Source organism: Suncus etruscus, chromosome 1 (assembly GCF_024139225.1).
Source record: "Suncus etruscus isolate mSunEtr1 chromosome 1, mSunEtr1.pri.cur, whole genome shotgun sequence".
Taxonomy (NCBI): domain Eukaryota; kingdom Metazoa; phylum Chordata; class Mammalia; order Eulipotyphla; family Soricidae; genus Suncus; species Suncus etruscus.
Genome location: NC_064848.1, coordinates 8,392,439 through 8,512,998, shown reverse-complemented (window position 1 = coordinate 8,512,998; position 120,560 = coordinate 8,392,439). Strand labels below are relative to the sequence as shown.

The following is a 120,560-nucleotide window of genomic DNA, read 5'->3' as shown; positions in this document are numbered from 1 at the left end:
GCGATTGCAATGCCTCTCTCTTCCTTTTAGAGGCCTACATTGATAGTGTTGCCCTGAGCGGTCTTGACTCTGGCTGCCTTATCACCACAGCATTCCTGGCTTCCTTTTTTCCTCAAAACCTTTTCCTTCTATTTTTTCTTTTTTTGTTATTGTTGTCCTTTTTTTTGGGGGGGGGTTCTGTTTGTTTGTTTTTGGGTTTGGGTTTTGGCTTTTGGGGTTTTTTTGTTTGTTTTTTTTTTTAGTGTTTTTTTGTTTGTTTTGGTTTTTGGTTTATGGACCATACTCGGTGACGCTCAGGGGCTCCTCCTGGTTCTGCGCTCAGAAATCTCTCCTGGCTTGGGGGACCCTATGGGATGTGGGGGATCGAACCGAGATTCGTCCTGGGCTAGCACTGGCAAGGCAAATGCCTTACCGCTTGCGCCACCACTCTGGCCCCACCACTTCTTCCCTATACATAAATTGCTCAGGGCTTACACGTGGCGATGACCAGGGCTTACACCCGGCTCTGCACTCAGGGATCACTCCGGGCAAGTGCTGGAACTGTGTGGGGTGCTGGATCTGAAGCATGCGAGGCAAACGCCCTACCCACTGTACTAGTCCTCCAGCCGCTTACACATTGTTTTAAACTTTCCGTGCAATACACTTTAACAGTACTCTTCTCTCTCTCTCTCATTGCATATCACTTTACCTCTTTTCAGCTCCCAGTTCTTGTCCAGAATGATCATTTCCAAATATCATTGTCATAATAACTCATTTTTTTTAAGTTTTATTCTGGGGCCATGACCATCTTATTCCTGACGTTGTGCTCGGGCCATGCAACAGGGTAATCAAACTCAGGTCAACTCTATGCTTATCAAGCTTTCAAATTTTGTTTGTTGTCTTATGGAATACAGCTGGTCATGTTCAGGGCTTACTCGAAATTCAGGGATCACTCCGGGCAAGTGCTGGAACTGTGTGGGGTGCTGGATCTGAAGCATGCGAGGCAAACGCCCTACCCACTGTACTAGTCCTCCAGCCGCTTACACATTGTTTTAAACTTTCCGTGCCAACTCAGGGCTTCATATATGCAAGGAATGCACTCTACCACAGCCCAAGTCCCACATAATTTGATTTTTATTAATTTGTGTGTTTGGGGGCCACACCTGGCGTTGCTGAAGGGTTACTCCTGACTCTGCGCTCAGAAATCACTTTTGGCAGGCTTGGGGGACCATATGGGAAACCAAGGATCAAACCCAGGTCTGTCTTCGGTCACCCATGTGCAAGGCAAACGCCCTACCACTGTGCTATCGCTCTGGCCCAATTTAATGTGGGTGGGGTTTTCTTATTTTATTTTATTGAAATAACTGTGATCAGCACAATCTTTCATAATTGAATTTGAGTTATGCCGCATCTCCAGGTGCGGCAACCACGGAAACAAAAGGGCTGGAGAGACAGCATTTGCCTGCCCGCAGCTGACTGATTCCTGGCATCCGAGCCTGCCAGGGGCGATTTCTGAGTGCAGAGCCAGGTGTAATCCCTGAGCACAGTTGGGTGTGACTCAGAGGGGGAAAAAAAGGAAACAAAAACAATTTTTTTTTTTTTTTTGTGGTTTTTGGGCCACACCCGGCACTGCTCAGGGGTTACTCCTGGCTCCATGCTCAGAAATTGCTCCTGGCAGGCACGGGGGACCATATGGGACACCGGGATTCGAATCAACCACCTTTGGTCCTGGATCAGCTGCTTGCAAGGCAAACGCCGCTGTGCTATCTCTCCAGGCCCAACAAAAACAATTCTGTATGAGTGGTGCTGGTAGGTAAGAGCATCACCACCCAGTGATACTTGTGTGGCACCAAGGGTCAAACAGGATTTGATTGCGATCAAGGCAAAACCCTTCACTTGGGTGCTATTTCCCTATCTGCTCATTTTTTGAAAAAAGGTTTGTGTGCGGTCAGTTTTATTTTTTATTGAATCACTATAAGATACAGAGTTACAAAGTTGATCATGGAGTTTCAGTCATACCAATACACTTTAACAGTACTCTTCTCTCTCTCTCTCTCTCTCTCTCTCTCTCTCTCTCTCTCTCTCTCTCTCTCTCTCTCTCTCTCTCTCATTGCATATCACTTTACCTCTTTTCAGCTCCCAGTTCTTGTCCAGATATCTTTCCAAATATCATTGTCATAATAACTCATTTTTTTTAAGTTTTATTCTGGGGCCATGACCATCTTATTCCTGACTTTGTGCTCAGGCCATGCAACAGGGTAATCAAACCCAGGTCAACTCTATGCTTATCAAGCTTTCAAATTTTGTTTGTTGTCTTATGGAATACAGCTGGTCATGTTCAGGGCTTACTCCTACTTCTAAATTCAGGAATCATTCCTGGCAAGTTAGAAGGACCAAATGTGGTACTGGGGATCAACCTGGGTACTTCAAGACAAGCACTCTTCACTACTGTATAAATTATAAAAATTTTTTTGTTTGTTTTTTGTTTTTTAGGCCACACCCGGCGGTGCTCAGGGGGTACTCCTAGCTGTCTGCTCAGAAATAGCTCCTGGCAGGCAGGGGGGACCATATGGGACACCGGGATTTGAATCAACCACCTTTGGTCCTGGATCAGCTGCTTGCAAGGCAAACACCGCTGTGCTATCTCTCCGGGCCCTTTTTTTTTTTTTTTTTGGTTCAAATTATAAAATTCTTAATCATCTCTGAGCATTCTTCAGTCCTTACCCTTGAGGCACAATATTCAAAACCACTCTTTTCTTCAAAGAATTGTTTTTCTCACTTCAACATTTTATCTCTAAATTGATGACTATTGAAAGTTCACTGCAAGGGCCGGAGAGATAGCATGGAGGTAAGGCATTTGCCTTTCATGCAGAAGGACACTGGTTCGAATCCCAGCATCCCATATGGTCCCTCCGAGCCTGCTGGGGTCAATTTCTGAGCGTAAAGCCAGGAGTAGCCCCTGAGTGCTGCCAGGTGTGACCCAAAACACACACACACACACAAAAAAATAGTTCACTGCAATTGTATTCTCATTGAACTTTAGCCCCTAAGACCAGACATGGATAACGAATTTGCGTGTCATCCTTGCGCAGGGGCCATGCTAATCTTCTCTGTATTGTTCCAATTTTAGTAAATGTGTTGCCGAAGAGAGCACCAGACATGGATAACAGTAGGCATAATTTAATGTCCTAGATATATAATTTAATGTTTCAAATATAAAGATATTTCTGATCTGTCTTATTACAAACATATGTACAATGAATAAATTTGTTTTAAAATTATTTTACACAGTGCAAGTAAATCTGCAAGATAATTCCTAGATTTGCTCAAACAAATACATGCTTGCGTAATATTTTACAGATAATGCCAAATTATTTAGCATAAAGGCTGTCCAAATGTTCACTCCTATGAACCACATATAATTGACTATATCCACCATTCTCAGGAAACAAAGTGTTATCAAACTTCAACATGTGTTGTTTCTCTAATAGGTGAATAAATGACACTAATTAAAATTTCCTTTATGGGGGTCGGAGCAGTGGCGCAAGCGGTAGGGCAGTGCTAAAGGGTTACTCCTGGCAGGCTCAGGGGACCATATGGAATGCCGAGAATCTAACCAGGTCTATCTTGGGTTAACCACATGCAAGTTAAACGACCTACTATGCTATCACTCAGGGCCCCTAATTAAATTTTTTTTGACTTTTGGATCACAGCCTACCATGCTCAGGGATTACTCCTGGCTCTGCACTCAGAAATCACTCTTGGCAGGCTTGGGGGGCCATATGGCATGCTGGGAATTGAACTGGGGTCTGTCCTATGATGGCTGCATGAAAGGCAAACACCCTACAACTGTGCTGTCTCTCTGGACCCCCTAATTAAAATTTCTATTTGTGTTAGGATATATGAGGTTGAGTGCTATTTCATTTTTTTTTTTTTTTTTTTTTTTTTTTTTTTGGTTTTTGGGCCACACCCGGCATTGCTCAGGGGTTCCTCCTGGCTGTCTGCTCAGAAATAGCTCCTGGAAGGCACGGGGGACCATATGGGACACCGGGATTCGAACCAACCACCTTTGGTTCTAGATCGGCTGCTTGCAAGGCCAACACCGCTGTGCTATCTCTCGGGCCGCTATTTCACTTTTTAATAACTATTTGTTTTTTTATCTTTTGTTTGGGGATCACACCAATGGTGTTCAGGTCTTCTGGCTGCCCTAAGGTTACGGATCACTCCTGACAGATCTTGAGGGACCATATATAGAATTGGGGATGGAACCTGGTTTGGCTGCAAGGCAAGCACCCTTTGTGCTATGTTAGATTATACTTTTATTTTACCCAAAACAAAGATTATCCCTGAGTTTTTCTTTTGTATCTGTTTACAACTTGGTTTCACCCAAAACAAAGATCATCCCTGGTTCCTTTCTTTTTTGGTTTTCATTTTTGTTTTTGTTTTGAGCTTCACACCAGTGAAGCTCAGGGGTTTCTTCTGGCTATTCGCTCAGAAATCACTCCTGGCTTGGAGCACCATATAGGATGCCGAGGGATGGAACCACAGTCTGTCCTAGGCTAGCACGGGCAAGGCAGATGCCTTACCACTTGGGCCACAGCTCTGGCCTCCATTTCCAATTTCTCTCTTGATAAATGTTTGTCTGGTCTCCTAGCACTTTTTTTGTTTGCTTTGTTTTTTTTTTTGTTTGTTTGTTTTTTTTAGAAGAGTCACAGCTTGGGGCCGGAGAGATAGCATGGAGGTAAGGCGTTTGCCTTTCATGCAGGAGGTCATCGGTTCGAATCCCGGCGCCCCATATGGTCCCCCGTGCCTGCCAGGAGCAATTTCTGAGCCTGGAGCCAGGAAAAACCCCTGAGCGCTGCCGGGTGTGACCCAAAAAATCCAAAAAAAAAAAAAAAAAGAAGAGTCACAGCTTACTCTTGGAGGCCAGAGCAAATGTGCAGTGGTAGGGCATTTAGGACGGACCTCGGTTCGATCCCTGGCATCCCATATGGTCCCCCAAACCAGGAGTGATTTTTGAGCACATAGCCAGGAATAACCCCTGAGGGTCACCAGGTGTGGTCCAAAAACCAAAAAAAAAAAAAAGCTTGCTTTTGGTTCTATACTCAGGGATCACTCCCAGTTGGTACTCTGGGTGCTGGGGGATCAAACCCAGATCATCTGCAAGCAAGCCAAACACTTTGCCCATTGAACTATTTCTTCATCCTCTGGTCTCCTAATGCTTTAAATCCTCTTTCTAGACCTCATTAGATTTTTTTTCTCCCCGAAATAATATGGCTTAGGCTTTTGACCTACCCCCACAATGGACTCCAGACCTTTCTGAATTCCTATCTGGGTACTTCTAGGTACCTCACACCTAAGCCCTTTGAACTCTACCCTGAACCAACAATAGATGATAGCACTTGTCTACCCATCCACCTAAATAAGAGGATCCAATCCAGATAGCCATCTTTGATTTTTGCCTCTCCTGTTCCAACACTTAGTTGTCAAATCTTGGTAGACACATCAGTCTTCACCACTCTTTCCCCTTAAATGTGGGATGTGTGTGTATACATAGGACTCTTGTTGTACATGAACATGTTTGCGGGGTGGTAGGTAGAAAGAACCTCTAGGAAGCAGGATAGCTTTGTTAAAATAAATATATTTTTATTTTTCTCTCCACCGTTTAAGAAAACCAGACATTAAATTGGAGAACCATCTCCAAGTTTGGAAATGGGCTTTTAACTTCTCTGTTTTATAAAAGAAAACTCTAGGAAATGGAGAACCATTAAATTGGAGAACCATCTCCAAGTTTGGAAATGGGTTTTTAAGTTCTTGGTTTTATAATAGAAAACTCTAGGCTGGCATTCCATGAAAAAGTTATCAAGTATTGTTAAACAGCATTATTCAGTAGGCATTTCAGGTATAAGGGCACCAGAGCTAAAATAAATCTGGGACCCAATGGATCAGAATGAAGGATTTCTCCAGCAAGCAAAGAATACCATCCATCCTCATCACCATCCTCAGAGTCTTGAAACTCAACAGGGTTTCCCACAAACCTTATCCCAGTCACTTAGATCAAAAGACTTCAGGGGGGCCGGGCGGTGGCGCTGGAGGTAAGGTGCCTACCTTGCCTGCGCTAGCCTAGGACGGACTGCGGTTCGATCCCCCGGCGTCCCATATGGTCCCCCAAGAAGCCAGGAGCAACTTCTGAGTGCATAGCCAGGAGTAACCCCTGAGCGTCACAGGGTGTGGCCCAAAAACCAAAAAAAAAAAAAAAAAAAAGACTTCAGGAGGCCAAATACTTAAATCACTTTGTAGCCACAAGGCTTCTTCTATATGTTCCACAGTTAATTCTGGTCAACAATGGTTGGTTTCTTTAGAAAGTCAATGAAGAGTCTTTAAAAAATAACCCAAAGAATGAAGAATCAATTCTACAATGAATATAGTGGATGGAGTTGACTAAATGGCCTTCATTCAAATTCGAGCTTTATTACAACTACAACATCTGGCAAACCTTGGATAGTGTTTCTCAAGCAAAGTTTCTCAAGAGGGAGTCCTTCTCTTCAATCTCTTTGGCTGAGAAACTGCTACCAAAGGGACTTCACATGACTGCTGTCAACACCAGTGTTTTGAAAATTGCTACATTAAAAGATATTTTTCCCAGTAAGGTCTTCTATAGACCCATTGCCAACATTTTAGGCTTTCTGAGATGGTCTGGGCAAAGTCATTTCCACATTAGACTTAATATTTGATGACAATCTATTTGAATATATTCTCACTTGATATAAGAAACTTCCAAATTATAGTAAAGTATTGTAAACTGTTATAAAATTAGCATTTGTCCAAAACTATACAATGGAACTCAAGTTTATCAAACTTTTGAAAACATTATGAAACATTTGGCTTGGTCTTGGTATTTTAACATTTCCTCTTCCTCCTTTAATGCGTGGGGTTAATGCTGGATAATCAAAGACTAAATAATCTAAAATTCTTCAAAATCTTTCAAGTCAATTCCATTTCCTTTTTTTTTTTTTTTTGGTGTTTTTTTGGGGGGGCCACACCCGGCGTTGCTCAGGGGTTACTCATGGCTGTCTGTTCAGAAATAGCTCCTGGCAGGCACAGGGGACCATATGGGACACCGGGATTCGAACCAACCACCTTTGGTCCTGGATCGGCTGCTTGCCAGGCAAATGCTGCTGTGCTATCTCTCCAGGCCCCAATTCCATTTCCTTTTAATTACCTCTTTGAGAAACAAAAGACATATTCTCTATAAACAAGAGAATTTTAAAAACTTTGGCATTGCTGGCTTTGTTTTCTTTTGTTTTGGGGCCACACCAGGCAGTATTCAGGAGCTCTGTGCTTACTTGGGCTCTCTGTGCTCCTTCTGGAGGGGATTATGATACCTACTACGGGTTGCCAGGGATCTAACCAGGGTTGGCTGTCTTACTTCCAGCCCTAGAATTTGGCATTTCTGGACTAGATTATTTAAAACTGTATTCTTTTTACTATTTTGTTTTTTGGTTTATAGTTTTTGGATCACACCCAGCAACATTCAGGGATTACTCCTGACACTGTGCTCAGAAATCACCCCGGCAGGCACGGGGGACCATATGAAATGCCATGATTCAAACCACCCTGCGCCCTGGGTAGCTGCGTGCAAGGCAAACACCCTACTGCTGTGCTATCTCTCGGCTCCTCTTGTCACTGTTCTATGGAACTTACAGTGAAATAAAACTCACTGGCACATTGGAGTAGAATTCCACTAATGCTGTTAACTTGTTGCCCCCCAAAATTACAAAACTGGGGAAGGTTGAGAGACAGTACAGCAGGTAGAGCATTTGCTTATAGAAGTCCACCAGAAGTAATTCTGAGTAACTTCTGAGCATGTTGGTGTGATAAAAAAAAAAAAAACAATAATAAAAATTTCTTTGTCATATAGCTTATAATTAAAGTATAAACATTGACCCACTCATAATTTTATCAGTCTTCCTACCTTTCCCGAGGAAGTAAACTGAGAGTAAAATTAACAAAATCCTACTTCTTGTTCATTCTATCCAATACAAATTGTTTCTTGGCCTCAGAATATTGGACAATGGACTATTTACAAGGCTGTTCAAGTATTATACTGCCAGTTAACAGGTTAACTGGTATTCTAAAGGAAGCCCTTTAAGTCATTTAACAAGTGCAATTTTAGGGTTTGATAGCCTTTGTAGAAATAACTTTACTTAAGCATTTCTGTGTGCCCTGAAAACATAATGAAATAATGAACTGTAACTAGTAATGCAACTGATGAGAAAATGCCCACTGTTTCTGTGCTAGGCAGAGTTAAAAAACGGATGAAACTGGCTTAGGTAGTGAGTTGCTGAAAATCAGATCCATCAAAAGAAGGCAAATAGGGTCGGGAGACTGCTCAAAGTGTAGAACATGCCTAGCATGCATAAAGGCCATAGGCTTGATCCTTAATATTCAGGCAAGGCTTCCTGAGCACTTATGAGGGCTGCCAGATCGTCCCCAGCACTGTTGGCAGTGTCCTAAGAAAATAAATCACTGATGTGACCATACTGGATTCCTGGCATCCAAGATGATCCCCAAGACTGTCTGAGTGCAGAGCCAGGAGTAACTTTTGAGCACTGCTGAGTGTGGCTCAAAAAAAAAAAAAAGAAAAGAAACAAACAAAAATAAAATTCAGTCTCCTAAACTGTGGCAGGGAAAAGACTTGTGGGACAAAATTATTCTTCTATCCATTCCCTTCTCTGGGGTGGGGGGCAAAGGTAGAGGAAGAAGACCCAGTACAGACCTCCTCACTTTCTAGCCCTACCAGTACAGACCCAACTTTCTCTTTCTCGGATCCCTCACTGATCTTCCCAAAGCTGTTGACAGATGACAGATGTTGACAGATGTGTGTGTGTGCGCGCACACACACACACACAGCCTTTAGGAAGACGTTTGCTAATGCATAAAACTCATCCATCAAATAAATTCCTTTACCAAATAGTAATCTACCTGAAGATTAAGCAAGCTGTATAGTAATCAAGCTCCAAAGGTCTAGAGGGATTCAAAACCCCATTTGATATAAATTGAAAACCCTCTTGAAGCATTCATGATTTACCCAACTTACTGGAACCCGTGTCACCCTTTTTAAATCACACACTCAGAATTAGTGTACATCTAGAGAAACTTCCCAAGTTAAATACGTTTTGGACATAAACCCATTCAAAACATCAAGATACTGAAGGTGTCCCTGGCAGGCCATGCACACTGGCTCTGGGGCACAGGTTCGTCTTGCTTTCCAGGCTGCAGATGAATGCTGGACGCCTGGCACACACCACTTAAGGTCTGAGTCATGTTTCTTTTTTATGTCCTTCATGCTCCGAAACTCGATAGAGAGCAGCAGAGAAATAGATTATGTTGATAAGGCTGAAGAGGAGGCTCACAAGTATGGCTCCAGATATCTGAGCCAAAGACAGAGGCTTGGAGGTGGTCAGGAGCCAATCCTTCCTGAGACTCTTGTCCAGAATGATGGCTTCCATCTGCAGGTGTGTGGCCATGACCACACACACATGGAACAGCTGGTGACTGTGCCCTGTAGCAAACACAACAACAGACACTCAGGTCAGCACCAGAAAGGAAACTGATGTTTGCTGTGGCAGAGCTGCCACACTGCAGAGCAATCAGATGCAGGATGATATTCTGAGTTCACTTGAGGGAAATGTCCAGAAAAAGCAAACCACGGAGGCAGAGAGCAAATTAATGGGAGTCTTCAGGAGCAAGAAGAGGAAGAGGAACCAAGAGGGCTCTGACTGAGCTGATGACAATGTCCTAACTTATACTGATGTATGTTCAACGAAGCAGCTTTGTGACAAGAGGTTTTTAATCATTTTTTTCTTTTTAGCCACACCCAGCAATGCTTAGGGTTTACTCCTGGATTTGTGCTCTGGTATCTGTGCTCAATGGGTGCCTTGCAGGATTCAGGGGATCATATAGGGTCCTGGGTTTCTTACCTGAGTTGGCCATAAGCAAAGCAAGCACCTTACCCATTCCAGTACTATCAAGTGCTATCACTCCAGTCCCATCAAAGGCTTTTCTCTTTCTCTTAATACCTTTATTTCCTCTGTCATTAATCGTTCATACATCTGAGAGTGTCCCTGCTCTGTTCTGTCCTGTCCATTTATTCTATTCTATTCTAAAAGCCTGCTCTTGTTGTTAGGAAAAATGATGTCATAACATCTATTTATATGTGGATAAATATGGAGAGTTATGCAGAGAAAAATGAGTTAGAAGGAGAGAGACAGGCATAGAATAACTACTCATTTGTGGAATATAAAAACAAAAGATAGTATGGTATTAATATCCAAAGACAATAGAGATGAGGGCCAGGAGGAGCAGTCCCTATTAGGAAATTTGCCACAAATTGCTGAGGAGTGGAGTTAGGGCAGAAAAGGGGCCACTTTAATAATAATAATTGGAAATGATTACTCTGGACAAGAGCTAGATGCTGAAAGGAGATAAATTGATATGCAGGATGCCCCTTCAGTAACAATATTGCAAGCCACAGAGTCTAAAAAAAGGAATATAGAGACAGTGAGAAGAAAAATGTCTGCCACTGAGGCAGGCAGGGGAGAGGGCTGGGACAAGTGTGGGAGGGAAACTGGGGACACTGTGAAAAGAAATGGTGAAGGGTATTGCTCACTGTATGATACTCAAAATAAGATGAACAACTTTGTAACTGTAAAAAATAAAAATGCTGGGGCCGGAGAGATAGCACAGTGGTGTTTGCCTTGCAAGCAGCCGTCCCAAGACTAAAGGTGGTTAGTTCAAATCCTGGCGTCCCTTATGGTCCCCCGTGCCTACCAGGAGCTATTCCTGAGCAGATAGCCAGGAGTAACCCCTGAGCACTGCCGGGTGTGGCCCAAAAACCAATAAATAAATAAATAAATAAATAAATAAATAAATAAATAAATAAATAAATAAATAAAAATGCTCTTATTTAGTACTATTCTGGCTTTTTGTTTGTTTTTTGGACCACACACGGTGACGCACAGAAGTAACTCCTGACGCTGCACTCAGGAAGAATTCCTGGTGGCCTTGGAGGACCATATAGTATGCAGGGATAGGGCAAATGCCTGACTCACTGCCCTATTGCACTGGCCTCTTTAGTACCTAACTGTTTTGACTACTATGGCTTTATAGTAGAATTTGGTTTTAGGGGCACATTTGGCAGTGTGCAGGGGTTAGTCCTTACTGTGGAGTGAATCCAGGAAGTACTCAGCCATATGTGACAAGGGCTGGAGAGAAAGTATAGCAGGTAAGGTACTTCCCTTGCATGTGGCCAACTTGCATAGGATTTGATTCCCATATGGCCCCCTGAACCCACCAGAAATTATCCCTAGGAGCAGAGCCAAGAGTAAGTCCTGAGCAATGCCAAGTTTCTGCACAACTATTCTCCTTGCCTTCCCCTGCAAAAAAAAAAGAAAACCATATGTATACAATAGTATAATATCCAACTCTTTTATGATATAATTTGAAATCAAAGAATAAAGTCTCATTTTCTTTGGAAAATGGGAAGTTTGATGGTTCTAAATAGATTTTTTTTGTTTTGGGAGCCACATCTGGTAGTAGTAGGATTACTGCTGGTTCTGATTTCAGGAACCACTTCTGGAAGTGCAAGAGGATGAACCCAGATCATTGTCATGCAAAGCATGTGCCCTACCCATGTATTATCTCTCTAATTCAGATTTTAATCCAAACAGATTTTAGCAATGTTAGCCTGTCATTAACAGCTACTGGGTAAAGCCTCCCTCCCCAATTGGGGTGTTTTCTGTTCTGTGTTCTTAGGTTCAAGAAGATGGGATAGAGTTGAATAAATAAAAAGCTACTAAGAATCCAGGGAGCTAACAAAATAAGTCTTATCTGCTTCCTTTTTAAAAATCTGCCCCCTCAGCATTTTGCTTGTTGGAATCCCTTCATTGAAGGGGGTCAGGGAGGATAGGAAATAAAAGTCTGACATAAACAAAACAAAACTGAGCCCTAATTTTGTGAGATGAAGAAAACTTGGAAGACTATTGGAAGACAAGGCTCTTGCCCTACCAGCTCTCCCCGTCCTGCATGCCCCCTCCAGTGCTGGCTTGTTTGAGAGCTCCCAGCTCCAGCACTCAGTCATTTGGAGGCTGGGACTGGAATGATAGCATAGTGGGTAAGGTGGCTTGCCTTGTACAACGCCAACACAGGTTCTTCTGTGCACTGCCCACAGTGATCACCACCAGGAGTGATCCCAGAAGTAATCCAGTAAAGCCAGGAGACGAGTAAAGCTAGGAGTAATCCCTGAGCATTGCAAGGGGTGGGCCCAATAAACAAAACAAAACAAAACAAAAAAAACAACAGAGATCTGGAGTCTCTCTTTTAGCTTGTCCCCGGCCAGAGAAGTGGGTTCAAGTCTTCTCCAGCTCATTCTACAACTTCTTTATTTTTATTTATTTATTTATTTTGGTTTTTGGACAACACCCAGCAGCGCTCAGGGGTTACTCCTGGCTCTATGCTCAGAAATCACTCCTGGCAGACTCAGGGGACCATATGGGGTGCTGGGGTTTGAACCTTCGACCTTCTGCATGCAAGGCAAACGCCTTACCTTCATGCTATCTCTCCGACCCCATTTCTACAACTTCCTAACTCCAGGCAGACTCAGGGGACCATATGGGGTGCTGGGGTTCGAACCTCTGACCTTCTGCATGCAAGGCAAACACCTTACCTCCATGCTATCTCTCTGACCCCATTTCTACAACTTCTTAACTTCTAGCAAGATCTTAGGCTCTGCTCTGGAGAACCACAAAGCCTCAGCTGGGAACAAGCTGCATAAGCATCTCTCTGGAAGAGCCCTCCTTCCCAGATTTCCACCGCCATTCCCAGCTTCTGGTCTGGGGTGTCTGCATGGGGTCTGCATGGGGTACTCCTGTGACACTGAGGTGGTTCCAACACAAATTAGATCAAGATCCTCCTCAGGATAGTCCCTGCATACATCCCACTGGATAGCCCTAGAGCCACCTGTTCCCCATCTTTCTCTTCCTTTCCGTGGCTGTCCTCAATGTTTCTTCCCTGATGGGATTTTACAGATGAGGGAGTCACAGCAGACCTCGGCCTCCTGGCCACAGGGTTGCTGTGGACCCCACTTGCTTTCTTGCTTGCTATTTCCCCCCATCCTGCCTGTACATCCTCAAACAGCATCTAACTTCCTGTGTCTGGTGAACTTCTGATCAAGGTTCTCTTCTTCCTGCCCCACCCACATGCACCGCAGCCTGAGACCCAAATCTACAGAATGGAGCTCCGGGGGTAGCAGGACCATTGCCACTCACCAATGTAGTCGAAGCGTCCAGGAGCCAGGCGTTCAGGCACGTGTGCGGAGTAGAAGAAAGAGGCCAGGAGGGTCATGGCGATGTGCTTTTGGTGGTACAAGGTGGCTTCCCTTAAGGCACTGTCTCCTGGGAGGAGGAAGAGCTGCAGATTTAAGAAAAGGTTAGATCTGGGGTTCTCATTCTCCTGTTCCCCTCTGAGAACCCAACCCTGCCCTCTTTTTCTGAGACTCAGTGCAAAGGCATGTTAGTTCTCCAGGTGTTCATGAGAGCTTTGGGGTTATTTATTCATTTATTTACTCATTAACTCATTCATTCTCGTTACACCTGATAGTGCTCAGGGGCTTTGCAAGGTCCTGGTGGGACCCCGGCTGACCCCGGGCCACCTACATGTAAAGCCTGTATTTAACCTTAAGTTGAGTAGAAAAATTATTTCTACAATAACATTTACAATTATACTCTTCATATATCAGATATAATAATGTTACAATCGTAGTAGTAATAGATCAGAAAACAAAAGAAGAGGAAAGGAAATAGAAAAATCCTATTAGCTATTCACCACTTTTTTCTGGGGATAAAATATCAGCCTAGAGATGCGCAAGAGATGATTTTTTTTTTTTTTTTTTTTTTTGGTTTTTTTTTGGTTTTTGGGCCACACCCGGTGACGCTCAGGGGTTACTCCTGGCTATGCGCTCAGAAGTCGCTCCTGGCGTGGGGGACTATATGGGATGCCAGGGGATCGAACCGCGGTCCGTCCAAGGCTAGCGCAGGTAAGGCAGGCAGGCACCTTACCTCTAGCGCCACCGCCCGGCCCCCGCAAGAGATGATTTTATGCCTTGGCTGCAAGGGGCCTGGGTTCCAATCCTCCCCCTATCAACCAGTCCCCTAAAGGCCATCAGAGTGATCCCTGAGCAGAGTTGGGAATAGTCCTTGAAAGCCACTGTGTGTGGCCCCCAAACCAAAATAAACGAAGCCCTAAACTGAAAGAAAGAACAAAGAAGGGGTTGGAGGGAGCAATAGCACAGCTGTAGGGTGTTTGCCTTGTACTTGGCTGACTCAGGACAGACCTGGGTTCTATCCCCAGCATCCCATATGATCCCCCAAGCCAGGAGCAATTTCAGAATGCATAGCCAGGAGTAACCCCTGAGTGTCACCGGGTGTGGTCCAAAAACAAAAATAAATAAAAATAAAGAATATAGGGGCCAGTGAGGTGGCGCTAGAGGTAAGGTGTCTGCCTTGCAAGTGCTAGCCAAGAAAGGACCACGGTTTGATCCCCCGGCATCCCATATGGTCCCCCCAAGCCAGGGGCAATTTCTGAGCGCTTAGCCAGGAGTAACCCCTGAGCATCAAATGGGTGTGGCCGGAAAAAAAAGAATATAAAAAAAAGTAAAAAGTTAAAAAATAAAATAAAAGAATAAAATAAACCCAGTCTGATGTGAAGTGGTATGCTATGCAAAGCACACATCCATGGGGTGGACATTCCTAATTAAATCCTAGGAAGGCTTCTGAATCATTAGGGCCTTTATGCTGGAAAGCCAAGTAGAATTTGTGTTTGGGACATGAGGGCAGACACCATACCTGTGGGCCCAGCCTTGCAGGGCATCATTCCATCCTCAGAGCCTCAACTATCACCACCTGCCACCTCGAGGCGGAATGTCAGGCAAGGTCATGGGCAGCTTTGATCCCGAAGCCTGTTCTTCCTCGTCACTCTCAGGCCTGGCCTCCTCTCCCCAGTCAGGCCCCAGCTGCCTTCTGCTCCCTGCCTGGAATCCCTGGTGCTGTTCCAGAAACCCAGAACCCAGGGCACACTCGGACAGGCCTGTCTGGTTTCATGGGCATAGGCCATGTTCTCCAGGAAGGAGTTGGGATTTCGAGGGACTGGGCTGCACCCCTCTCTGTGCCCAAGCAGGCAGAGCACAAAGCAAGTGCTCACATCCCCTATCCCTCTCCTTCCTCCTCAGTCTGTGACCAGCCCTTCCTCATCCGGTGGACTCACTGAATCTCTTCTCTCCCACTGTGAAGTGGGGAGGTGGGATTTCCAGGAGAATAGATGGAGCCTCAGAAAGTCTGAGCACTGACTATGGCCACGGAACCAAGATGGGAATTGGACTTGGACCCCCAGGGATCTAAGAGCATATGCTGCCCTCTGCCCTTGCTGGCCTTTCCTCCCACCCCACGCCCCCTCATCCCTCCATCCTAGGCCCCCAATCTGGAGTTGCCAAACACAAGGCAGCCTTGTTTCCTTACTGGATACTCACCTCTTTTCTCTTTAGACTTACTAAATAAGCCAGTAGCCTTACATCACTTCCCGAAGATCACTTTTCTCTTGCTATCAATCAGCTCTTTTGTTTTTGTTTTTGTTTTTGTTTTTTTGGCCATACCCATTTGATGCTCAGGGGTTACTCCTAGCTTAATGCTCAGAAATTGCCCCTGGCTTGGGGGGACCGTATGGGATGAACCGTGGTTGGGATCTTTCCTTGGCTAGCGCTTGCAAGGCAGACACCTTACCTCTAACGCCACCTCACCGGCCCCAAAGTTCTTTTTTTTTTTTTTTTTTTTTTTTGGTTTTTAGGTCACACCCGGCAGCTCTCAGGGGCTACTCTTGGCTCTAAGCTCAGAAATCGCTCCTGGCAGGCTCGAGGGACCAAATGTGATGCCGGGATTCGAACCTATGGACCTTCTGCATGAAAGGCAAACGTCTTACCTCCATGCTATCTCTCCGGCCCCCCAATCAGCTCTTTTTTTTTTTTTTTCAGTTTTTGGGTCACACCCTGCAGCGCTCAAGGGTGACTCCTGGTTCTGCATGCAGAAATCGCTCCTGGCAGGCTCACGGGACCATAAGGGATGCCGGGATTTGAACCACCGTCCTTCTGCATGCAAGGCAAATGCCCTGCCTCCATGCTATCTCTCCAGCCCCCACCAGTCAGCTCTTTCTCATGTTTTTCTGGCAACCACAAGAGGACAGTTGGAGGTGTTGTGACTTTGATTCTTTAGTTCTCTTAGTCACTCCTACTAAGTCCCAGGCTGCCTCTCTTGCTGAACTCGTTAGCCCTGGACACTGGCTTGTCTGTCCTCAATAGGTCCTCAGAATCTGTGTCTTTACATAACCCTTTAATTATTCTGCAAATACTACTAAGGGGCACTAAGTTCTCTTGTGGGTATCTCAGAGACCTGCTCAAGGAGTGTCTGACTAGCCCAGGGGCAGGGGGAGCAGGGGGTTTCCTTACCCTGTAGAGGACAGGCAGGGAGATGCAGATGTAGGGGTAGGCAAAGGCAAGGACACGCAGCACCTTATACAACCTGGACCTCTGCATTTCAAGGAACCTAAATAGCAGAAACAAAGGAGAAAGAAATGGATTAGAAGAGCTGAGATGGTGCACACATGCTTGCATGAGAAATAGCTGAACACAGCGGTAGGGCCAATCCAGGACGTATAATGGTTCGAATCCCAGCATCCCATATGGTCCCCTACCAGGAGCGATTTCTTCTTTTGCTTTCCTTCCTTCCTTCCAACCTGTCTCTCCTTCCTTCCTTCCTTCCTTCCTTCCTTCCTTCCTTCCTTCCTTCCTTCCTTCCTTCCTTCCTTCCTTCCTCCCTTCCTCCCTCCCTTCCTTCCTTCCTTCCTTCCTTCCTCCCTTCCTTCCTCCCTCCCTCCCTCCCTCCCTCCCTCCTTCCTTCCTTCCTTCCTTCCTTCCTTCCTTCCTTCCTTCCTTCCTTCCTCCCTTTCTCCCTTCCTCCCTCCCTTCCTTCCTTCCTTCCTTCCTTCCTTCCTTCCTTCCTTCCTTCCTTCCTTCCTTCCTTCCTTCTCCCTTCTCCCTCCCTTCCTCCCTTCCTTCCTTCCTTCCTTCCTTCCTTCCTTCCTTCCTTCCTTCCTTCCTTCCTTCCTTCCTCCCTACCTCCCTTCCTTCCTCCCTCCCTCCCTCCCTTCCTCCCTCCCTCCCTCCCTCCCTCCCTCCCTCCCTCCCTCCTTCCTTCCTTCCTTCCTTCCTTCCTTCCTTCCTTCCTTCCTTCCTTCCTTCCTTCCTTCCTTCCTTCCTTCCTTCCTTTTCTTTTTTCTTTTTGTTTTTGGATCCCACCCGGCGGTGCTCAGGGGTTACTCCTGGCTGTCTGCTCAGAAATAGCTCCTGGCAGGCACGGGGGACCATATGGGACACCGGAATTCAAACCAACCACTTTTGGTCCTGGATCAGCTGCTTGCAAGGCAAACGCCGCTGTGCTATCTCTCCGGGCCCCCTTCCTTCTTGCCACACCCGATGACACTCAGGGGTTACTCCTGGCTATGCTCTCAGAAGTCGCTCCTGGCTTGGGGGACCATATTCACTCGGAGGATCAAACCTCTGTACTGGATCAGCCATGTGCAAGGCAAACACCCTACAGCTGTGCTATCGCTCTGGCCCCAGGAGGGATTTCTGAGGGCAGTCAGAAGTAATCCCTGAGCACTGCCGGGTGTGATCCAAAAACAAAAAAAGGGTGGGTGGGGGCAGAGAGATAGCACAGCGGTAAAGTGTTTGCCTTGCACGCAGCCAATCAGGACGAATGGGGGTTCTAATCCCGGCATCCCATATGGTCCCCATGCCTGCCAGGAGCAATTTCTGAGCACAGAGCCAGGAGTAACCCCTGAGTGCTGCTGGGTGTGACCCCAAAACCTAAAACAAACAAACAAAAAAGAGAAATAGCTGAAGGCAAGGCTGAGAGAGCACATGGCTAGAGCACATGTCTAGACTGGATCCCATGTCCACCCAGCACCTCAAGTTATCAGTGGGTCCAATGAGCACTCCTCATACCCTTGCATCAAATGGATGGTCCCATGGACCCAGTCTCAGAGTGAAAGGCCCTGAGCATCCTGAAACTCAGTGGAACACAAATAAAGCAGCAGTGGGACAGTGGGCAACAGTCCTTGAGTGCCACATGATCTAACTACCAAGAAGCCCTTTAGTTTATTAATTATTGATGTTTTAGGCCACACAAGGAGGTGCTCAGGGATTACTCATGGCTCTGCTCTCAGGAATCACTCCTGGCAGTGCTCAGGGGACCATATGGGATACAGGGAATTAATCCCAGGTTGGCCACATGCAAGGCAAGTGCCCTAACTGCTTTACTATTTCTTTTTTTGTTTGTTTGTTTTTGTTTTGGGGTCACACCCAGTGATGCTCAGGGGTTACTCCTGGCTATGCTCTCAGAAGTCGCTCCTGGCTTGGGGGATGTCCTGTGACTTGAGACATTTTACTCAGGCTGCTAAAGTGATTCCCCATGGAGGGAGGAAATGAACCAGCCTGCAAAGTCAAGTCAACAGAGAAGTAGGGGGGGTAGGATAAAAAAAAAAAAAAAAGAAGAACCGGGCCTGGAGAGATAGCACAGCGGCGTTTGCCTTGCAAGCAGCCAATCCAGGACCAAAGGTGGTTGGTTCAAATCCCAGTGTCCCATATGGTCCCCCATGCCTGCCAGGAGCTATTTCTGAGCAGACAGCCAGGAGTAACCCCTGAGCACTGCTGGGTATGACCCAAAAAAAAAAAAAAAAAAAAAAAGGGCAGAACAGAAGAGAGACAGCAACAGAAGGGTAAAAATGCCACAGAGCGAACTTCCCTCTACCAAGATGCAATACTGCATCATAGCACAGAGTGTCGCTAAAGTCAGAGATTACAGATGGGAGGAACCAGAGGCACCAGGCCCTCCAAAACTTCCACTGCCCCTGGGCACTCCATGCACCTAGAGGAGAGAAACTAATCTCTAGAGACTCAGACTTGCCTTTGTCTAAACCAGGTTAGCAGAAACACTGGCTCAAAAGCAACTTGTACCGAGGGAAGGCGGATGCCAATTTGATCTTAACCTGGTAATTCCTGTTGTCACAAAGATGGAATTTAGCAAATTACTCTAGAGCTTGAAAATAGGGATGGCAGGGCTGGAGAAATAGTACAGCCTTGTGTGAAGTCAACCTGGTTCTATCCCCTGCATTCCCTATGGTCTCCTGAGCCCCACTAGGAGTGGTTCCTGAGTGCAGAGACAGGAGTTAGCCTTGAGCTTAGCCAGATGTGGCTCCAAACTAAAAGAAAAAAGAAACAGTGGGGATTTAGAAACAAGATTCTGTTGCAGAAGTGTGTCTGTGTGTCTGTGTGTGTACACACATACAAATGCATGTGCAAGCATGTATGTTTACTTACTGATGAGTACTTACTATGGGCTTCATTACAGCCACAGATACATTCCTGTGGCCTGGAGAGGTCTCACCCAACTTGTGGACTTTATTTATTTATTTGTTTGTTTGTTTGTTTGTTTGTTTTTGTTTTTTGGGTCACACCCGCAGCACTCAGGGGTTCCTCCTGGCTCTACACTCAGAAATCGCTGCTGGCAGGCTCGGGGAACCATATGGGATGCCGGGATTCGAACCACCATCCTTCTGCAAGCAAGGCAAACGCCTTACCTCCATGCTATCTCTCTGGCCCCAGGACTTTATATTTTATTTTACACGTGTGTGTTTGTGTGTGCACGCACAAATATTCATGTGCAAGTGTGTGCGTATGTGTATGCTTACTTAATGATCTATTATTCTGTGGGTCTCATTACAGCCACAGTTACATTCCCATGTGCTGGCCTTGGCACTAGAGGCCCTTTATCTTCTCTTTAAGCCCTGTGGCCTTCAGTGTGTTAGAAACCTTGAGATGGTCTGCAGAGTCTCCTGCCCTCAGCTCTGGCCCCAGGCCTGCTCTGATCCCCAGGGGTGACAACAGTCCTCCCGTGTATAGCACTGACTGACCGTGTACCATTGCATTCAGCATTTGTCAGAACAAACCAATGAAAACCCACCATAAAGAAATCCAATAGGGGCCAGAGAGATAGCATGGAGGTAAGGCGTTTGCCTTTCATGCAGAAGGTCATCGGTTCCAATCCCGGCGTCCCATATGGTCCCCCGTGCTTGCCAGGAGCAATTTCTGAGCATGGAGCCAGGAGTAACCCCTGAGCACTGCCGGGTGTGACCCAAAAACCAAAAAAGAATTGGGACAGGAGATAGTACAGTAGGTAAGGCACTTGCCTTGCACGTAGCCAATCTGGGTTTGATTTTCAGCAGATCATATTGCCCCTCATGCTAGAAGTAAGACCTGAGAATGGCTGAGGACTGTCCCCAAATCATTAAAAAAAAAAAAAAAAAGAGGAAAGAAAGTAAAGAGACAGGACTGGAACAGTGGTGCAGCGGAATGGTATTTGCCTTCCACGTGGCTGACCTAGGGCAGACTACGGTTCATCCCCCAAGCCAGGAGCAATTTTTGAAAGCATAGCCAGGTGTAACCCTTGAGCATCACTGGGTGTGGCCCAAAAATACAAAAACAAAACGAAACGAAACAAAATTAAAAGAAAAAAAGAAAAAAGAATTTCAAGTCAGGGCAGGAGGGATAGCACTGGGCATGAAGCATTAGCCTTGCATGAGCTGCATCATGATTGATCTCTGAGCAGAGCCAGGAATAAACCCTGAACACTGCCTGATGTTGGCCCTACAAATTCCCTAACCCACCCTACCTCCTTCTCCAAAGGGAAAAAATAAAAGGATATGAAGACAGTCAAGCTCTAAACTGACCGTCTGCTTGTGGGGCCTACCAGGAAGCCACAGCAAGTCCAGATGGAACTCAGCACTCAGCACTCTTCCCCTTGGGCCTCTCCCCAGGTCCGCAGCTGATGGAGCTGGATCCCTCCCCAGTCCCTTGTGGCGGGCACCAGTACCTGGAGTAGCAGGCGAGGCCAGTGCTGAAGAGGGTGTTGAGCACAGCCAAGCTCAAGTAGCAGTCATGGAACAGCGTGTGCATGAGCGTGTCGGGGAACACGTAGGCCAAGTAGGCGATGGCTGAGCCTGGGGAGAAAACCAGCATGTCAAGGAGCCCAAGTCACACCAAGAGCTCCAGGGAACTTGGGGAGCCCAACTTCCCCACTGACTGGACCTTGACTTTTGCTGGCACCTCCATTCCCTGTCTGAGCAACCCTTCCCCTCCCTGACCTCTCCACTCCTCTGCCCCCCTTCCCTGCATTAGTACTAGTCTTGAGACTTGCTTGGGCCTAGCCTGCTTGCAGGGCTTCTCACCTGACCTCCATCATCCTGCACTCAAACAAGGAGCTCCGGGAGGGAGAGTCACCCATCGGGGACATATAGCTAAAAACCCTCTTCAAACCTGGCTAGTTCAGCGACAGTCCTGCTAGTGGCCCCATGATGTGGCCTGAGCTGACTCTGACCCCATGCCTCTCAGACTGTCCTTTTCCCCTGCCTAAAGAGATAGCACAGTGGTGTTTGCCTTGCAAACAGCCGATCCAGGACCAAAGGTGATTGGTTCGAATCCCGGTGTCCCATATGGTCCCCGTGCCTGCCAGGAGCTATTTCTGAGCAGACAGCCAGGAGTAACCCCTGAGCAACGCTGGGTATGGCCCAAAAACCAAAAAAAAAAAAAAAAAAGAAAAAAAAGAAAAAGAAAAGAAAAAAAGACACAGGTCTTTTAAGGAAGGACTAGGATTTGGTGTGGGAGAGCCCGAGCTAATTCAAGGAGTGTTATAGTAATGAATGTGTGTATTTGTGTGTTGTATATGAAAATATTTCCATTAAGATTATTCTTCGCCTGTTGTCCCACCTTGACCTTCCAGGTGGGGGGCGCTGTTGAGAATGGAAAACATCGTTTGGGAGCGAGGTGTTCAGGGTCTTTTGCCAGAGTTGGCTGGCTGGCTCTAGGTGTGTTTTGGAGCCTGCTGCAAGCTGACAAAGGACTCTCTTTGCTCAACCTTTTACCCCTTAACCCTTCTGTCTGTGTGGATTATTTGCTGCGGATAAATATTACCAAGTTCTCCCCTGCAAAAGGGAACAAGGGGATCAATTTCTCATTCTGGAAGCTCTTTGAGGATACACAAACAACCAACAAAGTAGTAAACGGGACCCAACAAATGGGGCAACATTTGTGCATGTGTGAGAGTGTGTGAATATGTGTCTGAGAATGTGTGTGATTGTGTGTGAGCAACCCTGATTTGACTCCCAGCACACTTTCTGGCCCTCCAAGCCATTCCAGGAGTGACCCCTGAGTGCAGAACGAGAGTAAGCCCTGAGTATTGAGTATGGCCCCAAACTTAAAGTAAACATAAAAAAATAAAATAACTAATAGCTAAAGAAGAAAAAACAAACTTGCCCAAATCATCTACTCATAGGTGAGAAAGTATGGAGATTTCCTGGGTGGGATGGATGGTGGGTACAGGGAAGGCAAGGGAAGATGCTTGGGGAAAGAGCCAAGTGATGAGGTTCGCCTTTGAAGAGTGGGCAACTGCATTTGCCCATCCAATAGGCGGTGAAAGTGGGCATGGCCAATAATCTGAGGCCATTGTACATTAGTATGAGGAGCAGGGGAACCAGGTAAAAGGTTTAAGTAGAGAGAGATTCCTTTTCAAAGGTGGTTTGTTATTGTTGTTGTTATTATTTTGGGCCACACCCAGTGGCATTCAGGGATTACTACTCTTTAAAGAAAACTATTGATTAATTGATTGATTGATTATTTTTTGGGTCACATTCAGTGACACTCAGGGATTACATATGGCTTTGCACTCGGAAATCGCCCCTGGCTGTCTGGATGCCGGGAATCTAATGAGGTCCCTCCCAGATCAGCCACGTACATACAAGGCAAATGTCCTACCACTGTGCTATATCTCTCTGGCCCCTTAGTGGTTCCTTCTGTCTTTGCACTCAAAAATCATTCCTGGTGGGGCCGGGCGGTGGCGCTAGAGGTAAGGTGCCTGCCTTGCCTGCGCTAGCCTTGGACGGACCGCGGTTCGATCCCCCGGCGTCCCATATGGTCCCCCAAGCCAGGAGCAACTTCTGAGCACATAGCCAGGAGTAACCCCTGAGCGTCACCGGGTGTGGCCCAAAAACCCCCCCAAAAAAAAATCATTCCTGGAGGTTCTGGGGCAACCATATGGAATGCTGGGATTAAATTTGAGTCAGCAGCAAGCAAGGCATATTTCCTCCCTGCTGTACTATCATTCCAGCCCCGATTTTATTTTGTTTTTAATTCTTCCCTATTTGAAGGTGTTAGGGGATGATGTGGAGCAGAAGGAGACCACCCAGGGACCTAGACTGTGTAAGAAAACAGGGATGTCACGCTGATAGAGGAGAGAGATGAGAGCCCAGGAAAGATCTCAAAAGTCCTGGGAGCCAGCCAGGTGTTGGGTCCACTCCTGGCTCTGTGGTCCAGGGTTGTTCCTAGTAGTGCTGGGGGTGGAGGTGAAGGACATATAGTGCTGGGACAGACCCCCTGCATACAAAGCCTGCTCTCAGCCCACTGAGCTTCCTCTCCCTCGAACCACAGACTTTAGTGAATGTGAAGAGCTGCCACTGGGCAGTGGGGCTTTGAGAAGGGGGAAGTTGAAGTGGAAAATATTGTATGTACATGTTCAAACACATAAATATACATATACATGTGTGTATGCATGTTCAATAATCTCCCTTATGTCCAGGGATATGTTCTCAGGCCCATAGTGGAGATGTAAGAGGAAGATAATTAAAAATCCAATATACTTTTCTCCCTCCACACACACTTTTAATTGTAAATGACTCATAACAATAAAATAGAAGTTACTTATACAACATACTCTAATAAAAGTACATAATGTGATGTTTCTCTGTGTGTTCTGGACTCACTTTCTCAAAACAGGTTTTTTTTTTGTTTTGTTTTGTTTTGGTTTTTGGGCCACACCCGTTGACGCTCAGGGGTTACTCCTGGCTATGCGCTCAGAAGTTGCTCCTGGCTTGGGGGACCATATGGGACGCCGGGGGATCGAACCGCGGTCCATCCAAGGCTAGCGCAGGCAAGGCAGGCACCTTACCTCTTGCGCCACCGCCCGGCCCAGGTTTTTGTTTTGGGGCCATGACTGGCGGTGATCAGGCCTTACTCCTGGATCTGCCTTCAGGAATCATTCCTAGTGGGGCTCAGAGACATATTGGGTGTTAGAGATTGAACCCGGGTTAGCTGCATGCAAGGCAGGCAACTTACTCACTGTACTATCACTCCAGCCCTCTGAAAACATATGAAATCCTCTAAACTATAACCATGGATAACTGAAACCATAGAAAAAAACCTGTAATCCCCATATGTGTACATACATGTAGAAGTATCTATGTGCTTGCACATATTTTGTGTGTTTTTGCATTTTTGGTTGGGTTTGTTTGTTTGGGTAATTATGTGTGTGTGTAATTTATGAAGGAAGAGAGAGAGAATAGCACATGATATAGGATGGAATTGTGCTTGTCATGAACACTGGCTTGGGTAAGGGCAAATAATTCCTTTTAACCCTAGACAGGATCAACAGGCAAGAAGATGCAAAAACTGGTATTAGTGAACATACGAACATCTCATGGTGTGATGTCTGTCTGTCCACTATGAGAGGAAATAGGAGGAAAAACACCAGAGCTTCAAAGAAACATTGGTAGCTGAATGCCTATATCCCTCCTCATCTGCTCTGGGCTCACTCTCCAACTCTCTGAGCCTATCTCAACCTTCCTTGGGCTCTGTGCCAGCACTGCCCTGAAGAGCAGGCTCATTCTAGCCTGAATGTGGGCTGTGTAAGTTCCAGGGATCCTGTGGGCCAACTGTTAAACCCAGCTATTAAAAATTAGATTACACAAACTTACAATTAAGAGCATAGCTTTAGGGGCCAGAGCAATGGTGCAAGCAGTAGGGCATTTGCCTTGCACATGCTACCATAGGACAGACCGAGGTTCGATCTCCAGCATCCCAGGTGGTTCCCTAAGCCAGGAGCAATTTCTGAGCACATAGCCAGGGGTAACCCCTGTGTGTCACTGGGTGTCCCCCCCCCCAAAAAAAAAAAAACCATAGCATTAGCAGTAACTATTCTGTAATGAATTGATGGTCTACTATTCTGATAATGAATTGATGGTTCTACTTAGTGAAATTGTAATGAAATGGGACCGGAGGGGTGGCGCTAGCAGTAAGATGTCTACTTTGCGTGTCCTGGCCTATATGATCCCCCAAGCCAGGAGCAATTTTTTTTGTTTGTTTTTTGGGTCATACCCAGTGATGCTCAGGGGTTACTCCTGGCTTTGCACTCAGAAGTTGCTCCTGGCAGGTTCGGGGACCATATGGGATGCCAGGATTGGAACCGGGGTCAATCCTTGTGTTGGCCTCATACAAGACAAATGCCTTACCGATGTGTTATTGCTCTGACCCCAGGAGCAATTTCTGAGTGTATAGCCCGGAGTAACCCCTGAGCATTACTGGATGTGGCCAAAAATGAATGAATGTAATGAAGTTAGGTACTATCTGTCTGCATACTATGTCCAATGATGTTCTATTAGAAGTTTATAGGACATAGGACCAGATGAACCACCAAACCACAGCCCAGGGCTTTTGCTCCAGAGAGCCTGTTATAACATAGTAGCCAGAACACATGTGGACAAGTTTCTTGTTTGTTTTTGTTTTTGGGTCACACCTGGCAGCGCTCAGAGGTTATTCATGGCTCTGAGCTCATAAATAGCTCCTGGTAGGCTTGAGGGACCACATGGGATGCCGGGATTTGAACCACCATTCATCCTGGATCGGTTGTGTGCAAGGTAAACATCCTACCGCTGTGCTATTTCTCCAGCCCCTGGACAAGTTTCTTAACAAACCTTGAGTGGAAGCCTGACAAAGCCTGGTGTTCCCTTCACTTTCTACAAGCCTGGAAAAGTCTGTGGAGAGCCAAGTGCCCAGGGGATGCAGCAGGATCTGGAGCCGGGGCAGTGCAGACCACACATACCCAGGCTGAAGAGGTTGACAGCGCCATAGTCCAGGAAGTAGCAGATGTGGCGGGCCTTCTGGGACATGGAGCTAAAGGTGTGTGCACAGCTGGAAGCAAAGGGGTACACACAACTGGTGCCCATGTACACGAGCAGAGGCCAGGAGTAGCTGTCGTTCTGGATGTTGGTCCCATAGAACTTGGTCACAAACCTCCACGTGAAGAACCTGGAACACAGCAGGCCCCGCTCAGCCTCAGTCTCCTTGCCATACTCTTGTTGCTTCCATTCCCTTGGCCAAACTTCCCCACTAACTTATCACCACTGGGAACCAGCAGGGGACAGGGAATGAGCGAACAGGGTCATAGAGTATTCATGTCCGATACAGAAGGTTCATCATCATGTCCAGTGTGGTGAGCCCAAGTGATGATCAGACATGGGCCTATCACTTTACTGTCACAAACTCCTTATCAGGTGATATTTTAGTCATATCTTTTGTGGGGGGGTCACACTTAGTGGGGCTCAGGGCTTACTCTTGGTCCTGCATTTAAAGAACACTCTTAGAAGTACTTGGGGAGACTCTAAAATGGTGTCAAGGATAGAATTCGAGTGGACCATATACAAGACGTCTGTACTATCTTTCAAGTCCATCTTCAAATGCCTCTGTTCCACTCTGGAATATCTCTGCAGCAGTGGGAGATGGTGCCCCCAGGCTCTGTGCATAGGAATGATGGCCAGTGGGCAACTCAGAGTCACCTTTTATGTGGGTCACTGCGGTTCCCACACAACAGAGGTTTATGAGGATGTGTTCATGTGTAAGAGCCTTGTGTGCGTGAGGTCCCTGATCATGACCTGGGAAAGCCCTGTACCCCGATTCCCTGCAACACCACCAGTCTGATGGGCTTGTGGGCCAGATGAACTCTGCAAGATGAAATAGCCGAGATGCAGTAGTGGACTTCAGACTAAGGTGGAAAGTTACAATATTTTTAGAAAAACACTCTGGGGGCCGGCGAGGTGGCGCTAGAGGTAAGGTGTCTGCCTTGCAAGCGCTAGCCAAGGAAGGACCGCGGTTCGATCCTCCATTGTCCCATATGGTCCCCCCAAGCCAGGGGCAATTTCTGAGTGCTTAGCCAGGAGTAACCCCTGAGCATCAAACGGGTGTGACCCAAAAAACCAAAAAAAGAAAAAAAAAACACTCTGGTGGATGCAAGGAAAAGTCAATGGGAACAAGAGAGACAATACCCATCTGTAATATTATGAGCATTCAGATTTTTTCATTCATTCATTCCTTCATTCATTGTTGTTTGTTTTGGGGCCACATCTGATGGTGTTCAGGGGTTACTCCTGCCTCTGCATTTAGGAATCATTCCTGGCAGGCTTAGGAGAACCATATGGGATGCAGGGGATTGAACCTGGATCAACCTGGAGGTTCAATGCAAGAGCCTGAGAGGCCTGCAAGGCTGGGTTGTCTCCTGGGCCACACTCAGTGGTGCTCAAGGGTCTTCAGCGATGTACTTGGCAATGTTCCAGGGCAGAGGATGGAACCTAGATTGGGAATATACTAGGAATATGCCCTAACCGCTGCCCTATTGTTACCCTCCCCCAAAGCCAAATGCCTATCTCGCCTGGATGGATGGTGAGGCCCTCCCACAGCTGGGAGGAGTCTGTGGTTGGAAATGAAGGTGTTGCTTGGGGAGAGGGGAGAGGCAGATGCAGCTAGGAGAGAGATCAGATCACAGGATGGATGCAGGAGCAGGAAAGAGGCTGCTTAGCTTAGAGGCCATATGAGGAATATGTACATGGCAGTTAGGGCCTTGTAATAAAGCTGGATTTCTCCTGAAACTTCATCTGACTGCTGTGGATCATTTCTTCACCATCACCGTGTACCTACATACCTGCCAGCCGAAGGGGCTGCAGGCACCAGGCCGAGTCAAGAAAGGCCTCACCATCCATTCACACCACTAGGATTCTATATAATTAATACAACGCTCTATTTCCTGGCCCTGCATTTAAAGCTCTAATTCATAGGAGCACAGCCTGCAGTTACCATGGAGGGACTTGTCCCCCTCGCCTGTCTGCAGGTCCAACTGGAGTTCACTCCATGGTGCAGGTATAGAACTCTAAGGCTGCCTTCTGCTGGCCCCCTCCACTGGACACAATTAGATGTCCCCCCCTCACTTGGCTTCTTTCCATAACTGCGAGGGCAGTTTGAACCAGCCACTTTCCTCTGACCATTTCTATGGCAGTCAGGGGAGTCTCAGAAAGATCTGTGTTCCACAGGACTTTTGAGGCCTCCAGCCTTGCTATGTCCTCAATCTGCACTCCCAGGCCCCATGATCAGCATTCCTAGGAAAAGGTCCCTACCTTTCCCAGCAGCCTCTGCTCAGTATGGTACTTCTGATTTGGCTCTTCCCTCTATCACTGAACCTTGCTTAGTTCTTGAAGTTTTGGGACAGATTTTCTCTCTCTCTCTCTCTCTCTCTCTCTCTCTCTCTCTCTCTCTCTCTCTCTCTCTCTCTCACTCACTCGCTCATGCTCTGGATTTGGACCACAACCAGTTGAACTCAGGGCATTCTCTTAGCAGTGCTCAGGGGACCCTCTGGGATTCTGGAGACTGAACTAGGTGGGCTGCATGTAAGGCAAATGCCTTCTCTGCTATACTGTCTCTGTAGACCTCAAGCACAAATGCAGCCTTCCTGTTAGTGAATTAAGCCCCTGTCTTCCAATTGACAGGTGTGGATATATCCAAGACTTCTACTACCTTCTCTGGATCTTTGAAGGGCTTGGGGAAAGGCAAGACTCATTCCTCCTCATTCACCCTTGGGAAAATGTGACACTCAGAATCAAGGGGCTTTTGAACCTGGGCTTCTGGAAACCTCCAGGCCAGAATGAGCTGATACTGTGAGATCACAGGCTGGAGCAGAAGAGACTGGAGGTGTGAGCCACACCCCAACATCTTCCATCACCAAGCTCATCTATCAGAAGGGAGTACCTCAGTTATTGGCATGGGTCATAGCCCTCCCCTTCTATAGTGTGGTTGAGTGAAACTAGGGTTCCCAGGGACCCTAAGAGAGTCTAGCTGGTCAAGGGGGCTGGGAGGTACCAGAAAGGCAGCAAGTGGGTCCAGATGTTGAGGGTCTCATTGGTCATTTGGAAGAGGCTGAGAATGCATGCAGTGGCAGAGCTCTGCGGATGCCGGTAGCCAAACAGGATACCTTGTTCACGGAACACCTACACAGGAGGGAAAGGGATTGCCAAGTGAGACAAAAAGGCAGAGTTGCATTCAGGGGGGTGGTACTTTTGAACACCTTTGTCTGGAACTCTTAGCTTCCAGTCTTGTACCTGTCGTCTTGCTGCCCTCATGCCCCACTGCCTAGCCCCAGGTAGTGCTCAGAGTTGACTCCTTGAAGTGGGGAAGTTCCTGGAAAGCTTGGGGAATCATATGAGATGCCTGGCATAGAACCCAGGTTGGCTGTGTGTAAGGCAAACATACTACCTACCTACCATACATACTATCACTCTGGCTCCTGTTGTATTCTTTGGTTTTTGTTTTGTTTTGTTTTTTGGTTTTTGGGTGCAAAATGCCCTACCGCTGTGCTATAGCTCTGGCTACTTCTGTTGTATTTTTTGTGGGAGAGGGGTACACTGGCACCACTCAGGGGTTATTCCCGACTCTGCACTCAGGGATCACTCCTGAGTGGTCTCAGGGGGGAATTTGCTAGCTCAAACTAGGCTCTCACACCTGTAATGCATCTGTTTTCCCACTAGAATTGCTAGAAGCTACCCCGAAATTTCTAATATCCCCACATCCTGCAAAGAGCCTGGAGTCAGCAGTAAGAGAGGATGTGAGAGCCCATGGAGAACTGAGTGTGTTTTGTTTTGCCCATTCACACTTGGCATGAATGATGTTGCCTGTTGGGGGGTCTTCATGCTAGGTGGACATAAGTGCTGCTGGCGAAAGAGACATGCTTGCTGCAGGGCTCCAGGGAAAGATTTCTGCAACAGGGCCCCAGAGCTAGAATATATGAACCAAGGCACTTCACAGAGGCCTTTTAAAGATGAAGACCATGATGACAATAGACCTCAGCTACAGGTGGACAAGACCAGCCACAGCAGAGCTCACATAGGCTACCTCTTCCATGCCAGACAGTGTCTTTTTTTTGGGGGGGGGCACACCCAGCGGTGCTCAGGGGTAACTCCTGGTTGTCTGCTCAGAAATAGCTCCTGCCATTCCAGACAATGTACCTCGTACATGTCTCAGGGGTTCCTCCAGAGCACACTTGGACTGGTCAGGTAATGGATTCATTTCTGCCAACCCCAAATACTTCTGGCAGCTGGGAATACAGTGATATAAGAGGGACAGAAGCTCAGATGTAGCTAGCATAAAGTGGGAAAAAAAACCCCAAATGTTCAAATGCTACTGACATTCCTGCCAATGTTTATAAGAACAACAGAAATAGAAGAATGCAATGCTGGGATCCAGGAAAATGCAGGTTCTTTGAGGGAACAGGCCTGATCGGACATTTTGAAAAAATTTTTGGGTTTTGGGAACACACCTGGTGGTGTGCAGGGGTTACTTCTGCCTCTGTGCTCAGGGATCACTCGTAGAAGTGCTCAGCAGACCCTCTATGGTTCTGAAGGTCTAATCAGGGTTAGTCGTATGGTCATATGTAAGAAAGTGCTTTACCAGGCTGGAGAGATAGCATGGAGGTAAGGTGTTTCCTTGCATACAGAAGGCCGGTGGTTCAAATCCTGGCATCCCATATGATCCCCTGAGCCTGCCAGGAACGATTTCTGAGCATAGAGCCAGGAGTAACCCCTGAGCATCGCCAGGTGTGACCCAAAAACCAAAAAAAAAAAAAAAAAGTGCTTTACCCACTGTCTTATCTCTGATAATTTTTGTGTTACTTTATATCAGCATGGCTCCATCCTGACATTGAGATTTAAGGGGGAAGGTGAGTTTTCTGAAGCACAGGCAGCAGTTGAAATGGTCTCTCCCTGTAAATGTCATACACTCACAGCCAAACAGTAATAGCTGAAAATGTCCCCCATAATTACCAGTATCCCTTGGGCAAGTCTCTCCCAGTTAACCTTTGATTTAGATGAATCTTGCTAAAATATCTGATGGGTGGGGTCAGAGAAATAGTACAGCAGGTAGGGTGCTTGCTTTTCATGTGGCTGACCCTCTTTTGATTCCAGGCAACATATATGGTCCTCCAAGTCCCACCAGGAATAATTTGTAAATACAAAGCCAGAAATAAACCCTGAGAATCACTGAATGTGCCCCCCCCATAAAACAAATATTTGAAAAGTAAATTTATTATGAATAGATGAGGGCCATGGATATGGCTCAGGAGAATAACACTTAATTGTATGTAAGGCCATGGGTTGGATCCCTGACATTGCAAAAAGAAAGAAAAAGAAAAAAGAGAGAAAGGAAAAAAGAAACGAGATGAGTAAATAAATCCAGCAATGAACAATGTCCATATTAATAATCAGAACAAAATTGAGCCATGAAACATTTCAAAGATTTCTCTTTAACTTTCTAGGGTTGTGGGAGGCAGGCTTTTTTTTTAATTTTTTTATTTTGGGAGTCAGTTTTAATTTGAACTACCATCTTCATATGAGGTAGAGAGGACTCCGAGGGGCCAGAGAGAGATCACAGCAGGTAGGCACTTGCTTTACATGGGATCAATCTATGATTCATCCCCAAGTTTCCATAAGATTCCTCAAGCACTATAAGGAATTATTCCTGAGTGCAGAGCCAGGATTGACCCCTGAGCATTACCAGGTATGACTCCTCTAGCCCCTCCCCAAAACAAATACTTCAAAAAGCTCCAATTAATGACATAACTTGTATTATTTTTTTCTTTTGGGGGGGGGTTGGGTCACACCTGGCAGCACTCAGGGATTATTCCTGGCTCTATGCTCAGAAATCGCCCCCAGCTGGTGGTGGGGGAACGACATATGGAATGCCTGGATTTGAACCACCATCCTTCTGCATGCAAGGCATGCCTTACCGCTGTGCTATCTCTCCAGCCCTATAACTTGTATTATTTCTTAAGGTTCTGAGTTAAAAGATCACAGAGGTGGGGCCAGAGAGATAGCATGGAGGTAAGGCATTGGCATATAGCACCCCATATGATCCCCCCGAGCCTGCGGGGGGGGGGGCGGGGAATTTCTGAGCATAGAGTCAGGAGTAACCCCTGAGCACTGCCGGGTGTGACCCACAAACCAAAAACAAACAAACAAAAAAAATCACAGAAAGCAGTGGAAAAAGCAAGGGGAGATAGGAGCTGGGAATGTGGTATGAGAGGGACACTGGATTTGATCTCTGCAACACAAAAGCCCACTTGCATGTGAAAAGCATGGGGTTATCTGAGGAAAGGGTCCACATGCTGTGACCTGGGATTGGCTCAGGTCCCTTCTCATTTACGACTCAGCGTGACTCGGCATGCTCCCTGCTTCAGTTTAGTCCTCGGTTAATCTGGTCATTGAGGAGAAGGGGATAATCATGTTGCTTCATGGTCCAGCAAAGAACGGCTATTTGATTTATGTTTGGGTTTTAGTTTGTTAAGGCCATTTGTTCCAAATTTTTATTCCCAGTTTATGACGGATGGCACAGACTCTCCTAGGCAGCAGGGAGCTCCCAAGCAGCTGCCCACCCCCGGGCTGCTCACCAAGAGGAGGCGAAGATGCCAAGAGGCTAACAGTCCTGCAGGAGGCAGAAACTCTGGGTCTCTCCTCCCACTTCTTCCACAGCTTTCTTCCTGTTTTAAGACACTCACTAAGGAGGCTGAGTGATAGGACAGCGGTAGAGTGTTTGGCTGACCCAAGAAAAACCCAGGTTCAGTTCTTGGCACCCCAAATGGTCCCCCAAGCCTGCAAGGGGTGATTTCTAAGCACAGGGCCAGGAGCAACCCCTGAGTTCTGCCAGGTATGGCCCCCAAAAATCAAAAGAGAGAGAGAGAGAGAGAGAGAGAGAGAGAGAGAGAGAGAGAGAGAGAGAGAGAGAGAGAGAGAAAGAGAGAGAGAAGAGAGAGAGGGAGGAGAGAGAGAGGAGAGAGAGAGAGAAGAGAGAGAGGGAGGAGAGAGAGAAAGAGAGAGGAGAGAGAGAGAGACTGTATACTACTGGTCACTCACTTTTGGGACCTGAATTCTGACAAGGAGGGACGCCATTTTATAATAACCACATGGCAGGCTTCTTCTTAGGTTCTGAGAAGGGAAAATCACAATTTTGTAAGGACCACATGGTGTGTGTGAGCCACATGCTGGGGCTTCACATGCCTATTTCATAGACCTGGCCTCAGTCTACCTGGCCGTACTAGGTAGCCTATCAGGGAAGGACAAGGGAGCAGTAGGAAGGTACCCCTAGACAAGAGCCAATCATTTTAATGATCATCAGAAAGCTGGAACCTCCCTATATCTCTTCCCTATATAATCTTCCTTTTTTAAATTTTTTTATTTTTAATTATGAGAACAAAGATGCAAAGAAAGAGGACAAGGTAAAGTTACAGTGGAAGGACAATCACCCATAACATAATTCTCAAAAGAAGTCCCCTTGCTGATATCTTAACTTTGAACTTTCAGCCAAAGAACATTAAGATAAATAAAACAGAATCCATGTACAATTACTTTGTCCCTCAAGTCCCCAGATTGTAACACATTATAATATTTCTTAACAGCACACAAGGCAATCTAAAGCCATAAAACTTACGTAACTCCTTAAACATTAGATGCATAGTATTTTTTACATTTCCATGTACATGCATTTTAGCTTAAGTTAACCTCAAATTTTAAGTGGGTTTTTTTTAAGGATTAGAGTCAAAGGAGCACAGTAAAAACGGTGTTAGAGTGGCTATTGTTGTTTGCATAGGCCAACCAAAATATGAGGGGCATGGAAAGGAATAACCTTGGCCTAAATACAAAGAGACCCGACCACTGAAATTTCCTGGCTTAAGACCAACTCTAGGCTCCAGGCAAGTTAGATCGTCCAATCCAAGACATTGTCCGTAGTGCCAACACACTTTTAACACAGTCATGTTTCACAGTCATCCTACATTGAAGTCAGGATGTGGAGCGTCCTCTCGTTTCACCTCACCATTAAAGGGCAATGCAGGAAGCCCTGTCCTGTAAGCAGGTCGTTGTTGTTAAGTCTTCTCAGTGTTAAGGGAAGTCTCTTTTGAGCAGGTCAACGTCTGAGCAGTGGTAGGGTCTTTCGTGGTAGAGGATTGCTTCCAGGTGATGTTATAGACAAACCTGGATGTTTCGTGGATGGCTTCCCTGGTTCAGGGGTAAATGGAAAATACCCTTTCTTCTGAGGCCTTTGCCAGGTCATTATGTCAATGTTCAGGGTGTAAGGTCCCTTTGCACTTCAAGATTTGTGTATTCCAATCTCTATTAGATAGGATCTTATTTGTATGTATAGTATTTTCCCATTTTAATGTGCCTATGCAAAAAAGGAGCAATGCCACGTGGCGTTATCGGTGCATATGGGGGCCATAAGAACAAGTCCAATAATCCCCATGACATGGTTCAATCATAAGCATTAAACTGGGGGACTCTTTCACCAAAATTCCTTATTGAACAGCTCATAAAGAGAAGATTAAAAAGTGGTTAGAATTGTCACTGTATAAGAGAATATTCCATCATGACCTTGGGCGGGGGCTCATCTTCTTCAGGGGATGGCTCTGGCTGGCCAGGCTGGGGAATCTTGGCAGATGGATTAAAGTGTTAAACTTTATTCCAGTTGTGTGGTCTCTTCTTTCTACTCTGGAGCCCTACATTACTATAGTGCAAAATGTTTCCAAAAGAGCAAAAATTATTGATTCACTCTTTTTTTTTTTTTAATGATTCCCTCTTGATGAATGAATTTAGTGTGTATAGCAGGAAATTCATGACCAAGGGTTGACGGAGGGGTGTATGAGGATGTGTGTGTGTGTGCTAGCACACATGGAGGTAGTGGGCTGACTACAGAACAACTCAGACACAATGACACTCACAAGTGGGCAAGGACAGGTAGGTGGGGCTTGAAGGGGAATCACCCACATTTCCTCCAGAAGATTCAAGATGTGAACACCATCCTATCTTCAGTCCCTGGCATTCTAGAAAGTACGAGAAGATGTTGATACAGTGAAGGGTAAGAGGGATCAAGAAACAACATAGAGGGGCCGGGTGGTGGCGCTAAAGGTAAGGTGCCTGCCTTGCCTGCGCTAGCCTTGGACGGACCGTGGTTCGATCCCCCGGTGTCCCATATGGTCCCCCAAGCCAGGAGCAACTTCTGAGCACATAGCCAGGAGTAACCCCTGAGCGTTACCGGGTGTGGCCCCCCAAAAAAAAACCAAAAAAAAAAAAGAAACAACATAGAGGTGCCGAAGAGATAGCATGGAGACAGGGCATTTGCCTTGCATGCAGAAGGATGATGGTTTGAATCCTGGCATCTCATATGGTCACCCAAGTCTGCCAGGAGCGATTTCTGAGCACAGAGCCAGGAATAACTCCTGAATGCCACCAGGTGTGGCCCAAAACCCAAACACCAAAAAACTAACAGGGGCAAGAGAGATAGCTTGGTGGTAGAATGTTTGTCTTGCATGCAGAAGGACGAGGACAGTGGTTTGAATCCCGGAATTCCATGTGGTCCCCTGCCTGCCAGGAGTGATTTCTTTCTTTTTTTTTCTTATTTTTGTTTTTGGGCCACACTGGCGGTGCTCAGAGGTTACTCCTGGCTATCTACTCAGAAACATATGGGACCATATGGGATGCCGGGATTTGAACCACCGTCTTTCTGCAAGTAAGGCAAATGCCCTAACTCCATGCTATCTCTCCAGCCCAAAGGTGTAAGTGTTTTAGCTCGGGTTTTTTTTTTTTTGGGGGGGGGTCACACCCAGCAATGCTCAGGGCCCACTCCTGGCTCTACACTCAGAAATCGCTCCTGGTAGGCTCCTGGTAGACAATATGGGATGCCAGCGTTTGAACTACTTTCTTTCTGCATGCAAGGCAAACGCCTTACCTCCATGCCATCTCTCCGGCCCCCAATGCCCTGCTTCTTTAAAGAGGTGTTACTACTTGAAAAGTCCCCTAGAAACATCTCTATCTTAATTCTATCCAGCTTCTTAGGACTTCACCCTAGTACCTTAGATTCCAGCAGTTGTTTGGAGACAGGGTCTTCACAGAGGTAAAATGGGACTCTGAGGATTGGATCACTAGTTGAAAGGGCTGAGCACATGCTCTACATGTAGAGGCTCCAGGATGGATCCCATCAGTCTGAGCACCACTGGGAGTGACCCTCCAAGCAAGTCCCTGCACTTTTTTTGTTTGCCTTGGGGGGGGGGGGGCGCACCTGGCAGTGTTCAAAGCTTATTCTTGGCTCTGAACTCAGGGAATCACTCCTGGTGGGCTCAGGACCATAGGGGATGCCCGATTTGAATCTGGGTTGGCCATATGCGAAGCAGTGCTTTACCCACTGCATACTATCTAACCCCATGTGCCTGCACTTTTATAACCTGTCCTAATAAACTGCATGGCAGGGTGGAACATCAGGACTGTACTATCTCTTGCAGTACTATTCCAGGTTCCTGGCAACAGGGGACACTTAAGTTCTCCATTAAAAGAACACAAAACTGGGGCTGAAGCCATATTACAGCAGGTAGAATGATTACCTTGTAAGTGATGGACCTAGATTTGATCCCCAGAACTCTTTATGGTTCCTTGGGTGCATGGAACAGGGTATAGATCCTGAGTACCACTGGATGTGGCCTTCAAATAAACAAATTATTTATTTATTGCTCCATTCAGGTAGGGTTTAGTCCGGCAGAGTGACTCGAATACAGAATGGTGACTTACAGAAAGGAGAGAAGCATTTGAAGCAATGGAACCTACGTGGCACTACTTTCCTATTGAGTGTCAAAATGTTGTTCTTATAATGATGTTATAAAATACAGTTCCTGAACTGCATTTAAAACTAGGGAGGTAGTGCATTTGCCTTGCATGCAGAAGGATGGTGGTTTGAATCCCGGCATCCCATAAGGTCCCCCGAGTCTGCCAGGAGCGATTTCTGAGCATAGAGCCAGGAGTAACCCCTGAGTGCTGCTGGGTGCAACCCCCCACCCAAAAAAAAAACCCAAAAAATACCCCTAGGGAAATACATACAATTCAATTTTGGGCACAAAAATGAAACTTCAGGGCCAGAGAGATAGCATGAAGGTAAGGCGTTTGACTTTCATGCAGAAGGTCATCAGTTCGAATCCCGGCATCCCATATGGTTCCCCGTGACTGTCAGGAGCAATTTCTGAGCATGGAGCCAGGGGTTTCCCCTGAGCACTGCCGGGTGTGACCCAAAAACCAAAAAAAAAAAAAAAAAAAAAAAAAAGAAAGAAAGAAAAGAAAGAAAAGAAACTTCTGGAGGCCAGAGCAGTGGCGCAAGTGGTAGGATGTTTGCCTTACATGCACTGACCTAAAATAGATCACAGTTCGATCTCCTGGCATCCCATATGGTCACCCAAGCCAGGAGTGATTTCTAAGTGCACAGCCAGGAGTAACCCCTGAGTGTCACCAGGTGTGGCCCAGAAAAAAAAAAGAAACTTCTGATAATAGGGTAGCAGAACTAGACAGTCAAAAGTAAGTAGAGAGGCCGGAATAGCGGTGCAGGCAGTAAGGTGTCTACCATGCGCAAGCTAGCCTAGGATGAACCCTGGTTTGATCCCCCGGCGTCCATGTGGTCCCCCAAGGCAAGAGTGATTTCTGAGCGCATAACCAGGAGTAATCCCTGAGCGTCACCAAGTGTGGCCCAAAAACAAAACAAAACAAAATAAAAAAAAAAAAAGTAAGTAGAGCTGTGATTCCTCAAAGATGGCCACAGCCTGGACACCTGTCCTGGTGAATATATTTTACTACATTGTCGAGGGCAATTAAGGCCAGCAAAGTATTGCAGTGGCTAAATCAGCTAAGCAACATTAAAATAGAGGGATTATATGGATTATCCAGAAGGCTCAATATAATCACAAGGATCCTTATAAAAGTTAAAGAGAAAAGGGCCAAATTTCATTTTTATTTTGTGGGTTTTCGGACCACACCTCATGGTGCTTAAGGCTTACTCCTGGATCTGCACTCAGGGATCACACCTGGTGGACTTAGGGAACCCTCTAGACGGGTGCTGATAATTAACTTGGGTTGTCTGTGTGCAAGGCAAATGTCCTACCTGCAGTCTTATCACTCTGGTCCCACAATTCATCTTTTTGAATAGCTAAGTGGTATCCATTGTGCCCACAGACCACAATTCCCATATCAACTCCTCTGCCATTGGCCATTTGGGGTGCTTCCAGATCTTGGCTATTGTGAATAGTGTTGCAATAAAAACACAAGCATGTCATCTTTTCAGGCTTATGCTTTTGTGGTTTTGAGGCTAGATGCCTAGGGGCGAAATTGCTTATATTTTAATGTGAAGTACCCTTTTCCCCAATGCCCTAAGCTTTCTATTGAAATGTTAATCTGAGATATGATAATAAGGTTTATTACAATCCTTGCAATACACAGGGATTATTATTATTATTATTATTATTATTATTATTATTTTGCTTTTCGGGTCACACCCAGAGGCGCTCGGGGGTATTTCTGGCTCTGCACTTAGAAGTCACTACTGGCATGCTCAGGGGACCATATGGGATGCTGGGATTCAAACTGGGGTCCATCCTGTGTTGGCCGCATACAAGGCAAATGCCTTACTGCTGTGCTATCTCTCCAGCCCCCGACAGAGGGATTTTTTTTTTTTTTTTTGGTTTTTGGGTCACACCTGGCAGTGCTCAGGGGTTACTCCTGGCTCTACACTCAGAAATCACTCCTGGCTGGCTTAGGGGACCATATGGGATGCCGGGATTTGAACCACCGTCCTTCTGCATGCGAGGCAAATGCTCTACCTCCATTCTATCTCTTCAGCCCCCAGAGGGATTTTATTTTTAAAAGAACAGATATTTGAAAATGATCATCTGTGCTGTTAATACATTTGAAAAGCTTTTCCCAAGATAGCAGCTCCTCCTACAGGCCTCCAAAGCAGCCTTTTATTGGGAAAAACAAAGCCCACCCCCAAGGGGAGGAGGAAAAAGCCAGATGAGGAGGCAATGGGGAAGCATCTTTTTTTAACATGTAAACCAAAGGAACTAATTGAGAGATATATAATTAGAAGGCTATATGAGGCCAATCCAAAGGCCTCTACCAACATTCTGATATGACATGAACTTTATGAGCTTTACATGTGATCAATTTTCATGAATCTCCTAAGTATCCCTGAAAATAATGCAAAATCTTCAGTTGTTGGATCAATATTATAATATATTCCATAAATTCAAATGTTTGTGTTTTTTTTTTTTTTGTCACACCTGGCAACGCTCAGGAGTTACTTTACTCCTGGCTCTATGCTCAGAGATCTCCCCCGGCAGGCTCGGGGGACCATATAGGATGCCAGGATTTGAACCACCAACCTTCTGCATGCAAGGCAAATGCCTTACCTCCATGCTATCTCTTTAGCCCCAAATGTTTGTGTTTTGATTTATTCTGTTTAATCTAACCATAGTTATGATATATTAAAATTTCCACTAGGGCTGGAGAGATAATTCAGGGATAAGACATTTGCCTTGAATGCAGCTGTTCTTGTTTATTCCTTGGCATTGCGTATGGCCTCCCAAGCTCAACCAGAAGTGATCCCTGAGCATAGAGGCAGAAGTAAGTCCTAAACAGAGCCCAATGCTCCTTTCAAAACAAACAAAACAAAATACCATATTTCCCTTTCCTATAAGTGATTTCTAGACATGTTTTGTTTTGTTTTGTTTTGGTTTGGTTTGGTTTGGTTTTTGGGGCCCACTTGGCAGTGCTCAGGGATTACTCCTGGTTCTACTCTCGGAAATCACCCCTGGGCAGGCTCAGGGGACCATATGAGATACTGGGATTCAAACCACTGTCCTTCTGCATGTAAGGCAAACATCCTACCTCCATGCTATCTCTCCGGCCCCGCTAGACATGTTTTATCTTTGCAATTTACTGACTACTCCAGCGATTTAAACATGAGTAAGAAAGGCAGAAATGAGTAACAGACCATGTAACTTTTAAAGTTACTTCAGAAGGCTGTTTATGGCTCATATAATAGAACACATACCTTGCATGTACGAGATTTTGGGTTGGATCCCCAGCATTACATGCCTCTCCCCTTGCTTCCAGCTCCTCCACATATGATCCCACAACTCCATAAAGGCCCAAGCACCACAGGGAGCAGTCCCCACAACAAGTTAAACTGCAGAGTTTATAACTGCAGAGTTATAAGACTACTTACATTTCAATATACAATATCTAGAAAAGTATCTATAGAAATTAATTACACTATTATTTGTATGTAAGTAGTCTCATAATTCACAGAAATTTTTGCTTTATTTTTATTTATTTTTTTATGTTTTGATTTTTGCGTCACACCTGGCGGCTCTCAGGAGTTACTCCTGGTTCTATGCTCAGAAGTCACTCCTGGCAGGCTTGGGGATGGGGGTGGGGACCATATGGAATGCTGGAATTCGAACCTGGGTCCGTCCTGTGTTGGCCAAGTGCAAGGCAAACATCTTGCCACTGCGCTATTGCTCCGGCCCTTGCTTTCTTTTTTTATTTGATCAAAATGTTATTTGGGGCCAGTGTGAGCACAGCAGATAGTGCATTTGCCTTGCACACGGCCAACTCAGGTTTGATTCCTGATATCCAATATGGTCCCCCAAGCCTGCCAGCAATAATTTCTGAATTTCTGAGTGCAACGCCAGGAGTAACTCCTGAGCACCACCAGGTGTAGCTCAAAAACAAACAAACAAAAAAATCTGCATCTCACATTCCGGCATCACATATGGTCCTCTGAACTGCCAGGAGTAGTTTCTGATTGTTGAGCCAGGAGCAACCCTTGAGTGCAGTTGAGTGTGGCCCCCACTACCAAAAAAAAAAAAGTATAAGATTATATAGTCAGAAGGTTTATAGTGTATAGAGCGCACCCTGTATGGGGCTGACCTGAGTCTGCTTCTAGCATCACATATGGTCCTGAGTACTGCCAGAAATAATTTCTGCAAACAGAGCCAGGCATATACCCTAAGCACAACTGGGTGTGGCCCCCAACCCAAACCAAAACAAATCCTTTAACAAGTGGGTGAGTGAAATTCAGAGTTCATGTCCTTTCCCACCAGAGATGGGATTTGCATTCTATTCAATGACCTTTAGTTCCTCCCTGATTTCTTTCCATTCCTCCTATCTTGTCTAAATCTAGGTGTTCAAATGGCATGCATTTTACATTCCCGTTGTTGTGTGAATGAGGTAGCTTGTGATATGTGTGTCAGCAAGATAGCCCACGTGGGGGAAGACAGAGAGAATGTCATCTCTCCTCTCTGAATGGTTCCACAGAAAATCATCATTTCTCCGAGTAAGAATTGAGGCCAGGAGTGGTGGTTGCTGCTCTTAGAAGCCTTTTGAATTTATGATCAGATTATGACCTTGTCATATGTGACTCTATTGTTGCCATAACACATCAGTGTTAAAAAAAAAGATACATTTCCTTTCCTTCAAGTCTGCACGTCAGGCATCTTGTAGGGGTTGGAAAGCAGAGATCAAAACAGCACTGGTGGCTCCAAGGGACAATTGACTTTACAGACTTTTTAGTGTTAGGACTGACCACCTATATTCCTTGGCTCCAGGCCTTCATTTTCCAAACCCTTAGTGCTGAATTGCTTGATGAGGCTTCCCTACTTATATCTTCCTCTACCTCTTCTCTCTGCCTCCTGCATCCACTTTTGAAGAAACACAGGCTTTTTAAAAATTGAGCAAAGCAATGTTACCTCAATTTTCAAAAATTTTTATAGATAAATGTTTATATTTATGTATCTTAGGGTCATATGTCTCAAGGACCTAATGCTACCATAACACTACCCACAACCTAAGTGCCATTATCTATCCACTATAGTCCACTGGACTCTTTTCATCCACCCCAACCCCGCTGGTAAACTCAGTTCTGTGGTCAGAATCTAAGGGTTTTGGTTGGATGTTGGATGTTCCCTTACTTGTCGATGAGTGAGATAATCTTGTATCTGTCTTTCTCCTTATTTCATTTAGCATGAGTGCCTCCATGTAACAACAAAATAAACTCAAATTAGAAAGAAAGTAGTGGGGCCGGCGAGGTGTCATCTTACAAGACAGATCAATCAATAAACTTCTAATAACCATTATAAAAAGATGAACTCAGATCATTTGGGGCAAATGCATAATTCTGGAGGCGACTTAGCAAAGAATAATAAGGAAGTAAAAAAACAACAGTGACAGTGTCACTCACATGTAGAATATAAATAATTAAAGCAAGCAAACCAGGAACAAGCAACAAAATTAACTCTGAGACTGGTGAGAACTGGAGATGGTCAGAGGGAAAGGAAGGGATGAGAATGAGACATATTATATACATGAGAGATGTGAACTGTCATTAAGATACTATCTTATTTTGTTTTATTTTTACTTTTGGGTCACATCCTGTGGCTCTCAAGGTTACTCCTGGCTCTGCACTCAGCAATCACTCCTGGCAGGCTCAGAGGACCATACGGGATGCTCGGGGGTGAAACCTGGGTTGGTTTGTTGGCAAGGCAAACGTTCTACCCATTGTGCTATTGCTCCAGCACCTAAAACAGTATCTCAATACAAAGAAAATTTGCAAGACAAAGTTGTTTACCGAACAACCCTATGGTAGACTCTCTTGGAGTAGGTGATATACCTAGTCCACTTTACCAGCTACTTAGGAAAGCATAATTAATTAGAATATTATACACATTTTCCACAGAACGAGTCAAAAACTAAGGACTCAAAACAAAATGTGAGCCGATTCAGGGATCACAGCTGGTAAAACACTTGCACTGCACAAGGCTGACCCAGGATCCATCCCTGGTATTCATATTCCCCCACACTCCAGCAGGATTGAATTCCAGAACCAGGAATAAATTATGAACATAGTCAAGTGTGGCCCCAGTGACCCCCCACCAAAAAAAATGTGAACTAATTTTTAGCAATAGGTTAAATATATGTGATGAAAAAACAAGGTGATGACGTAATTGAGCTCCCATATAATCTAGCAATCCCACTCCTAGGGATATACTCTAGGAACACAAAAATACAATGAAAAAAATCCCTTCCTCACAGCTATATTCACTGCAGCACTATTTACAATAGCCAGACTCTGGAAATAACCAAGATGCCCTTCAACAGATGAATGGCTAAAGAAACTGAGGTATATATACATGATGGAATATTATGCAGCCTTCAAGAGAGATGAAGTCATGAAATTTTCCTATACATGAATGTACATGGAATCTGTTATGCTGAGTGAAATAAGTCAGAGGGAGAGAGATAGATGCAGAATAGTCTCCCTCATCTATGGGTTTTAAGAAAAATTAAAGACATTATTGTAATAATGCCCAGAGATACTAGAGACGAGGGCCGGAAGGACCGGCTCACAATATGAAGTTCATCTCAAAGAGTGGTGAGTGCAGTTAGAGAAATAACTACACTAACAACTGTCATGTCAATCTTAATGAGTGAGAGAAGTAGAATGCCTGTCTCGAATACAGGCAGGGGTTGGGAAGGAGGGAGGGGGCACTGGTGGCAGAAATGTTGCACTGGTGAAGGGGGAGTAGTGTTCTATTTATGACTGAAACCCAACTACAATCATACTTGTAATCATGGTGCTTAAATAAAGATTTTATATTTAAAAAAAAAACTGGGCCCGGAGAGATAGTACAGTGGCGTTTGCCTTGCAAGCAGCCGATCCAGGACCAAAGATGGTTGGTTCAAATCCCGGTGTCCCATATGGTCCCCCGTGCCTGCCAGGAGCTATTTCTGAGCAGACAGCCAGGAGTAACCCCTGAGCACCACCGGGTGTGACCAAAAAAACAAACAAAAAAAACCTACTACATTATTGCCAAATTGAATTTAAACATAAGAATTTTGTTTGTTTGTTTGTTTTGGGCCACATCCTAAGGCACTCAGAAGTTACTCTTCGCTCTGCACTCAGAATCGATCCTGGCTCAGGGCACCATATGGGATGCCATGGATCAAACATGCATCCTACCTGGGCCAGCCGCATGCAAGGCAAACACCCTGCAGCTATGTTACCACTCTAGCCCCTAAATATAAGATTGATTAAAGAATAGCAATAAAGCGGCTGGAGAGATAGCATGAAGGTAGGGCATTTGCCTTGTATGCAGAAGGGTGGTGGTTCGAATCCGGCATCCCATATGGTCCCCTGAGCCTGCCTGATTTCTTTTTTTTTTTTTTTTTTTTTGGTTTTTGGGCCACACCCGTTTGACGCTCAGGGGTTACTCCTGGCTATGTGCTCAGAAATCGCCCCTGGCTTGGGGGGACCATATGGGACGCTGGGGGATCGAACCGCGGTCTGTTCCTTGGCTAGCGCTTGTAAGGCAGACACCTTACCTCTAGCGCCACCTTCCCGGCCCCCAGGAGTGATTTCTAAGCATAGAGCCAGGAGTAACCCCTGAGCGCTGCTGGGTGTGACTCAAAAACAAACAACCAAAAAAAAAAAAAGAATAGCAATGAAGATTATTAATTTAATATTAATAATTATCAATCAGATTAATAATTTGCATATCTGTCAATGAATTGAGCAGATGACTAATTAAAGGGAGTCATATACGACCATCTCAAAAGATACAATGACTAAAAACAACATCATTCTGGGAAAGTCAGGATAGATCTTTTTCATCCCATTGCCTATGCACACACCCAACAGTAAGTGCTATCATTATACGATATCATTATATCATTATATAAAATGATGAAAGGCAGAAAGTACTCGTTTTGATTAAAATCAAGAACATTAAGATGCCTATCATTATGATTCTTCATTATTCTTTCTAATGTATGATTCCTAATGTCCAAACTTGCCTAAGTTCTCAGGCGAGTTTGACATTGGGGATCTAGGCACCCACTCTGGGAGGGTTGAGGCTGGAGAAACCCTCTGATGATCTAGAGTTGCACACTGGGGAGTTCACACACACACCCAAGTGTGGTATGCTGGAGGTCAGACTTGTGGCACAGGAAGGGAGAAGAGCCTGAAGGAAGCAACTGTGGGGGCTGGGATGGGAGAGAGCATGATAGCCTGCTGAGAAGACAGCCAGAAGCTAGTTGAGGGCAGAAGTGAGGAGAACCAGACCAGAAAAATGAAGGTGCAGTCTGATGAGAAGAGATAGATAACCCTGGAGTGGCCAGAGTGGTAGGGGTGCAGATGAGAAATGGAGGTAGGGGCCACGCTGATGACATCATTGAGCACCAAGTGAGGAAGCTTGCCACCCCTCAAGAGCCCAGTGGGGGACATAGATTAAAGGTGAGAAGCAGGACAACTAGGCAGGACCCCCAGGGGCATCTCTTGGACCCCTGAGGCAGCAGGCACAATCAATAACCCATTTTGCAGATGCAGAAACAGAGGCAGGGAGCTGGAATACTTAGGCCAAAGTCACTGCAAACTGCAGTGTGGGTCCCAGGCCACTGAGCTGAACATCTGTGTGATGTTACCTTTTTTTTTGGGGGGGGGGGGCAAACCGGTGACGCTCAGAGTTTACTCCTGGCTATGTGCTCAGAAATCGCTCCTGGCTTAGGGGACCATATGGGATGCCTGGAAATCGAACTGTGATTTGTCCTAAGTTAGTACATGCAAGGCACAGGCCCTACCACCTGCGCCACCACTCCAGCCCCAATGTTACCTTTTCTTTTTTTTGTTTTTTGTTTGTTTATTTGTTTTTGGGTCACACCCGGCAGCGCTCAGGGATTACTCCTGGCTCTATGCTCAGAAATTTCTCCCGGCAGGCTTGGGGGACCATATAGGATGCTGGGATTCGAACCACCGTCCTTCTGCATGAAAGGCAAATGCCTTACCTCCATGTTATCTCTCCGGCCAATGTTACCTTTTCTAAGAATGCATGTTGGTCACACATTTTCTCCTGTGAATATATTTGCATCTATTTTCAAGCCCCACAGCGATTCCACACTTGCCAGTCCTTTTGGTCATTGAGTACCAGCATGCTCACACAGCTGCCCCCTGCACACTGCTTGAGGAGCCCCTCAAGAAAATCCACCATGAAGGGGCCGAAGAGATAGCATGGAGATAGGGCATTTGCCTTGTATGCAGAAGGATGGTGGTTCGAATCCCGGCATCCCATATGGTCCCCCGAGCCTGCCAGGAGCAATTTCTGAGCGTAGAGCCAGGAGTAACCCCTGAGCGGGGCTTACTCCTAGCTCTGTGCTCAGGAATCACTCCTGGCAGAGACCATATGAACTGCAGTGCCCTACCCACTGTATTGTCACTCTAGCTCCTTAAATCATAGTTCTTGTTTTTTTGTTTTCTTGTTTTATTTTTTTTGGGGTCACACCCGGCAGCACTCAGGGGTTACTCCTGGCTCTACACTCAGAAATTGCTCCTGGCAGGCTCGGGGGACCCTATGGGATGCTGGAATTTGAACCACCATCCTTCTGCATGCAAGGCAAACTCCCTACCTCCATGCTATCTCTGTGGCCCCTCCTTTAATCATCTTTCTTTGTGAAAGGAGAAAGTGCTTCCATTTAGTGGGGTTCTCAATTAACAACACCCCCGCCCACTTTGGTGGTAAGGATGGGAGTAAATGCAGGCAAGCTGTGAGGCCTGCACTTCAGCCTCAGACGCCTTCTCAAGGCCTTACTCTGTTTCTGGTTCAGTGATAGAATCTTGGCAAGGCCTTGACCTGAGGCGACTGCCTCAGACATTCAGGACAGAAGTTCCGGCAGAACTGCTTCCCCAGCAGATGCTGCTTCCTTCATTTCTTCAGCTTGAATCTGACATCGCAGAAGCATTTATGGGGACAATGTATGGATACAAAGGGCTCAGGGAAGGGTGAAAGGAGAAGCATGTTTGGGGCTTTCTATGTTTGGGGAAGGGGTGGGAAGCAGGAAGCACTTAGGACAGAATCCTTAAAGGGAATAAGCTCTCACAGAACATAGAGGATGGGGAGGCCTCTATTTGCAGAAGCCATGTCCAAACATCTACCCAAATCCCTAAGCCAGCAAACACTCACCTGGGGTATCTGGTCGACCCGGAACAGCCTGGGCAGCCTCAGGCTCAGCATCCTGAAGCCGTGAGCTGGTTCTTGGATGTCAGGAGGGCTAGATGGCAGCTAAGTTGCTCCTGGTCTCCAGATCTTGCTCACAGTTCTTACATAGCTTGGAGGTCCCTGCCCCACAGGTACCTGGGCTGCGTTCCTGAAAGAGAATAGCGAGAAAGGGGCTGGGTGGTGGCGCTAGAGGTAAGGTGTCTGCCTTGCCTGTGCTAGCCTTGGACAGACAGTGGTTCGATCCCCCAGCGTCCCATATGGTCCCCCAAGCCAGGAGCAACTTCTGAGCACATAGCCAGGAGTAACCCCTGAGCGTCACTGGGTGTGGCCCAAAAACCAAAAACCAAAAAAAAAAAAAAAGAACAGCAAGAAGAAGAAATCGAAAGTGAGTCACAGCTGAACTCCAGCCTGTCAAAAGGCCAGGCACGGGGCCAGGCGGTGGCGCTAAAGGTAAGGTGCGCCTGCCTTGCCTGCGCTAGCCATTGACGGACCGCGGTTCGATCCCCCGGTGTCCCATATGGTCCCCCAAGCCAGGAGCAACTTCTGAGCACATAGCCAGGAGTAACCCCTGAGCATTACAGGGTGTGGCCCAAAAACCAAAAAAAAAAAAAAAAAAAAAAAAAAGGCCAGGCACGGGACCAGAGAGATAGCATAGAGGTAGGGGTGCATGCAGAAGGACGGTGGTTCGAATCCCCTATGGTCCCCTGAGCCTGCCAGGAGCAATTTCTGAGTGTAGAGCCAGAAGTAACCCCTGAGCGCTGCTGGGTGTGACCCAAAAACAAACAAACAAAAAAACAAAACAAAAGGCCAGACACTACAAAAAGGGTGCTAGTCTTGCATGGCTGACCTGGGTCCCCACACCCTATATCAGGGGTCTCAAACTCGCGGCCCGAGGGCTGTTTGCAGCCCTCCTTACAACATTTTGTGGCCCACAGCCGACCTTCAAATATCGCAGTATTCGCGATTATTCGCTTACCGAATAATCGCAATAAAAATCACATTAGTAAAAAAAAAATTGCATTAAACATTCGCATACCCCGAGCAGTTCCGTTCAGGGTATGCAAATGTTTAATGCGATTTTTTGACATTTTTTATTGCGAATATTCGGTAAGCGAAATCCCTTATGTGGCCCTGCCTCACCCCGACTTTGCCTCCTGCGGCCCCCAGGTAAATTGAGTTTGAGACCCCTGCCCTATATGGTCCATGGACACCACCAGGAATCATCTCTGACCACAAAGCCAGTGGTAAGCCTGAGCACCTCTGAGTGTCACTATATATATATTTGTATATATATCATATATGTGTTACAACCTCAAAACTGTCAGATCATTTGATTCCAGATTCCAGATACACATTTGCTTTGGGAGGCTCCAACTCATTTTCATGTGTGGAGTGAATGACTCCAGGGGTGCCAGAGGGAGGCGATTAAATCATAATGCAGGCACTCATAAAACTACAGAGCTGGCAAGGGCCAGCTGATGCATTCAGATTTCTCATGAAGATCAGAAGAATGGAGGACTTCCCCAAAGACGCACAGCATGAGTGCACTGACTGCTCCCTCTCCCTCATGCCCTATGCTGCCCTGGGTGGAGTGAAATCAAGTCTTTGTCCAGTCAGTGGAGGTCTGAGCACAGTGAACCAGATCACCCAGAGAGAAGCAACTGCTCCAGAAGGTTGACACAAGGTAGTCAACATGGAAAACCAGACAGGCATATCCAAGCACATATTGAAGACTGGGCTGCCTGGACGCGAAGGCTGTTTGAAATGAAGGATTAGGACAGCTTCCTGCGGATGAAACCCACTCTTTGGGAGGCTGTCTGCTTCTCAGTTTGGGGCACATCATCAACTCTCCTTTATTTTAAGTGCCTCTCGGGCCCGGAGAGATAGCACAGCGGCATTTGCCTTGCAAGCAGCCCATCCAGGCCCAAAGGTGATTGGTTCGAATCCCGGTGTCCCATATGGTCCCCCGTGCCTGCCAGGAGCTATTTCTGAGCAGACAGCCAGGAGTAACCCCTGAGCATCGCCGGGTGTGGCCCAAACCTCCCCCCCCCCAAAAAAAAAACCCCACAATTTTAAGTGCCTCTCTCTGTGTCTCTCTCACTCCATATTCTCCTTATAGCTGATATATTTCCTCATAAAATATTTAAGTTGTTTGAAAAGTACTTTAATAAAGCTGTTTATCACACAAACACACACCTGTGCGTATGTGCGCTTCCTGTCTGAAAAGGTCATGCTAGTGCACATGGTTTGTGTATGGGATCCCTAGTATTATTTTCCTTCATCACCCAAGACTGCTGGAAGTGCTTCCCTGCCCCCCAGCACTGAACTGGGAGCAAGTACTGAGCACTGCCGGGTGTTGCCCCCAAACAAAACAAAAACAAAAGACGATTTCATACTGGGAGTAACTAACAACTACAGAAATTGCTGAACCCTCAGGACAGGCTCAAGACTGGAAAAATACAAGTTGGGTGGGTTCTTCGAAGAAAGAGCAGAGCTAGGAATTTATCATCATGAACGCCTCCTCTGTCCCCAGGGGCCGAACCCCACAGTCTCCTAAGCTGCCCAGCTGGGTTCAGGGTGTGGTGCATGCCTCCCACGGCCAGAGGGCCTTGCCTGCCTGTGCCTCCCAGGAGGTGCCAATCCCATTTCTCTGCAATGAACTGAGCCTGCCTAGGTGGCATCCCCACAAACACACCCAAAACTGGTGTGATATTCAGAGTTTGTGCCTGGCTCCTCCCAGTTCTTCCACAAGTGCTTATTTAACAATGCAGTGCTGTTCATACTAAAAACTTAAGGTTCATTTACTGTTTTGCTTATCATGGTTCTTTATGCTCTGTGCATGATTTTCAGGAACTATGGAGCAAAAGGCTATATATTTGTGTTATAAAGATACTTCTTTTTGGAAAACACTGCTATAAGTAAGCACAGATCATTCATTCTTTTTTTTTTTTTTTTTGTTTTTGTTTTTGTTTTTTGGGCCACACCCGGCGTTGCTCAGGGGTTACTCCTGGCTGTCTGCTCAGAAATAGCTCCTGGCAGGCACGGGGGACCATATGGGACACCGGGATTTGAACCAACCACCTTTGGTCCTGGATCGGCTGCTTGCAAGGCAAACGCCGCTGTGCTATCTCTCCGGGCCCAGATCATTCATTCTTAAAAAAGAAATGTGCTTGTGATGCACGCTGTAACTTAGAGGAAACTTGAAGCACATGTGCTAGCATAGTGAGGCAGGCATAGAGAGACAAATACTGTCTGTTCAACTTAAACAAGGGACTTAGATGGAATAGGCCAATTTACAGAAACAGGAAATGGAATGGAATAGAGACAGTGATTCTCTCTCTCTCTCTCTCTCTCTCTCTCTCTCTCTCTCTCTCTCTCTCTCTCTCTCTCTCTCTCATTCACAACTGCTATGACCAAAAACTAAACACTTGAGTGGCTAATGAGCAAAATTCACTTTTTCTCAGTTTTGGAGGCTGACTCTCCGGTCTGGTGCTGAATTCTGGAGAAGTTCCATCCAGGTTGCATATGGCTGTCTTCCAGTTGTGCCTTCCCATGCCAAAGGCGCCTGGTTGCTGTCCAGGGCCTCTGTCATTAGGGCAAACTCCTGTTCATGAAGGCTTTGTCAAGCCTCTTCCCAAAAGCCTCACCTAGGAATGTGGAGTGAAGCCAGAATTCAGTCCCCATAGCAAACTGCACACAGCCACACACACTATGGCTCTAACCCAGAGCTGTGAAACTCCAGTTTCTCAGCAGAAAAGATGAGTACATCAACCCTTCTTCCTATGGTAGAAATAAGGACCCTGATGGGAAATGAATAGTTTAGAAAAGATCAGGGTATAGTAGAGAAAAAAAGAATGTCTCATGGACTGGAAAGTTGTTTTTTTTTTTTTTTGGTGGGGGGGCACATCCAGTTGTGCTCAGGGTTTAGTTCTGGCTCTGTGCTCAGGGTTACTCCTGCCAGATTCGGGAGACCATATGGGATGCTGGGGGACTGAACACTGTCAGAAACATGCAAGGCAAATGCTCTACTCTCCGAACTATGTCTCCCACCCCTGGAAAGTTTTCTTTTCTTTTTCTTTTTATTTATTTATTTATTTATTTATTTATTTATTTATTTATTTATTTATTTTGGTTTTTGGGCCACACCCGCGATGCTCAGGGATTACTCCTGGCTGTCTGCTCAGAAATAGCTCCTGACAGGCATGGGGGACCATATGGGACACCGGGATTCGAACCAACCACCTTTGGTCCTGGATGGGCTGCTTGCAAGGCAAACACAGCTGTGCTATCTCTCCAGGCCCTGGAAAGTTTTCTGAAGTCTTCAATGCTTGAAGATTTTTAGATTGGCCTAGAACCAAGTGTTTGTAGTGAACTTTCGCCGACAACACAGCAATACCCAGACATTCACAGGCAAAAAAAAAAAAAATATGTGAAGATACTTTTATTCCTTTTTCTTTTTATTTTTGGGCCACACCCGAGGGCGCTCAGGGGTTACTCTTGGTTCTGTGCTCAGAAGTCACTCCTGGCAGGTTCGGGGGACTATACGGGATGGCAGGATTCAAACCAGGGTCCATCCTGTGTTGACTGAATGCAAGGCAAATGCTATCACTCCAACCCCTATTGCCATTTTTTAAAATTCACCTGAAACTTTAAGTCTGAAACAAGTTGGATAAAATGGTTCTCAAAGTAGACGGTATTAGGGGCTGGACAGATAGCACAGCGGTAGGGCATTTGCCATGGACACAGCCGATCCAGGACTGACAGTGGTTCGATTCCTGGCATCCCATATGGTCCCCCGTGCCTGCCAGGAGCAATTTCTGAGCACAGAGTCAGAAGTAACCCCTGATCGTCACTGGGTGTGACCCCAAAACAAAACAAAACAAGAAAAATAAGTGGAGGGCATTCATGCACAAGAGAGGTTTAACAGCTCTTCCAGAAATTCCCACACACGCCCCAGGGCCACTTCCTCAATGTGCCCCAGAGAGAGGAAAGTAAAGGACAGCAAGTCTGAGCAGCGAAGCTCACTCCTTGGTGTGGCTGAGGCAGGAGGCCAGTATCACCTCTGCAAAATGACAGCTGCCTTCCAGATAGCTCCCTCCTGATTACAATCACAGAGACAAAGACTATGATTACAGAGGTTTCCTAAGTGCAGGTCCCGATCTGTGAGTGATAGAGCTCTCAGTTTAGTGGAGCGTGACTAGAATCTTAAAACAGCTCTTGTGGGAACGGACAGAACAAGTTCTCAGTGTATTGCATAAAACCTGGATTCTGCCTTTTTCATTTTTTCTACTTTTGCAGGACTACTCCCAGAAAGTTGTTCAGGAGTCACTCCTGGCAGTACTCGGGAGACCATGAAGTGTCACGGATCAAAAGCAGGTCTCCCCCCATGCAAAGCATGTGCTTCAGCCCTTTAAGCTATTTTCCCTACTGAGCTTAGTTTCTTTTTTTGTCTGTTTGTTTGTTTTTGGGCCACCCCTGGTAGCACTCAGAGGTTACTCCTGGCTCTATGCTCAGAAATCACTCCTGGCAGGCTCGGGGGACCAAAGGGGATGCCAGGATTCGAACCACCATCCTTCTGCATGCAAGGCAAATGCCCTACTTCTTTTTTTTTTTTTTTTTTTTTTTTTTTTTGGTTTTTGGGCCACACCCGGTAACGCTCAGGGGTTACTCCTGGCTATGCGCTCAGAAGTCGCTCCTGGCTTGGGGGACCATATGGGACGCCGGGGGATCGAACCGCGGTCCGTCTCCTAGGCTAGCGCAGGTAAGGCAGGCACCTTACCTCCAGCGCCACCGCCCGGCCCCAACAAGGCAAATGCCCTACTTCTATGCTATCTCTCCGGCCCCGAGACTAGTTTCTTTTTCTTTTTTTTGGTTTTTCGGTCACACCCGGCCGGCAGCACTCAGGAGTTACTCCTGCCTGGCTCTGTGCTCAGGAATCACTCCTGGTAAGCTCAGGGGACCATATGGGGTGCCGGGATTCGAACCACCAACCTTCTGCAGGCAAGGCAAATGCCTTACCTCCATGCTATCTCTCTGGCCCTGAACCTAGTTTCTTAAACTGTGAGTTGCAACAAATTAGGGGTCACATAACTGAATGTGGAGGTTATTTTAAAGTAAATTTCTTTATGAGTTGTTATCCAAAAGTGCTTGATTTGTATAATTGTCCTGTGGGTTTTTTTTTTTTTTGGGGGGGGGGGGCATATCCACTTGCTCAGGGTTTACCCCTGGATCTGCGTCAGGGATCACTCCTGAAGTGCTCAGAAGACTCTACAGGCTGCTGGAGATTTCAGTCGCATGCAAGACGGGCATCTTATCCACTGTACTATATCTCCAACTTCAGTATAACTAATGTAGCTATATACCAGTCTAAAATATCTCCTGCAAGAAGGAATTGCAAGTAGAAAACGTTTAAGAAACTGGCAAATTTTTATTTATTTATTACATTATGTAAAGTAATACGCACGTACTGGGGGATAATATAAAAGTTTTTTTTGTTTGTTGGTGCCATGCCTGGCCTCACTCAGGGCTTACTCCTGGTTCTGTTCTCAGGAATCACTATTCCTGGCGAGGACTGAAGTGGGTAAGTCATGTGCAAGGCAAATGCCCCACCTCCTGTATTATCTCTTGCACCCATGCTTACTGACATCAAGGTCTGAAAAGTTTGGAAAAGAGTATAAATGTCACAGGTCATTGGTCCTGATTATAGGGAAATAGAGATGGCCTCTTCCTACCCAACTAGAACTGACCCATGGTGTATCTCCCAAACACATGCAGTTTGGGAAACCCCATGAGTATTCTGTTCATGTGTGAAGTCCTGGTTCCATCCCACACTGTAAAGACCCCAGAATTACTCCAGACCCACCTTACCTCTAGGGCTGTGATGCCACCCTCACTACACCTAGGAGTGCTCAGGGCAGGAGAGTAGGACAGAAATCTCAGAAGGCACAGAAAAAAGGGAGCCTTCAGTGTGCTCTGCTGAGAAGGAAGCAGAAAGTATACAGAAAGGGTGTCAGGCTGGAGTGGGGGGATCCCAGAGAGCAAAGAGGGGTGGGGCAGCAGGCCCCCTGGCCCTGTCACCAGCTGATAACCCCTTGCTGAAAACCGACCATCCCAAGTCCCAAGAGCCTGTGTGCCAGGAGATGAGTGCGGCCCACACCCAGGGCCTGCAGGGCTGTTGGAGGAAAGGGTAGGGTCCAGCCCCCAAAAGCTGTTGGTCCCCAAGCACATTGCCCCCATCTCTCCTAGCCAGTGGGGCCTATTCCCAGGCTTGGAAGGGATAGGTTTCTGCAGAGGGGCACCATCAGTCTCACTGGCAGAATAACTCCTAAAATCTGCTGGTTTCCAGCTCTGACAGTCACTGGTGGTGGCGAGCTTCTGGAGGGGTGCAGAGGTGGACATGAAGGTGCTTCATGGGGTGGCTTTACTTTTGATCATCCATAAATCTGGTCAGAACCTTTCACTCTCTGAAACTCAGCAGCTGCTGGGTACCTGTAAACACACACACACACACACACACACACACACACACACACACACACAGCAGGCATGTACAACCTTACTTATGACTTTATGACCCTCCAGATAAATCTTCCCTGGCCCACAGGTTCAGAGCCCCATCCTATGATTTACCTTATTGTGGCTACCGCTGACATATTTCTGGGCTCTTGAATGTACTGTTATTTATAGCAAGAGCACCGTCACTCTAGCCACCAGTATTACTGGTATTAATTATTAAGTGTTTTGTAGTTCACAACTATGCCCAGATCCATGATCTCATCTCAGCTTATCACAACCTTGGCTAGGTCAGTATTAAGACCCTTATTTGCTGGATAACAAAAGTGAGAACATTAGGGCATTTAGTGTGGAATAGTTAGAGCCTGGGGATAGCAGAGAAAATCCTAACTTGGTCATATTAAGTCTCAAGCTCCAGTGTTCGCTTATACAGATACCCTTAACTTTTTGGAATATTCTCTGTCTGGTTCAGGGTGCTTTCTGTTCACAGCAAGGAATATTGGGAGGAACGTGTTCTGTTTATTTGAAAGGGGGTGGGGACACATATAGCTCTGTGCAGGAACTATTCCTGGTTCTATGCTCCAGAGTGACCACCCAGGCAATTCTTGGGGCCATATATGATGCTGGGGATTCAAACCAGGGCGCTCTGCATGAAAACCTCTCACTATAGTAACCTCTCACTAGGAAGGGATTTTTTTTTTTTGCCCAACCTTCCTTCTGTCCATGACAGGTGACCTTCTGTCCTGCTGAGTCATGTGTTGGGCCCTAGATCCAGGCTCCAGGGTTAGGTCTCTCCACCCACAACTGGGCACCCAGAGAATGTAGCTTCACCTGTTCCTGCTCACAGAATTTGCTGGTGTTGTGCCATTCTCCTGCTTTGGGAAGGTGAATAAAGTCACACAGCCTGGTCTGTAGCAAACAGACCTGTTTGGAACAAGTTTGGCTGAGCTAATTCTCTGGTTCTTTGCAGGTGCAGGCAATATAATAGCCACAACTTAGATTTTTTTTTTTTGGTTTTTGGTTTTTGGGCCACACCCGTTTGACGCTCAGGGGTTACTCCTGGCTATGTGCTCAGAAATCGCCCCTGGCTTGAGGGGACCATATGGGATGCCGGGGGATCGAACCGCGGTCCTTCCTTGGCTAACACTTGCAAGGCAGACACCTTACCTCCAGCGCCACCTACCCGGCCCCGCAACTTAGATTTTTTAAGGACCAGACCCGACCTTGTTTTTATAAGAGATACTCCAGAAAAGTTTGTTAACTGTACTCAGAAACCAGTCGTCTATTTGTGGTCCATCCATCCATCCATCCATCCACCCATCCACACATCCATCCACTCACCACCTACTCATTCAAACATTTATCCATCTATCCATACAACCATTCATCTATTCATTTATCCATCATCCAGCCACCATCTACTCATTCATTTAACCATTCCTCCATCTCTCCTTCTATCTACCCTGCCATCACCATGCATGCATCCATTAATTCATCTACCCTACCACCACCATCCATCTATCCATTCACCTTTCCACCCATATGTATGGCATGCTGCTTTAGCCAAATTAAAAGCTGGGAACACACTGAACCTTGGGTTGGGGATCTCTCTGGAGAATAAAGCACAATTCAGAGACAGGATGGATTGGAGGGAGGTGGGGATGGAAGTCTTGGGACAAATTAACAATATGATTGAGGGACGCAGGGGAGGGTCTGTTAGTATATTTGGGGTATGAAAGATTGTGTGCTGGGGTCTGGGTTAGACATGGTGGGTAGATGAAATAGTGAGAGCAAAGGCCTCTGCAGAGACAACAGATCTTTCTTGGGGTGCCTTAGCATGGTAGAGCCAGTGTCTTATTGGAGAGTGAAGAGCAGAGTTGTATGTGTGTGCTGGGAACGGGGAGCTCAGCATGTGCATGTGCTGGGGGCAGGGAAGAACACCCCACTCAGGATCCCACTCAAACTTTTTTGTTTGTTTTTGGGCCACACCAGTGATGTTCAGAGGTACTCCTGGCTCTGCACTCAGGGATCACTTCTGGTGGGACTCAAGGGACCATATGGAGTGATGAGGATTGAACCTGGGTTGCTGTGTGCAAAACAAGTGCCTCACCTGCTGTACTCTCCCTCCAACCCATCATGACAATTTGAGGTTCTTGTCTTTCTCAAACGTTTTTCACAGACTTTCCCCTATGCTGGCGCTGTGGCTATTGGGCCCTCCATGTGGGAGGGGTTGCCATGGTGACCCCTCTGCTTGGCTTAGGGCTCAGGGAGAGAACTGAACCTTTCCTTTGTTACAATGATCCCAGCTATTCCAGATATTTACCACCAGACAGCTAAAGCACAACTGAAAAAGGCCGAATCATACTCCTCAGCATATTGCAATGACAGGATGGAGATTTGTGAGCAATAGAGAGCTCACTGGGTAACCCATGCTCTATCCATGCTCTATCCTAGAGTGACTATTAACATAGTTATTTAGAAATTTGCAGTGATTGGCAAGAAGAATATCATGACACAGAGCAGGAGTAATAACACAGCGGTTAAGAAGTTTGCCTTACATGTGGCCAACCCGGGTTTGATCTCCAGCAGCCATATGGTTCGCCAAGCCTGCTAGGAGTAACTTTGGAGCATAGAGTCACGAGCAACCCCTAAGCACTGAGGGGTGTGGTCCCCGTCCCCCAAAAAAGAATATCATGATACAATATGAAATGAAAAATGCAGGTTATACGACAGCATAAATCTTGCACCACCATTTATATAAAGTGGTGTTACATTGAACTACTTGTATTTTTGACAGACAGCAGCTAGAAGGATATTCCAAAGCATTCCCAGCCATACTTTCTGGTGAGCAGAGATTTTTTTTTTTTTGGTTTTTCGGCCACACCCGTTTGACGCTCAGGGATTACTCCTGGCTATGCGCTCAGAAATTGCCCCTGGCTTGGGGGGACCATATGGGACACCGGGGATTCGAACCGCGGTCCGTCCTACGCTAGCGCTTGCAAGGCAGACACCTTACCTTTAGCGCCACCTTCCCGGCCCCTGAGCAGAGATTTTTTTAATAAATAAAAAATTATTATTAATATATAAGCACCATAATTAGAAACATGTTTGTAGTTGGGTTTCAGTCATTAAAAAAAAGTACATCCTCCTTTACTGGTGCAACCTTCCCACCACCAATGCCCCATCTCCTTTCTCCTCCACCCTCAGCCTGTCTATTTAGGCATTTGATTTCTCTCATTCACTACCATTATCATGATAGTTGTTGGTGTAATTATTTCTCTAACTTGCACTCACCAATCTTTGTGGTAAGCTTCATATCATGAGCTGGTCCTTCCAGCCCTCGTCTTATTGTCTCTGGGTATTATTACCACACTGTCTTTTATTTTTCTTAAATCCCACAGATGAGTGACATTATTTTACTCACATAGTAGACTCATTTTACTCACATAATAGTTTCCATGTCCATCCATATATAGGAAAAATTCATGACTTTATTTTTCCTGACAGCTGCATAAAAGACCTTGATATCAGACCCAGGACCATAGGTATACAGAAGAACACATAGGTAAAACACTCCATGACATTGTGAGTAAAGGCATCTTCCAAGAGGAATCATCACTGTCCAAACAAGTGGAAGCAGAGATAAACAAATGGGACTATGTTAAACTGAAAAGCTTCTGCACCTCAAAGGAAACAGTGACTATGATGCAAAGGACACCCATGGAATGGGAGAAACTATTTACCCAATACCCATCAGATAAGGGGCTAATATCTAAGATATATAAGGAACTGACAGAACTTAACAAGAAAAAAAAACCTTCTAACCCCATAAAATGATGGGGAGAAGAAATAAACAGACACTTCCTCAAAGAAGAAATACAGATAGCCAAAGGCACATGAAATAATGCTCCCCATCCTTAATGATCAGTGAGATGCAAATCAAAGCAACAATGAGGTACCATCTCATGCCACAGAAACACATCACAAAGAATAAGAATAATCAGTGCTGGCATGGATGTGGGGAGGAATGAACTCTCATTCACTGCTGGTGGGAATGCCATCTAGTCCAGCCTTTATGGAAAAACAATATGGAGATTCATCAAAAAACTGGAGATTGGGGCTGGAGAGATAGCATGGAGGTAAGGCGTTTGCCTTTCATGCAGAAGGACGGTGGTTCAAATCCCGGCATGCCATATAGTCCCCTTTACCTGCCAGGGGTGATTTCTGAGCTCTATAGCCAGTAGTAACCCCTGATTACTTTCGGGCGTGACCCTCCCCCCCAAAAACAAAACAGAAATTGAACTCCCATATGATCCAGCTTACCACTCCTAGGGATATACCCTAGGAACATACAAAAAAGCCCCACAATACATAAATACATAAATGTCCTCTACATGCAGCTCTATTTCAATAGCCAGAATCTAGAAACAACCCAGATGCCTGACAACAGATGAGTAGCTAAAACAAACAAACAAACAAACAAACAAAAAACTGTGCTACATACACACAATAGAATACTATGCAGCTGTGAGCAGAGATTTGTGCTGGGGATTTGCTTTACTCTTTATCTGGATGCAAATCTAGACTTCGCCCACAATAACAATGTGGAATTTTTTTGTTGCTTCCATAAAAATGCTACTGAAATGAAAGAAATGAATGCTGGAATGATAGTATAATGAGTAGGGGACTACTTGCCTTGCATGCAGCTGACCCATCTGACTCAGGTTCAATCCCTGATATCCCTTATGGTCTCCTGAGCACTGTCAGGAGTGTACCTGAGTGTAGATCTAGAAGTAAGCCCTGAGCACTACTGGGTGTGCCCCCCAAATAAAACCCAAAATAAACTAGTAAATAATAAAAAGGGGAAAGGAAATAAATGAGAGAGTCCTCTGATCTTAGGTCAGACTTGGAGAATGAGTGGCGAGAGTGTATGTAGGGGTTGTAAGTATTGCTATTTCCTCATGTACCCCTATGAAGAGCTTGTACCTACCTGAGGCTTCCTTCCTCCTAGTGACCCAGGACCAGGACCTAGGCTCGTTCAGTCTAACAGCTCATGCACTTGGCTATCAATCTTTCTCCCAAGCCAAAGGCCTATGGGGGCTTCGCCTATCCATCTCTTGGTAGTGGAGTGTTGGGAGTGCCCAGCACCATGAGGGCACACCAGGCCTGTGCTGTCCCTGCAGATACGAGATGGAGGCAGACCATCCTGGGAGTCCTGGACCAGATTACAGAGGGTGCCCAGAAGAGCCTTGCAAATCTCATCCTGCCAGGTCTGTGCTCCAGACTCAGATTTCTCACTAAACTCCTACAACAAAATTATGAGGTCATCTGGAAGCTTCTGGACAACCCCACTCCTATTATGTCCTCTTGGCAGACTTGGGATACTATCTGGGGTGCTGGAGATTGAACCCAGGTCGGCTGTATGCAAGGCAAGCTTCCTACCTACTATGTTATCACTCCAGCACATGGTTTATAATACTGTTAATGATGGCTTCTCATGCATATAATTCCAACATCACACCTCTCCTCAGTGTACCCACCTTTCTTCCCCCAAGGTCTCTAATCCCCACCCCAACCCTCTCAATATTAGTTGTGTGGATCATCTGTCCCATTTATGTTGCCTTTGGTCCTTTGCTATTACCTTGCATTGTGTCTTTAAGAACCACCTATAATTTATTTATTTTTTTGGGTTTTTGGGCCACACCCTGCGGTGCTCAGGGGTTACTCCTGGCTATCTGCTCAGAAATAGCTCCTGGCAGGCATGGGGTACCATATGGGACGCCGGGATTCGAACCAACCATCTTAAGTCTTGGATCGGCTGCTTGCAAGGCAAACGCCGCTGTGCTATATCTCTGGCCACCCAAGAACCACCTATAATTATTCTGTATCTATCCCTTTTCTTTGGACTGACTTCAATCAGCATGATATCCTCTATACATGTCATAAAAAATTGCATAATTTTGTTTATTTTTAGAACTGCTTAGTATTTCATTGTATGTACAACTTGTTTTGTTTTGTTTAGGGGCCACACCCATTGATGCACAGGGGTTACTCAAGCCTTTGTACTCAGAAATTGCTCTTAGTTTGGGGGACCATATGGGATGTTTGGGATCAAATCCAGGTCCGTCCTGGGTCAGCCCCGTGCAAGGCAAAGGCCTTACTGCTGTGCTATCACTCTGGCCCCCATAGAACACAACTTCCTGTTTAATCCATCTGTACCTGGGCATTTGTGTTGTTTCCATATCTTGATTACTGTACTAAATGCTGTGATGAACATAGGTAAGTATATATCTTTTCAAACAAATATTTCTTTGTTTTGGGAATAGATGCCAAGAAGTGATGGCACTGGCTCATATGAGATTTTTTTTAGTCCTTATTTTGGAGATACCTACATATGCACTGTATATGTTTTTTTTTGGGGGGGCGGGGTCACACCCAGCAGTGCTCAGGGGTTACTCCTGGCTCCATGCTCAGAAAATGCTCCTGGCAGGCTCAGAGGACCATATGGGATGCCGGAATTCGAACCAATGACCTTCTACATGAAAGGCAAATGCCTTACCTCCATGCTATCTCTCCAGTCCCAAAGCACTGTATATGGTTTTGAAGGAAGACCATGATAATGTACCACAACCCCTAAAATGTGAACTAAATCATAAATACTTTTTAAGTTTTTTTCATAGCAAAATGAAAGCAAAACTTTACTTCAAGAATCACTTTTACTCTACTCATAGACTTTCCTGATGTAGAACAACAATACTGACTGGAAAAAAAATATTAGAATCTCCAGCTGAATATGACAAAAGAACTTAAAGACATATCGAAAATGCTTTAGAAACAGAAACTGTGGCTCTTTACTAATAAAGACCTATTTAAAAAGAAAAAGAAAAAAAAGGAAGAGAGAAAGCCAAAAAACTTTGTCAGCGGAAAATATTCAAAGATTTAGTACAGATAACTCTCTCAACATTCCTTAGCAAGGGGAGAGTCAGAAAATTTTTTTTCTAGAACATTTCCTTATAAACAAAACAGAACCAAAAAAAAAAAAAAAAAAACATTGTAGAGATGAGGGATGAAGCCCAGTAGCAAGGTATATGTTATGCATGCGTAAATCCTGGGTTTCATACCTGATGCAGTAAAACTAAAACAGACACACACACACACACACACACACACACACACAGCATAATGATACTCTCTAAAGAACTTTAACTGTAAGATACTGCTTTAATGGGCTATCTAGTACAGGGGGTAAGGCACTTGCCTTGCATGCAGCTGATTCCAGTATCTCGTATGATCCCTTGAGCCTTAAAGGAGTAATTCCTGAGCAGAGAGCCCGGAGTATGCCCTGAGCACAGCTGAATGTGTCCCCTCACCCCCACTCCAAGACACTACTCTAAATAAACTTATGGGCCCGGAGAGATAGCACAGCGGCGTTTGCCTTGCAAGCAGCAGATCCAGAACCAAAGGTGGTTGGTTCAAATCCCGGTGTCCCATATGGTCCCCCCGTGCCTGCCAGGAGCTATTTCTGAGCAGACAGCCAGGAGTAACCCCTGAGCACCGCCGGGTGTGACCCCCCCCCCCAAAAAAAAGAAAATTAAATAAACTTTAATTAAAATTTTTCACTAGTAGATTTTATGACTTGGTTGGTTTGTTTCTTTGCAGGGGATCCTGCACAGGGAGGGTGGGTGAAATCCCTACCAGGGCGGGCTCTGGCGGGAGTTGGGGTTGGGGTTGGGGTGAGTGCAGGAAGCAGATTACTCCTGACAGTTTGGGAAAGGTGCTGTCAGGATGGTAGAAGGTTGTTAGGATGCCAGGGTTAGAAGGCCGACTACTACTGTGATGAGAGACTGCATTAGATAAGCCAGAGATCCAACGCAGACCACAGCAGAAAGGCCAGTGGGGCTGCTGGCATGGGTGCAGATGGGAACCCTTAAGAGTTCACACAGGCCTGTGCAGGGTTAATGGGAAGAGTCTGTTGTATTTGGGAGTGAAGTCAAGTTAGGGGGAGATACAAAACCCCAGGGAACCTCTCTAGAAAGAAGCCCCCAACCCACCCATAGATCTGAATAAGCCCAGGCTTGCTGCAACCACATTCTACCAGGCAAGGTCCCCCTGGGCTTGCTTGCAGAACACTTACCCTTAGGCTCAGCCTGGGGATAGGCTGCCAATCAAATGCCCAGGGGAATTTTTAGGCATGGCCCAGGCAGTGATAATTCACTGTTATAAGTTCTAAAATTCACTTGGCAGATGAGATGCTCAGGGCATAGAAATGCAGGGGCCTGAGGATGGGAAAGCGGGTGCCTAAGGGGAAAGAAGTGGAGTGGGGGAGTCAGAAAAGATGTTCGCATTCAGTCCCATTTGCTCAGTGCTCAGGTTCTCACTAAAGTGTGAGAATCCAAACTGCCTCCAACCCTCACAACCCTTCTGTCCGAGGACACATATTAGTGTTAATACAGAGCAGGAGAGGGCTGGAGGAACAGCTCAGTGGCTTCGAGCAACTTGCAAGCATGTGGTCATGAGTTTAAGTCTCTGTTGTGCCACAGGTACCTTGCATGATCCTGACAGCCCAACTGTCTGCACTGCTGATGCCACCAGTAATGTCTGACTATACTGCACTCTCTGGCATGTGGGTGTGACCATCTCCAAGCACCACTGCCACAACTCACTCAATCAATAGTACTCCTTCCAAGTGTGTGTGAGCGCCACAGCCTGAACAGACCACAACTTGAAACAAGAGAGCACCATGTTTCTACATGGCCATATGGACAACCTGAGTTGTTGAAGCAATGAAGGGAAGGGAATAAACTTAATATAAAAATAGAAACTGAGCAGGAAGGAAGGAGATGGTCATCTCCAAGGGGCCACTTGCCTCCCATCCCAGAATGTGACACAGATTTCTTGACCATCTTGGCTGTCAACAGAGTCTCTTTCAACCCATATTACACGCTGGACAGGGGACACGTTGACCTCTCTGGTCACCTTCATTCCTGCCAGCCTGGAAAATTCCACTTGCCCTTTCGTTTCTGCTCAATTTCCACTTTCTTTAGATTCTTGACGCTCCTTTTCCTCTGTCCCCAGCTCAGGGGTTGCCCTGGAAGCTGTGTGGGTTCTGGGAGAATAGGCTCCCTTCTTGAGGCAAAAATTCCACAGTGCTCACTAAGAACCAAGCACAGCACTTCACACATACAGGCGCTCAGAAACATCTGCCTTATAGCTCTATGTTTGGGGTCATTCCTGGCATGATTTGGGAATCTCGTGGTACCAAAGATGGAACATAGGCCTTTCCTCCCCCATGCAAAGCATGCACTTGTCCACAGCTCAGGAGCATCAGATTTTGGATTTTTTTTTTCTTTTGAGTAATGTTTTAGGTCATGCCTGGCAATGGCTACAGGTTACCCCATTTCTGTACTAAGGGATCATTCCTGGTGGGAGTTGGGGGACCATATGCAGTCCTGGGGGATCAAATCCAGATTGGGCACGTGCAAGGCAAATGCCTTCCCTGCACTACTTTCTCCAGTCTGAAGCCTTAGAGTTTTAAGTACGCAGAATGGGGAAGTGAGCTGGCAGTGGGCAGGCAGGGCGAAGGGCACTGACTTCAGAAAAAGGGATGAAGGCAGGATGCATAATGGGTAGCAGAGAGGGGGGTGCTAGAGCTCCTGGATGTCCCTTCTGCAAGCTACAAGTTCAGAGTGACCTTGTTCCTCTCTTGGCAGGTGAGTTGCATTCAGGCATTGCTTTCCCTGGCAATCATTAACCCCGAGTTCACCCTCAGGACGAAGGAAAGGGAACTGTAGCAGGTAAGCCATTTCACCTAATTATTACCCAAACACACCCTAAAGGAGAGGGAAATGGCTAAGAGCAGCAGATGTCAAGAGCTCCAACCCTCCCAAGAGACTAGAGGGTTTTAGGGACACTGTCAGAGAGGACAGAGGGTCCAGACAGGCCCAGATATGGCCTGCAGAAAACCCCACCACCCATCAGCAACCTGGACAGGTGGGGAGGCTCCCAGTAGACAATTGACCCTATAGGTGATGCCCAAGGCTGATCTAAATATCCCCCTGAATCTTCTCTTTCTCCCCTGAAAATGGGTTACGGAGGGGAGCTCTCAGTCTTCTTCACTGTCCACTGAATTCTCACCCATTGCCCCTGTGGCTGCTTCCACAGCCTTCACAAGGGGGCTAAGGTCTTGAGTCTATTTGGAGCCTAAAAAGGTTCCTACTTTGGGTCAAGGAGATGGTTTAATAGGTTGAGCACAAGTTTTGGAAGCCTACGTCCCATCACCAGCACTACATAGTCCCCCACTCTCCGCACCCTGGCATATGCCTTCATGCCCAGAAAAAAATAAGCTAACGCCGACGTGTAGTGACTGGAGCATGTGGGAGATCCTGATGGCTGCCCAGGACATCCCGAGGACAAGGGATCTTCTTTCTGATCCACTGATACTACAAGATGAGGGTCGGTGGGAGACCAGACTGCTTGTCCTTCCTGCTGGCCCAGTCTGGTTTTTCCCATGTAATGCAAATTAGCAGAAGCCAAAGCACATGTGAGCACAGCAAAGGGTACATTTGCCTTTTAGAAGATAAACCCAGAGACAGCACATTAACCTAGGAGTAACAGTCCTATAATAGTCTCAATAAGAGAGAACCTTGTGGTATTGAGCATCAATGGGACACAAAAGTGTCCCTGGAAGACCTAAAAAAGTGAAAGTGTATTGGGGGGCTGGTGGGAAGGGCTCCTCCCTCCCTCCCATCTCTACCCTGGCTGCGGTTGCGACAACTGTTTCATCTTCCTGCCCACAATTTTCTTTCTCTCTCTTTTTTTTTTTTCACTTGCAATGTTTTCTCACCATCAATCAGCCAGGGTCTAGAGACCTGATGTACCCAAAACATCCAAGAAGTAAACTACGGAAGTGCAGTGGTTTAGAAATGGCAGCTTCTACCCTGGCGCCTTTCTCAAAGCCCAGACCTCACCTCCTCCGCCTGTGCAAAAACCACCAGCAGAGCTGCCTCCGGAGGCCTGATCTGGGGGAAACACTTGTTTCCTGCCTGGGGGCCACTGAAGGCTATCAGAGAAGGCAGAAACCGGGCACCCTGACTTGGAAGTGATTTCAAAGCTTTATAGAAATTCACAGAAATGCAACAAACACCCCCCACCCCAAACTCCTGGGGCAACCGAGGGCTCTCTGCAGGCAAACAGGGTGGGACACAGCAGCCTTTCTGAGGGCCCAGAGGACTTGGCTGTCTCCTGTTTCTTTCTTCCCTTTAAAGACTCACTGCCCATGACACCTGGCCAGTGGTGTCACTTCACTTCCTTTTCGTTTCCTCCCCCAGCCACAACTTCCAGTCCCACTGGCTGCTCCCGTTCTTCCTCTTTCCAGAAGGCCTTAGTGCCAACCACAACCCAGCTGGCGAGATGGGGGTGGGGGGCAGAGTCTCTGGGGTATCATCACACATTAATTTAATCTGGAGTGGGTTGGGATGTAGAACTGGCACTATAAATGCCAACCACTTGCAGCAGCAGTCAGCCCAGTTTGGAGGTGACAGGTAGGAGGTGAGAGCATGCGAGGAAAAGGACTTATCTCCACCAATTTCACCTTCCAGTGTTAAAATATGCTTGAGGCTGGAGTGATAGTACAGTGGCAGGGTGCTTGCTTTGCACATAGCCAATCTAGTTCAATTCCTGGAACCCCATTTGATCACCTGATCATTTGATCCCAGAGGGCAGAGCCAGAAATAAGCCCTGAGAACTACCAAGTACGTTTCAAAAGTCAAACCAACCAAAACCCAACCAATCACAACAAAAAAAGTCAATATATTTTTGTTTGTTTGTTTTGGGGCCACACATACTCCTGGCTATATGCTCAGAAATCATCCCTGGCTTGAGGGGATCATATGGGATGCTAAGGGATCGAACTGTGTTCCGTCCTAGGCTAGCACTTGCAAGGCAGACGCCTTACCTCTAGTGCCACCTCTCTGTCCCCAAAAGTCAATATTTATTTTATTTTATTTATTTATTTTTTGGTTTTGGGCCACACCCAGTGACGCTCAGGGGTTATTCCTGGCTATGCACTCAGAAATCACTCCTGGCTTGGGGGATCATATGGGATGCTAGGGACCAGGTATACTCTGGTCAGCCGCATGCTAAGCAAATGCCCTACTGCTGTGCTATCGCTTCAGTCCCAATATTTTATTTTTTTTAAATGGTGAAGTTGGAGAGACAGTATAGCCAGGTTCCCAGGTTTGGTCCCAGGTACAATAAATGATCTCCCGAATGCTGCTGGACTCACAGCCAGGAAGTAAACCCTGAGCACTGCTGGATATGCCCCTGTCACCCCAAAACAAAACAAAGGTAAAAGATTCTCTAGCTAACCCATAAAGAGGCACCCTCAGACATGCCCAGGGGTGTGACCTGGGGATTTACTGACCCTGATACTTCCCCACACACCAGGATGGAGCCTTCAGGCTTAGAGCTAGAACTTCTTCGCCCTGAGAAGAAATGGTGGGATGTGAGGCCCTAGAATGGGAAAATGGCCTCCAACTCCAACACAGTCCTCTGCTACTATTGTTGGTCAACCCACTGTCACCCACTATTCTCATGTTGGGACCTGGGGTTTTTTCAAGTTTTTTGAGGTATAGAGGAGAAATCTAGCTGAGGCATGTACTCTACTGCTGAGTCCATCCTGGCCCCGAGAATTCTATTCTCAAATTGCAGGTCAGAATCTGGTGAGAGCAATGGCTGCAGGGAGTTCTGATGAAGAGAATGGAGGTTCCCGGTCAGGCAGAATAATAGGGTTTTCAGGGCAGCTCATGAGACAGAAGGGGAAGTCCTGTTGTAACAGGCAGGGACAGAGAAGAGTTCAAGGTGCAGGGTCTGATAAAAATAGCAAGTCGGAGAACCAAAGACAGGAGGTGGAATTGTACTGATGTGATATCAGGAAGATAGAGATGGGCGGAAGAGATAGGATGGTGGGGAAGACGCTTAGCCTGAATATGGCCAAGCTAATCTCTGGTACTGCATATGGTCTCTGAGAACTGCCAGGAACGATTCCTAAGCCCAGAGCCAGAAGTTAACACTGAGCATAGCCAGGTGTAGCCCCCAAATAAACAAAAAATGAAAAAAATAGCACATAAAAAGGTAGAGAAGGGGTAAGGGAATGTTGTCCTACCATGATCAGGATTGAACCTAATGTAGGGCTGGACCCTGTGTCCAGGTGTTTCATAAGCAGCCTCCTGCCCTACCCCATTCCAGAGGGAGGTAACATAAAGTCAACTGGGAGTTAAAAACTGGGTTCAGAAGGGCTCTCCAGGGAGACAGCACAGTGGGGAGGATGATGGCCTTGTCTGTGGCTGATCTGAGTTCAGTTTCTGGCACCTATCTGACTCTTGGGACCACCAGACGTAGCTCCTGAGCACCCCCAAACAACAAAACATAAGGCCTTCCTATGATACTCTCCATTTCTCAAATTATGGCCCCTCCTTGCTCCTCCATGGCAACTTACAGACTTCAGAGCACAATTCTCTCCAGCTCCCAGTGCCAATCACCATTCCCTCCCCAGCCCACATACATATCCCCCTGGGAAGTCAGCCATACTTCCTTGGCTCCAGGTTACCTTCTTTAGGAAACCTGTTGGTAGAGTTTACTTATTTACCCACTCACACAATAACAGTTCTAACTCAACTGGACTTCAATAACTCATACTTCACTTGTTTCCCTGTTGATTCAATTGTACCCATAGAATTTTAGATTTATTATTATTATCTTCAGTGCCAGGGATTGAGCCTCAATGATTTTTGGGGGGGGGTTTATGGGTCATACCTGGTGGCGCTCAAGTGAATTACTCCTGGCTCTGCACTCAGAAGTCGCTCCTGGCAGGCTCGGGGGATCATATGGAATTCTGGGATTTGAACCACCATCAGTCCTGTGTTGGCCAAGTGCAAGGCAAACATGCAAGGCCAAAGCACTATGGCTCCAGCCCCATGAATCATGAACCTCAATGATCTTATCTACTTCCTGGTCCCAAGACTTTTATTTTATTTTGTGTGCTTGTGGGGTGTGTGTGTGTGTGTGTGTGTGTGTGTGTGTGTGTGTGTGTGTGTGTGTGTGTGTGTGTGTGAATGATCAGGAATTATCCCTGGGCTGTCTGTGCTCAGAAATCCAACTTGATGGGGCCAGCGTGGTGGCGCTAGAGGTAAGATGTCTGCCTTGCCAGTGCTAGCCTAGGACGGACCACAGTTCGATCTCCAGCATCCCATATGGTCCCCCAAGCCAGGAGCGACTTTTGAGCGCATAGCCAGGATTAACCCCTGAGCATCACCGGGTGTGGCCCAAAACCAAAAAAAAAAAAAAAAAAAAATCCAACCTGAGCTTCTATATGCTCAGCCCATTGAAAAATCTTTCCAGCCACCAAGGATTTTAATTTTAAGCCAATGCTTACATGACACAGGAGAGGCTAACGTCATTGGCAAAAGGACTTCCATTTCCCACAAGAAAAGGGAGACATCCCACCCCAAGCATAAACCCCTATGTTGGTTAGGAGGCAGAAAGGAGATGGGGAGGTGCGGGTCATAGCTGCTGCTGCATTGTTTGTGGACTGGCAGGCCAGGCATGCAAGCAGCTTGGGAATGGCTGGTTTGAAGAGCTCTGATGGGTACCAGGTCACAGGTCCCTATTTGTCTGGTCCCTGCCATAAGGGTTAAAGGCAGGGATAATAGTGGCTGGGTGTGCGAGAGAGATAAGGAGACAACTCAGAAAAGGAACTCTAATGGCGGGGAGATATTAGCAGCTCTGGACAGCAGGTTGGTCTTGTGATTATCACCACAACAAAGACCAAGAGTGAGCGTAAGGCTTAAGAATTCCCCAGCACTCAGTGTCCAGGCTTAGGAATCTAGTTCTCTAGCTGGTCAACCTCTTCATTCTTTCCCAGGCCTTGTAGCACATTCCTAGACATACTGAACTAGCAGCCTCAGCCCCATCTCTTGTTTTTTAGATCCCAGGCCTGCCACACCTCATTCCCACCTGTTATAAGAGAGAGGAACCTTCGTTTTCTTACCTCCCCTCCTCTCAAACCTGGAACACACCCACTGCTTTCCCCTATAGCAAGTTTCTTTCCCCTCAGCACCCAGCATGCTAAGAAACAAAATACCAACATCAACAATAAAGTCCTTAATCAGTGAGGGGTGAAGAAAAAGGTTACTTTCTTTACAACAGAAGGATCATCTCAAAGTCAATGAGGAAAAATGCCAAGGACCTAAGAGAAAATGGGCAAATGTACAGAAAGACAGCTCACAGAAAAAAACATACAAATGACTCTTTGAAAACATGTTCAACCTCATTCATAGCAAGACAAACCCAAGTTAAAATTATAGTAAGGAGGGCCATAGAGATGGCTCAATGAGCAGAAAAGCTGTTTTAGATGCCAAGTCTATCCCTAGCACCACATAGTTCTCTCAGCACCTTTAGGAGCAAGTCCTAAACACAGAACTAGGAGTAAGAAGGAAGGTAAAGAAGAAGGGAGAGTAGGAGGGTAGGAAAGAGAAAGAGTAGGAGGGAGGGAGAGGGAGAAAAGAAGGAATAAAGGAAGGGAAAGGAAGGAAGGGAGGGAGGAAAATAGGAAAGTGAGAAAAAAAGGAGGGAGGTGGAGTGAAGAAAAGAGGAAAGATGGAGGGAGAAGTGAGGGAGAAATGGAAAGAAGTGGGAGGGAAGGGAAAGAAAGATAGAAAGGAAAGAGGAAGGGAGTGAGGAGGAGAAGTAAAGGAAAGGGAAGGATTGAAAGAAGGCAGAAAGGAAGGAAGGACAGAAAGAAAGAATTAAAGAAGAATGAAAGAAACTAAAGAGAAAGAAAGAAAGAAAGAAAGAAAAAGAAATAGAAAGAGAAAGAGAAAGAGAGAAAGAAAAAGAGGAGGAAAGAAGGAAAGAAAGAAAGGAAAAAGATGGGAGAAAGGAAGGAAAGAAGGGAGGAGAGAAGGAAAGGAGAGAGGAAAGTCTACTTATCTCTTTTTTGGGGGGAGGGGGCTCACACTGGCAGTGCTCAGGGGTTATTCCTGGCTCTACTAGGCTCAGAAATCGCTCCTGGCAGGCTCAGGGGACCATATGGGGTGCCGAGATTTGAACCATCGTCCTTCTGCATGCAAGACAAACGTCCCAGCTCCATGCTATCTCTCCAGACCTGCTTAAGTCTTCTTATTCACTAATGTTACTCCTGGGACTTAATGTCACATGTACATTTGCAAAATGAGGAAACAACAAATAGCTCCAAGGGATACTGGAGCTATTTGCTCCATAAAATACCAGGAGTTTAGCTAAATAAATGATATGACATCCTTTTATTTATTTATTTATTTATTTTGCTTTTGGTCCACACCCGCTGATGCTCAGGGGTTACTCCTGGCTATGTGCTCAAAAATCACTCCTGCCTTGGGAGACCATATGGGATGCCAGGGGATCGAACCACGGTCCGTCCTAGGTTAGTGCATGCAAGGCAAAGGCCCTATCACTTGTGCCACCACTCTACCCCCGCGACATCCTTATTAAAAGATCTAGTACAGCAGTTTCTGTAAGCTCCTCAGACACATAGGAAAGATAAGGAAGTGCTCTTTGCATAGTTCCCACCCAAGGTGGATACAGCTTCTGGAAGGTTCTGAAGGGTTCTTCTGCAGGGTGTGGGTAGGGAACTAGAAGCTACAGGAATCAGGGGAAGGCTTGTCACTTCCCAAGTTTTGATTTTAGCATCTTAATTTTGATAGTTTTTCATTTAGTTTTTAATCAAAAATCTTGATTTTGCACCTTAATTTTCTCAGGATAGGGGAATGAGGGGTAAAACAACCAAAGAATGAGCCGATGTCCACCAAACCTCTCATCTTTCTTCCACAGCACACTTGTCTCACCCCTACAACTGACACCTTTGTGGGGTGAATAACAGGCTCTCATCTGCCTCTCCATTCCTCATCCAATGTTCACTTTCTGGCCTTTCCATCCCAGTGTTACAGGGAGACGTCCCCATCCCCAGGTCCTATTGATGATCCTTGTTCTTTTTGTTTGTTTGTTTGTTTTGGTTTTTGGGTCACACCCCGCAGCGCTCAGGGGTCACTCCTGGCTCCACACTCAGAAATCGCTCCTGGCAGACTCGGGGGACCATATGGGATGCCAGGATTCAAACCAATGACCTTCTGCATGAAAGGCAAAGCCCTTACCTTCATGCTATATCTCCAGCCCCTATGATGATCCTTGTTCTTAGGTCCTCCCTGCACCTGTGAAAACTTTTCCTAACCTCTCCCTTGCAACCTCTTCATATTGGGGGTCCCAGACTCCTCTTGCCACCCCTCCTCCTGTGCTTCTCTTCCTGGTCCACTCACATTTCCATGGCTTCCGCTACACCAGCCCCGGCTCACAGCCTTCATTTATATACCTCTGCAGCCTGGATATTTCCCAAGAATTTCTGACATCGTATGTCTGTCATTACTTCTGGCCCTCATGAGTATCCTCCATGATTGGGCCACATGCCCTACCCCACCTTTGCTTGCCTAAATGAGATCTTCTTCTTCATCTCTCAGTCTCTTCCTGAAACCCTTCATATCTCCCCATCTCTATGCAGGCCAACGGCCATGCTCCATTCTGGCTCCACTCAGCCCCCCCACCCCCTCGTTTTAACTCAGTGGTTCTTGTCCACCTCCTAGAACTCAAGTTAACACCATTTCCTCAGGAGCCTTTCCTAACCCAAGTCTAGTGGGTCTCAGTAGAGGGTGGTTGTATCTAGTGGGCAGTGATGCTGGGTCACACCCTCCAAGACAAAGCGCAATGAGGGATTTTAAATTTACCCCAAATGTCAGTTGGTCCAAAGGGAGAAACCCAGCTCTAGATGGAATCATGTCCCCTGACATACTTTCATGACCTGCCCCACTTCTCCTCCACAACACCTAGCACCACTGTGATTATATCTCCAACTGCACAAAGGTACTGGCTGAGTTCCATTTCCCAGGCTTTCTGCTGCAAGTGAATTAAAGTCCTGACTGAGGCTACTTCTGTACTTCAATCCAGTGCCCAGCTTGGAGCACCAGAACCTCATGTTTGGCGATGAATGTGTGGGGAATGATCAGAGGTGCTTTGGGATAAGGCTGATCTCAACACAAGCCTCCTGTGTCCTGACCTCAGCTCTGCTGGGCCCTCTGGTACCCCTGGCCAGCTTCTTCTGGTACCCAAGAAACAGTCATGTTTAAGTCGTCTAGATTAGATACTTTCCTCAAAACTTCAAGCCATACAGCCCAAACTTACCTATTCATCATCTAGACAAGTTAACTTTCCTTCTAGAATCTTCTCTGGGCAGCAGCAAACCACTCACCGCCTACAAAGCTAGGATCTTGCACACCCTCAGACTATTTACCTGTGGAATACAAGTATGGCAGAGAAGACAACAAACTTCCCAGTACGTCCCCTCTTAGTCATGAGAAAGAGAAAGAAAAAGCTTTTGATATTGGGAACCCCTGCAGTGCAACACCAGTGCAACACTCACTGTATATGCAGAGAACATTCCAGTAAAACAGGACAACTCCTGGCACTCAAGCTGGCATCCTCTCTCAGCCTGTGAATGCTGATGCCTTCACTCTTGAATTGCATTTGCTCACACTAAGATTATCTGCTTCATCAGACTTTCCCAAGTCTAAATGCAGTCTCGTTCATACAGGATCTGTGTTCACCAGGAAATAAACACTTTGTCTCTTTTTTATTTTTTGGTTTTTGGGCCACACCCAGCGGTGCTCAGGGGTTACTCCTGGCTGTCTGCTCTGAAATAGCTCCTGGCAGGCACGGGGGACCATATGGGACACCGGGATTTGAACCAACCACCTTTGGTCCTGGATCGGCTGTGCTATCTCTCCGGGCCCACTTTGTCTCTTTCTACCTACATCCTCAAACTCAAATATCTCCACTCTCCCATTTGCCAAAATGGTCTAAAACCAAAGTCTGTGGTGTGGAGGATGAATATGTAGAATTGTGTGAGTTTCTCCAGGCAGCCCTGAGCTTGTCACTAAAAAATTCAAGTTAATATTCTATGCATAAATTAAAGGTTTTTTTTTTTAACTGAATCACAGTGAATTGCAAGATTATGATGACTGAGTTCCAACACCATTCTCTTCACCGGGATCCATGCACATAGAAATGACTCATCTTGGTTAGCACACCCATCCCTCTAGCTTTTTACTGCCTCTTTGTAACCTATGATGTTACTCCAAGCCACTTGCTGAAATGATGACTGGTTGACTTCACTTCCCAATTCAATGTCATTCAAAGTTTCTCTCTATCCACAGGACTCTGAGCCTGAGGTCCCCAGACAACCCAATACATAATCCTTGTCAGCCTTGTCTTTAGCCTGAGTACCAACACCACAGTTTAAATTCTCCCCTTCCCTGCCTTTGCCCTTCCCTCTCTTCTCCTCTTTCTGCTACTCAGAGGAAGAAAAATTCATGTTCATCTTTCAAATATGAATCAAAGACTGTTTTCTCAAAGTCAGTTCCTCAAAAATATAAGCAGAGAAGTTTCGTATAACCCAGCAACTTTGTACAGACCAAAAATAAATAAATAAATAAATAAAAGCTGAAATCAGCCTTTTGAAGCTCTTTTCTACCCACTTTCATAGCAGCTTTATGGACAATATTACAAGGACACAAGTAACCAAGTTCATCAACAAATGGCAAAAAATGTGGTCTATACCTACAAAAGAATAATATTCATCTCCCAAAAAGATGGAAAGCCAAACACAACTGTCACAAATGAAGCCATGAACACACAGCCAGATGAAGCGACCAGATCTCCCTCATTTGGGAGAAAATTTGACCACATACCTGGAGCCCTAGAGACAGCAGGTTTTCTGGTCAGGAACTAGGTTTCACTCACCACACCCTTTCTGCTTCTATCATGGACAAGGGTTGTCCGTAGTCCACCCAGAAGAAGTGTGAAGATTCATAAACCAGAATAACTGTTTGGGGACTAACTCTATCCCAAACCTCACAGCCTTTCATCCCGAGGTCAGTGATTTACATCTGAGACTTATTGACAAACTCCTCCTAAATCTGGAGAAGATAAATATTCACCATTTTGATTAGTTTATAGGACAGACGAAGGCAGGTTGGAGGACAAAGTTAATAAACAGTCAACTAGGGAGGAAAATAAAACTCAAACCAAACCAGTACTGGGTAGATGCAGGCATGAGGGGCCCGTGTACAGAATACAGCTGCGTTATTTCTCCTCTGCCCAGTGGGTGGCTGATTCACTTCCTGTGTCTCCTTCCAGGGCCATTTGAAAAAGGACCATGAAGGAGAAGCTGGATCCTCTGGGTACATACAAATGATGAGTCACTGGCTGGAGTGGTTGACCTTAGTGTGTAGGCCTCACACACGCCTGCCCCCACCTTCTTATGTAACCCAAAGTCCAGGGACAAAGAAAATTTGACCTTGGCTTTCATCAGGAGACCAGGGCCCAGAGACTTCCTTTCCCACCCCATAAGCTCCTGGTGCTCCCTTCACAAATGCTCTCCTTGTTGGCTTGTGTTCACATGGGTCAAACTAAGGCTGGCTGGAGAAACTCTCTTCCAGCCTGAGAGTGATAGGACAGAGTGGGGTAGGGTGAAGTGTAATGGAAGCCTTATGCCCCAATCCTGAAGGATTGGGGAACATGGGTCTGAAGCAACGCTGACATAGGATATAATCCAAACAAGGTTAAGGAGATAAAACAGGTTCAGAAATTTCCACAAGGGGCCAGAGCAGTGACACAAGGGGTAAGGTGTCTGTCTTGCCCACACTAGCCTAGGACGAACCACGATTCAATCCCCAGCATCCCATATAGTCCCCCAAGCCAGGAGCAATTTCTGAGCACATAGCCAGTAGTAGCCCCTGGACGTCACCCAGTGTGGCAAAAAAAAAAAAAACCCACAAACAAACAAACAAACAAACAAACAATCAAAAATACCAGCTGGCAGACAGCTAGCTGTGGGACCAAAACCACAAGAAGTCTCTCTGACCACAAAGTCTTTATTGGGAAGAGTAGGACCATCCCCATGGGTGGAGAACAGGTAGGGATAGGGGACCAATCCAGAGGTACATCCTGCTCAGTTGGGACAAGCGTATGCAAAGAATTATCCTAAATAAAGTAAAAACCAGTTATCCCAACAGGAGGGGATCATTCTTAACCAGGGAAAATTCTACCCCTAGATAAGTTGTGGTGAGGTCTGGGGACATCAATGGTGGTGGAGTGATGTGGATGGTGGATGTGGATGGTAGAGAAGAGAGAGAAGTGGCTTGAGTGGGTTGAGAATGAGGATGCTGTAGGATAACACACAATGCCTCCCACTGAGGTTGAAACACTGATGGAAACCCAGCTCTGTGTCTGTTACAGATGAAGAAACAGGTCCAGGAAGTGACAGGACAAAACTCAGGGAGTGAGTTAATGTCAAAAGTGGAAGGAAGGCCAGAGCCATGCCAGCTTTCATCTCTCAGGTCTGGCAGCCAAGTAGGAGGAGGTTGAATTTGGGGTGATGGGAGCTCGAGTCCACAAGTGGGCTAGGCTCTATGCCCTTTTTTGAAATGAATCTATTCTAGCTCAGCCCAAGTCTCTCACAGAAGTAGAATGTGCACATAAAATCCACTACTCAAGGATTGTACAATCCTTAAGAACACAGCAAGTGGGGCCCGGAGAGATAGCACAGCGGCATTTGCCTTGCAAGCAGCCGATCCAGGACCAAAGGTGGTTGATTCGAATCCCGGTGTCCCATATGGTCCCCCGTGCCTGCCAGGAGCTATGTCTGAGCTGACAGCTAGGAGTCACCCCTGAGCACCATCGGGTGTGGCCCAAAAACCAAGAAAAAAAAACACACAGCAAGTGGAACTAGAGTGACAGCACAGAAGTAAAGCATTTGCCTTGCATGTGGCCAACCTGGGATGGGACTGGGTTTAATCCCATATGGCATCCCATATGGTCCCCTGAGCTGGCCAGGAGTAACTTCTGAGTGCAGAGTCAAGAGTAACCCCTGAGTGCTGCTGTGTGTGGCCCCAAAACAAAACAAAAAGAACACAACAGGTAGGGTGTTTGCCTTGCACATAACTGGCTAGGTTCGATTCCCAGCATCCCCTGTATCACCAGGAGTGACCTCTGAGTGTAGATCTGGTTGTGCCCAGATCTACAAATGTCCCCTGCTCAAGTCCCCACTAGACATGGGCTGGGGTCAGGCTGCGATGAGCCTGGGCTCAGAACAGCTTGGTAGGCAATGAGCATTCAGGCCACTGCTTTAGGTCACACTGCCTTTTCTCCCAATATCAAAGATGATCCCATCTCTACACAGAATTTTTTTTTTGTGTGTGGTTTTTGGGTCATACCCAGCAGTGCTCAGGGGTTATTCCTGGCTCCAGACTCAGAAATTGCTCCTGGCAAACACGGGGGACCATATGGGACGCCGGGATTCGAACCGATGACCTCCTGAATGAAAGTCAAACACCTTACCTCCATGCTATCTCTCCAGTCCCTCTACACAGAATTTTAAAACAACAACGTTCAACCTCATCACCCTTTCTCAGGACACTATGACTCCGTCCATGATGGGTGCATTTTTAGGGGACTCAGATACGGGCCTCAGTGCTGATGGTGCAGTCCCATTATTTATAAAGGCCTGACTCATATCATGTCACAACAGACAGACTTTTTCACCTGCTGCTGCTGCTGCTGAAAGCCATGAATCTGTAGTGTTGGTGCAATAATAAAAAGGTCAGGGGACAGACACTTGAGTCATGCCTTAGGTTAGAAGCCCCCCCCCCCCCTGCAGGGAAAGGAACCCTTCTGGAGGAGCTGGGGGAATGTGCAGTGCCTTAGGCATTGGGCTCAACACTGCAGAATCATTTCTTGAGGCAAAACATTCTCATGACTGTTTCTATCTTCCCCAGACACTGCTTCTCCAATTTTCCCAATAGACTGGAAAATTCCTCCACATCTCTCAAAGGCCCTGAAGTCTATCTCCTAATACAAGGCTCTGGTGCATTCTAACTCATAACTGGACAAGTCTCGGTGCCACTGGAAAAAGACTTTGAGGCTCAAAGCAGAACTTGTGGGACATTCAAAGCTCCCCATGGCTCTGATGTGTGAATCTGAACAAGTTTCTTCCTCTGTGGAAACCAGGCCATTCTTGGCTTCCAGGCACTTGACCTTATCTGTGTGGGCTCCTTGGTTGCTCTGAGACCATGATGTGAAATTTAAAGGTGAGGGTCTGTACTCAGACTGCTCAGGTTCATGCTGGGGGCCCCCCCACATGCCTCCACGACTCCACAAGTGTTATCCTGGAAAGGAAAGTCATTTTCTGAGACTCATTTTCCTCATCTGTAAAAGGAGATGAGCGAATTCATGGGTTACTGCGATTTACATAACTCACATGACAGTACAGGACCCAATAAACATTTGCTGAACAGGGACCAGATAGATAGCACAACTGGAGGGTAGTTGCCTTGCATGTGGCTGATCTGGTTCAATCCCTAACACTGCATATGGTTCCCTCTAGTTCCACCAGGATTGACACCTGAGCACAGAGCTAGGAATAAGCCAGGGAGACTACTCTTCCCTCATAATATGATTTAAAACCCCCAAAATTCATTTACTGAATATTTCTTACTCTCAACTGCAGTTTTCTCTCATCCTCACATTCAGAAAAGGAGGCAGGGCCTGCATTTCTTCTCTCTCTCTCTCTCTCTCTCTCTCTCTCTCTCTCTCTCTCTCTCTCTCTCTCTCTCTCTCTCTCTCTCTCTCTGCATAAGAGATGCTTCACAAGTCCCCAGCTGCCATCTCTGCTCCTACAAGACCCTCTTCCAAGCTTACTGCCATCTTTTCTTTCCCTTGAGTCCATCACACATTCCAGGGTTTTGTCTTTAACACAGGAAAGATTCCTTCTCAGAAATAATGTGGCTGCAGATGCCACTGGGATGGCGTGTGTGTGTGTGTGTGTGTGTGTGTGTGTGTGTGTGTGTGTGTGTGTGTGTGTACCTGAATAAGTCCTAGCTACTACCCAGGCAGGGTTTGTGGGTCTCACCATATTTGACTCCACCACTCACAAGGAGCTTCTCCGTCCGGCCTGTCGGTATGGTGTCTCAAAAATTTAGTGCTTGGGTCAGTCTAAAAGGAACTGTTCCTTTTCAGAAGGAGGTTGAGGGGATTCCTAAGCAGTGCTCAGGAGGTTGGGGAATGGTGATTCCTAGCCAACAAGGTTGTGGTTCAATGCAAGGGACAGCTGCTAAGGCTCTGTTGTACTGTGGGGAATTTACCCAGGTCACCCCAACGGGGCTCAGGACATCCAAAGACACACCCAGCGATGCTGGGGGGTGAAGGAGGGCAGATTTCTGGGCTGCATCTGGTGATGTTCTGGGGATGGGGTGGTACAGGGATCGAGCTCTGTCAGCAGTCTCCAAAGAATGCACTCATCCTTCTTGGATCCTTGTAGGAAGAAACCGCTGGCCTGGATCTCAGAGTCAAGCCTTCCTGAAGAGCCTTTGGGAGACGCCTGTACTGGTTCATCTTGGCATTCCCAGTGGGCCGTGTTTCCATCCCAGGACCCAGTGGGCTTGACAGAGCTGGGGTTTTTACTTTACTTAATTTTACATTTGGAGGGGTCTTTGGGGACGACACTCATTGGTATTCAGGGGTCGTCGTATGGGACTCGGGGTGCCAAGAATCAAACTCACAAACCAAATTCTCTCCAGTTCTATGGGTGGGGGTTTTCCTAGGGTGCCTACAGGTGGCGCGCCTCTCAACACCCAAACGGGGCAGCGCAGCCCATTTGGACAGTGGGGTGTACTACGCCACAGTCGTGCAAAATCTGGCCCATAGCAGATGCCTATTTGCCCAGCCCAGGAGCTGCGCCTCTGGCCACCAACCTGAAAGTTCCAGCCAAGGCGGCTCTTTAGTTGCTGGGTATTTGGGGAGGGGTCTCTCAAACCCCCTTATTCTCACCCAGTGGCGCAGAGCTGAGGGATGGGGCGCCTCTATAAACTGCTCTTAGGAAAAGCCAGCTTTGCACCCCCAAAAATCCACGCTGTTTGTATGGGCTGGCAGGGCGCGCCGGGTCCCCCCCAAGCTACCCAAACTGCTAGGGCGCGCGCTGTGCGCTAAAAGAGTTTGGAGACGCAGTAGGGGGGACCCCCTCGGTTTGAGCCTGGACCCCGCGGGAGTCCAGGAGTAGGAGGCGGCCGCACCCCCAAAGCCGTGCCCGGCACAAACTTTCCAACCACGCCCGGGGGCGTCTCCCAAAGCGCGGGGGGCGAAGGCTGGGACTGGGCACGCGGGATCCGGGCGCTCGGGGTCCGACCCGCTTACCTGGGTAGGTCGTTCTCAGCGATGACAGCGGGGGGGACCCGGCGGGTCCGGCAGCGACACCCCAGTGGCCCCCGACCCCGGGTGCTGCACCTGGTCGGCGCGCCCAGTAAGTCCCCGCCCCGAGCCAGGCGGGGCGCGCGGCATGGGGAGGAGCCGAGGGCTGGGGTCCCCGCCTCTCCAGCCCTGTGCCATCCCCGGGGGACCCGGGATCGCCCAGGGGTGCCCGCAGCATGCACCCCGCATGCCTCCACGCTTCCGATCCCTCCCGCACCCGGGGGGACCTTCTGGATTGCTCTGCCCTTCTTTGCACCCACCCAGGGGAGGACCCCAGGGTGCCCACTCTGGGCGCTGCCCTCACTCTGCAAAGTCAGTGCCAGGGCTGCTGCTGGCACTACTGCTAGCTAGCTAGGACAGGCTGGAAGGGGCCGGCGCTGCCACTGAGTGAGTGGGCACAGGGGAAAGCAGGGTTGAAAGGATAAAGGACAAAAGAAACTTTTGTTCCTTCTGGGGCTCCAGAAACCCGGCCTCTGCGGCTGTCCTGTAAGGTTCAGAAGGGACAAGTTTCATTTACTTTCTGTCCCTTCTTGCTCAGGATCTTAGAGCAGCTCTGGAAAATTCACCCCCTAGGACAAGATTCTCACCTTTGAGGCGACGCTGGGGGCCTTCTTCTGCTTTGTTGACCAGTCACTGATTCTCCTTGCCTTCCCACACTTAAAGGACTAACCCAGTTCCAGCCTCCATTTAGCTCTGTGACCCTTGGCCAGTTCTCTTTAGATGCTTGGGCCTCAGTTTCCCTGTTGGCAGGAATGCATTGCAATCTATTTTCTCTAAAGCATTTTTGTGGAAACTGAACTGTGCTGCTGGGCATGGTTTTTCTTTTTTTCTTTTTTGATTTTTTGGCCACACCCGGCGGCGTTTAGGGTTTACCCTTGCCTCTGCTCAGAAATCGCTCCTGGCAGGCTTGGGGGAACCATATGGGATGCCGGGCATGGAACCTGGGATTTTCCCAGGAAGGCCACTTGCAAGGCAAATGAACTATCGCTGTGCTATCACTCCGGCTCCTGAGCATGGTTTTTCTGTGAGGCACAGCTTGTGAAGATGTGTGTATGAATTTGTACATATCTGTAAATATGTGTGTATAAATGTGTAAATGTTTGTAAATGTATATGTGTGCATGTGAGTATTATGTGTGTGTATGTGTGGGTGAGAGAGAGAGAGAGAGAGAGAGAGAGAGAGAGAGAGAGAGAGAGAGAGAGAGAGAGAGAGAGAGAGAGAGAGAGAATGTTTGTATGCACCCACTCAGGTTGTTCTTTGAAGAAAGTGCCTGCAGCAGGACAAACAAGAGGCAGCCCTGTGCAAGGCAAGTGTGACTGGAAAAGCCACTCCAGACGGCGGTTCTCAGGCCCTAGTGGGGGCTGCAGTGAGCGTGACCTCAGTGTCTCTCGCCATCTATGAAGTGGACACGAATAGCCACTTGTTTCCTTCCTTGGGGGTTGGAAACAAGGTGAGACACTGGGTGTGAAGTCCTCTGTAGGAGGTGGGCATAGGCTTTCTGCCATATTTTGGTACCTGTATCAGCAATGAGTATGAGGTAGTCAAAGCTTTCCCTGGCCTCTCCCCATCCTGTGAAACTGCTGCCCACAGCAACCACTGTCTGCACCCCCATGCCTGCAGCCAAGGTCAACAGAGATGCACAGTCTGCCAGACCTGCCTCCTGGTAATGCTAAACCAGAAGAGGCTACGGCCTATGGGAGCGTTCAGTGATCCCATTAAAGGATCGTTGTGTTCCTCAAACACCTGATGTGCAGAGGCTGTGGGCAGCGCCTACCTGTGCCCTTTGTGAGAGATTAATTCTGGCTGAGAAATTTAACATGAGCCCTTGGGGCTCAGACGTGATCTGAATGAAAACCCTCAACTGGGTGGCATGGAGGTGGGTGGAGTGGGACCTTCAGACCCCATGGGGAGGAATTCAGGGTTCTGTTGGGATCAAGACCCTATTGTGTAAGTGAGGAGTGATATAGAGAGCCAAAGGGGGTAGTAAGTACCTTACTTGGTATTTAGCCTGTAGTCAGGCTGAGAGCTCAGAGGCCCTTCGGCCCTGAAGCACCCAGAAAGGTCTTCGTGGCAACTGACCTGAACCATAACCATGTGGAGGTCGTGGAGAGGCTGGGGAGGCAGGAATGGTGGTGTGTGTCACACAGCAATGATGAGATGGAGGGGCCGGAGAGATAGCATGGAGGTAAGGCGTTTGCCTTTCATGCAGAAGGTCATCGGTTCAAATCCCGGCGTCCCATATGGTCCACCGTGCCTGCCAGGAGCAATTTCTGAGCATGAAGCCAGGAGTAACCCCTGAGCACTGCCGGGTGTGACCCAAAAACCACAAAAAAAAAAAAAAAAAAAAAAAAAGAAATACAATGATGAGATGGAGGAGACGGTGCTTGTGCAGGGAGACCCAGCACCACATTGAAGCTAGGAACTGGAGAAACTACTGTTTTTTGGGGGGTGGGACTCAGACACCAGGGAACAAGGTCACAAGGTCTTCCCTCCTTGCAAGCACCATTTGCTTTCCTGGTCTTTTGAAGGGCCTTATCCCTGCATCCGAAAATGTTCTAGTAAGAAAGTGCTAGAAGTGCTAGCTCAGACAGTTCATGTGCTTTATGTGGGAAAGATCCCAAACTCAAGTTCCAGCCCTGGTACTGCATGGTCTTAGGGCACTGCCAGCCAACCACCCAGGTCTCAAAAAGATGCTGAAAAGGCCTCTATTAAAAAAAAAAAAAAAGCAAAGGAAAGGAAAGGAAAAGGAAAATCTAGGACCTAGTCTGATGTTTCTCTGGGCTCAGTGGAAACCCGATGTCCACAATGCCCCTCATTCATTCTATTGGGTTTTCGGACCCAATAGGGTATTCTGGACCTGGAATGCTCCAGAAGTTTCTGGTATGAAGACCCCAGGACAGTTTGTTTCTTGTGGGTGCATGGCTCATGGGGAAAATTGAGGCCACATCTGCATTCCAGTCTTGCCCTACAGAAGCCCAGGCTGGGAGCTGCATAGGGCAAATACACAAACCAAGAAGCCCAGTATGGAGCCCGCCCCGAGGGCTGCTGATTGTCCCCTACTGCTTGGCATTCACTGGTCATCTTCCTTCTTGATTCCCTGAGCACTAAGGCTCAGGGTAGAGTGGGCTGCAAGAGAAATGAACTGGGGGCCCAAAGGGTGGAGTGGGCTGGGGGGCCATTCTCTGGCCACTTCCTACATCTTCTTCCAGCTGCCACCCGGACTGGGTGCAGGATTGATCCCAGCAAAACTGGTACCATCTCCAGTGAAACCAGAGAAGTCTCCTCAGCTGGCTGCCTCTGTCCTCAGGGGCCAACTGTCTGCAAGCTTAAGGCAAAAAACAGCACCCAGCTTTGTTTCAAGAGCCGTCCCTCCAAATATTCCTGACCTTTCGCCTGGCAGTCCCTTTCCTAATGATATACTGGAAGCAAACGTGATTCCAAACTGGAAACGCCTTCTAAGCAAACCTTCAGAGTTGTTATCAGAGAGCACAAACCCAGGTGAAGGTCTGGGGAAGAAGGGGGACACAGACCTCCCTTGTATTCAGATCTCATGGGGAGAGTTGAGGACCCAGGATTATGCAGTCTCTGGCAGGCACCTAGGCAACTGCAAAGGTATAGTCTATGGGTATACTTGTATGTATGTATGTATGTATGTGTGTATGTGTATATATATATATATATATATATATATATATATATATATATATATATATATATATATATATATATATATATAAACATGGCTCCAGGGAATAGGGGAACCAAAATACTCACTTCATCAAGCTGTGTCTGTGGTGGACTTTTGGCATTGCATTACCTATTTGCACCACCAGGAACTGGCTGTGTAATGACAGTGCCCACTGATCCTTTTAACATTGGTTGCAATTCTCTGTCCTGGGAGCACTCTGAAACAGCAGCATATGGAAAAAGTTGAAGTTTCAGGAGTTTTGAGCCAGAGTGGCAAAACTATTACACAGCAAGGTAAATACTTCCTTCTCTCGCCCCTCCACTGCCTATACAGGAGTCTCCCCCTTCTTTATACCTTATCTCCTCTTAACTCCCTGTGCTCACTTTGTGAGGCAGGCATGAATCCACATGCCCTTCCAACTCTCTGGGTGAATAACTGGAGAGCAAACACAGGTACTAAGGACCTTTCATGTGATTGACACTGATTTGATTCCTGGCACCACCATGGTCTCTTGAGCCTGCCAGAAGCAATCCTCAAGTACATAACTTGGAGTATTCCCTGAGTACCACTGGGTATATAGCCCTACTCCAACCCCCCAAATAGCCAATGTTTCTGGGTACAGATTAGGACACCCTGAGAACACTGGAAAGTGCTGAGAATTTTCATACAAAAGAGGCAAAGCTGAGACCTGAGACCCTGGACAAGGACCTTCTCCCCTCTGATTTGGGGGCATGCCCAGTAGCAGAGCCTCTCACCCCTCTCCCACCTGTGCTTTCAAGCTTCTCCAAGGACAACCTGTGAGCACAAAGACATTCCTAGAACTAGGCTGGGAGACAGGCTGGCAAACAGGGGAGGAGGTGGTTCCAGCCAAGCTTTGTGAAAGTCTAGGTGTGGATGTTTGAGGCGGTGTCCTCAGGAAAGGGTTGGGTGCGGGGGGGGGGGGGGGACCCTTGCTGTGTTCTCTGTCCCCACCCAGCTTAGAAGCTCTAGCATTGGGAGTGGACATGCTTCCTGAAGACACCCCCATCCCTGCCAGTTGCCAGAGTCCTGTCAGCTTAAGGCTCAGAAATTCAGATTTTTACAAATCCTTTACTGAGAGAGCATATCTTCACTCTGATATAAAGACTCTGGGAAGGGGGCTCACCTTGTTGTGCTCAGGGCTTACTCCTGGCAATTCAGGAGAAACATATATGAGGCCGGCATGATAGCACAGCAGTAGGACATTTGCCTTGCAATGTGGCCAACCCCGACAGACCTTGTTTTGATTCCGGGCAGCCCATTTAGACCTCTGAGCATGCTAGGGATGATTTATGAGTGCAGAGCCAGGAGTAACTGCTGAGCATCACTGGGTGTGCTCCCCCCCTCAAAAAAAAAAAAAAAGAGAGAAGAAACATATGAGGTATGGAGGATAAAATCCCGGACAGTCATGTATGAGTCAATCCTTGTGAGTGTGCTTACCAATAATGGACTGCAGTGGTAGTACTATGATAATACCTACTGTAATGGGCTCCAGCCCATTAGGGGTCACTCTTGGCAATGTCAGGGAACCATATGGTGATTGAACCTGGGTCCTGCCAGGTACCTCACAGGCACTCAGCCCACCTAGTTGTCTCTCAGCTGTGTACCAACTTCTTTCTCAACTTAAGGCAACAATTTATAAACGTGACATATATATATATAAGGAAACTACTTGGAGTCGTCTTAAAGTAAAGTAAAAAGCAGCCCCTCTGTAAGTTCCAGAGCCCCCAAACAAGCCTGGCTTATATTATTATGAATTATAGCCTTTATACTGCACAGAGTTTCCCTTCAAACTGCAGCAATACTGTTTCTATCCTCGACCTTATTTCTTTTACTCAGTACATGGTTCCTATAATACTTTTCATTCTTTTTTTTTTTGGGGGGGGGGCACACCCGGCGTTGCTCAGGGGTTACTCCTGGCTGTCTGCTCAGAAATAGCTCCTGGCAGGCACGGGGGACCATATGGGACACCGGGGATTCAAACCAACCACCTTTGGTCTTGGATCGGCTGCTTGCAAGGCAAACGCCGCTGTGCTATCTCTCCGGGCCCATACTTTTCATTCTTTTGAAATCAAAACAGGGTTGAGGGATAGTATAGTGGGAAGGGCATTTGCCTGCATGCAGCTGAGCCAAGTTCAATCTTCAGCATCCCATATAATCCTCTCAGTATTGTCAGGACTAATTCCTGAGTGCAGAGCTAAGAAACAAATAAGACAATCAAAAATGAAAACAAGGGACTGCAGCGGTGGTGCAAGCGGTAAGGCATCTACCTTATGTGCGCTAGCCTAGGATGGACCACAATGCGATTCCCCGATGTCCCATATGGTCCCCCAAGCCAGGAGCAATTTCTGAGTGCAGAGCCAGGAGTAACCTCTGGGCATCACCGGGTGTGGACCAAAAACCCAAAGCAAAACGAAATATGATGTTGGAAAAGTTAATGCTGCACTCTTGTACGCACTTGCTGCAATTGAGCAAGAACCATGGCTTTTACTTTTCCCCTTCCCCTTGTTGTTGCCGCAAACAGGACTCACGTACATCAGTACTCCCCAACACTGAATATATGGGGGTGGCACTTGCTCTCTTGGTTATGGGGCTGACAGGGCTTCACCCTTATTTAGTTGAGTCTCTGGCCCACACTTTGGTGGAAGTGCTCACTGGGCACAGCTATGGTTAGTGGGGCTACACTCCCTCTGAACCTTCATGCATCTGTGATTGCAGGCTTGCTGGTGTGTGTGTGTGTGTGAATTAGTTGTGGAGCTCACACATCAGGCATGTGTGTTGAGGGCTCTATGGTGGTGGGGTTGCAGAGGGTGGAACCTTGGACTGTTCTTAGAACATGTGAGGTACGAGGGCTGGCAATGCGGATTGAGTTCTCAACCTCATGCTGTAAGGCAGCCTCTAACGCGTTTGAGCCTCTAAGTTATTTCCTCATGGTTTCCAGTCCTGGGACCCCAAAACCAATGATGCTCAGTATTGTCCATCTTCTTGACTTTTTCACATTTGCAGTGGGTTTTACATTTATTGTGCAGTACTTAATATATTCTGCCAGAGTTAAGATCTGTAAATATTTACTCTATGCCTTGTGTTTTCATTTTCACTGTCTTAGTAGATCAAATGTTTTTCTTATTGATAAAAATCTATTTATTATTACCCCCTCTTCTTTTTTTTATTTCCTCTGTCCTCTCCTCTGCACTGTTGTTGGTGTTCTGATAGTCTGAAGGTTACACACCCAGCAGGCTGGGGTGCTAATGCATGCCATTTTTTTTCTTCGATCACGCTTTTGATATTCAAGAACTATTTGTCTAACCCAAAGTTACATATACTTTCTCATGTCTTTTAGAAGTCTGATGGATAGCATTATTTCTCCCCCCATTTAAATGATGGGTCTCAGGATTGTATCAGATGTGGGGGTATGAGGTTCTATCATTGCTTACAAATGTTATGCCCATGAGGTGTGTGTATATGTCACAAAAATGCTGGAGGCTCAGTCCTGCCTGGCACCAGGAGCACAGCTCTGATGAGGCCTTGGCCTTGAAGCACCGTCCTGCCCTTTGAAAGGAACAGGCAGTGCCCAAGCTTGGGATCAGAGTCCCACTGCTTTCAGATGGTCTGACTCTCTGCAACGCTCACTCTCTCCCTAGGTCGAGTAAGGGCCAAATTGTTGAACACAGTCTCAATCCTGATCAGAGTTAGGAAGCTGTGAAGTATGGAGAGGACATTTGGCAGCAGGAGTCAAGGCAAATATTCTCTCTCTCTCTCTCTCTCTCTCTCTCTCTCTCTCTCTCTCTCTCTCTCTCTCTCTCTCTCTCTCTCTCTCTCTCACACACACACACACACACACACACACGCATACACACACACACACAAACACACACACACACTCAGAGACACACATAGACTGAGCTTTTCCAAAGGCAAAAAAAACCTGGGTGTGAGCAATACTCATTACATTCGGACACACATGTGCACTCGCTGTCACACATATACCCACGCACACATTCACTCACACACACATTGACGCATTCACACACTCTCAGTCACCTTGGAGCTTTTTCAAAAACAAGGAATCGCATGTGAGCAGTAGCCCCCGTGGCAGGACAGGGCTGGTCTGGTGGGGTCTCCTGGTGTGTCCCCTCCACCCACAGCCTCTGCTGCAGCTCTGGGACCTCAGAGCAGCTGCCCCAGTTGCCCTCATCTCTGCAATGAGGGTTCCCACTGCAGGCAGGAAGCTCGAGACTTCTCAAGAACTGGAACAGTCTAGCTTGTGCAACAGGCAGAGTGGGGGGCAGGTAGCAAGGCTTCCTGGGGTGGCACCTCCCAGAGCTTCTTTCTTCCTGGGGGACCACACCATCCCCTGATCCCTCGGGCCCTGGTTGCGGCTCTCCCCGGAGATGAGCAGCAGGTGGCGCCCTTGAGCCATGATGGAGGCAGGGAATGGTGTAGGGTCGTTGGGCTGGGCCTATGGCTTCAGGGAAGAAGCTCTACCTGTCGTTTCTCTACCAAATACCGTCAGGGGCCTGGTCCTGGGTTTCCTGTAGGATGCTACAGAGTCTGAGAAGCGGGTTCAAACTTGATTTTACTCCCATCGCCTACCCCAAGGTTTCCAAACAAGCCTTATTTCTTCTATGCTTTCCCCTTCCATTGCATAGTGTGTGGGAGCTCATTGAAGTGAGGCCTTGAAACTCAACACGTTTTCTAAGTTAGCAAACATCTTAGAAGAGGAGGGGATGGCCAGGCAGACACACTAAATCATGAAAGTTTTTTTTTTAATATGAGGAAGGAGGGGCTGGAGAAATAGCATGGAGGTAGGGTATTTGACTTGCATGCAGAAGGACGGTGGTTCGAATTCCGGCATTCCATAGGGTCCTCCGAGCCTGCCAGTAGCTATTTCTGAGTGTAGAGCCAGGAGGAACCCCTGAGCGCTGCTGGGTGTGACCCAAAACCCAAAATAAATAAATAAATAAACAAATAAAAATAAATATGAGGAAGGAGGCTAGAGCTATAAAACAGTGGGTAGAGCATTTGCTTGGCATGCAACCAACCTAGGTTTGATCCCTGACACTATAAAATGTCCCCAGAGCCCTTCCAGGCACTAAGCATTGCCAAGCATAGCCCTCCCAAGAACCTCAATTTTTTTTTTTTTTTTTTTTTTTTTTTTTGGTTTTTTGGGCCACACCCGGCGGTGCTCAGGGGTTACTCCTGGCTGTCTGCTCAGAAATAGCTCCTGGCAGGCACGGGGGACCATATGGGACACTGGGATTCTAACCAACCACCTTTGGTCCTGGATCGGCTGCTTGCAAGGCAAACACCGATGTGCTATCTCTCCGGGCCCCGAAACCTCAATTTTTTAAAGATGTGCGTGTGGGTGGTGGGGTCAGTCTGGGTGGTTTTGGGGTCCACGTCGGCTACACCTGTGCTTAGGTTGGGGGAATCTACTCTGGGCGGTGTGCTCAAGGCCTGTACCTGCACTGCATCTATGCTGCCATTCTGAGCCATATCCCCAGGCACAAATGATTTTATTTAGTTATTTGTTTTTGCATTTTGGGCCATACCTGTAGGCGCTTAGTGCTCAGGGATCATTCTTGGCCACACTCAGGGAGCCAAGCAGTGCTAGGGATTAAACCCACATGCAAAGGATAAACTTAGTTTATTGGGCTCTCTCTCTCTCTGGCCCAGAAAAACACACAGTTTTGTTTTGTTTTGTTTTGTTTTTGGTGGTGGTCTTCTTTCTCTTCCTCCTGCTCCCCTTTCTATTCTCTCTTCTCCCCCTTACTCTCACAGCCTGTTCAGTCCTTGAGAGTCTGCTACCATTTTTAAATTTTTATCATTATTTAGGTATATCATTATCAGGGTATATTAAGGTAGAAGGAGAAAAGAAGATTGGAGGTTTGGGCCACATCCAGTGGTGCTCAGGGCTTACTCCTGGCTCTGTGCTCAGAGGTCACTCCTGTGAAGCTTGGGGGACTACTACATGGGGTGCCAGGGATTAAACTGGGGTTGGTTGTGTGCAAGGTGAAAACTGTAACCTCTGTATTCTCTCTCTGGTCCTAGAAATTAATTTTCTTTTCTTTTTTTTTTTTTTTTTTTGTGGTTTTTGGGTCACACCCGGCAGTGCTCAGGGGTTATTTCTGGCTCCACGCTCAGAAATTGCTCCTGGCAGGCACAGAGGACCATATGGGGCGCTGGGATTCGAACTGATGACCTCCTGCATGAAAGGCAAACGCCTTACCTCCATGCTATCTCTCCAGCCCCCTAGAAATTAATTTTCTTTTAAAGACTTGTGGGCCTGAGAAATAGCCTTTAAATATTGGAACACTGGGCCTCTGCTTGCACTCTTGCTTCAGGCCCTGAAGGCTGGATAATAACCCTGAAGGCTATTAGAACTGTGTGACCCTGATCTTCTCCTTTGAGAGGCTATGAATATATGGGCATATCCAGGGTGCAACCAGCCTTCATCATTTGTAGGCCAGCAGTGAGCCTACCTATAGACATATCACATAACTTATAAATCACACCAAGGAACACATGGGCACCTTTACTGCCTTGAGCAGATTGTTGTGATGGGTTTACTTCCCTTTCCAACTTGCCTCATCCTGACTTATCTCTAAGAAACAGTGGCTTGTCCCACTAACCCTGACAAAGCAGCAGCTGCAATGAAAAAAGTTGGGGGCTCCCTCTGAGTTACTGTTATAACCTGTAATGGGGTACTGGTGCTTAAGGTCCATGTAGTCTGAGGGGTCACCCCATCCCTGGGCTCTGAGTCAGAGTTGAGGCCAAAGGTATTTCTCTCACCCACAGTGAGCCCATGGAACAGAGATCTCTTTTCCTTCTTCCTTTCCTCTGCTCCTCTCTTCCTCCCTCTTTTCCTCCCTCCCTCCTTCTATTCTTCCTTCTCATGGCTAAATTAGAGTTCTAAGGAATGCACAGAGGAACCAAATGTTCTTGGCGACATGAATGAAATTTGACCTAGAAAATGGACTTAACAGATATAAAGGTCACCTGAGAAAATTTGCTGTGATAGAAGTGAAATCTGTGAGATCTGATATCAATGAAATCTGGGTCTACGCACCAAATTTCTGCTATAAAATTTAAGTGAAAAAGAGTGGCCTCAAAGAAAAGAGTTTCCATGCACTTGTAATGAAAAATATTGGAAATAGCTTAACTGAGCTTTATAGAAAATTGATCAAGGAATTAAGATTACTTATGGAGTCCATTCCAGAAAACCTTTCCCACAGAAAAATTCATCACCATCAACACACTTCCCAGCGACATTTATCCTCCAAATGCCACCATGGTGTGTTGTGAGTGACTTGTTTTTGGTTTTGGTTGAGGGCTGACCTGAGGCCAGGGCATGTTCCAAGCAAGTAGGCTTCTTTACTGGGGTTCAGAGAGAAATGCAGAATGGTGGGATGTCTGCAGAACAAACAGCAGCCAGCAAGAGACGACATGGACAGTGCAACCCTCCTTGAGGCCAAATAGTTTGGCCAAGGCCCAAAGCCATACAGTGAGCCTGGAGCAGAGGCATTCAAAGGAACTTTTTCCCTGGGCTTGGTGAAAGGGGGAACATTCATGGTGAGACAGAAGAGAGCAAAGTCAGAACTGGTGAGACAGTGAAGGAGTTCAGGTGCTTCCCTTACCTGTTTCTTACTTCTGGCTAACTCTGTTTCATCCTGGGAGCCATGAGGTAGCATGTTTTTCCTGCCCCCTCTTGACCCTGAGGTCCACCATCGTCCTGAAAAGTCTTGTCTTCTGGACAAGACCCATCCAGAGAGGGTCTGCATGAGGGACTGTGAGTGATGCCAGAGAGCAAATCAAGGTCATTTGTGTGCAAAGCAAGCACCTTACCTTCTGTGCTATCTCTCAGGTCCTTTATTTGAACAGGGGCTAGCTGAGGGCAGGTGGAAGGAGATGAATTTGGGGAAATGGTATACAGTGTAAGGGGTGGGGGTCTATTTTTTTTTGGGGGGGGTCACACCCAGCAGCACTCAGGGGTTACTCCTGGCTCTATGCTCAGAAATTGTTCCTGGCAGGCTCAGGAGACCATAAGGGGTGCCAGGATTCGAACCACCAACCTTCTGCATGCAAGGCAAATGCCCTACCTCTATGCTATCTTTCCGGCCCTGGGTCTGTCTATTTTTACCTCCCTTTCCTTTGACGTAAAAAGTAGCCTTGTCCTTTTACCTGGATGTTTCTAGCATAGTCTAAACTTCCTTTGAAGAAAAAAGGCCTCAGTGAGACAGGGCTTTCTCTTTTTCTGGCACTTCTCATGCCCAGAAATGGATCACTGGGCCCCCCTCACTTCAGAGGCTGCCTCTTGCTTCTTAAGGGGTTCTATGGGGAAGTGTGTGAGTACATGTGTACAGGTGAGTAGATGCATATCAGAAGTCCACTGGGGAAGCAGCCAACAGTAGTATAGTGCTGGAAATATGGGAGATGGTGGCTGCATTCCCCCATAAACAGAAATTAATGGGGTTCATATGCCAGAGGGAATTCTGGCTGTTGGATTCACTTGGTTGAATAAGGCCCAATTATGCTTTGGAGCTCAAGAGGAAATAGGCCAGCATGAGTATGAAGAAGAGCCCTGGCTGAGTCTGCTTCCTTGGAGGAGCAGTGCAGAGCCTCAGGGCTGCCATCAATGAGTGGGTCATGGTCACCACCTGGGACAATATTTCAGAAGGAGGAAGTGGGGTCAGACATCGTGGGTGGGTTTCACCATAGCTGGACAAATAGCTCAAAGATTTCAAGGAAATGGTTTAACTTCCCCACCAGTTTTCTCACCTGTGGCTGCAACATAACATTTCCTTCCAAGATGGTGCAAAGACTTGGAAAGAATGCAGGGGAGGCATCTTCAGTAAGAAAATGACATGCTGTGGGTACCTAGCCCCTTTAGCTTTTAGTGTCTTCACCATTTCTGGATGTTAGATTTGGGGTAAGGATGTGCAACCTAAGCCTAGCAGAGACCTGAGCATCCAGACTGTGGCTCCAGGGCAGTGGGCAGTGCCTTCTCCCCTGGGCAGGCCAGGCAGGTAGCTGGAATTAGATAAGGCTATTTTTTCTTTCTTTCTTTTTTTTTTTTTTTTGGTTTTTGGGCCACGCCTGGCGTTGCTCAGGAGTTACTCCTGGCTGTCTGCTCAGAAATAGCTCCTGGCAGGCACGGGGGACCATATGGGACACCGGGATTCGAACCAACCACCTTTGGTCCTGGATCGGCTGCTTGCAAGGCAAACTGCTGTGCTATCTCTCTGGGCCCAAGGCTATTTTTCAATTAGCACCTAATAGTGATTTGACACCCTTAAGCAGTGCTTCTCAATTATTTTCTGTCATGCCCCCCTAGGAAGAAAACATTTTTTGCGCTCCCCCCCATGCGACTGTAAATGTCTTTATTAAAAAAAACTTTAACCTGCAAAACAAAAATATATAAAACAATTTGAGCTGATTTTTTTCCACCACCCCCCCTCCTTGAGCTGATTTTTTCATCAGAGGTGATGTCTGGATTAATGGCTATAATGAGTACGTTTTGCAATGCATAGCTTTTCGAAGCGGGGCTTGAGCAGGACACAGCAACTGTCAGCTCCAGAGACATACAGAGACATAAACACGGGGCTTAGCTTGTTAGGACAGTGTTTGGCAAGGTCAAACGTGCCTCCCTGGAGGGTGCACCCCTATTGGAGAACCACTGCCTTAAGGAGTTGATCTACTGAATATCACTATTTCATTCCTTTATTGTTAACTACAATAAAGCAGACTTGGTGATTTAAAAAAAAAATATGGACCCAGATAGAATACTAAACATATCAGCAATGATGCAATTATGCAATTTCCTGCAACTGGAAGATATATTTTTAAATGAAACCAGAAGGATACATATAGGATATCACATATGTGGTATTCAGAATAATTACACAAAGAAGTATTCATACATTTAGTTTAAGGGAGAGTTTCCAAGATCACTCTTGGCCCCAGAATATAGTGAGGAAAGAAAGGGGGAGACAGATGTGAAATAATGGGGGGGAGGGCTCAGTGGTCAAGGGGATATCGGTACATTGGTGATATCAAGGACAGAACTGAATATCCAAAGCAGAGTCAAAACAGTGAAATCATGAGACCTAAACTTTAACAACTAAACTTAAAAAGGTGCTTTTCAAGCTGGCAGGCTGAGAGGGGGAGATCTGGGTAGGAAACTGGAAGCATTGGTAGATAGATGTTGACACTGGTGGTGGCATCAATACAGGAACATTGTCTGAAGTTCAACTATGAATAACTTTGTAAATCATAGTGCTTTAATAAAAATATTGTCCCTGAACAAAATCCTATAAATTCCCTGTTTGATGATTTATTTATTTATTTTTATTTTTGATTTGCACCAATGAGAGGGAGGGAGGGAGGGAAGGAAGGAAGGAAGGAAGGAAGGAAGGAAGGAAGGAAGGAAGGAAGGAAGGAAGGAAGGAAGGACGGAAGGAAGGAAGGAAGGAAGGAACGGAAGGAGGGAAGGAAGGAAGGAAGGAAGGAAGGAAGGAAGGAAGGAAGGAAGGAAGGAAGGAAGGAAGGAAGGAAGGAAGGAAGGAAGGAAGGAAGGAAGGAAGGAAGGGAGGGAGGGAGGGAGGGAGGGAGGGAAGAGGGAGGGACCTATTTATTTTTTTTTTACTTCAGTATTTGAACTCTATATTTGGCTAATGGAAATGGCACATGAATAGGAAGATTGACAGTCAAGCAGCTGGTATTAACATTATTTTTAGAGGTTACCTTTTGTTATTCTCTTGACTCTAAGACCAATTTTTTCTGGACTATATTTAAGAGGCAATTAAAACCCAGGGGTCCAGATTTATTTATTTATGTCCCATCCCAGTCAGTGGTCAGGGACCTGGGAATCACTCCCAAGAATACACAGCCAATTCTTGTGACAGTTTGATGCTCAGGTCTAGAAATGCAGAGGCCAGTAAGGTTCAGGGAACTCCAGGCTTGTGCCCAGAGCTAGAACAGGGCCATCAGGAGTTAGGATCAAAGTTAGGGCTTTGCCTATGATGTCTGAACTTTCACCCTTGACCCTGTATAATTGAAGCCACAGGCTCCAAAATGAGTATCTGGTGAGATACTCTGGAAGCAAACGTTGATACTGGAAATAATCCACACAGTGAAAAGGTACAAGAATGGGTTCAGGGCCCGGAGAGATAGCACAGCGGCGTTTGCCTTCCAAGCAGCCGATCCAGGACCAAAGGTGGTTGGTTCGAATCCCGGTGTCCCTTATGGTCCCCCGTGCCTGCCAGGAGCTATTTCTGAGCAGACAGCCAGGAGTAACCCCTGAGCACCGCCGGGTGTGGCCCAAAAACCAAAAAAAAAAAAAAAAAAGAAAAAAAAAAAAGAATGGGTTCAGAAAATCAAGCACTCAAGCCAGGAATCCCATCACACAAGCTTCCTGCTTCTAAGAAGGAATCCAGCATAGTGGAGGAAGGCCAAAAGAATGAGCACTGCCTTTTTCAGACCCCTGCTTTTATTGACAAGAACAGATCACACCCTAGGGTGGGAGAGGAAAACCAAGTAAGGAATAATCCAATAATCTCGCCAGAGTATAGATTAGTATTAATTAGGGTGGGACCACTAATCCAACAGCCCTGAGTTGAGTAGGCTCTTGATGCTATAGTGGACAAGCTATGGGGCCTAATCTCCTGAGCCCATAGCCTAGCTTTCTATCCATCCAAAGCCCACAATGTTGTGTGGCAACCCTGGTTAGTTCCTTTTCTGTGCACTTGAGCAGAGTGGGTGTTTGGAGCTGAATTTTGTGCTTTCACAGTCCATGTTGAAACCTTGATCCCTTTTAGAACCTCAAATTGTGACTCTCATTGGAGACAGGACTTTTGAAGAGACGATTAAAGTAAAATGAGGCATCCCAGTGAGCCCTGATTCAGTCTAACTTAGTACCCTTTCAAGAAAGCAGAAAATCACATACATGGGTAACCAAGTAAGCCAGGAAACATAAACTACAAAAGAAACCTTGATCTTAGACCAGAATTCTCAAGAATTGTGAACAAATAAATTTTTGTTGTTTGAATCACATCCAGCAGTTCTCAGAGGCCATTCTTGGGCCACATTCTATGATCAGAAATGACCCCTAGTGGTACTTGGGGGGACTATTTGTGGTGCCAAGGATTCAAAGGGTCTCTTAGGTCACAGTTTCATGCCATACATAGGCCTTTCCTCCCATGCTCTCTAGTCCATACAAATATTTTTTTCTAATGAAAAACTAGCTACAGTGGTTCAGGCTGGAGGAAAATGTAGAATTTATATTTTTCTTTACAACAGAGCCATATCACAGAACAGGGTGAGAAATTTTTATGTGGCCCTGGATTAAAAAAAATAAGACAACTCAAACATTTACAGAGAATAAATCAAAAATTAATTTTTTTGGGGGGGCACACTTGGTGGAGCTTGAGGGCTCCTGGGATCGAAGCTGGGCCTCCAGCATGCAAGATGTGCTCTAGCCCTCACCTGTCTTCCCAGATCCATAACACTTATTTTAGGGAAAAATTTCAGGACTCTCACCTTTAGTTACTTGGTTTCTTAAGGTCTTAAGACCTTTAGTGATGTGTCTCTAATGAATATTTGCTGCCTGACTAGTTGTCATGGGTTGAAAAGGAATGATGGTCAGAAATTGGCTCGCTGGGCTCAAATAATCTCAGATGAGAAAAGACACATATCCAGGAATATCTCTTTAAGATAAAAACTTTATTTTACAATTTTATAAAGCAGCTTTACATTAAGCACAAACAATTCATTTACTTTGTATAGAAACAAAATACCTTTCCATCTGCAAAAAATCAAGTTTCGCTGTATATAAAACTAACATGGGCACATTGTGCTTTCACTGCAAAGTCTATACAGCTTTACAAAGGACCACCCTTCAGACGGGCATCCGGTAAACACTTTATTGCATATTTAACACATGGTATATAACCCACATGTACAATGGAAGAAAAACAAGAACAAGTACAAGGAGCATGGAAATAGCAGCTTTCAGTGAAAGTTTGCACGCTGACAAAGGAGAACTGCCACATCAGAAAAGTTGTGCTTGTGTGTGTCATTTCTCAGTTTGCTCATAGACACTAGATGGTTTTTGGATAAAGCCGTTATGTACAAGGACCCTGGAAGGGTCAAACTTGACCTTCATCTGGTAACTTTTGGCTGATTTTACAACTGAAATGGCAGGGATTTCTTGGAACAACAAACAAAGCTAACTCAAGATAGATTTAAAAACCCATACCCATAATCTTGAAACCAAGAAAGATGTAAAAAAAAAAAAAAAAAAGCTTAAAATACCCTCCCCATTATCTCTACACTCAGAACAAGTAAACATTTTTTATGATTTAGAACCCTATGAAACTGCAGGTGTTCGGAACCAAAAAAATATCATGGTGGCTATAGGGCCTCATTCCTCCAGCTCAGATCCTGCGAAGGACCCCTGCACCACAATGGCTGATGCTTGTTAAACAAGCCAAGGATCCTGTTCGGAGGTGACCTGATAATACAGCTCAGAGCTGCTGCTGGACAAGCCCCCCAGGTAATTCTGAGGCATCCTCGAGTTTGAGGGCCACTGCTTTGTACTACGGTGCTGCTGCACATGGAACTCAGTCTCTGAAAATCTGGGATCACAGGAAACAAGTCAAGCTGCTGTTGCAATGTGAAATCAACAGCAGGGAAACAGCAATGCCATTTCTAGATCAAACTGTCTTTTTTTCCCCCGAGGGAAAGGACAGTCGCATCATTAAGGCACTGATATTTGTCACAGAAGCAGTACCAGACGGTTTTCACCAAGTCTCGTAATCTGAAGTACCAGTGTGCAAACACAAGGCAGAAGTCTATACCATTCCAAAAGACGACAAAAAGGATGAAGTAAAGGGGCATCCAGATCGGCAGAAGTTTTAATTTTGAATATCTGCATTAAAAATTAAAAGGAAGGAGCCCGGGTATTCATGTTAAGACATCTAACAAAGGTCAAGAGGTTGGAGGAAAACCCAATAAACCACAATTTTGAAATGGGTAAAATAGAGTTGTGGGCACATTGAACCAGGGAGATGAAACTTACTTTTTTAAGGGTAAATTAACCCTCTGCTCACTGAAGTTCTTTATCTGAACTGTGCCCCCCTTTGCCACTATCACACAAATATGGATATGCATACACACGATAGGCATGTGTACATACATATTTTCAGCTTTTTAAGTAGTGTTGGTAAACTGAATTCAATGAAGATGTAACATATATGCAGGGTATCTCATTTTTGCCCATTTGATATGGGTTACAGACAAACTCCACTGAATTAGTCAGACTCTGCTTCTTGAATGGTAAAGTCAAACTCAACTCAGTTTTGTCTTCATGCCTAGAGTTCCATAGTAGAAAATGGCCCTGGCAACTGGGTTATGAAAATCTACTTATGTGAGGAATAGTGGACTCTAAAATCCATGAAAGTCTGATGATACATGAACATAGTAATATCACTTCTACCCAATAGCTAAAATGAAATTAAAATTGCAAGGAAAAAATAAAACACAGAGTCAAAGGCTTGATGGTCAAGGATAATCCAAGCCAGAAAAACCCTATGATGATTCTTGTAATATCTGGTCTACTCTTTTTGATAGTGGAAAAAATGTTAAAAAAAAAAAAAAGGCAGTGGTGATAAAGATTTATCAAAATTTTCAGCTCCTTCCCAAATTTAGGTTTATAATAAAATGTCCAAATAATAGCTGCCAAAATGTGCCCCTTAATACACAAAATTCTTGAGTGTCGTCTGAAATGAAATACAAGTTTCTACAAAAAAGAAACCATCACAGTGGGGATAGGGATGGGGAGGATTAGACTGATTATCAGACCTTTACTGATTGTAGATCAAGTTTCATAAAACATAACATTTTTGTCATTTCTTGTGCAGTCAACAAGCTTCATTTTAGTTGTGCTTACATTACATAGCTGTGAAGCCTGAACATGGCTGTGTTTTTCAATCACACATTGCCAGGAAAACAGAAATTCAAAATCTCCATATATAACAAATCAAACAAATGCCAACAAGTGCTCATTTGCTCTCAAGAAAGGAAATCTATAGAAAAGAAACATCACTTAAATTGTTGCACACAGTCCACTATTCAGGCTACACGTACATATTTACTGTATTACAGCACATTATTCTTTTTTAACGTATGCTTTCAACAGATATAAATAATCACATTTTAAAAGAGCCCCATGTTGTGTTCAAGATCAGTAATAGCTACTTCACAATCCTCTTCTCAAACAGAGGGACCAGACTAGCAGGGGAACTGCTCTAACTGCCACCTACATTACTAAATATCCAACCCATGGAATGCAATGCTCTCAGAAGATTGGCTTTAAGGATCACTTATCACCACAAATCAATCCACAAAACCCAGTGACTGCCTCTGCAAGTGTGCGTAACACTCTGCTGAGAGAGAGAGCTTAAGTGTCTGGGCAGAGGCTGAAACCTGATTTTGGCTTCGAGTTGTTGTTCTAGTTGTGCTTTGCTCTGCTTCCTTTAAGGTAGCTTTTCCATCGCTTGACAAATTCTCTGAAGATAGGGGACTCGTCGATGGTGCTGAGTAACTGGAGTTGATTGATGTGGGTGGTGTGATAGTCCCAGCGTGCGAGGTTGGGGGCTATGCCAAGCATGAAGTGACGGAGGTCATAGATGGTCCCTGAGCCAGTGTCATATAGTGGGAGCATGGCCTTGAGGGACTCCATGCCACGCTCATACAAGGACCTTGCCTCTTTCCCCAGTTTTTCCCCTGCAGTTTCTTTTAAGTCATAGAGTCCGATTAAAGAATACATAAAGCCATTTAAAACGAAAGAGCTGGGTGTGGTTGGGTACTCTTCGTACCAGTCGTGTTTGTTCATAAACACAGCTTTAACTCCATGCTGCTCGGAGAGAAACTTATAAGGGGCAGTCGCCCTTAAAGCTGAATTGAGGAATAAATGGTCTTTTGTTAACACGTAGGCCCTGACTAGTGTTGAGATGGCTTGCCCTTGGGCCATGGCAGAGTACCACCCCGGCTCTAAAGACTTGAACCCTTCTCCTAACTTACGGGTTACCATAATGGGCCAGCCGCCTTTCTCATCTTGGTTCCTTACCAGCCAGTCACTGGCAGCGAAAAAGGCAGCCATGTGTGCCGTGGTGGAGATAGTAATGTTGTCAAGAAACCCTTTCCCTTTTGCAATCAACTTAACCACCTTCTTGGGCATTATTTTGGTTGGCTTGACAGCTTTCGTGTTGGAAAGACCCACTCCTTTCCTGAGGTCAGTGATCAGGTCCCTGGTGACAGTGCTCCACGAGGTTCTGGGTCCAATGCCATAGTATATATCTCTCTCCTTGAAAGCGATCAGCTGAGTATTGGAGACGTAGTGCACCGTGAAGAGCTGATTCTTTTCCGTGGTCTCTAGGACCACGGACACACTTCCGTTTGTTAAGAACTTGAGGTCAAAGGAAATGATAAAATCTTTTGTGTTACCCAGTTGCAAGGATACACCCTCGCTGGTTTCTGTAGGGGGAAAATATACACAGACAAGTTAGCCTAAAAGAGAGGCTCCCAAATTTATGTGGTCAGCCTAAAAGAGTGGTTCCCAAATTTATGTACTTTTTCAGAAAAAGAAAAGAAACACTCAAAGAGACCCCGTGGAGTGGTTGGGCGGTGGTGCTAGAGGTAAGGTGCCTGCCTTGCCTGTGCTAGCCTAGGACGGATGGCGGTTTGATCCCCCGGCGTCCCATATGGTCCCCCAAGCCAGGAGCAACTTCTGAGCGCATAGCCAGGAGTAACCCCTGAGCGTCACTGGGTGTGGCCCAAAAACCAAAACAAAAAAAAGAGACCCCGTGGAACTTATTAAGTAAACAAACAGAATGCGTTCCTAATTACACCCACAGCAAGCCCCCCTCTTCTACTCCTAACTGGTCCAGCACACCTTCTGGGGGCAGAATTATTAAGACCTTGGAAAATACTAGACTAAAAGCTATTTGAATATAAAAGTCTACGGCAGGACTGAAGTGGGTAAGGTGCTTGTCCTGCACATAGCTGACCCAGGTTCAATCCCTGGCATTCCTTATGGTTCCCCAAGCACAGTCAGGAGTAATTCCTGAACGGAAAGTCAGAAGAAATTTCCGAGCATCACGAGGTATGGACCAAAACAAAGACAAAAACATGTTTCCAGCAATTTGTTTCTTGATGATCATTATACAAAATCTACACTTCAATATTTTGCTTTTATTATTATTGTTACTATTAAAGTAGCATAGTCAAGGATTAGGAGAGATGGTACAATGGCTAGGGCACTTGCCTTGCACACGCAGACAATTCTATTCTTGGCACCCCATATGGTTCCCTGAGCACTATCAGGAGTGATCCTTAAGTGTACAACCAGACTTAAGTCTTGAGCACTGCCAGGAGTGACCCCAAAACAACAACAAAAATTCCCAACAACAATAAAGTAACCATAAGCAAATGACAGAACTGATGAATCAGTGATGAGCATCAGGCCAATCTGATCATCTGGCCTATCTAGCTTATGTTGGAGGGTTAAAAAAAATGTCTATGGTATTGTGGACCAAATAACTTTTTTAGATCAAATGCCTGCTTGTCAATCATCAATTGATATTCCAGCATACGCTTCTGAAAAAGAAAGAAGTAAACAAAAACTGGTTCAGTAGATAATGCAAGAGAGAGGCTAACAGAATGTTTGGTTATATATGAATTCAACTTCTGTGTTCAAGGAATGTCAATAAGTGTTTGCCACCCTCTAAGTGCTTTGACATGAGTCCTTGTAATAGTTAATGTTATTACTCAGGCTTTATTTATTATTATTATTATTATTATTATTATTATTTTGGTTTTTGGGCCACACCCAGCGATGCTCAGGGGTTACTCCTGGCTGTCCGCTCAGAAATAGCTCCTGGCAGGCACGGGGGACCATATGGGACACCGGGATTCGAACCAACCACCTTTGGTCCTGGATCGGCTGCTTGCAAGGCAAAAGCCGCTGTGCTATCTCTCCGGGCCCATTACTCAGGCTTTATGAGTGAGAACTGAGACATAGAGAAATTAACTTTCAGGCTTTATGAGTGAGAACTGAGACATAGAGAAATTAACTTGCCTAAGGTATAATGGGATCTAATCTAGTTTGAACCCAGAACACCTACTCTTTCTTTTTTGGTTTTTCGGGCCACACCCGTTTGATGCTCAGGGGTTACTCCTGGCTAAGCTCTCAGAAATTGCCCCTGGCTTTGGGGGACCATATGGGACGCCGGGGGATCGAACTGCGGTCCTTCCTTGGCTAGTGCTTGCAAGGCTGACACCTTACCTCTAGCGCCACCTCGCCGGCCCCCAGAACACCTACTCTTTACTTACTATCTGACACTGAAAATGACAAATTTGTTTTTAGATTTTTCAGGAATTGAGAATAAAATTTCTGGAAATTAAACAATGGGCTCATACATTTAATGAAATCTGAGGGGTACTGGATAAAGAAGAGAAGATGGGCTTGAAAATTTTAAAAGAAATAAAGTCTTGTTTAAATTCCTAATCTACTTCCTTTTCTATATGCTACAATTTACTAGCTTTGAGATTATCAAGTTAAATCTTTTTGAGTCTCAGTGTCTTCACATGTTAGAATTGACAACATTTTTCAGGGCAATTGTGGGGAGTAAAAAAAAAAATAGGGACTTAAAACAGTAATAAATTATAGTGTTTCTGATTTCTGGCTTCAAAGGCTAATAAGATAATAAAAGCTTCACTATTTGATAAGTGACTAATAAGAAATTTCTCCTGCATGGTACCATGATGGCTGACTGCTAGAAATATAACTTTCTTTTTTTTTTTTTTGGTTTTTGGGCCACACCCGGTAACGCTCAGGAGTTACTCCTGGCTATGTGCTCAGAAGTTGCTCCTGGCTTGGGGGACCATATGGGACACCGGGGGATCGAACCGCGGTCCGTCCTAGGCTAGCGCAGGCAAGGCAGGCACCTTACCTTTAGCGCCACCGCCCGGCCCTGAAATATAACTTTCTAAATAGGGCTGATTTACCAAGAGCATATTAAAATCAAATAGCAGCAGCAAGGACAAAAATACATGTAGTACAAAATATTTAAGGGTGAAACATTAAATTTAGATGACAACTATCTAGTACGAATACTAAGCTATAAATATCTTGATCTGTACAGAATCTATTTTCAAAACACATTCACACATTATCTCATCTGATCCTTTCGATAACCTCTGAGGCTGGCAGAGCACGAGTTGTGACACTATAAAGATATGAAGGCTTTATCAGGTTAAAAGGTTTGCCCCAAACCAAACACTAATGAATTAATGACCATGAAAGAAATTATAGTTACTAGATCTATATCCAAAGAGGGTAAAACAAAAATGATGGTGAAAGTGGCCCCTTCATGCAACTAGAGCGGAAGAGCCCAATTCAGATGTGCCCCAGGGATGACGTGTAGAAAGTGATCTGGAGATAATATGTACAGTCTGCTTAGCCAGCAGAATACTAGCTTGGTGAGCTGACCGCTAATGTTCCCAACTCTATATTCTAGCAAGCAAGGTGGACATGACTATAAAAGATGCTTCATGACTTGATTTGATGGAACAGGTAATTATGGAAGTTACATCAATAACGTAAAGGCCCTGACTTTAACTTTATTTTTGCCACAACCAGCTATGTGTAGGAAGCATTCCTAGAGATACTTGAGGAACCATTGGCCTATGCGAGGCAAATGCCTGAACCCTTGTATTATTAATCTGACCCCTAAATGTCTTTTTTTCTTATTTTTTGGAGGGGGGAGGTAGAGGGCCACACCTGGTGGCTCAAGGGTTACTCCTGGTTCTATATTCAGAAATTACTCCTGGTAGACTCAAGGGACCAAATGGGATGCTGGGGATTAAATCCAGGTTGGCTACATGAAAGGCAAATACACTACACTATCACTCTAGACCTCTGAATGAATTTTTATACTGATTTTTTGGCTCAAAAGGCTAAAGGGTATGCTTTGTTTATAGGAGCCCCTGGTTCAATCCTTGACCCTGCATGGTCCTCCCTAGCACCTCCAGGAGTAACCTCGTAAGCACTAAGCAGGGAGTAGACACTATCCATCAACCTTTATACTGCCAGAAACGTCCCAAGTCCCCTCCCTCAACAGTGATTTTTTTTTGAGGGGGCGGGTTGTTTGGTTTGGTTTTAGGGCTACATCTAGCAATGTTCTGGGGATCATATAGGATGCCTGAAATTAAACTTGCTTTTGTCATGTGCAAGGCACATAGTATAGCTTTACCCCACTGTACTATTTTTCAGTCCTCCAAAGTAATTTTAAAGTATACTTCTAAAATACTGTAAGCTCTATTTGTTTTCTTTTTCAGGGGAGAACACTATCACAGTCCCCCACTATCACAAATCATGTAGTTGTTCTTCCCACCTTTGGGAAAATCACAGGGGTCAGCACATCCTGAGTGCAATAGACAAGACACACCCTGGGAAAACCTTCATGATCATCTTAGCAGGGGAGCCTGCTAGGTAAGTATAAGTAAAGCTCTATTTTATCTGGAAAATGGCAACTTGTAATCTTTTCTTTTAACATTATTTTCTACATCTATGGTAAAATAGAATATGAGAGTAGAACAGTCCTAAAACACTGCTGGATTCTGAATTATGAATCACCCCAGATAGAATTACATGCAGCAGAAAAGACTCGAGTGCTTATTTTCATGTTATAATAATGCCTCATTAAACAAAACTATTAACTATGACATCATTTTCACCAAATTACACAACCATAAATCTTTAGGAGTCCAAATGGGAGAAAACTGAAATGCTCAGAATTTGATTCTAATTTTTACTCTAATGTATACAAATCCAATAAAATGACATGGCTCAATCAGCTACGTTGTGATTCAATATAACAGACTTGCTCAAAGAACTCCAATAAAGTCAGGAATTGGGCGATAAAAGGAGATATTCATGATGCTTTGTTAGCAAAAATTGCAAAACATCATGCCTAAAAGGAAAAAAATGGAAAAGGAAAAAGTGCCAGTCCTAGAGGCAGACCGAGGGAGCAGGAGGAAAACTAGGGACACTGATGGAGGAAAGAAGATATTGGGGTGAAGGAATTGGTGCTCCAATATTGTACCCGAAAATCAATCATGGATAACCTTATAACTTGGTAGTTCATACCAATTCAACTAAAAAACAAAACAGGGGGGAAGGGTGGTAGTATAGGATGCACTCTGGGATCATCGGTGGAGAGAGGTCAACACTGGTGGTGGGAATGGCCCTGATTCACCATATAACTGAAATTCAACTATGAAGGGCTTTGTACATCACAATGGTTTCAATAAAATGGAATAAAAACAACTCATCAGGCCAAGAACCAAGAAAACCACAATATGAGTGAGATAACTGACATCAATACTAAAGCAACTCATATTTTTGAGTGACAAAGACTTTTAAAAATCATCTTAAAATGCTACATTAATGAATGAAAAAGTCTCTTGAAATAAAAGTCTCAGCAAATAAACAAAGTAGAAAAATGGCCAAAAGGAGCCAGAGAACATTTGTAGCAGCTGCAACCCTAGTTTGAACCCTAGCACCTCATATAGTTCCCTGAGCACCATCAGGAGTCACTCCTTGAGCACTGCCACTTATGGCCCAAACATCCTCCTGCCCCAAAATGTCAACTTCGGTTGAAAAAAAAAATTCATGGAGAAAAAGAAAAGAGCAACAAAATAAAACTAACAACATTCCCCCCCCCCCCCCAATCAATTTTCCTACCACAAAAATTCACTACCACAAGAGGGCATTAGAGAGTTACATAGAAGTGGTTGCAGCCCTCAATTTAAACTTAGTCTTCACAACAATCTTGTGAGCCTGTTTTTTTTTTTTGGGTCACACCCGGCGGTGCTCAGGGGTTACTCCTGGCTGTCTGCTCAGAAATAGCTCCTGGCAGGCACGGGGGATCATATGGGACACCGGGATTCGAACCAACCACCTTTGGTCCTGGATCGGCTGCTTGCAAGGCAAACGCCGCTGTACTATCTCTCCGGGCCCGAGCCTGGTTTCTAAACCCACAGTTCATCTACCTACTGGTCTACCTATATTTTGAGACCACTTCTTGTGCTTGGGTCATTGGTGACAGGGAGGGAGTTCTTGGGTAAAGACTCCAAGGGAGACTCCATAGTGCTGGGAGTGGGCAACATGTGATATCAGGATTTGAACCCAGGGCTTCCACATGTAAAGCATGTGCTCTACCACTTGAGCCCATGTTGGGCCCTTAACTCCACTCAGACTGATCTGAGAAGTAGTGAAGGGGGTTGACTATAATTATTACAACCATTGTAGAAAGGTACCAGGCAAGGTTCTTGAGTTCAGCTGGAAATCATGTGCTATCTGAAGTCTTCTGCTTTAAATCCAATAGATCACTTAAGGTTCCTGCTGCTTGAAATCCATGAGCCCAGCTTTCTGAGAAATTATTCCCAGAAATGATTAGAAGCCAATTTCCTGACTAGGTGTGAAACAATGGGCACATGTATTTTGGGTAACACAAAAGAGAAATGTGAAAAACAATGGTTTATAAAAGAACTTAAGAATGTTTTTTTGGAGGGCCGAAGAGATAGCATGGAGGTAGGTTTACCTTGCATGCAGAAGGACGGTGGTTCGAATACCTGCATCCCCTATATAGTCCCCCGAGCCTGCCAGGAGTGATTTCTGAGCGTAGAGCCAGGAGTAACACCTGAGCACTGCCAGGTGTGACCCAAAAAACCAGAAAAAAGAATGTATTTTTCCCTGAAAGACCAGATCACAATATGAAGCTCACCACAAGGAGGGGTGAGTGCAGTTAGAACACTAACAACTACCAAGACCATGTTAATGACTGAGAGAAGTAGAATGCCTGTCTTAAATACAGACAGGGTGTGTGGGTGGAGAAATATGGGGTGGATTCCCACCACTGGTGAAGAGGGGTGTTCTTTTTGTGACTGAAATCCAACTACAGTCATGTTTGTAATCATGGTATTTAAATAAAGGTATTTTTTTTAATTTTTTATTTTTTATTAAAAATTTTTTTTTTTGGTTTTTGAGCCACACCCAGCAGTGCTCAGGGGTTACTCCTGGCTCTGCACTCAGAAATTGCTTCTGGCAGGCTCAGGGACCATATGGCATGCTAGGAATTGAACCTGGGCCCATCCCAGGGCAGCAGCTTGCAAGACAAACATCCTATCTCTATGCTATCACTCCGGCCCCAAGAATGTTTTTTAAAATAATGTTTTCCACACAAAAACTATTACTATTTTCTTTTAATCAACTGATATACTTTGTAAAGTAATGAATAAGGCCCTACTCAGAATCTTAAGACTGAGAGGAGAAAAAGGATTAGGCAGAAAAAGCAAAGTTCACAACATGTATGATAAAGAACAGATACTGAGAGAAGAAAATGAGATGATGGAAATGAAGTAAATAAAATGCTTGGAGGAAGGGAAAGCTCACTTAATAAGATAGGACAGGAAAAACATTTCAATTCATTCCATTTTAAAATTAGAAAAAAGGAAATTATTTAGCAAATGAAACAAAACAAAACAAAACAAAAAAGCTGTATGGTTCTTTGTTGTAGGGATTCTGCTCTCTTGCGTGAGTAGGTGGGTTGGTGGGAGATGTCAAAGTTTAGCGAAACAGTGAGATAGAGACAGAGAGACAAGAGAGAAACAACGAATGATTGATTTCTGGTTTTTCAGAGCTTCACTTACTTAGATTTCTGTCTTTCCATGTCAGTCCCTATTTCTTTTCAAGTGTCTTTTGGAGTTTTATCCCCTCTGAGGTCCATTGTCTCCACAATGCTTCACCTCCCAAAGCTATGCTTCAATAAAATCTCATCCCTGATTTCCTTCTGCTCTGAGCAACCACTTCCAATGTACCATATTCTTCATACTATAAAACACACTTTTTGCTGAAGAGATAGCATGGAGATAAGGCATTTGCAGAAGGTCATTGGTTTGAATCCCGGCATCCCATATGGTACCCCGGGGCTGCCAGGAGCACTTTCTGAGCATAGAGCCAGGAGGAACCCCTGAGTGCCGCCGGGTGTGACCCCCTCAAAAAAAAACCCCATACTTTTTGTCCCCAGAAGATGAGGAAAAATGTCTGTGTGTCTTATGGAGCGAATACTGCCTAGAGCTGAAGCCTGAATAGGGAGGAGAGCATATGTTATAGTTTATGTGTGTGTGTGTGTATATATATATATATATATATATATTTAATAGTTTATTAAATATTTTAGTACACCATTTGCTTTAGAATATTCTTTTCTTGTTTTTCTCACATAAAAAGTATGTGTGTCTTATAGAGCGAAAAATACAGTAATTCCAACTTATCTCTCAGACAGTTGCATCAAATGTATTTCAGGAACACCCAGGAGATCAAAAACAAGCATCCTATTCTTAGCTAAAAAACTACCACCAAGGAGTTCCAACCAAGTTCCAACTCTGGTGTTTCACTGGGGGCGAAAATGTTAGAGCTCTCAAATTCATATGCTTGGAACAACCGCCTTAGCAATAATTAGTCTGATCTCTTGATTTGCAGAACAAAATCTTAATTTGTGGGGACCAGCTTTTGTCTTATCTGGAATATCCAAAAATGAACAATGAAAAATGTATTGCTCTACATAGAATTTAAGAGATTAAAGCAACTTCTAGACAAGTTCTAGACAACTTTGCAGTAGCTGAAGAAATCAAAATGAGGGTTACTGTAATCTCAAAAATTTTAACTACAAACAAAAATAATTTCCCTTGACTTAGACTATCTCCTATTGTGAAAAACTTTTAAAATACCTCAAGCTAAGTACTTTTAAACATGTTTATTATTGTATCATCCAGCTGATACTACTGTTTCACAATAAGCAAATTGCTCTATGGACCGAGTATAAGAAAAAACCATAGAGAAAAGAAGTTTTACTTATAGATGAACAATTAAAGGTCATCCATTATTTGCACTGCATTAAACAGTCATAAATCCATTACTTAGGGATATCTAGAATGAGATTAGTATTGAGGCTTTCAAGGTCTCTGAATCAGTTGTTAATAATCCAAGGCGAGAACACAGAGGATATTCTAACCTTTCTCTAGCATCTTGCAAGGTTGGTGAAAGCAGGGAACCAATGCTTCTTTTGAAAATGTTTGTTCATAGGAACTAAGCCTGAAGTATCACAATTATTTCATTATCTTTTAAAATAATGGATTCATGAATTCTCATGGATATTGATTAGTGGGGAAAAAATATACCCTAATTAACAAGACTGTCTTTGTAAAAGGGGAAATGTTGCATAAAATTAATTTGATTTTATAATAAAATTACTTTATATGAAGTCTGAGATAATTTATAACGTTAAAAGAATTCAATATGGAAAGTAGGCCTGTTGCTAGATGATCTTTAAAAAAAAAAGCTGCTGGTTAAAATAGAAAAAGGAAAGACCATATTCTCCATAAAGAAAAAAATCTTGGGACCAGAGAGATGCATGGAGGTAAGGCGTTTGCCTTTCTACAGAAGGACGGTGGTTCAAATCCCGGCATCTCATATGGTCCCCTGTGCCTACCAGGGATGATTTCTATGCATAGAGCCAGGAGTAAATCCTGAGCGCTGCCAGGTGTGACCCAAAAACCAAAAGAAAAAAAGAAAAAAAATCTTACCTTATGTAGAATAGGTTAGTTTTTGTTTGTTTTTTTTTTTTTTTTTGGTTTCTTAAAATTTTCTGGGGGACCCTCAGGGAACCTAGGTTAGCAGCATGCTATAAAAGGCTTTTACCCATAACATCATCTCTTCAGATGTTAAGGTTAAGGTAAACTAGTTTCTTTTTTGTTTTGGGGCATATCTGGCAGTGCTCGGGCTCACTCCTGGCTCTGCGCTAGATCACTCTTATGATCTCGTGCCAGGTGGAGTGTTAGGGGATTAAAGCCATGCCTGCCATGTATGAGGCAAGTGCCTTATCTGCTGTGCTATCTCTGCAGCCCCATAAAATAGCTTTAAAATGAAAGAAAACTAGGACCAAGCATGTTAAAGCACTTATTTTATAATGCTGGGTTCGAGCCCCAGCATCACCTTTTCCCCAAAAAAAACTGAAGTTTTCTGAAATAGTAAAATAAACTAAGGAACTTGATCATTACTGTGAAATATAGAGTCCTGGAGGAAAAAAAACACACACACAGTGCTGTAATCTGGATTTTAGTATACATTCTATGGCTGGGCCCTTACACAGTAAACACTCCTTTGATAACCCTGACTATAAGATGTTCTACTTTTAGGGATTCCACCTGGAGAACACCATTTATTTCTAAAGGCAACATAAAGCTCATGTGTTTTATTTTTAACCGTATAAATAATTTTAAGAGAGTAGTAAAATTTAATGTAAAACATTAAATTAGTGGGCACCAACAATACTTACCTGGAGCAATGAATTGCTTAACATTGGTAAATCTAGACTTGTCAGCCACGTTAGCCATAAAGCAGCCTTTTGGCACGGTCCAATCATTAGGCTTGCTGGTTTTGTCCCTGTCTTCAGCGGTTTCATAGACCTCAATGTGAGGAGGTTTCTCAGTCAGATTCTTGCTGTAATGACTTAACCCATACTGTGCAATCTGGATTGGGTAGAAATAGCCTTGTGGGCCCCACTGTGTGGATAAAGGTACGCCTAGAAGATAGAGAAACCAAGTAAATAATTATATCCAGATATCTACAAGCGTACTATTCTGAACACCATCCTTCACTGTTATGTCTGGGATAGTATAGGGTTAGCAACAATTTTTGAGTTCCGTTGTTACGATGTCTTCAATATTTCGGAAAACTCACACCAAATCAATCAGATATGAAAAATAAAGTTCAATGTTTATTCACAAATTTCTTAATAGATTGTATAATATGTTGTCGATTATCTTTGTTTTTGTGAAGTTTTTTTTTTAATCAACAACAAAAACAAAAATCCCTGGAAGTGCTCAGGGCTTACTCCTTGCTCTGCACTCAGGGATAGCACTCCTGGTGGGGCTCAGAGGATCCTATGTACTCCAAGAATTGAACTCAGGCTGACCAAGTGCAAGCAAGCATTTCATTTACCATATTACTGCTCTAAGCAAAACTTATTAAATGTTTGCCATTCTTAGTAATTTCCTATAAAGGACAAATATCAAATAACCAATAATATCAAGTGGCTAAAATTATTGTACTGTATGTATTGAGGAAAATATCTGTGGTTCCCAAATAATCAAACAAGTATTAGATGGACACAGCAACAACTAAAAAATTTTATGAGTTATGATGTAGCTTCAAAGTAGTTTAAGGAATTGGGGACCATCTAGGTGAAAAATCCTAGATTATAGTTAAAATTTCCATGTTTTTTTCTTTAAGAAAGGTTATTTTAAAAAATCAAATAGCATTTTTTAATAAAGGAAAGATTTATTTATATCACAAAGATGAGTGATAACAATATATAACTATGAGGCATAGGAACCAACAGACTATTAAAAGTTTTGTTGGGGCCGGCGCGGTGGTGCTAGAGGTAAGGTGCCTGCCTTGCCTGCGCTAGCCTAGGACGGACCGAGGTTCGATCCCCCGGCATCCCATATGGTCCCCCAAGCCAGGAGCGACTTCTGAGCGCATAGCGAGGAGTAACCCCTGAGCGTCATCGGGTGTGGCCTAAAAAACCAAAAAAAAAAAAAGTTTTGTTTTGTTTTGGTTTGGTTTTTGGGCCACACCTGGTGACACTCAGGGGTTACTTCTGGCTCCATGCTCAGAAATTGCTCCTAGCAGGCTTGGGGGACCAAATGGGATGCCGGGATTCGAACCAATGACCTTCTGCATGAAAGTTATATGCCTTACCCTCCATGCTATCTCTCTGGCCCTAAAAGAGTTTTTTTTAAGTGGTAAGAATATTAGTGAATCTGGCCATCTTCCTCTTCAGAAGATACTGATGGTAAAGATATCATTAAATGTTTTAAGTCAGGGGTCTCAAACTCAATTTACCTGGGGGCCGCAGGAGGCAAAGTCGGGGTGATCCTGGAGTGCAAAGTCAGTAGTAAGCCTTGAACATTGGGGGGGTGTGACCCAAACAACTAAAACAAAACAAAACAAAACAAAAAAGATTCCTCTAGGGCAGGGCCACAAATGTTGTATGGAGGGCCGCAAACAGCCCGTGGGCTGCGAGTTTGAGACCCCTGTTTTAAGTAGTGAGGCCAGAGAGATAGCATGGAGGCAGGGTGTTTGCCTTGCATGCAGAAGGATGGTGGTTCAAATCCTGGCATCCCAAATGGTCCCCAGAGCCTGCCAGGAGTGATTTCTGAGCATAGAGCCAGGAGTCACCCTTGAGCGCTGCCAGGTGTGACCCAAAAACAAACAAAAAAATTTTTTTAAGTAGTAAGAAAGTTATTTTATAGCAAAATTTGGAAAATAAAACTCAAGCCAAGTAATCTTAAAATGTACTGTTTCCCCATCATTGAAGTAAAATCAAATTCAATGTAGCTTTCTAGGTTTGAAATATAAATTTCAAAATGTACTGATTATATGTAAAAATAACCGCATCCCTGTCACCATCCCAAGTTTTAGACAATAAAAGATGAGATGTGATCTACGACAGGTGTTTGGTGTGACTTCAGAGAAAATAGTGTCTATGTATTGTTCTATTTTAAGAACTTTAAGTCTTCCAGAGATAGTACCACCTGATTAATCTGCTAACTAGACTTGTAAACTAGACTTGTAACTAGTACTTATAAGACGATCGGTTCACTGGGGAAATGAGTCTTCCTTTTCCTATGGCCTCTCCCAAGATAATAACTGTTTAACACAGCATTATTATTGTTGTTGTTGTTATTTTGGCTTTTGGGCCACTCCCAAAAACATGCTCAGGAATTACTCCTTCTGGCTATGCACTCAGAAATCGCTCCCGGCTTGGGGGGACCATATGGGACACTGGGGGATTAAACCTAGGTCATTCTTAGGTTAGCACTTGCAAGGCAAACACCCAACCTCTTGCGACAACCACTCTGGCCCCAAATACAGCATTCCTTGAGCTGTTATGCCTTAACCTTCCTGGTATTTAGGTTCTAAGACAATGATCCCATTTCATTAGGTCTGATCTTTTTGTAGTCTTGAAATAAGACCTTCTAGAAAGTGGCCTTAGGTTTAGGGTTAATATCTTCCTCCCTACTAAGTCAGATTTCTGCAAGATTTCTAAAGAATCAGCAATGCATACACATGCTATATTATTAGCACCTGAAGTTTCTTATTCCTCAACATCATCAAGTCAGACAAATGCAAGGAGAGAAGACAGATACCAACCTTCAACCCCACTTATACACTTGACTCTGTCTCGAACTTCCACATTGTAACCCTCAAATGACATGAACACGCCGTCGGGGTGGTAAGGGGCTCTCTGTGCATAGACTTTGGAATAGCTATGAGAGAATTCAAACCGATCATAGCCATCATACTGAACCACTTTCCCATAAACATCAAAGTATTTCTCTACCCAAGTGAATGGCAGAAAGACTTCATTTCCTTCTCTTCTCCCTTTAATGGTGTGTTCATCATTTATGAGGCAGTCGATTTCTTCATATTTGAGCCCCAACACCTTGCTTCCCCCATTGCTATTGAAGCTCCCAACTACAGGCGGTGCTTTCTGCTGCTCCTGTGGGAATGCCTCCTCAGGCTGTTGTTTGCCTTGGTGGTTCACATAGCTGTTACTTTCAGAGGCGGCTGCTCTTTTTTCTAATCCATCCACTCTGAAGCCACCACTCAAGTGTCGCGAAAACTGGATTGCTTTGTCACTGGAACACTTATTCCACAAAAGTACTGTCACCAAAGTGAAGAGCGCACAGATGATAATCAAAGTCTTATAGTTGACCCGGGCTGCCAAGCAACGCATATTCAGACCATACCTGATGAGAGGCAAAAAGAGAAATTCATGCAAAGTAGCACTATTAGTATCTCAGAGGGAAAGGCTGCTGTTGTCTTTTTTTTTTTATATTGAATCACAAGAGAACAATTTTATTAACTGCCTGCAATCTGTTCAGATTCATAACTACTGACTCAAATTTTTCATCATACACAGAGAAAAGGTAAACAGGTACAGCGCTACACCATGGCAGGGCTGGCGGTTGAAGACCATCACTTTCAGCCACCTGTGTCTTCACTTTATTTTTTTGTATACTTTATTCTTCTTACATTTTATCAGGAGGGAAAAAAAGCATAGATAAAGGTTTGGTTCATCTGGAAAACATACACAGATTTTAAACATTAGAAATCCAATTGTCTTAAATAAATTTATTGTTATAATAAAATATCAAAGTATAGCATGAACAAATCTTTTTTTTAATGAACAAATCTTTTTAATTATTTTTTTTAACTTTATTGATTGATTGATTGGTTTTTGGGCCACACCCAGTGGCACTCCTGGCTCTGCACTCCTGGCAGGCTGCGGGACCATATGGGATGCTGGGAATCGAACCAGGTCCCTCCCAGGTCAGTCGCAAGCAAAGCAAATGCCCTATCGCTGTGCTATTTCTCCAGCCCCCTTTGTAAATTTGATACTTAGAAATCATTGGATTCTTCATATTATTAAAAACTAATTTTATTTTTAAAAATTCTTCCTTTAGGGCCCGGAGAGCTAGCACAGCGGCGTTTGCCTTGCAAGTAGCCGATCTAGGACCAAAGGTGGTTGGTTCGAATCCCGGTGTCCCATATGGTCCCCCATGCCTGCCAGGAGCTATTTCTGAGCAGACAGCCAGGAGTAACCCCTGAGCACCGCCGGGTGTGGCCCAAAAACCAAAAAAATAAAAATTCTTCCTTTAGGGGCCAGAGCGATAACACAGCGGGTAGAGCATTTGCTTTTCATGCGGTAAACCTGGGTTTGATCCCTGGCATCCCATATGGTCCCTGAGCCTGCCAGGAGTGATTTCGGAGTGCAGAGTCAGGAGTAACCCCTGAACACACCAGGTATGCCCCCCCCAAAACAAACAAAACAAACATTCTTTCTTTAAAATATTTATAAGGCACATGTGCTCCTGGGGGTTCAAGCACACGGTTCCTATATGCACATATTGCCTGCATCTCCCCTCTTGAGATGTGTACTTTTCCTGTTTTCATGCTTGCTCGTGTATTGGAGCTCTCACCACCTTTGGAGAAGCCAGTGTTGTCTCTTGAGTGCATTATTACCCTCTCCCTTCCCTTCCTCAAAATTTCCAAATAAAATAAAACCTGTTTTGCTTATAAAAAAACTTTTATGTGTCAGGGCTAGAGTAATAGAATAGTGTGCAGGGCACTTGCATTGCACAGAGTAGACCCAGATTGGATCCCTGGTATCTCCCTGAGCTGGCCAGAAATGATTTCTTTTTTTGTTTGTTTTTGGTTTTTGGGTCACACCCGGTAGCACTTAGGGGTTACTCCTGGCTCTACGCTTAGAAATCACGCCTGGCAGGCTCAGGGGACCATATGGGATGCTAGGATTCGAACCACCGTCCTTCTGTATGCAAGGCAAACGCCCTTCCTCCATGCTATCTCTCCAGCCCCCAGAAGTGATTTCTAAGCATAGAGTCAAGAATAACCCTGAAGGGCCGGAGAGATAGCATGGAGGTAAGGCGTTTGCCTTTCATGCAGAAGGTCATCGGATTCCCCGGTGTCCCATATGGTCCCCTGTGCTTGCCAGGAGCGACTTCTGAGCATGGAACCAGGAGTAACCCCTGAGCACTGCCGGGTGAGCACCACCAGGTGTGACCCCAAAACAAAACAGAACCAAAAAAAATATTTATATGTCAACATTTTAATTATTGTCAGTTATAAACTTAACATTAACTTTAAAATAACAATCTACACAGGATCAAAAGATATAAATTATAATGAGGGTCAGAAATCTTAATAACTGTCAAATCAACAAGTTTACTGGAAGTTCACTGTATAACTCTATAATTGTATGCATATATGTGTTTGTATGTGTGTATGTTTTTGCTTTTAGACACATCTGGTGGTATTTTGGGGTTACTCCTGGCCCTGTGCCTGTTGGCGTTTGGGGACCATGTGTAACAACATGTGCTTGGTATTTTGAGTTATCTCTCTGGTTCAAATTGTGCTTATGCTGAAAGTTTTTCATAATTAAGCAATTGTATTATAACAAAATGACAGAACAGGAATGAGCCTCAATAGCCCCCTTTCTTAAAAAGTCTAAAATGTGAAATTGATGTTGACTGAAGTTAATGCAAAGTTTCTATTTGTATTGAGACTAAAATGATATTCAAGAATATCATGGGGAAATCAGGAAAAAAATTTATGGCATCTTCTGAATCTACTTTGTAAGAAGAATCTATCTTTGTAGGAATCTATCTTTTGAATCTATCTTTGTAGAAAGAACCAATAACCCCAGATAATAAAGAATTCTATCTTGCTGAAGAAGAGTAGTTAAGAGTATAAGAGAAACTAAGAAATCAAAAAATTGGCATTATGTGCTCCCTCAAGAGATTATGAAGTCATGCAAATATTATATTCAAGTTCATACTTTTTTTTTTTTTTTTTTTTTTGGTTTTTGGGCCACACCCGGTAACGCTCAGGGGTTACTCCTGGCTATGCGCTCAGAAGTTGCTCCTGGCTTGGGGGACCATATGGGACACCGGGGGATCGAACCGCGGTCCGTCCAAGGCTAGCGCAAGCAAGGCAGGCGCACCTTACCTTTAGCGCCACCGCCCGGCCCCTCAAGTTCATACTTGATAGGGATAACTCTCTTGCTGGAGATTCCTACTATGCAAAGTAACACCAAAATTGTTCCTTTCTAGTCAGCCATAAGGAAAAAACAGAAAACTATGGCGAAGAGATTGAAAGTTCTTTACCTTAATCTAGTAGTGAATTGCAGTTTCATTCATAGTAACTCCTTCAGAATCTGTCTTTCAATGAGACCCAAATAAAAAGAACATAACCTAGGGGTCTGAGCAATGGTGCAAGCAGTAGGGCATTTTGCCTTGCTCAAGCAAACCTAGGACAGACCAGAGTTCGATCCTCTGGCATCTTATATGGTCCCCCAAACCAGGAGCAACTGCTGATTGCATAGCCGGGAGTAAACCCTGAGCGTCACTGGGTATGGCCCCAAAACAAAAACAAAACAAAACAAGAAGAACATAACCTATCATTTATATTAAACCAAATGTTTAACTTTAATCTTTCAGGTCTTAAAACTATAATTTCTAGTCAAAGGAAAGTACTAGGAATGGAGAAACAAGTAAGACCTCTAAAGGAAAGTTGGCCCTATCTCCTAAATGGTTTGAAAAGAAAAAAGAAAACAGGGGACTTGGTTTTAAAGGAATATGAAGATTATAATAATCAGATGTTCATTTTGGCTATAGACTTGCTAAAGAAGAAAGATGGAAATTATTCACTGAGACAAAACAACACAAATTTGATCTCACTAAGTAAATAATACATAATGATTTTTTAATAATTCTGTTCAAGTTGTAAAATACTGACCAGATAAATTTTGAAATTTCAAAAGGTGAACAGTTATTACTCGCCTGCAATGTTTAAATAATATTGACTTTAAAAGCTAAAACCAGGGCTTTCTGCTGATTGGTGATAAGCTTCCTACTCATTTTAAAGCTTTTGCCATATCCATGAGCTTGATTAACCTTCAGGCTTAAAAAAATAAAGTAGCTTAAAAAATAACATGCATTCAAACACACTGAAATCTGCTATCTATTACTGACTTTAAAGGTTCATTTCCAGGGCTGGAGTGATGGAGCTAGCAGAAAGGCATTTTGCCTTGCAAACGCTAACCTAGGACGGACGGCGGTTCGATCCCCCGGCGTCCCATATGGTCCCCCAAGCCAGGAGTGATTTCTGAGCGCATAGCCAGAAGTAACCCCTGAATGTCACTAGGTGTGGCCCAAAAACCAAAAAAAAAAAAAGGTTTTTGCTAATATGACTTATAATTCTATAATGATTTATATGATTTATAATTCAAATATGATATATAATTCAAAAAACTTTTCTGTGATACTTTTCACATTCCTTTTCCTAACCGAATAGTAACCATTAGAATACTTCAGTAAAAAATTAAAAATATTAAGAGCAGTCACTATCACTGAATTTTTTAAATGTGAAATGTGAAATCATATTTTAGTTAAGAACCTTTAAAGATACTGAGCCAGAGCAATAGTACGTGTCTTGCATGCAGGAGATCCATGTTTGAGCACTGGCATCCTAGATGGTCCCCTGAGCAAATCCAGATGTGATTCCTGAGTGCAGAGCCAGGAGTATCACAAGTGTGAGTTCAAAACAAATTAAATAAAAAAAATTAAAGATATTTCATTCAATATGGCTTTTAGCTTTCTCTGAATAGAGACTTTATAAGATTCTCATACATAACAAATTATATTTATTACAATTCTTTTGGCATGAATTTAAAGAAGAAATAGGTGTTTGGGCCGGCGTAATAGTACAAGTGTATAGGCTACCTGCCTTGCACACAGCCGACCAAGATTTGATTATTACTGGTACCCTATAGTCCCCCAGGCAGAGAGAGCCAGGAGAGATCCCTGAGTGTAGACCCCCACCAAAAGTAGTTTTTCAACAGATAAAACCAACTATTTCTTTCTTTTTTTTTTTTTTTTTGGTTTTTGGTTTTTGGGCCACACCCGTTTGACGCTCAGGGGTTACTCCTGGCTATGCGCTCAGAAGTCGCTCCTGGCTTGGGAGACCATATGGGACACCGGGGGATCGAACCGAGGTCCGTCCTAGGCTAGCGCTGGCAAGGCAGACACCTTACCTTTAGCGCCACCGCCCGGCCCCAAAACCAACTATTTCAAATGACATATATTTCAGCAACTATGATGTGCAGCAAGTAAGGCATATTATTTCTATATCAATACATGAGATTAGGGAGACATATGCATAAAAATAATGTTAGGAAATATTAACTGTGGAAAACCAACAAACTATAGATAGCCCATAATTCTCCCTTCACTTTCTAAGGTACCAAGTTAAACTTCAACATGTACTATAAAGATAAAAAGACAAGCATACTCCAAATTAGGGTGCTGGCATTCAACATTGTGCTTGGCTGTCTCCCCACATAATTGTTTTGTCATTATCTATACTGTCAGTGTATAAGAGAGGAAATGATCTCTCACCACCAATCTAGAATATCAGTTCTCACATTCACTAAGTCCTTACTTGGCTTTATTTTTCTTAAAAGCAATTATTACTACTTGATTATTTATTTATTTATTTTTGGTTTTGGGGTCACACCCGGCAGTGCTCAGGGGCCACTCCTGGCTCTATACTCAGAAATCATTCCTGGCAGGCTCGGGGGACCATATGGGATGCCGGGATTCAAACCACCGTCTTTCTACATGCAAGGAAAATGCCCTGCTTCCATGCTATCTCTCTGGCCCCTATTACTACTTGATTTAATCCATATTTTAATAATCAGTATTGCCAATCCACTAGCATCTAAGCTTCATAAAGGTTGGGATCTGCTTCTCCTGGCCACTTCTGGATCTGTAAGTTTGAAAAGGTGCCTGGCTTGAAGCCACAGAGAGAGCATCTGAGTGTTGAAATATTTGCTTAGCATATAATCCTTGGCACTCCAAATGATCCCTCTATCCAGACTCAGGAATAAGTTCTGAGCAATGCTGAATATGAACCCTCTCTCTGACCCTCCAAAGTACATGAGGCTCATAGTAGGCTTTGGGGAGGGGTCACACCTAGCAATGGTCAGAATGGCCTTAGCTCTACATTTGGGAATCTCTCTTGCAATATTCAGGTGACCATATGGGATGCCAGGGAACAAACCCAGGTTGACCATGTGTAAGAAAACGCCTTACCTATTGTATGACCTCTTCAGCCCCTACACTTGGCTTTCAATAAAGACCTGTGGATTGAATGAACACTATTACATATGCAACTAAAAAAAAAAAAAAAGAAACTAGAAATATGCCTGTTTTTTTCTATATTTGGATATTCAAAATCACAATCCAAATAAAAATGAACATAACTGACAACAGAATATGGATTGTAATGCTACCGCCAACTCTTTAAAATAAATTTACAATTTAATTACTGCTGTTAGTAATGTTCCATCTGTATACTGCTTGACAGACCAAGATTAAACTACATAAATGATAAAGTATTCCATGAACTATCTAAACCAAAGGAGAACTCCCTAATCTTTTTGGTGGTCAGGACCCTTCCAGTACAGGAATAAGAAGTATTTTCTGCCACATAGTCACCATAGTAAGATAAAGGGAAGAGATAAGTTTGCCAGACCATTTTGTTTTGTTTATTTTAATAATGAAGTAAAAATTATCTGTTTCAGTGGATCGGAGTGCTTCAAATATGATTATATTTTAGACAAACATCTAGAATAAATGAGCAGAGGGTATCTAGTATATTTCATTAGCCATGTTCTATAGGTAGGACAAAAGCATAACAGCCCACAAGAGATCTGCTAAAGAAGCAGACAGGGAGTGCTTGTTTTGGCAGCACATATGTTAAAAAAGATCGGGACAGGATGAGAATTTTTAAATGATTAAAACTGATGCTTCTCCCTATATTGCAGATGATATCACTGAGGGCCTGTGATAAATAAACTAGGTGACACAATTATTTGTGTGATCACAAAACTAGTATTCAGAAATTCCTATTCAAATTTCTCTCATTCTAAACCCTGTACTCAAACTTAGGCGCCATTGGGAATATTTGAGCAGATACATTTAAAAAGTCCTCACTGAAA

General features: G+C 45.3%; 2 protein-coding genes and 2 non-coding genes across 5 annotated transcripts in view; all 4 read right to left on the bottom strand.

The window, feature by feature from the left end:
• Positions 1–3,026: 3,026 nt before the first annotated feature.
• Positions 3,027–3,133, bottom strand: LOC126027219 (U6 spliceosomal RNA). Its single transcript, XR_007502227.1, has one exon. It is a non-coding gene; the product is annotated as a U6 spliceosomal RNA (small nuclear RNA).
• Positions 3,134–9,302: 6,169 nt separating this feature from the next.
• On the bottom strand, positions 9,303–47,265 carry PAQR5 (progestin and adipoQ receptor family member 5). Its single transcript, XM_049778327.1, has 7 exons — positions 47,151–47,265; positions 29,150–29,277; positions 26,070–26,275; positions 21,015–21,141; positions 16,532–16,628; positions 13,308–13,449; positions 9,303–9,544 (listed from the first exon to the last, which is right to left on the bottom strand). The coding sequence occupies exons 1-7, from the start codon at positions 47,199–47,201 to the stop codon at positions 9,303–9,305; spliced, it is 993 nt and encodes a 330-aa protein (XP_049634284.1). The 5' UTR covers positions 47,202–47,265.
• A 51,826-nt stretch (positions 47,266–99,091) lies between these two features.
• GLCE (glucuronic acid epimerase) overlaps positions 99,092–120,560 on the bottom strand; it is a 202,611-nt gene continuing 181,142 nt past the window's right edge. The window contains exons 3-5 of one of the 2 annotated variants that reach the window (XM_049777861.1): positions 113,129–113,727; positions 110,247–110,492; positions 99,092–100,320 (exon numbers count right to left, since the gene is read on the bottom strand). In XM_049777861.1, coding sequence (XP_049633818.1) covers positions 99,296–100,320; positions 110,247–110,492; positions 113,129–113,714 — 1,857 coding nt within the window. In that variant the 5' untranslated portion in view covers positions 113,715–113,727 and the 3' untranslated portion in view covers positions 99,092–99,295. The remainder of the gene's footprint in view (positions 100,321–110,246; positions 110,493–113,128; positions 113,728–120,560) is intronic. The other variant, XM_049777862.1, reaches the window with a different exon arrangement.
• On the bottom strand, positions 104,182–104,346 carry LOC126033476 (U1 spliceosomal RNA). Its single transcript, XR_007504455.1, has one exon. It is a non-coding gene; the product is annotated as a U1 spliceosomal RNA (small nuclear RNA).

Coding starts and splice junctions, on each gene's coding strand:
- PAQR5 (XM_049778327.1), bottom strand. CDS start 47,201: ATGCTGAGCCTGAGGCTGCCCAGGCTGTTCCGGGTCGACCAGATACCC. Junction 26,276..29,149: donor ACCCACTTGCTGCCTTTCTG/GTACCTCCCAGC, acceptor GCTGTGTTCCAG/GTTCTTCACGTGGAGGTTTG. Junction 21,142..26,069: donor TGTCAACCTCTTCAGCCTGG/GTATGTGTGGTC, acceptor TTTTCTCCCCAG/GCTCAGCCATCGCCTACTTG.